The sequence below is a fragment of the Peromyscus eremicus genome, chromosome 5 (genome assembly GCF_949786415.1).
Source record: "Peromyscus eremicus chromosome 5, PerEre_H2_v1, whole genome shotgun sequence".
Classification (NCBI taxonomy): Eukaryota; Metazoa; Chordata; class Mammalia; order Rodentia; family Cricetidae; genus Peromyscus; species Peromyscus eremicus.
The window spans coordinates 37399357-37543535 of record NC_081420.1 but is presented as its reverse complement, the minus strand read 5'-3'; the positions used below and the strand labels follow the sequence as shown (position 1 = coordinate 37543535).

At 42.0% G+C, this 144179-nt stretch overlaps 2 protein-coding genes across 7 annotated transcripts in view; one reads left to right on the top strand and one right to left on the bottom strand.

Moving 5' to 3' along the window:
• Dcdc2 (doublecortin domain containing 2) overlaps window positions 1-18116 on the top strand; it is a 177364-nt gene extending 159248 nt beyond the window's left edge. For 2 of the 3 annotated variants that reach the window (XM_059263244.1, XM_059263245.1), the window contains exons 10-11: window positions 12351-12653; window positions 15872-16427. In XM_059263244.1, the coding sequence (XP_059119227.1) occupies window positions 12351-12653; window positions 15872-15976 (408 nt within the window). In that variant the 3' untranslated portion in view covers window positions 15977-16427. Of the gene's footprint in view, window positions 1-12350; window positions 12654-15871; window positions 16428-17895 lie in introns of those variants that run through there. The other variant, XM_059263246.1, reaches the window with a different exon arrangement.
• A 24293-nt stretch (window positions 18117-42409) lies between these two features.
• Nrsn1 (neurensin 1) lies at window positions 42410-88868 on the bottom strand. 4 transcript variants are annotated; one of them, XM_059263243.1, is made up of 5 exons: window positions 88747-88868; window positions 67165-67377; window positions 58344-58412; window positions 52221-52417; window positions 42410-43264 (listed from the first exon to the last, which is right to left on the bottom strand). In XM_059263243.1, exons 4-5 carry the CDS (start codon window positions 52407-52409, stop codon window positions 42866-42868), a joined length of 588 nt encoding a protein of 195 aa, XP_059119226.1. In that variant the 5' UTR covers window positions 52410-52417; window positions 58344-58412; window positions 67165-67377; window positions 88747-88868; the 3' UTR covers window positions 42410-42865. The 4 variants fall into 4 exon arrangements, 2 of the variants coding, with proteins under 2 accessions (XP_059119226.1, XP_059119225.1); XM_059263242.1 differs by lacking the exons at window positions 67165-67377; window positions 88747-88868 and adding an exon at window positions 60136-60270; XR_009379313.1 differs by lacking the exons at window positions 42410-43264; window positions 52221-52417; window positions 58344-58412; window positions 67165-67377 and adding exons at window positions 71666-71903; window positions 77061-77158.
• Window positions 88869-144179: the final 55311 nt, after the last annotated feature.

Here is a 144179-nt window from a genome sequence, read left to right as displayed (position 1 = left end):
TGGGGAGCAAGCACTGAAATCACAGTTCTGTGGGGGGAAAGTTTTAGAGTCCAGCCATTGCAATGGTGGGCTCAGCTCAGCTTCGAAACACACAGGGAGACTCTTTGTATCTGGGAAGGCCAGACCAAGTGACTTATTAGTGGAGAATTTAGGTCTAATAAGAATATGGCAGGCTGGGCAGTGGTGGTACTGACCTTTAATCTCAGCACCCAGGAGGCAGAGGCTGGTAGATCTCTGAGTTCGAGGCCAGCCTAGTCTATAGCGTGAGTTCCAGGGCAGCCAAGGCTACACAGAGAATCCCTGTCTTGAAAAAACAAAAAACAAAAAACATAAGGCCAGACTTAAAAAAAAATTTGTTGTATGTATACTTCAAATCAACCTAGAGTGGCTGGACAAGAACCAGATTAGGTGATACCCAGCACTGGTGACCTGTGTGCCACTGTGAGACTTCAGAACAGAATGCTTTTCCAAAGTCATGAGACAAGAAGTGAGTCTACTTCATATTTGTTGATTAAATTCCCTTTAGCCATTGAGGACCAGGAAGTAGAGGCCCTCCATCTGAGAGACACCAGCAAACAAGTACCATTAAAATACAACTAGATTCTCAGAAGGCAGAGATGGTACCTGACTCTCCATCATCACGGTGTGGATGATGTGTGGAATGGACCAAGGGTTTAGGTTGTTGGTAGCTTTACCCCCAGGGCATAACTGACTTTGAGTAGTAAAATAATGTGAATTTCAAGATGCCCTTACGCTGAGTTGTTTTGTTAAATAGTGTAGAAGCACCATCCTGAGTGTTGGAGCAGATAAAGTTTTATTTTGTTGTTTTCATTGGAAGTATGGCATGTTATTTTCTGATGCATTTATTTCATGTATATGTTTCAGTCAAAGTTGTACATATAATACTTTCAAGTCAATCATTTCAACAAGGGTTATAGCAAAAATCACACCTCCTCACCCTACTTCTCCCCATCTTTGTTTCTCTTCCTGGGGTAACCAATTTGAATTAATTCATTTCACATTTTCTAAAATATATAATGCCCCAATTTAATACCTCTGAGATCTTTAAGTCTTACATGAGGGCATGTGGCATTTTAATAATTTTATTTTATAATCTTTTTACTTCAGATTTCATGGAAGTAATCTCTTGATTTTGCTTTTTGCAATTTAGGTGTTGTTTATTAAACCTTCTTCCTAATGACTGTGTGAGTTGGTTACTCTATCGCTCATCCCTTCTCTCTCCCATTCATAATAAGTCAGCACAATTTACAAACATACTCTTTTCCCTTTATTCTAATATTATTTATAATTATTTTTGCTGGTTAATTTGGATTCTGCAGGCTATCCTCACTATGTGTTTTCTCTTACTTGAACCTTTTTTTTGTAGACTCTAGTTACATTGTAACCTTCTTCCCCTCTCCCCAGCTTGGCCATTACTCATTGCTTTTTTCTTAGCTTAGCATTCTGTACACCTTATCTGAAGCTGTGGGTCTCCATTTGACCCATTATGCATATTTTGTGAATATGCAGTCTCTCTTGTCCCTTTCCCCAAGCCCTCCAGTTGATGAGGCTGTCTAGTTTGTCTTCTTCGGCTTCTCAGACTGGCCTGGTTGTTTTCCTTATCATTATTAGGGAATTCCCTTTGTTTCTCAGGGGATGGATCCTGGTATTCGGATTACATGTCTTCTTTCTCAGCTAAACCTTCATTAAAGGAAAGTTCCCCACACAAAATGAAGGTATAATCAATTTTCCTTTAGTAGTTGCCAGAGAAATGCTCCATAGGAGGCACACTGTATGGGAGAGACTTTTCAGTAGTACTGGGGCTTGAACCTACGGCCTCAGGCATACAGAGGCAAGTGGTCTACCACTGAAGTACAGCTCCAGTGAGAGGCTTTTCATATATGAAAGTGGCTTTGGTTTCTCTACTCAAACCTCACTGTCACTATGGCTAGGTATAAAATTCTTGGGTTACTTGACTTCTCTCAGGACTTTGAAAACCCTGCTCAATTTTGCTTCCCATTCAGGAGAGCAGTTGAGAAGTTTGGTAGCTTTGCCTTTCCTGAGCTTCTGTGATTAACACTTCCCTACCTCTGGGCTCACTTCTCTTTCCTAGCATTTGGACAGTTTCTAAGTAGGCTCCTTGGTGTAGGTCTCTTTGCTTGCTGACTACTCCTTGTGCCTTTCTTTTTTTTTTTTTTTTTTTTTTTTTTTTTTGGTTTTTCGAGACAGGGTTTCTCTGTGTAGCTTTGCGCCTTTCCTGGAACTCACTTGGTAGTCCAGGCTGGCCTCGAACTCACAGAGATCCGCCTGGCTCTGCCTCCCAAGTGCTGGGATTAAAGGTGTGCGCCACCACCGCCCGGCTCCTTGTGCCTTTCTTATTCTAGTTCTGGAAGAAATGCTGAACTAGTTTTTTGATAATCTTTCTAGAACTTCAGTATTTGTACATATGGCCTGCTATGCTAATTATTTCTTCTGCTTTGCATCTCTATGAATTGTTTCTTAGATTTTTTTTAAAAAAGTCAATTTATATCATATATGTATCTTACATTTGTAACATCAACTATACAGGGTGTAAGTCACACTCACAAATACACTCTGTCAGGGATTGAGCTCAGTGCCTTGTGCTTGCTTGGCAGGGACTCTTCCAATGTCATATACTTTCAGCCATATCTATTGATATTATCACCTGGATTATCATATCTTCAAGTGCTGGATACTTTCATATTTTCTGAATGTTCATTCTGTGATTTGGTCTATGTGTGTATGTATATGTAGTGTGTACCTGATTGTATCTATGCACACATGAATACATGTGTGTGTGTGTAGAAACCGGAGGTTTGACTTTGAGTGTCTTTATCACCCTTAACCCTATTTTTTGAGCAAAGGTGTCTCACTGAACCTGGAGCACCTTAGTTTGAATCAGTGAACCTCAGGGATTCTGACTCCCCTCTGTCCCTGACTCCCCCTGCCCACAGTTCTAGGGTTAATGATGCATGGGAGCCTGGCTATTGAGCAGATGCTAGGAATCTGAACTCAGCTCCTCATGCTTGTGCAGTAGTTACTCTACCAACTAAATCATCTCCTCAGCCCGTGAGTGCTCTTTTTTATGACATGCTGTTCTTGTTTCATGGATGTGACATCTTCCCTTCCCCAAATACTGATGCTCTGCTATTGAAAACTCCACTGTTTCTCATGAGTTTCTTTTTGTCTTTCTGTTTTGTTTTCTGCCTCAGTGCTAAGGAGACTTTTGTGAATCATTAAGGACAGTCCGTAGGCAGAGCTTATCAGGAAGGATCCAGGGCAGGGCAATTGGTTTGCAGGACTCATGGGAGGAGCCCCTCTAGATTTTGGTAGTTTTAGCATTGTTCTTCTGTTTGTTATGAGAAGACTCTTTGGCTGTTTTCTTTGTGTGGCCTAGTGCTCAACAGTCATGACCTGCCTGTGAGAAGGGGACTTGGGACTCTTACCAAGGGACTTATTCTCTCTGGCTTCAGTACAAGGGTTACACACACCCGTTCTTTGGTTTCCCTTTCTGCAGGTTTGAGTTTGAGTTTTCTGACATCTACTCCTATTGGCCAGACAACTATTGACTTTATTGTGCCCCAATTTTTGTTGCTATTACTTCCTTTTCAGTCTTCAGTGTCTTTATGGATTCCTTTAAACATTCCTTTTTCTGATACTTTGGAGGGACATTTGAAGGATGTCAGGGGGCAAAACAAACCCATCTGTTCAGTTTACAGTCTTCAACCAGAAGTCACTTTCATCCTAAACTGTCTTCATTTAATCTGTGCTGGAGATGGAGAACTGATTGCCTAGGAGAGGACTGTTAGTGGCCAAACCAGACTATACTGCACCTCTATCTGTTTGGCATGGCGCAGATTCTTCACCTGCTTCTCCCTATTCTCTCACACTTGTCCCAAGTTAAGCATTTATGTTGCTTGTCCAGCCCCTCGGGTAGTTAGTTTCAGCTGTGGCTACCACTACTTCAGATGTTTACATCTGCAGAACCCAATACCACTTCTAAGACTATGGCCATCCCAGAAGGTACAACCAGATAAGAGGAGTTTTGAAATTTGAACCCGCAGATTTTCCTGGCTTGTCAGTCTATCTCTGACTTTACTTGCTTCTTGGAGATGACCAGCAATCACCTGCCGCTTCTCTCGGAAACCCAGCAAGAGAAAGGTCCTCCAAGTGTTCGTTTTTCACATGCAATAACGTAACTCCAACTCTGCTTCAATGAAATGTGCTTATTAAGCAGAAGTGTAAAACATTTAGAACCAAAGGAACCCTGGACTCGAGTCTTTTATTTTGTCACAGAAGAAACAAAATCCTCGTTAGAGAAAGTGGTTCTTCTGCAGAGATACCATTTGCTGATGGTGCTGTTGGCACAGGAGGAGTGCAGAGGCCCTGGCTTCTGCTTTATGGCTGTCTTAGAACCCTTCCTGAAGGGCAGTGGAAAGCCCATAATTGGCCCTGCCTGAGTACAGGGCCACTCAGCTTTCAGTGCCTTCATAAAGGAGTGAAACCAGCAGTTCATTGGCACTTTGTATTCCAGCCACAGGGACTTGGTGGGTCACATTCCTGCTAGTGCTGTGAGCATCACAGACAGCAGGGAGGGCCAGGGTGAGGCGACCAGCACTCCTAACCTCCCTATGCGCTCACCAGAAATTGGGCTTTTAGTGGCGTTGTGTTTGTAGATTTATGTTTAATTGAGAGAAATGCTGTTAAACATTAACATGGAGCCTGCAGAGATTTCAGTGAAAATAAAATCAACATTTCTTTTTAAAATGAGAAAACTTAGTGTCCCCCAATGATGACTTAATCCCATGCCATCCAGCTACTTCCAGGAAACCACATTTTCACATGGGTGTTACAGGAGCTGTCAGAGTTCTACAGGGCCTAGATGAAACACCACTGGCCGGTGGCAGCCTCAGCCTCACTTCCCATCTGTACCTGGGATCATGCCTCTGCATATAATCACCATTTCTCTGGTCGTTGTGCCCTCAGACAATATCATCACCCCCCTCCCCCTGCCCCCATGAAAGTGAGCCTTGGAAAGCCGAGAACAAAAAAGCAGTACTTTGCTATCATGAAAAATTGAAACTGATTATTTCAAAATACCTCATTCAACTTGGTAGGAGATGATTTTAGTTTCCATGGGAACAGAAATAAAAACAAGCATGATAATTTCTGTACCTTCAGTGCCAATGCCTCTGCCATAAAGTACAGAAATACCTTCCATTCCAGAGTCAGCACCAAACCTGCACACATCCCTGTGTTACAGATGCAATGGGCAGTACCCATGGGCCCCTAGGAGGTCTCCCCACCTTTATTGACTCAGCTCTCCAGTTTCTAGGTGTGTTGTGTTTTCAGGATGGGAAGAATGCTGTGCAAGAAAGGGTGGTTAGATAGTGTATCTTGACTAGGAAATTCTATGTATTTTAGATAGCTGGAGTCTTAGAACATGAAGATACATCCCTCAGGAATGGTGATGTTAATTTAATAAATGAGGGCACTTTTTTCCTAAGTGGGTTGAGCACCAGCCATGGGCCTGGCTTAACTGTCTTCTGTTTCTAATTTTTGATGCTACTGTCAAAAGTGTGATGGGGCATTTCATGCCTAAGTCATTTGGACAGCCCCATCTTGTTGCAAAGTCATCTTCCAAGTAACTGATTCTTTCAGTGTCTGGTGCCTTGTTTCCATAGGATTTCAACATCCTATGTCCTTTACTCCTGGTACTCAGGAACCCTGAGTCCATCTTGGGAGCAGCACACATACTCTCTAAAAGACTTGAATGCTCCAAGGATGTAGCCAGTGTTCACAACTCCCAGACCGAGACTAAATAGCAAGATGTGATGTGGGCAGACCTGGACAAAATATACTCCAAATGCCATTGATTGTGTTGTATGAAAGAGGAAGTCTGCTTTAGCTTTTCTAATAACAAATATTAAGAGCAATTACTAAAATACATTATATATTGTAAAATACATGTTACTAATACATTATTTGCTTTTTAAAAGGCAAAAGTTGATTTTCGTATGTAGAGCTCTGTGCTTAAGTGTCTGTGGTGTGTGTGATTGTACACATGTGTATAATATGTACATGTCTCTAACCTACTAACCTCATGTGCTCTGGGTGAATGGCAAGGAGTCTGGAAGGCTGGAACTATAGAAGTTTAAATGACTTCTGCACAAGTGGTTATATTGTTATGTACATCAGCTTAATGCATATTTCAAATAGAGTACAATGAATACATTTTAAACTCCAGTAAAACAGAATTGTGTTTTATGTAGAGTATAGTATTGTGTAATTACTCATAGGCAGGAGCTAGTTCTGACATTTCAGGATGTGGATACCCCTGGGAGAAACGATTTCTGTATGAAAACCTGTTCTCTGAGAATTTGAGTCACAAATTGACTAAAATTTGATGCAAGTACAGGGGAGAGGACATGATCATGGGTAAATGCTTTCCAAGTCACTGCTTTGCAGATCTGCGTTTCCTTTCTTACGTATGATTTTAAAAACAACCGTAGATGAGTGGTGTGACTAGAATAAAGCTTCTTGACCCAAAATTAGCACCAACAGTCATCACTCGTATTTTCTTCCAGATTGCAACCAGTGGACTGACAGATTTTAAGATAAAAATGTAGCACTCTTTTAAAGAGGCCTCATTACAGCCGAATGCCTTGTTAACATGATATATTTGTGACTACGCTGCCCATCTGGTCTAGAACCCTGTGATGGCGGCATCCAATGGGATCCATCCGGGATGACGTCTGCACAGGAGGTGTCACCGGTTGCTGAGTGCTGAGGCTTTTGACTCAGAACCTGATGCTCAAGTTTGTGGTAGTAACTGCTTGAGAGCAGAATTTTATTTTTCTCTCGAAATGCTTCATCCCAGGAAATGGTGGGAAAACTTACTAAATTCTATCTTCTTCAGTATCTGCAAATTAGGATAATTGCAGTATTATTTTCAAATCATTGTTGAAGGTTAATGTGAATGTCATTATGTGTATGAGATGCATAGACCATGACACCTGGTAGCAGGAGAGCGCTCGATAAATTGCATCTCCCTCCTCTCCATCAGTGCTTTCCCAAGGCACTTGTTACCCTTTGCCCTATTAAAGACTATGAATACCGCTAGTCTGTGGCAGTGGGCTTAGAGATGAATAAGAGAAGACCTCTCCTGAGGGATTTCCCGGGGTCTCCACAGAGAAGGCTGACATTTCCCCCATTATTCTATGCCAGTATTTATTTATTTATTTATTTATTTATTTATTTATTTATTTATTTATTTATTTATTTTTTGTGGGGTGAGGGAGGCTCTGTTTTTGGTTAGTAGTTTGTGTGTACTAATTTTATATCACCTAGAGTTAGGGGATTAGAGAGCCCCAAAGGAACTGGTACACAGTAAGGGTGCCTAGCAGTGAGTAATTCCACCTGAAGGAGCTAGGAGACTTCATGGAGTAGGTGGTGCTAATTATGGGAAAAGATGCACTCTCCATGCACAGAAACAGGAGCAGCTTGGAAATTGGCTGCACAGGGGAGTGGGCTAAGGGTATTTTTGTTTGTTTCTTCCTCAGAAAGAATTCTCAGAGGATTCTCCTCCCACCAAATTTCAGTCTGGGAGAGGCTGCATTCAATTTCTCTTCCCTGCCACATTATATTATATGTTCAAGGATCTCTCTCTCTCTCTCTCTGTCTCTCTGTCTCTCTGTCTCTCTGTCTCTCTGTCTGTCTCTCTGTCTCTGTCTCTGTCTCTGTCTCTCTGTCTGTCTCTGTGTGTGTGTGTGTGTGTGTGTGTGCGCGCGCGCACGCAGGGAAAGGAGTACTTGGGTAGTGGATGAGTGTACAAAGTCTGCTATGACAAAGAACTACAAGCTGAGTGGCTTGAGCCGCAGGAATCTAGTCTCCCCTTCTCCCCTGGTTTGGGAGGCTGCAAGTCTGAGATCAGGATGTTGGTGATTTGGTTGTCCTGAGGCCTCTCCTGGGCTTGCCATATGGCTGTCACCCTGGGGTCCTCATGTGGACTTACCTCAGTCTCTGCAATTACCCTCTTTCTTTAAGGACACCACTCACACAGAGCTCAGGACCACAAATGACATGGCTTTGACTTAGTCACCTCTTTAGAAACCGTCCCCAGTATAGTCATCTCCTGAGGTTTGGGGGCTGACATCAGTTTAGGAATTGCTGAGGGAGGCCAGCAAAACAGCTTAGTCTGAAACAGTGAGAAAATGGGGTCTATCTCTGACTTCATGCTCCTCAAAAGATCACAGTGATAAGTGTGAGGAGGTGGAGTCAGGTTTTAATGGCTGCTTCTATACAAAGCATGATCAGTGAGGAGAAGCAGGGCAGAAGCAGAGACATGAGCTCTAGCTCTGTCCTTCAGAGGGAACTTGGATCTCTTTATCTTTTAGGATGTTGAAAGGCGTTGCCAGTCGCTGATCCCAGCGAGCGAGGACACACTTCCCTTCTGTCTCATTCTCTACCTCAGGGATAAACATGCTTGCATGTTGGGAAGTGAAATATAAGAGCGCTGCCTGGGGCTGTGCCTCACTGGCCTCGCCAAGGTGGCGACCTGAGGTCCTGTTATTCTGAGAAGTCGTCTTTGCTCTTGTTTCCTGCCAGCCCATCTCCACGACTTTAGGAAGTGGACAGCAGTGTGGAAACAAATATGTTTTCTGATAGTAACTTTGTTGCCAAAAATGTATGCCCCGATAGTGAAAGCAAGGAATAACCAGTGTTTCTGGGAGGGAGGCTGATGAGCTTTGAAAATTGTGCCTAACCATTCCCAGGGGGCCTTAATCACATGCCAGCTTGCATTTTAGCTGTATAAACTCACAGGAACAAAAACCACTAAGCGGCTTAATCTCTTTTTTTATTATATTTAAAATTTTATTTTTGTGTGTGCATGCACAAGTGTGTGCCACCGTACATGTTTAGAGATCAGAAAACTACTTTTGGGAGTCAATTTTCTCCTTCTACCATATGGATTCTGGGGATAGAACTTAAGTCCTCAGGCACCTTTATCCACTGAGCAACCTCACTGGCCCAAATGTCTTAATCTGAATGTCACTTTGTCTCTATATGTGAAAGAAAACATACATAACTCTGTGAACCCTTAGGAAATGGTTTCATTCATACATTAGTGTAAGCCCTGTACTCCTGGTTAACCACCCTCATGTGGGGGGAGAGCATCTTTGTTTAGATTCTCTCTCTCCCTTCTCCCCCCCCCCTCTCTCTCTCTCTCTTTCTCTCCCTCTCATGTGTGTGTGTATGTGTGTGTGTAAAGCTGAATGTTCCTTCTGGGATGGTTTGATTGATGTATACACTAGAAACATCTTTAATAATTTAATGTCTGCTTCAAAGGCGTTTACACCAAAAAAAAAGCACATTGCTTTTCACTTATTCATTACAGATCTGTCACAGCAGAGGTTTGATGTGTGTGTGTGTGTGTGTGTGTGTGTGTGTGTGTGTGAGTGCGCACGCGCATTTTCCTGAATGGCAGAGCCATGGTAATAGTAAGTTTCATTCCAGACTCGGAGTATTTTAAAGGATTATAAGCCTTTTAACTAATGTTACCATCTTATTTAAATTGATCAAATTGCTATTTCAGTATCAAAATCCTGCGTCTTTTTAAGTTGTGCTTGGCAGCTGTGGCTTTATTCGATGACTACTAAGTAGCCATGCTGGGGAAGTCTAATTGAAATAATGAGATGAGAGCATAATGCTGATGGCTAGTGATGGTCATAATGGCAGTGAACCAGAGTGGAGTTTGCAACTAGATGCTAAGAGATTAGGGAACACACCAGCCCTCTGTAAAGAGGAAAAATTAAAAGTTTGAGAATTGGTCAAAGAAAGAGGTTAAGACTACGGGGAGGAAAAAATGAGAATATAAAATCTAAAAACAAGGAAACATGTTCTCATTTACAATTAGCTATAAATCCAGATGTCAGGAAAATAGATTTTTCCACTTACTTGTAACCATCTTAATAGACTTTAACAATCACTCAGAAAAGAGAGGACTGTATTTACATCCCTAAACAATTAAGTTATGAGCTTTTTCTTTATTTTTATGAATATATTATCTAGACACTCCCCTCCCCATGTAAGGGGGGAATTGTTCTGAAGCCCCAAGGCCAGAAAGTTGCCCATAGGGAAGAAGTGATAGAGAGCTGTCTTTGACCTTAGGAGGTTAGGTTGTTGATGCAGTAAGGCTTTAAAAAATAGTAAGATGTTCCAGCCAAAGCAATCTCACAAGCAGTGCACTCGAATAGCTTCTAAGCCACTGATGTGCAATTACTCCATTGCCTGAGAAAATCTGCAAGATCCAGCTCTTTTCAGTTGTGAGCACTGTAGTGTTCCTGTCCAATACTTCTTACAAAACTCTGCCCAACAGTCCTTACAATGTCCACCCCTGGATCATGCCAGGGGACTCTAGAAAAGGCACAGAAATGTTTGGTTTTCAGGTTGCCAATTCTTTAAACAGTGCAATCAGTGAGGTATGGTGCAGATGTCACTTTCCTTGGCCACTAAAAGCACACATGAGTGTCTTCCTGGTGGCATTAAAGTGAGGGATACAGCCTCATTTTGTGATATTTGCTTAAGATGGGATATCAGGACTTAGGGCCAGACTTTCTGGGCTCAACCCTCACCCAGCTTGGTCTCTTGCTACATGGTATTGTGGGCACTGAATTGGTCAGTATTTTTCTCACTCATATGATGGCAACAAGAAATGTACCATGTGGGACTTCTGTGCTGGCTTTTGCACTAGTGAGAGCTCTCTGACCCTGTAGATTCTGTTGGGAGGCATTGTTGTATTGTAGAATATTATTTTAAGATGTGTTACATTTGCTTATGCTGTGGTACATTTGTTTTCAATGATGCAAAGATGTGTTACATTCTTTTATGTTGCATTTGTTTAACTCTGTGCAGCTGTGTTACTTTGCCTGTCTAAACCACCTGGTTGGTCTAATAAAGAGCTGAATGGCCAATAGCAAGGCAGGAGAAAGGATAGGTGGGGCTGGCAGGCAGAGAGAATAAATAGGAGGAGAAATCTGGGAGGAGAGGATCAAAGAATGAGAAAAGGAAGAGAAGAGGATGCCAAGGCCAGCCACCCAGCCACACAGCCAGACTTGGAATGAGAAGGAAAGAAAAGATATGCAGAAATAGGGAAAGGTAAAAGCCCAGAGGCAAAAGATAGATGGGATAATTTAAATTAAGAAAAGCTGTCTAGAAATAAGCCAAGCTAAGACCGGGCATTCATAAGTAGGAATAAGCCTCTGTGTATATTTATTTGGTAGCTGGGTGGTGGGCCCCCCAAAAGAACAAAGAGCCAGAAAAGTAATAAAAGCAACCAACAACATTGCTGTCTTGAGCCTAAGTGTTCTAAACTGTGAGTGTGGAACACACTTATGATCTTTAGTGTCTTTGAGCCCTGTTTCTAACTTTCATTATGTTTTTCATCATGTACAAGCTTTCCATCTCTTTGATTTATTTTATTTGTAAGTATTTTATTCTTTTTAATGCTTCTATATATATGGAATTGTTTTAGTAATTTCCTCTTCAGATTATTGTTAACATATAGAAACAACCATTTTCACATGTAATGTATCTTTCTCTGTTTGTTTTGTTTATGTTTTCTGAGTCAGATCTTGCTATGTAGCCCTGGATGGCCTGGAACTTGTCATGTAGGTCAGGCTGGACTAGAACTTTTAGCTATCCTCATGCCTCTACTTCCTGAGTGCTGGGATTATAGGAACTTTTAGTGATCCACATGCCTCTATTTCCCGAGTGCTGGGATTATAGATCTGCGCCACCACATCTGGGTCTCTGTTGTGTTTTGATGACAATGTTGCCTTCTCCTGGCTTCAAAGGTGTGTGTCTCAGTGGCTTACTCTGTTGGTTGTCTTTGGAGAAAAGTAAGCGGAGGATATGATGAGAAAATGGCAGCTGCTAGGTCTCCATGGAGACCGGAGTTCTGCTCCTCCTCAGTTACTGAGTCCACATACTTCCCAGTTTCACTTCCTGCCTGGCATTTGCCTCCTGTGGGTTTCCTCCTGGGCAGAACACTCAAGGTAGTTCATACTGAGTGTTGGTGTTTGACCTGAGCCTTGCTATTGAATCTGTATGACACATGCTATAGTTTTTATAGTCCCTAAAGAACACTGCATTTTTCTTCATTTTTAACTGCACATTTAATATCATATAGCCAACTTGAAGTAGGAGAATAGGCTTTTGATAGGAATTGGGCATCAGTAGTAGTATACATGTTTGAGCATAGTTCTGTAGTGTGCAGTGGAGGAGCCCTGTCACACTTCTTTTACCCATTGTTTCTTTTGTTCCATAAGAGGCCAGCAGAAATAGTTGATGAGGAAGAAGATGGAGAGAAAACAAACAAAGATGTCAAGCAGAAAGAAGACTTCTCAGCGATGAATGGTGACACTGAAGATGGAGAGGGTAGTGAGGCTGCTGATGCCCCTAAGCGAGAGGAGGAAATCCCAGACCATGGAGAGGAGAAGGCAAGTTCCTCTCGGGTAAACGGTGTCACTGATGAAGAGAATGGTGAGGAACTGGACCAGGTTGCTGAGGAGCTTCAACCAGCAGTGGATGAGGAAGGAAAGACTGAAGGAGACAGCAGTGGACAAGATGAGGTACTTGTATTATTTTGGCTTGCTTGTGCATAAATATGTGTGGGCACATGTTTGCACGCACATGAATGTGCTTAGGAAATTAGCTAAACACTTAGATTCTGCAGCAAAACTCTTTACTACCGGTAGAGTAAGAAACACTGAGCTCCATTTAATTTCATTTTTCTACTTATTTCAATCAATTAACAAGTACTGCCATGTACATTTGTTTCATGTTCTCATCCATCTACCCACTTACCTATCCACTCACCCACCTACCCATCCATCAATCTAGCTATTCACTCGCCCACCCACCCACCACTCATCCACTCACCAGGCTAAGACCAGGGAAGAACAAGCTAGAAAATGGTATCAAGCTCAGTGAGACATTGAACCCATTTAAAGAACATCATGGCCACTAACAGGACTTCTTTGTTCTTTAGATAAATTAAAGTCTAGTTGTTTAGCCCACGTTAAATAGATTAGTCAAGCATTCGGCATACCAGGTACTGGTTTGTTTCACTGCAGCAAAGCACAAGAAAGTTTAACAGCAGTGTAGTGCAAAGTGTTCTCATGGCCAAGCTTCAACCGTCAGTCCCAAACTACCTGTATTCCACTATGCACTTCTATAAAGCATCTGTAACATGTAAAGGAAAACACTTGGTGTATTTCATCTTTACGCAAGGTAAGATTTTCACAGTGTGGCTGTGTAAGACATACAGAATACAATTCCTCATACGGAGCTCAGCATAGTCCTCCTGGCTGTGTATGTAGCAACAATAGTGGTTTTCACAAAGTGCTCTGCTGATGTAGCTTTTGATGAAAGCTACAACATGAAATCAAAGTGCAATTCTACATGGAGCTCAGTAGGAAGATCCTGGTGTGCAATCTTCCGGTAGTCTAGCTTAATTCAGTGTGTGACCTAGTTAGACTTCACAAAATGCGTGGTTTGTAAAAATCTTCCTGTAATTTGCAACAACATGAATAAGATCAGAGGGCATTATGTTATGTGAAACAAACCTGACACAAATACTGTGTGAGCTCCGGCGTATAAAAAGCTGAATTTATAGAAGCAGAGAGTAGAATGAAGGTTACTGGGGACTGAGGGTTGGGTCTGGGGAGGTGTTGGCCAAAGAACAGAACATTTCCATTCTGAAGAATAAGCTCTGGAGCTGTGTTGTCCGGCATAGTGACTATCCTAACAACGTGTTCTTATACTAGAGGAGTGTTCCTATTCTTACAGATAGAGAAGGAAACTGTGAGGTAATGCAGATGTTAATGAGTTCAAGTTAGCCATTCCACAATGCACATGTACTTTAGGACATTATATATTATGTCATAAATGTATTTTTCAATTAAAATAAATCCATTTAAAGACTAAAGTAAAAAAATAGGCTTTTGATAGGAATTGGGCACCACGTAAGTGTAGAGTTATGTAACTTGGCAAGGGCCTGAAACATGAGTGTCTGTGGTATATAATGTCACTGGTAAGCCCAGTTCTTGGGTGCTCAGGTAAGTGGCTCACTGGAGACTTTAAGGACCAATCAAATGTCCAAGATGGAGCAGTTACTCACAAGGAGATGGAGGCTTACATGATTGTCTCCTCTCTTTCAATGATTATATATGTTATCTTCATTTGCCCTCACACATTAATATACACCTACTCCAAGTGTACCAAGTGTATGAACATCTAAACTTGCATGTACTGTAGGTTAGAGGTTAACAATGGACTTTTATAAAAGGATTCCTTACTCGCAAAAATTCAGTGTGTCATATGTACCAGTTCTTGTGCAATGTGACAAATAAAAATAGCAAGAAACAGACAACAAATACACAGTAGCAACTGGCACTGTAGGGAACAGCAGGAAATAGAGGACAAATTCACAATAGCAATTGCTATCTACTGAGACAATGAATTGATACTATATTATGATAGCATTTGAGATACTTCACAAGGAAGATATGTGAAATAAAATGCAGACCTGGAAACATACATACATAAACATATATAGGTACATACCTAAATATATATACATGCATATATACACATATAAGCATATACAGGCATATATTCATATATACATATTCACTGACATATATGCTTTCATAGATACATATAATCATTTTACATATACACACATATCTGTATACATGCACATATACATACATGCACACACATATATACACATATCTATATATACACATGCACTCATACATATAAACATGCATATATACTTACATGTGTATATATACACATGCATTTCTGCACATATATGTACATGCATACATATATACTTGCGTGTTCACATGCATATATACATATATACATTCATACATACACACATACTGCATACATATGTATGCACATGCACATATGTATTTCTTCTCTCTTTTTTAGCATAAATCATGCCTGTGGGGTTTAGTGATCTGGAGCTGTTCTTGTCCCAGAGACTGGGGGCCTTTGTGAGGCTGTGAAGCGTCCAGAATTTCATGGGCTATAGCTTGAAAACTGGCCATTTTTCCTCTCACACCTTAGCAGCAGCCTAATGGGTAGATGAATTATAAATGAGATAAATGCCATTGATAATAGGAGATGTGCAAGGGACAATGGCTATTCCTGGGGAAAAGCTGCCTCTATGCTTTGGTTTTATACCCTGCTCTTACCTACTAGACACTGGTACTCTCTGGCACTTGGCATCGTGCTATGAATCTGCAGATTCTGGTGGAAGAGGATCATAGGGAGCTCAGTGGGTTAGTAAGACATGGAGGTGAAGCTGAGATGCTGTTTCTTCCCTCACTTTGGAAATACTTAACCAAAAAGTGTAATCCACCTTTGAACAGAAAAACTGAAAGAGACGCAGAGAAAGAGAGAAACCTTTGTAACCTTGTAACATAAGAGATGACACTCTGCTTTCATTTCGTCTAGACAGGCTGCCTCAAACCTACTATGCAGTTGAGAGTGGCCTCGAACTCCTGATCTTCTGCCTCTGCCTCTAAAGTGCTGGGATTATGGACATGTGCTGCAACACCCTGATTGTAAAGCACATATTGGTCACATGAGGTGTCAGTCTAAATAAAGGGCTGAAATAGCAAGCTGGGGGAAATGACTGACTAAAAACAAGGGGCCAAGGGATGGTTTGTAGTGGAGTACTTACGTGGTTGAATGGGACATTTAAGTGAACTTTATTATCCTCATAAAACAAAGAGGTAATCATCTTTGTTTTGGTCTATTTTTCTTCCAGGCTGACTTAGATGCTCAAAGACCACCAAGACCAGAAGTGACAGTCACCAGTCCTCAAGAAAATGTAGAGAATGAACAAAACAAGGACTCTTCTGCTGTGGCATAGATGCTTTTAAAGCAGGAACTAGATGGGATGTAAGAGCATGCAGGGATGTAATACTTGAGTAATGAACACAGCATCTCTGTTAGGCAGAATGTGGTAATATGGTGGGACACTACCTGCTGGATTTTAAAAATAGAGGCTAAATGGAAGGTTAGGTAATTTGTAGCTCAAAGCAGAATGACTTATGTTTATGACAAATGTTTAAAAAATTCCTTTAGAAGAATCAAATAAGAGAGACAGAGGGGATATGTACCTTAAGATAGTTGACAACCTGCATTTGTAAAGGAGAGAGACATGGGCTAGCTCCCATTAGATACTTTATTATAGACTTGGAAGCAAGAGTATTGGCGGCTTGTTCTAAAGCATTTATCTAGGAACATATAGACTTTTAAAGAATTGGTAATAGAAAAATATGTATTATGTTCTTAAAGCAATAAACTATTGATTGAACCAATTGCAATTTAGTTTCAGAGATAATTTGGAGATGGCAATAGATCCAAACACTCTGAAGCTGTTGACATTCCTTTCTTCCTCCAGCCAAGGTCCACCTTGGTCAAAGTCCAAACACAGCCCAAGGTGACTCTGGAGGGAGGAAATGCTTCTCCAGGGCACTGGTGATTCACATCAAGTGTGTCTGCTGAGGCACACTCTTAGGCAAGAACCAGAGAGTGTGATACGGAAATCCTGTGATTTTCACTGGTTTAGTCTGTCTGTACCAGGAACAAACTTTCTGCCTCCTATGTGCTGCTGGAAACCCAATATTGGTTGAGATTGAATTCTTTCCAGGATTAAAAAAAGAGAACATTTTACTAAACACAAGGGAATAGAGTAGGAAGCAACAAGTAGATTTCAGACACCCAGTTCCTTCACTTCCTGCTGTGCTTCTGTCAGGATGCCATGGTTGCATAGGGATATCATGTCTGTTCATCTGTCTGTGCGCCCATCCATCCATCCATCCATCCGTCCATCCACCTATCTATCCATCCATCATCCATCCACCCACCCATTCATCCATCTATCCATCCATCCATCCATCCATCCATCCATCCATCTATCCACCCATCCATCCATCCATCCATCCATCCATCCATCTATCTATCAATCCATCCAATCTCCTCACTTATTAAACTTTCAAGGAGATTTTTAGCCTTTTTTTTTAGCCTTTCAAGCAGATTCTTTTCTATAAATTTAGATTCCATCTGATGGAAATTGGTGAAAAAAACTTAAAAATTTTCCATAGCTCCTGATTTCAGTTTGTGGATGGACTAAAGTAATGTGCCTTCACCTTGTGAGGTATAGATGAAGAAAAAAATAATTGCCTTAGTTTGATGATCATAGCAGAGATGATGCGCCTCTTCCCTAAATATAGAAATATTATGTATTTCTCATTTTAAAGAATATGTTTTTACTCATATGGAAAATTTAAACTGGAAAATTTTAACTTCTAGTGCTTTTGTAAGATCCATTACGGTTGTAAGTCTAAAAGATTATTTTCCTCTCCAGATTTCACAACCAACCATCTGGGATCAAAATAGTTTCAAGTTATATATACTAAAGTGATATAGAAAATAGATACATTTTCCCTCCAAAGCTATTTTGATTTTTCCGTGAATAGAAAATATGAACAGAGCTTCTGATGTCACAGTATTTGAGAGACATCATGACACAAGGCCTGGGAATCTGGGAGGATGATTTTAACTGGGACACAACCTGGGTTGTGCTTTCTCTGTACCAGCTTACTTTTCTAAATCTGACAGTATGAAACACATGGACTGCCAGCAACCGTCTTGCCTGCTAGGGAAACAGAGAAGCTGGTCTTCTGATGTGAAATACTGGGGTCTGGGGTTGATGAATCAAATATTTTATAAAAATTGAATATAAGAAATTTAAACTAACTCTCAAATTGATTCTCTTTCTTGCAGTGATGGGCATTTCTCCTTAATGGAGCATCACTCTTTGTTCCCGCCTTTTCTCCATTTCACTGCGATTCTTAGACTCCAGGGTCCCTCTTGACAGCTGCCTTAATGAGGCACAACACTGACATTTTGCATGAGAAATAAACTGAGCTTTTAAGAACATTTCAAGAAGGTTACAGGCATAATAATGGCCACAAAATGTTGAAATAAATGAGGACATCATCTTCTCCTGTGCATGTATTTTAATACCTGGGACCCAAACATGCGACTCAAATCAAAATCTCTATATGTTGTCTAACAAAACATGGAATCAGTTATCTATTGGGAATTAAAACTGTAGGCATAACTCTAAAAGTGACCTTAACAAAAGTTGCAGGTCCGTTCACCTCTCAAAAGTGGCAGTCTCCTCTATGGAAATTGGGTACCTATGATAGGTTAGGTCCACAAGTAAGTGAGACTTACTGACAGATTTGGGGAGTATATATAGAGCATATGAATGAGGTCTTGGTAAAGGGTCATGCATTGTTTATAGAGAGGGCATTTGGACATATATCCAGTGTATTGCTTTGAGGTGTCAATTCTTTGCAATTTCTTAGTTTTAATTTTATATCATTGCTGCCTTAGCCATATTTCAATTTTAAAGACACTTATGATCACTGGTTTGCTGGTGGAATTGGAACATTGGGAGTTTTGCACTTGACTGGAAGTGACTTTGACATGACCTTCAGGTGAGGGGTCTGTTACATGCCTGGCATCTGTTGAAATCACTATTGCATGCCCATCAACTTCCTGCTACTGTCACTACAGGGCAGCCTCCTACTCTCTATGTTCTCCTGGGGTCTTGAGGAGACATGTTATTTAGGATGTTTTTCTTGTATTTTATGTTTTAATGTCAGAATGCCAGACTCATGGGAAGAGCATGATATGGTTATGTCTCCAGTTTTATTCTGAAAGGGTTCATTCTTGCTATGGTGTCTAAAGACATACCACATCATACATATGGCTTAGAATCAGTCACATATCTCTGTGGGCGTGTAGCTGTGAAGTGACACTGATATGTTTTATGCTGTCTAACCTAGGGTAGGGCTCAAAACCCAGAAACCACACATTTTTCTCTAGAAGGCTGGAGAAATGGCTCAGCAGCTAAGGTGCTTGCTACCAAGCCTGATGCCCTGCACTGGCACGCACATACACAAAGCTCCCTGCCCCCAACAGCTGAATAAATAAATGTAAATACATTGTTTTCTTTAGAACACCCTGCCTTATACACAGAGGTTGAATTTCACTAATTTAGAGAAGATCAATGTGCTTAAAGCTGAGGCTGCAGTTGGGCACAAGAGGCTCACACCTGTAAGCTCACAACTTAAGCGGGATGGAGAATCAAGAGTTAAAAGTCATTCTTGGCTACAAAGTGTGTTTGGGGCTAACCTTTGCAACTTGAAACCCTGTTTCAAAAATCCACCAACCAACCAACCCACCTACCTACCTGCTAAAGCTAAACTTGCCACTGCAGAAAAATCAGAAGGTATATTCATCACATTACCAGAAGGTACATTCAGCATGTTAGTCATGTCTTCTAAAGAATCAATTCTGCACTCGAATTGTTGTTGTTAAAGTAGCAAAGCAAAGTGAAAAGGTAAATGAATCACTGAGTAGAAAGCTCCTCATCTGAACTGGTGCCAGTCAGAACAAAACAGAAAACATAATGTAGATGCTGCATATCAGTACTTCGGCTGGTGCCGCCATGCACTTTCAGACATTAGGAAGGGCCTCCTCACTGATGGTCGTTTTAGCAAGGCTCTCACGTGGAGAGAAACCATGCTAGCAGTGTGAGAGCGAACACGGAGAGGCCACTGTTATCATGGTGTTTTAATATTGCTTTACTGAGACCAAGAGATATACTATTCTTCCCAAATAAGAAAGTTACCAGCATCATTTAAACTAGGCATGGTGGCACATGCCTGTTATCCCAGTGCTCTAGAGGTAGAGGTAGAGGGATCAGAAGCTCTAGGTCATTCTCAGCTACATAGTGAGTTCCAGGCCAGTCTGAGCTGTAAGCGATCTGCCTAAAACAAAAAAAGGAAGAGATGCTAAAATTAGTCCTAGTCACAATTTAAAATGATAGACATGTATTTTTTGCCTGAATTGATGGCAGACTACAGTTTGTGCAGCATCATAAAGTAGCATGTATACTATTTTGTGGGCAGGGAGAAAATCCAGGACTCTTCCTTGTGTCCAGAAACCAGATACAACGTAGTGTGACTGTAATACAGTGTCACCCGGGGGTGGAACCAGTTTCTGAAGGTTAGTCTGCTTTTCTGACCAGAGACCCCTGGACTTTCTTGTTACTGAATGCTACATTCATAAACATCATAAGGTTTTTGCTTTTGAAAAATACCCTAGTACACAGATAAGTCTGGCTTTTGCACTGTGTATTTTACCCCATCAAATCTGAAAGACAGGTGGGGAATGAAAGAATGCCCATGTATGTTGAGGAGGAAATGAATTATTGTTTTTGAAGAGTCATAATGCTGGTAGAAGATCTGGAATTAGGAAAAAATTAAAAATAATAACAAAAAAGCACATAAAAACCAGAGGGGACTAGTGGGCTCTGGTCATCTAAGCCAATGGCTGCCTGGCTATGCTCTGTGAATGGGACCAAATGAATTCTGTGCAGGTTTATCAGCTTGAAATGCATTGTTCAATTGACTGTTTCAGTTTTTGTCAAAAACTGGGAGTGATCGTGACCAGCTTTAGAAGACTGCAGGAGGTTCTGTTGCTTTCGTGCTTCCCTTGCATCTGAAATTGCTAACATGCACATAGTCATGGGTAGTTTTTAATGCTCTATGTGAAGATAAAGTTACGCTCATCATTTCTGTAGCTTTTATTATATTTAGAATGTCTTTAGGTCAAGAAAAGTACGTGTTTTGATCGAATTATGAGATGTACCTTTCATTTCTGTATCAGAGCACATTCTAAAATGCTTGTGTACCCTGCCTGTCCTCTGAGTAGATGGGTGTTTTATGTAGTTAACATGCATGTTTAGCATTCCCATATGATATTATGTTGTTAATATTCCATGTGTGGATCACTTTTGTAGTATTTTCCAGGAACACAATATGTACACAAACTTATATAGGCATTCAGCTCATTAGAGGATACTTCTGTTTGTATATAGCATAGACATTAAGCTCCATCATGTTTTTTTTTTAAATTTCATATGCATGTTTATTTGATAAAAATTCAGAGCTATTAAAATTGTTATTTCTTTATTTTATGAAATATGTTTAGAGATGCACAAGTTCAGAGGTTTTGTGATACTCATGACATGTATTTTGTATACAGACAACTACAGAAATAAATGTATAATTTTACAAAGAGTTTCATTTAAATTCAGTTTGTGGGACTGTTCACTGCTTCTTTTTAAATAGTTTTATTTCCCCCTCCATGATTAAGAAACAGACAGTTAAGCACAAAATCTCCATGATTTGGACACTGTGACCACGGAGCATATACTTAAGCACCTCTTGGACACATTAGCTCACCTTGGTCATTGCACTGGATCAGAACAGCAAGCCCCAGCCGGGAAGCAGGTGTCTAAGCTACTAGAGGCAGGCTGCTTTGCAGACATGGTTAGTCAACATCAGACCCTTCCCCCAGCTGACACCAGTAGCCCCTCCACAAAGCACTGCTACATGGCCTGAGTGCATCTGTTATGTTATACTTGTTTATGAGAATAAACACACAGCTCTCTTACAGGCTTCTGAGTGGATTTTTTTCCTCCTCTAATGGGGCTTCAGTCTATTAAATTGTTACACAGTCTCTCCAATGCGCTTGTAGTCAAACTCAATCTTCCATTAAGAAGACAAATGACGCAGGAATGCCTAGCACTTCTGGCTGATCTAACCAATTCATTGGTTTGGTAGTAAGAAAAGTGACATGAAAATGCAAGAAAAAAAAGCGGAACTGTAAGTTTAAAACTAGATGGGGCAATGACCTCTCATTTTCACTGTTCACTGTTTCACTCATTATTTATTTATGGGGCTTAATTGTTTTTATGTATGTGTGTCTGAGTGTGTGCCACGTGTGTGCAGGTACCATGGGGTGGCAAGAAGAAGGTGTCCGATTCCCTGGAGCTTGAGTTACAGGTGCTTGTGAGCTGATGTGCTGGGAACTGACTCTGGATCCTTACTGTGGAGTTGTCTCTTCAGCCCCTTTTTATTGTTGTTGTTTTCATTTGAAACAGGATCTCACTCTGTAGTCCTCAGTGGCCTGAAACTTACTGTGTAGCCCAGGCTGGTTTCACATTCACAACTATTCTTTTGCCTCAGCCTTCCATGGTGGGACCACAAGTGTAAGTTACCTTGCTTAACAATCATTGTTCCTTTAAATTTTTATTTTATTAAAAAAAATTACCCTGGAGGTCAGGAGAGAGGTCAGCGGCTGCCCTTACTGGCTGAGACTTCTTATTTATTTCCTCAAGTTGCTCCTTTTGGCTACAGGTAAAAGTTAGGATTGTACTGGTTCTCCTAATTCTCTGCTCATTTGCCAACTTCTCATCCTTTCCTTTGAGTCCTTGAGGTCTCCCTGAGCAATCTCATTCATACCTTAACAACCCCTAATGTGCTGTGACGTCCAAACTGATGACTACTAGCCAGGTTTCTCCCTGGGAACTCCAGACCTCAAAGCACAACTTCTGGCTGGGCATCTTGGTTCTTCAAAGTCAAGTGTTCTGTTCTTCGAAGACATGCTTCTACTCCCATGTTGCCAACCCTGGTTCATGGTACCAGATGCTATCTGAGGGGTTAGAGGTTTGTTCCATCATGTCCACTTTATACGGTGCTGGGGTTCAAATCCAAGGCTTCCTGCATGTTAGGCAAGCACTCTACCAACTGAGATATATCTTAGCTCTAATACAGTTTTGAAAACTTTTTTTTTCTTATTTTGGGTACCACTTGTTTTCTGTTTAGTTACTGTCCTCCGTTCTTATTACTAATATTTCCTTCTGTTTCTCTGTTTGCTGTAACTCCTTCAGCTGAACGCCTCGCTAATTGCGTTTGGCTTCTCCCATTTCTGACATATGCTTTTGAGGTTTTAAATGCACCAGCATGTTTCACACCAGCGAGAACAACAAGCTTTGATATAAAATATTTGTGACTGCAGTTTGACTGTAAACAGTCTTTGTGAATTTCCCTATTCTTTGACTCATGGCCCAGGGGATGGGTCTGGGAATGCTTGCCCCCTCCAAGTCCCCTTTGATTGACTGGTGTATCCATCCACCTGCTGCTGTGAGCCCTGAGTGCTTGGACACCGCTCCTCGGTCAGAGGGACACTATAATGACCAGGAGGTTCATTCCTGCAATATTGGCTTGCACCCAATGGCTGACTGGCATGGGAAGCAAATACCTTAGTACCTTGCTTCAGGTGGAACCAACGCTGGTGCAGTTTTTGTTCCAAAGCTGCTGATAGGTGCAGGCTGAAGGTACTTTTCAGTTGGGCCATATCCTAGTTTTCCTCTGTCTCTCCACTCCTGCTTTTCTCATACTTCTTAAGAATGCACCTTTATAAATCTATATAAGAACACCCATTTCAGTTCTGCTACTAGAATGCTCAACTTAAAATCGAGGAACCTAAATGCCATGGGCTTTGGAAACAGATTTTTCAGAGTGGGCCACTAGAGTTATATAATTTACTGGCTGAACAAAGCACTCCATCCTCTGGGGGTATGTGAGGTTTTGAAAGGGTATACAGCCTGTGATTGCAGATTGTCTCCCGTGGTGGACTGTAATGGCATGGCGATGGGAAGGGATGTGTTATCATTAGCTGGTACAGTGTCTGGGATTTGGAGGCATGTAGGAAAACACAACCCTAAGAAAGACTGTGGTGGTAGATAACTCTGAATATGCCTTAGAAAACTGAAGTGAGAAGCCAAGACTAGTGGCTGATTGCCTATCTTCCAGCATTTGGGAGACAGAAGCAGGAATATTGCATGAGATTGAGGCCAAGTTTATATCTAACTTTAATTATAGAGTAAGACCTCTCAATCCCACAGCTCTTCAAAATATTTGAAGGACATCTGTGTGGGTGTCCACTGAACCCTGATAGCCACCAATATCTGTATCAGTTAAACTACGTAGTTATGCCAGATTGGCATGGCAGACTGTGGAGGAAGGGACACACACGTATTGATGCAGACATGCTTAAAGTGAGCCTCCTGGATAAGACAGGGATGTTTGTAGGGCTTAGAATACAGACTGATTATCAAGGTGATTAGTGCTCAGGAGGCACAGGTTTTCACAGGTTGTGTCTGTAGGCTGGATGGAAAGTACATGCTTTGAAGAACGGGCTTCTGGAGCAGCAATAAAGATGTCCGGATCCCAGAATAGCACTGAGCCATCAGAAGCCAAATGAGATTAATTATTGTTATGGGTGGCTCCTGTGAGTCCTGATTTGTTATTTGTAAAGATGGTCCATCAAATATGTTACTTTAAAAGCTTTCATGTGTGTGTGTGTGTGTGTGTGTATGCATGCGTGCGCGCACGCGCGTGTGCAGGTCAGAGAAAACTTTCAGGAGTCAGTTTTGCCCTCCCACCTTTATGTGGGTTCTGGGGGTGAATTCTTAGCAAGTGCTTCACCTGCTGAGTCATCTTTTGAGCCCCCAAATGTGGTATTTTTAATGATAAGACAGAGTAGAAGCTATCAAAGTATGTAATTGATGGAGTAGGGGCTGGAGGGATGGCTCAGTGGTGAAGAACACCTGATGCTCTTACAGAGGATCCTAGTTCAGTTCCCAGAATAAACATGGTGGTTCACAAACATCCATAACGCCAGTTCCGGAGACCCAAAGCCCTCTTCTGACATTCACAGGCACCAGGCATGTATGTGGAACACATACATGTAAGAAGAAACATTAAATTAAATCTATATATCATTCCTGGAGAAAGAATAATTGCTGACTAGAAAGTAAAAGGGTAGTGTCTCTATTAACAGTCAAAATATCTTTACTCTGTCCCAGGCAAATTTCTCTACTGCTAAATTATAGAACCAGATCCCTCTGAATTTTTGTTTGGAAGTGGCGTCACTGAGTTGCTCAGGCTGGCCTTGAACTTACACTGCAACCCAGGCAGATGCTGAACTTTCTATTCCCCTGCTGCTGCTTTCCAAATAGCTTGATTGACAGGCTTGAGTCATGAGACCTGACAGTCAAATTCTTTGCCTGGTTTTCAGCCTAATATACATTTAGTCCACTCAACTGAGAAGACCTGGGGATCCCTATAGAAAAAGATCCTAAAACACCAGTCCGGGTGGCTTACCAGTGCCCCCACTTCTTGCCCAAAGCAATTTGTAAAGTTATTCACATGAGAGAAGCGTGCACTAATGCCAAGCCCAGGCCCATGCCTTTTGACCGCTGTTGGATAATAGTTCCACACTGACAATTGTTTGGAGGACTTAAAATGACATAGTGGTCTTCTCTAGGTTTTTAAGATCTTTTATGTGGGGCTGGAGAGATGGCTCAGTGGTGAAGAACATTGACTGCTTTTCCAGAAGACCCGAGTTCAATTCCTAGCACCCACATGGAGGCTCACAACTGTCTGTAGCTCCAGTTCCAGGGGACTTGACACCCATGGCAAAAACACCAATGGACATAAACAAACAAACAAAAAACAATAACTCTGCAGAAAAAAAACAAATCCTTTTTGTATGTATGGATGCCTTGCCTGCATGAATGTCTGCGTACTGTACGTATGCCTGGTACCTGCAGAGGACAGATGGGAGTGTAAGATCCACTGGATCTGGAGTTATGGATGGTTGTGAGAGGCCGTATCAGTGCTTGGAACTTCACCTGGGCCCTCTGAAAGAGCAGCCACTGCTTTTTAACCACTGAGCCCTCTCTCCAGACTCCAATAATGATCTCTTAGAGAAAGAGGGACACGGGAAGTGAGTGACAGATGAAGTGCTGGCCAAGGTGGGCCACATAATGAGTGCACTATGTCCACAGATGCACGCAGTGGTGATTTCCACTAAAAGCATAACAATGTCACTAACAACAGCTGAGCTTAATCCCCTGTGTTATAGAATAAGAGCTATCAAGGAGGAAAAGCCAAGTGGAAGTCTTCGAGCCATCTCCTACAATGTCAAGAAAATATCATAGTGAGGAAATGGCAGATGTGACTACCGTTTTCACAGTCAGCAAGTATGAGTCAGGGGTCCTCATAACACATCAAAGAAACCAAGAGTCCTGTTGGATCAACTGGCTGGATCAAAATGACAATAATATCTCACAAAGGGCTAGTTACTTCACTTAGTAATAGACTCAATTACAAAAGCCCATGTCAGGTGTGTTTTATTAAAAAAGACTAGCAGGTCTCTGGCCATTGTGTGTGACCACTGAAATTACTAAGTGTTGGTTTAAATGCTGTCTCAACTCCATGTCTGTGTTTCCCTCCAACTCGTCCTAAATATAAATCAGAATTCAACTCCTTTGTCAAGTCTTGATCTCTTTTGTACTTTTCTGTAGCTCTTGCATTGCATTGTGGGTAATTATTTCGATTCCTATTTGTTTCTTTCATTTTGGTTTTTAAATTAAAGGTTACATTCATTTTAATTTCCAGTGTTTGGGTCTTTTAAATTTGTTCTTTTGTCTGTTAAGAGACATTGTTCTGACATTATGATTTCTATCCCTTCCTGCATGCTTTAGTGAGGGTTCTCCAGAGACAGGGAACTGATAGAATGAATATATATTAGATGATCATTTATTAGATTGGCTCACATGATTCAATCTGGATAGTGTAACAACTACTGCGTTTTTTGCGAGGGGCCCAGCAACTGCTAAGTCCAGGAGACTGGGGACCTCTGTAGTCCAGTTTGGCACCAAAGGCCTGGAGGATTCCTGAATGGTGACTGATTTTTTTGTCCACACTGGAAGACTTAAGCAGGTGGGTTCTGATGTCCGTGAAGAATGAAGACGGCGGCGGTGCCAGCATCAGGACCACAAGCTTGCCAGGTATGAAGCCAAGCTTGCAAAAAGCGAAGCTCTCCCCGCCCTTACCTGAGTCACTGCCAGACAGAAAGTGGGTTTTCTCACTTCAGTTAACCTAATCAAGAAAACCCCTCATCCACAGGACCAGAGGTTATGCTTGTCCAGAGAATCTCTCTCAGGTGTTGCAAGAAGCTAAGAAGCTTATCTCCCCCATGAATCTAGATCCTTTCAAGACGATAATCAGAATAATAATAATATCGTAACTTCGTGTTTAGATGTTTGACGACAAACACAGTTTTGAAGTGATTGTCTGCCTCCTGCCTGCTCATCTGATTGCACTGTTGTGTCTGCTCACACAGTGAAACGCCTGGCCTCGCATAGCTTGCACTTTGTAAATTGTGAGCTTATCTTTGCCTTTGTTATTTGCACAAGGCCCCTTATACTCTGGTGTGTGGCACTGGCTCAGGAGAAGCTTCACATTTCATTTTGCCAGAGCCCTAGCTGTTTCCTGGTCCCATTCCTTGCTGATAGAAGGAAGGCCCAGGTTGCCTCTGAAGGGCTTTCAGGCTCCTGTTCTGGAACAAAGGGTTGAGCAGTCATATACTTGCTGCAGAATTGGAGGCAGTTGACTGGAGGATACATGTCTGAGAGAGGAAGTGGGCCAGAGCATGGGAGAGCTGAGCACAACAATGGCCCCAGTGCACAGACTTGAAGCTTTGGCTCATGTAGGAAAGATGCCACAGAGCCTCTGTGTCTGGCTTGAATTCCAGAGTGATAGTACCCAGGCTTTGGACTACCTTTTGTTTAAAGTTAACGATTGCTGCCTTTTGTTTAAAGTCAGGGGTTCTTGCCTGAGTTCTTCCTGAAGGAATTTCAGAGCCTTTGCAAAACTTAGTAATGGGAAGACCTGGCACACAAGGAGGTCTCATGGCTGAGGATGCTTAGGAAAATGGTTCTTTCAAACAACTCCAGATAAAAGGTTTTGATGTATGGAAATTGCTTGCTAAAGGTGTAAACTGTGTAATAATAAAGAGACCTTTTGTGACGTAATGGGCAGTCAGTTCATCAGAAGCTGATCCCCCTGCTGCTTTGGCTAAACCGAAAATTCACCTTGGGATAACCCTTTTCTTCCACCGACCCCTGCAAAGCAAAGCACCGGCAGGCTCACTTGCCTAGCACTGCCTTTCCTGCAATGCTCTGTTGGCTTACATACAGCTTCATGTGTTGTGTCTCATCTGCATGTCCAATGCTGTCCCAGAAGTCTGTGTTTTAGTGTTACAAGGAGCCATATTTGCTCTTGGACCCTCTGAATTTCTCTGCACCGGTGGTTCGAGTCTGTTTCGGTAGCCTCAGTTGGGGCTTCCCAGCTTTTTACTTTGCCTACTGGGTTTTCTCATATTTTATTTCTACACCCTTCCCATGATGCTTTTGAGATCTCACTGTCTGCCATATCCCCCGCTTCAGCTCAAAGAACAACCTTTGGAATTCTTGTACTTGAGTAGTGTAAGCTTGAGACCTGCGTGTGGCAGTGTTGCACTTTGATTTTACACAGACTTATTTTTCATGAGAAAAATATTGGGGTGGGGGAGTTAAGAGAGATGGCTCGGTGGTTGAGAGCACTTGTTACAGAGGGCCCAGGTTTGATTCCCAGCACACACATGGTGGCACCCAGCAGTCTATAATTCAGAGGCTCTGACACCCTCTTCTGACCTCTGTGTGCACCAGGCGTGCATGTGGTTGCAGACACACCTGCATGTAAACACTCATAGACATCAAGTAAAAATAGATCTTAAAAAGGAAAAAAAAAGGTTAGGATGGATACCAAGCTTTTCATGCTGCTTATAGGTGTCTATTATCAGGGTGTTTTGAATTCTTAGTTCATAAAGCAGTTGTTATTGGAGGGATCCCATGGTGGGAAGAAATCTATTTCCTTTCTGTCCTCTCTATCTTGAGTATTAATTATCAAGGTTCCAGGGCCTGAGGTGTTCCACAAAGACCTGCTCCTTCCTGAATTTGCCAGAATAGTGGCCAAGTATTACTTTTTGGGATTATTCAGCAGCCAATGGTTTCCTAACAGCTAGGGCTGGAGAGATGTAAAGTTATTCTGTTCCTACACAGATGAAAGAGGGATCTAGAACCTAGGTTTGCAGACACTTCCTAAGAACACTTGCTAGAAGAGAAGCCCACACCTTTGGGGAGAAGGAGGCATTTGTCTGTGCGAGCTTTTATCAGTTTGATGAGTGTGGTGGCTTGAATGAATATGCCCCCCCCCCCAGGCTCATAGGGAGTGGCACATAGTACTAAGTGTAGCCTTCCTTATTGAAGGAAGTGTGTCACTGGTGTTGGGCTTTAAGGTTTCAGATGCCCTAGCCAGGACTGGTGGCTCACTCCCTATTCCTGCTGCCTGCCTATCCAGATGTAAAACTCTTGGCTATCTTTCCAGCACCATGTCTGCCTGTGTGCCACCATGCTTTCTGCCATGATGACAATGGACTAAACCTCTAAACTGTAAGCCAGCTCCAATTAAATATTTTCCTTTGTAAGAGTTGCCATGGACATGGCGTCTCTTCACGGCAATAGAAACCCTAAGACAAAAGATATCAATGTGCTTACCACAATTATCTCATAGTAGGTGACTGGTATTTGTTGATATGGGTAACATGTATTTAATTATTCTCTAACTATTGTGGCTTAAAGGCAAAATGTCCCCACAGACTAATTTTTAGCTGGTGATGTTGTTTGGGGGAGTTTGTAGATCCTTTAGGAGATGGAGCCTCACTGGAAAAGTGGCCAGTTGGGGGTTGGCCCTATGGGTTACAATCTGGCCCTAATTCCTACCCCAGACTCTCTTTGCTTCCTGTTCCACTGGGAAGAGGACAAGCTGCCTACCCAATGGCTGATTGTTCATTCTCTTGGTGTTAGCTTTGGTTACCTGTACAACACTGAATACAAACTGTTTACATATGAAGCTTGGTGGGAGGGCACTTATCTTTATGGCTACCCTAGAGCCTTTATGATTATTCATCCCAACCTGTGCTGCTGGTGTTGAACAGCTACAGGTGATGTGACTGGCATGGTGGGTAATTCCTACCACATCTATGTGGTTATATGTGAAGGGGTCCTATGTGTACTAGTTAGTGGGAAACCCGATGCCTGTCTGGGTTTACATTACTGTAAAGTTTAAAATTCATTGTCTTGTCACTCATAAACTGTTGTTGGACTCTCTGTCTTGTAGAGCACCTGTGACCCCAGCTGCTGGGACCTTCAGAGGGCTTCGTGTCCCAGCCATGCTGCTTCTACGTAGTGAAGGAGTTGCCAGAGGCACCTGTTCCCCAGCCTCAGCACCGCACTCTGCATTTCGGACCCACATTCTCCAATTACAAAGCAGAGCTGGGGTCAGATGATTGAGTCCTTGCGTGCAGAGTTGCAACAATGCTAATCTTCCTTTGAGGAGTCAAACTCTGAAGTCCACTAAGATTATTTCAATACCCCTGCTTGTCATGCCCACTCTTCAAAGATTTCTGAGGAAGAGTGTTGGGTTACTTGTAGAAATTGCTTCCGTCTCTTTGGTTGTGGGCCACCATCCTAAGCTTATTTCTACTGTTCAACAGTGGAAAGCAGGACACTGTCATATGCTTCAGGTGATGGCAGAGCTGTGCTCAGAAACTTGGTTGCTGGAGAAATAACCTCTGCCTACTTTAATGTATTAAAAAACTAGGTCTGGGACTGGAGGAATAGCTCACGGGTTAGAGCGCTTGCTGCCCTTGGAGAGGAGTGGAGTTCAGTTCCCAGTACCCTCAAGCTCACAACCAACTGTGACTCCAGCTCCAAGGAATCTGACACTATCTTCTGCCTTCTGTGCATGCACATGTACACACACACACACACACACACACACACACACACACAGAGAGAGAGAGAGAGAGAGAGAGAGAGAGAGAGAGAGATAAAAATCAAAACCTAGATCATTTTTGGCAAAATTTCCACTCATTATTCATCATCAAAATAATTCTATTGAATATCAATCTCTGCTTGGCACTGGTAGTGAGCAGCAGGCCCCTGGCCCTCAGGAGCTTGTAACAACAGCAATGTCAAGGTTGGTGACAGCCAGCTCCAAGGATGATAGACAGCTGCAGCCACACAAATGGCAGCACTGACATGACTCCCTGACTGTCTGACAGACGTTGTCTTTTAAGCCCTTTTCTTTTAAACGTCTCACAAAAGCCCTATGAAGAAGGGGCTGTCATCACATCCAAGTCCATTTTATTTAAGTGTGTGAGATGTGGAGTAAGTAATTAGCTTCAAGTTCCATAACTAGTGATTCAAAGATTGACTTTTCTCAGCTCCTCTGATTGGCCACTGTGTTATCCTGGTTCTGATCTCAGCAGAAAACACCAGAAAGACTAGAGACCAAAACTGTGAATGAGATGGTTCATTGGGTAAGAACAATTGCTTCCAAGCCAGATGACCTGAATTTATTCCCTGGAACTCATGCGATGGGAAGAAAAGAACTGACTCCATTAAGTTATCCTCTGACACACACACACACACACACACACACACACACACACACACACACACACGAATGTAAGTTTATTATTGCCACTAGAAAAAAAGTGCATTTTGCAGGCTTTCCTCCTGAAAAAGCAGCATCTTTAAAGGAGGTTACACATTGCATCTTGAATAAAAGGTTAGGACCAGGCAGGCAAGGTTGTGCTTTAGAAATGGAAACAATGCAGTGGGCCAAGTTGGAAGTCGGGTGGCTGAGCTTCTGGCTCACGGACTCCAACTTTGGTTGATAGGAAGAAAGGTCAGGCTGCATGTCAGTCTTAGCTCCTTGGATCCTGGTGGTTTAGCTCCCTCGGTAGACTCCACCTCACATAAAGAAGCAGCAGGATGAGGTGTGAGCCTGATGTGCCTCCCCACGTCACACCGGCAGCCTTCTGCGTGGCTCCAGGAGCAGGACAGTGTAAATTACCTCCCTCACTTGTTGATTCACTTTGTCCTGATGTTGTATCAACATGGTCTGGCCTTGCAGACTCCGGTCTGGGAAGTCAATAAAGTCAGATTCTATTTCAGGGCTTTCCTGGGATAAGTAGCTGACTGGGAGTCACAGTCATTCTGAGCAGCCGAAAATAACTAACAAGACATTTTAATGAGTTAATAAATCTTTCTCACTGAACTACATGGGAAGACATGAAACATCACACTTAAGCTTCTTGCCAGCCTTAATTAAATTAGATGCTGAAAAGGTCAGTGCCCCGTCTGGCAGGTTCCAAATCACTTCAGCCTTCAACGGCAGGGGTGATGGTAGGGGTGAAAGCAGATGTGTGCATAGGCAAATGGAGCCTTCTATCTCCACCGAAATTGTAAACAGGTGCATTTTAAGTGGACCTCATCCCAGCTAATAACAACTGGCATTTATCTTGTCTTTGCTCCAAGTGCATCTGCTGTGTTATTAGCCCTTACCAACAACCCCAGGAACTCCTTGCTGCTACCCTTCCTGACAGATGAGGAAACCAAGGCACAGAACACTGTGGAAGCCAGTTTATAAACTGATAAAAGCAAGATTTGAATGCCCAGTTTCTGACTCCAGGGTTCTGTTGCCATTTTTAGCCAACTATTGAACTGTGGATGACTCTCCCATGAGCTACAAGCTAATAACACTTGCCAGGAATTCTAGAAATTCTACCTAAGGATAGCTTGAAGGATGAAAGGCCTTTAGATACTTCATAGGATACAGGACTATTTGCATTCTGTAGGTTGGTGGAGGTCCTCTGGAGGTCTGTTTGGTTAAAACAATCATTGCAGTTTCTTTTTATCTGTTTTTTTTAAATTAATTGTTTTTCATACAATATATTTTGACCACGCTGTACCCTCCCCTTCCCAGATCCTCTCCATCTCCCCATCTACCCAGCTTTATGTTCTTCCCCCCACCTCACTTTCAAAAATAGTCCACAGAAACACTAAAACAAAACAAAACACAAAAACCCAGCAAGACAAAAAATGCCCAAACAAACAAAAACCCACAAAACAAACCAAAATCAAAACAACCAATCAAACATGGAGTTCATTTTGTGGTGGCCAACTATTCCTGGAATGACGTTGACATACCCAGCGACACTTCATTGGAGAAAACTCACTGTTTTTTCGCCAGCAGGTGTCAATTACAGAAAGAGCTTCTTGGTTAGGGGTGGGACTGTGTTCTCCTCCTTGCTCAGTGCTGGGACTCCGACTGGCTTGAACCTATGCAGCTCTTGTGCATGCTGCCACAACCTCTGTGAGTTCATATGTACATGAGTTCTATTGTGTCTGGAAAACACTATTTCCTTGAAGTCATCCTTCACCTCTGGATTTTCGTCTTTCTGCCTCCTCTTCCCCATATATCCTTGAGCCTTGAGGGGAGGAGTTTGATGAAGACCTTCTGTTTTAGGACTGAGTACTCCAAGGTCTCTCACTCTGCACTTCCAGAAATGGGACTTGGTATTCATTCCCATCTACTGCAAGAAGAAGGTTCTCTGATGAGGGTTGAGTCAGGCACTGATCTATGGTTATAGTAATATGTCATTAGGAGCCCTTTTATTGCTGTTTTAGGAGACTAATAGTAGGTATTTCTCTAGACCCACAAACTATCTGCTCTCAGGTTCTTGGCTTTTTACAGTGTTAGACATGGGTTTCATCTAATGGACTGGGCCTGAAAGCCAATAAAAAATGATGGGTTACTCTCACAACATTTGTGCCACTATTACACCATTAAATTTTGCAAATAGGTTGTAGCTGGGTGATATTGCTGGTCACTTTTTTCCTCTGATAGTATACAGAATGGCTTCCAGTACCATGAATGCTAGTCAGTAGGATAAAGCTTCCAGTTAGACATCAGCTTGACTACTCTGTGTTTGATGACATAAGTAAGCATTGTCTTTAGTAAGAGGGCCTTACCATCGGGTTGTGGAGCACAACCAATAGCTTTGGCAATGTGATGTTTTGGGAGGGGGTGGGTTCCATGTGACCTCTTTGACTAATGATGCAACAGGATATAACCTATTCTTGGTACTGGGGATTTTATTTGGTGATATAAGATGTCTAGTTGGGGCATTGTCTTCCCCATGATATGGTGACCCTATTTTGAATAGGACACTGATAGCATAGACACTAAGACCAACAGTTAATAAATTGGACTATATGAGAATGAAAAGCTTCTGTATGGCAAAGGACATCATCATTTGGACAAAGCTGTCGTGGGATGTTTATACACTGTGAAGGTGTATTGCTGTGATTGGTGTAATAAAAAGCTGAATGACCAATAGCTAGGCAGGAGATATAGGCAACATTTCCAGGGAGAGAAAGGAAGAGGAGGTGGAATCTAGGCATGCAGGAGTCACCAGCAAGACATGGAGAGGAAACAGGAGGTGCAAGATGGTAGAGAGGTAAAAAGCCATGAGGCAGAACATAGACTAATATAAAGGGATTAATTTAAGTTGTAAGAGCTATTTGAGACAAGCCTAAGCTAAAGACTGAGCCTTGTAATTAATAAGAAGTCTCTGTGTTGTTATTTGGGAGCTGGTGATACAGAGAAAGATTTGCTACGTAAAGCAGCAGTTACAGTCTTTATCAGTTATACACGAGATAAAGGGTTAGTCTCTAGAATATATAAAGAACTGTAAAAACTCAACATCAAGAAAACAACACAATTAAAAATGGGGTACAGAACTAAACAAAGAGTTCTCAAAATAAGAAACTCAAATGCCTGAGAAACACATCAAGAAATGTTCAATATTCTTATCCATCAGGCAAATGCAAATTAAAACCACTTTGAGATTTCATCTTACCTAGTCAGAATGGCCGAGATACATACAAAGGTGACAGCACATGCTGGTGATGATGCAGAGAAAGGGGAACACTTGCTGGTGGGAGTATAAACTGGTCAGCACTGTGGAAATGCTGTACCACTCTTGGGCAACACCCAAAGGACTCTACATCTCACTACAGAGATACGTGCTCATCCACATTCATTGTTGCTCATAGTAGCCAGAAATTGGAAGTTGCCTAGATGTCCATTAGCTGATGGATGGATAATAAAAACATGGTACATTTACACATGGAATATTACTCAGTTGTTAAGAAAAAGAAAATTGTGAAAATTTCAGGTCAATGGATGGAGCTAGAAAAGTTGCACTTTCCTGAACCTGAAGACCTCAGGTGAACAACACCTTCATTGCCTTTCTTTCTGGGCTCTGGCTGTGCACATCTGGCTGCCTTTTGTCTCTCTCTTCCTACTGTTCTTTCCCTAACTCCTCCAGAAATGAACACAACAACACATCACACCAAGTTTCTTGTAAGCTACGATCACTGGGGGTTAAACTCTGCTCATACTCAGCATCCTCTGGGTCCATCCCTGAACCTTAACCAGCAGCGAACCCTTAGGCATCCTCTAATGTGTAGATCCTCTTCTTTGTAGCATCAAGCACTCCTGAGATCTTCCTCATGCCCAGGTAAAGCCCACAGCAGCAGGGCTGTCATTAGGGATTTTCTCTCCTGGTCAGTAGATATGGTCCTGCTTTGAGCAGGCCTCTCCACACTTTCTCCAGTTCTTCCAGTGGTGACTTCCACTTCTCAGTTTCCCACGTTTACTCTTTCCAGATTGAAATGAGATGACTGACCGAGGGTTTCAGGAACTGCCCTACATCTATTTAATCCTCTCCTTCTTTACATCGATTGTTATGTTTTATTTTAGTTTTTTTAGTTGAGTATCTTTATAACTGTCTTCATATCTTTATAGCTTGTAAACATGAGCCATTATTCCTCACTATAAATCTCTAGACAGTCATTGCTACTGCTTCAATGTTTATGACCTATCAAAATCAGTATGTTGAAACCTGTCTTCATCGTGGGGCTTTGGTGTCAGGGGTGGGGGTCAGGGTGACGGATCATGAGGGTGGAACCTCATGAGTAGAATTTGTGCCTTCCTAAGGATCTGAAGAGGCCAGAGTTCAAGTTCTCCTCTTTTCCTATATGAAGCTACCATAAGAAACACCATTTGTGAACCAAAGAGTGAATCCTCACAAAAACTGGATCTATGGGATCCATGATCTTGGGCTTTGCAGTTTTCGGAAGCGTGAGGAATAGTTTGCTCATGTTTACAGGCTATGCAGTTCCCAGTATTTGATTCTTTCAGCCTAAGCAACCGAGACAATTATTCTTAAATATATTTTTAAAAGATTTTATTCTGTTTTTAATTATGTATATACATGTGTTTCTGTGTATGGATGTGTGCATGTGAGTGCAGGTGCCCCTGGAGGACAGAAAATGGGTTCTGATCCCCTGGAGCTGGAGTTACAGAAGGAATCACACTTGGGTCCTCTGCTAGATTAGTCTGTGTTTGCTTGTTTGTTGGTTTTTGAGGCGGAGGCTCACTGTGTAGCTTTTGCTGGCCTGGAATTTACTATGTAGGTCAAGCTGGCCTTGAAATCCTAGCAGCCAGCCTACCTCTGCCTCTCCACTGCTGGGATTAAAGGCATGGGCCACTGTGGCCAACATAGTCTGTGTTCTTAAACACTGAGCCATCTTTGCAGCCCTAGAAGAGAATTATTCTAGACTCTTCATTAAGTAGATGAGGGTGTTAGGAACCCCACTCTCATCCTGCCCCCTTTGCTTTCAGTTTTCCACATTTTAATAGCTCTACCTTCATTTTTATATCATCAGATGGGTATATTCAGTCCTTTTCATAATCAAGATTTGGATTTGCCTTTGGTTGTAGTCTGATTCTGAAAGCTAAAAGCAAGCATGTGGAGTGTATGTACTTTTGGCTTTGAAATGTTTGTCTTTGCAGAGACCAGAGTGCTTTGCCTCTGTGAGTTCAATGGTTTCAGCTCATAGAAATATAGAGTGCACCCAGTTGCAACACCAAGTTTCCAACGACTCCTTCTCTTCGATTTTCTCAATTCTCCCTCCCATGGCCCAAGCTTGCTTACTGTTTGGACTGTGATTTCTTGGCACCCACTTATCCAAACATTCTCTTCCTGAAGATTTGGCTGCTTTTCTTTTCTCTTTTTCCTCACTAAGAGCACCAGGTGTTCTCTATAGATTTAAAGCTACCTTATATTATTACATGAAATTGTCCTCCTTTTCCTCTCAGTATAATTTCAGTCCCTCTGTAGCTAGCTTGTTGTTGTTCTATCCGGCAGCTTTTTGGATTCTGTTTATCTTTTGTATCAGAAATTCCACAAAAAATGTGTTGGACTTGAAAACAAAATCATAGAACCCAATATTTACTGAGTTCGTCTAATAGGAATGCTTCTGCACAGTGTAGCTTTATTTTTTTCTTTTAGTATTTTATCTATTATTTATTATCTGTTTTTTCTATTATAATTTTCTGATTTATTGGATATCTGTCTGTCTATCTGTTGTCTATCTACTTGTCTATTGCTATATATGTCTTTACCTTTCTCATATTTTTTATTGGCTTTATTTCTAGGAAATCCTTTCAATTTATTCTTTTACTAATTTGCCATTTTAAAGCACTTGGTATTCTTTTTGATAGTATTCTATTTTTATCTTATTTATGTAATTAGGTTCATGTAATTATAGTCCCTCTGTGATTTCTGAAGTCCTGTTTCCTGTGGCATGTCTTCCCCCTCTCTGATCTTGGACACTGCTTTTCCTCAGATGTCTGAAGATCCTGGTGTATTTTTACACCTGAAGATGAACCCCTCACCCCCCGATTTTGTGCCCCCCCACTATCAACCTGGAGCTCACTCACTCAGCTCTTGACTGGAAGTCTAAGTCTTGCTGTTTCTCCTATTGGGATGGGAAGTACAATTGGGAAGTGCGAGCTCATGAGCAAGGCTCTCAGCTGGGGATGTGGGTTTGGACATTATAATGGCACACTAGCAGCAGCCTGGGCCTCCTCTCCCCAGTGTGGTGTGGAGGAGAGCTTGCCTCCAGAACCCCCATGTCTCTGATCTCATCCTTTGTCTTCTGCAGGCTTGTCTATGAATGTTGGGTATTTGCTTCTGGGAGTTGGCAGAGCACCGGTCTTAGGCAGCGGACCTGTGTACGCAGGCTGACACTGTGGCGGCAGATTCTCTTCTGCTCTAAAGACCTGGCTCCTAACTATCCACTTTTGGTTTCTTTTAGATCTTGATTCAAGCAGTGAGCTGCTGTTTCATTGCACACACACACACACACACACACACACACACACGCACGCACGCACGCACACAGGCGCAAGACAGACACACAGACACAGGCACACACAGACCTACACAGGTACATACATACAGACAGACAGGCACACACACACAGACACACACACAGAGACAGACAGAGAAACAGAGAGAGAGAGAGAGAGAGAGAGAGAGAGAGAGAGAGAGAGAGAGAGAGAGAGAGGCTAAAACTTCAGTGCTTCGTGAATCTCCCCTTTACATTGTGGAGAGAGAGAGAGAGAGAGAGAGAGAGAGAGAGAGAGAGAGAGAGAGAGAGAGAGAGAGAGAGAGAGAGAGAGAGAGAGGCTAAAACTTCAGTGCTCCGTGAATCTCCCCTTTACATTGTGTAGTACAAGGTCAATGCTGGGCTCTTAAAAAACACTCAGTCATTGTTTTAAATGACTATACAATAGCCCCATAGATATTTACTTTGGAGCATTTCATCACTCATTAAGATATGAACCTGGCACCCAGACAACTAATAGTCTAGCGTAATGGACAAAACGGTTGTGTTAAGAAGTTACCATTTCCTTATGAAGGAAATGTTAGGTATGAACTAGAATGTGTGTGGGTGTGTGCATGTGTGCTTGAGAAAGACAGGAAGACAGATAGAGACAAATGATAGGGAACTGACAGAAAGACAACAAACAACTCTCGTAGCAGAAGAGCCTGTCTGCCCAAGTGCAGCCTCAGCGGGGAGCTGGCCTGGTCGAGCTGAAACTGCCGCTGCCGGACTGGTTACTTTTTCATTGCTGTGTCCAAATACTGAGAACCAACTGAAGGAGGGAAGGGTTTGTTTTGACCTATGGTTTAAGAATGGATACAGCCTATCACGGCAAGGAAGGTACGGCAACAGAAGCGTGAGTGTATGAGTCATGGCTTTCTGGAGGAACGGAACTAATGGGGTGGATATATACATATACACACATATATATGTAAACTTATTAAGTCAACACATATTAAAATATTTATGTGAAGTGAATCACACATAAGAGGCCGACAACCTGGTAGTTGCTGGGTCCCCAAAGCTGGGTGGCTCAGCAGTAGTGTGGTCCCACAGTGGCTGTCTCTCACTGGAGAGGCTGACAACCTCTCAATCCACAAGGCTGGATGCTTTGGTAGTCAGTTTCCCTGAAAACTGACAGGTTCCTGAGAGCCATTGTTCCTTACTCCGTGATGGAAACCTGGAAACACTGGTTCTGGTATCAGTGAAGGATCACCACCACCACCACCACCACCACCACCACCACCACCACCACCACCACCACCAGCAGCAGCAGCAGCAGCAGCAGCAGCTACAGATGAATCAACTCTACAGCAAGGTCAACCGAGCAACAGTCAAGTTAGGCTCATTCTGCCATACTCTTTTTATCTGGATTGCCATCAGAAGGTGCTCTCACTTACAGTTGGGGTGGGTTGTCCTGAATCAATCAGGCAAGTTCTTCAGTTGAGGCTCATTACTCAGTAATTCTAATTTATAACAAGTTAACATAAAAACCAAACATAATGATGAGGCATCTGCTCATATTGGGTCTACAGTCATGAAGCAGAGAAGACAGGAAGTGTGGCCTAGCATTAAAACCTTAAGAACTGTCCCCCAGTAACTACTTCTAGTGAGATCCCACCTCCCAAAGGATCCACAGGTTTCCAAAGCAGTGCCACTAGCTGGGAACAAGTGTTCCAACACGTGAGTCGGTGGGGGACATTTCATGTTCACACATCAGTCACTTACAGGTTATCCTTGCTGGAATTGGCTTCTTGTTGACTGTTTCTTCCCTACAAAATGAGCATATGATTAATAGTCCCTATTTCATGAAATTTATTTTGGCCAAGATGAAATGAATTAATTCACACAAAACCCTTCAAAAGTGCCTCTTCTTAGCTCTTAATATTATTACTAGCACTTCTTGGTGTGGCCTTAAGTAATGAGTTCTGTTGCCAGAGAAGGGGAATTTATGATTCCTGGGGAATCTGCACTGTGAGTGGAGGCAGTGGATCAAAAGTGCAGCCACACCAGGAAAGGGGGAAGGGCTGAGTGTCACGCAAAGGCAAGATTCTGGAGCATAGGCCAGAACAAAACAGAAGAGGAGTTGGGCCAGGCCTCAGCAGGTCAGCATGACCAGTACAGAGAGGAGCTGTTTGCATAGCTTCTGGACGCCAAAGCTATGGGTGGAGGTATCATGTGCATAGCCACACTGTTGACGAAGTTAGAACATCTCTAGCATTTGTGAAACTTGGGTGGAGGAGGATTTGCCATTTAACAGATGACACAGATAAATTGGAACAATCAAGAACATAGGAAAACGTCTTCCTGAAGAAAAGGACCAAGGAGGTGGTGACAGGACTCAAAGAGATTCAATGAACAAACCGTGTCTCTTGGGGCTTGGGGCCAGTTGTCTGAGGAACCTTGTCTGATGAATGGGAGTGCTAGAAAAGCAGACTTTTCTTATGGATGTGTTTTCTAACCATGCAGAGCTAACATAGGGTATTCGTTTGCCCTGGGATGAAGCAGGGAAAGCCCAAGCAATGGGGGTGGCTTAGTCAGTAGATCAGTGCTGACCAATTCTACCCAGGCAGCCACATTCTCTAAACCTATCAGCCACAAGATCTCATGCTCATAGGACCTCCAGGCCAGATCCCATTTCTAATGCTCTTCAGACATTGTCTCAAACTCTTGTATCCCATTTCCCTCTAGAGCTGGAGGCCCATGAAAGTCCCACAGTTTCCGAAGTTTGTGTCACAGGGAAGATACAGTCAATGTAAACAGGCAGCTAGGACCAAAGCTCTCAGCCCATCATCTGTTCTCTACAGTCTAGGCATATGGCTAGCTTTAAGACAATCTTGTGTGTTGATATACACCTGCTGACAGCGTATGGCTTGCGTCTTTACCTAACAGCTTCTGTCTGTCCCGCTGCCATTTGGTTTCAGTCTTCCCTCTGTGTTGCTCAATGACTCCTAATCTCTGCCTTGTGGTCTGTGGGGGTGCTTAGAGATGTCCACTTCTTTAGAGGTGGGGCTGAGCAGGGGTAGGGAACGTCAGGTGGCTGCTTAAGATGTAACTTCTATTTTATTCGTTGTGGCTTTTACAAAGGCTTTTATCTAAGAGATGAAGCTGCTTCTACACTCGGGTCTGTATGTTTCCAAGCTCCACCAACTACTAGTTTTCATTCTAGAGCCTAATAAAAGTCAAACTCATTCTCCAATGTTCATTTGTACCGAGACAGAAGCAAGCACCAGAAAGGTGTTCACCACAGATGTTTGGGGACCTTGTGTAAGGCTTCAAAGAATGAAATTAAAGTGGTGTTTCCATGGGAAGGTAGAGCGTGGGAGGAAACCAGAACAATTTCTCTAAAACCTGGTGGATGAGCCCCACTGAGGATGCTGATTGCCCTGCGTGTTATGCTGCAGGGTGCAAAATAAACACCACACACAAAGACCACTAATTGCTTCGTTTATTCCTCCATTTAGTCAGGGAAACATCAGGGCTTATTCAGTCTCAGAATGGAAAATTACATGTTGGAAAGAAAAGAGCCATGTTCGGCGGATGACAGTGCGGTTCTGGTCCGGCCCGTTCACATGTTTGGTTTACCCTTTAAAGGAAGAATATGTACACATATAATGACAAAGCTTTAAGGAGCACAGCCAGAGAATGCCAAAGTCATACCTTTCCCTTTCCTCAGTCTAATCTACACTTGCAGATTAAATGGAAATGCGAGGGACAAGGGGCACGTCTTGGAGACCATAGGATTTGGGGCTCGGTTTCTCCCATTTGAGGATGAAACCCCTTTTTAAGTTTAACACCAGCCTAGGGCTTGTTATTTAAGGCTAGCTTACTCGTCTCTATGAATGCAAGGCAGTGTCATCCAGCCTCATGGGTTGGATATTTAAGGTAAATACTATAAAGTCTGCAGAGTCGGAGACTCCAGGAGTCCATTTCTGAAAAATACCCTCAACATAAGACCATCACAAATATCCACAGGAAAGAGACTTGGTGACACATGGCTGAAAAAAATTCCATATACTTGATCAGGGAATGCTCTTAAAGCCTCGTATGTAAGTTGGGGAACTGAGGACTGGAGGACAGTTGTTTGTTTGTTTATTTATTTATTTATTTCTGCAAAGTTAATAGCAGGAAGTCAAGCTCCCCAGCTGTTAACAGCTGTCAGATACTGCATAAATATATACTTCTAATATTATTATTGTTGCTGGTTTTACCAAGATTCCCAAATTGGCAATTTTACCCCTTTAAGTGAAAAAAAAATCCTGGAGAAAACACAACGATTTATGTGGAACGCTGATAAATTTCTATTCATTCTTAAGACTTTTATGCTAAAAGTCTAACATCTGGATCAAAATCAGGACACTGCATTTCTATGAACACATGATGATGATCCACACACAGAGACAGGCTTGGAAGACAGTACTACCTGGGAGGATCAGAAAAACCAATTAGAAGATGAAGTGGATCACGTTGATGACTAGTGGGCTGGTCTAGTCTGCTCAGTGCTTTCAACTAGCACAGAAAAGAGCACAATGTAGAGAGACCAGAGAAATTAGCTCCAGAGGGGCTGGGGGAACCAATCAGAAGCGGGTGCAGATTGACACATAACATTCACTGTCACTTGAACTAAGCCTGTGTGACACTGTGGCCAGCCCCACATGGCTCTCGGGATAGGTCACTGCCAAATGCATGTCACCTCAAAAACTGGCTACCTTTTTTTTTTTTTTTTTTTTTTTTTTTTAATGATGATGCATGTGAATCAGAGAGGGGTGGCCTGAGGTGGCAGATGTTTCAAGTGGCTGATAGAGGCTGCACATTCTGAACTCTGGACAAAGTGACTGGGATCTTGGTGTCTCCTGGGCCTGGAGCTTTAGTGATGGGCTGGGTATGGGCTTTAATGTCTGCGATGCGCTCTTTAAACTTCTGTTGAAGGAACTTTTCTTCTTTGGAATAGCTCTTGGCAAACACGGACATCAGCAGGCACCCTGCCATGGATGTGCCCCCAATGCAGAAGAGCACAGCCCCCGCTAGCTTGCACGTGTCCAGGGCACCGTTGAACTGCACGGCATGTGTGTCAACCACCATGAAATCAGCTTCACCAAAAGCTTCAATTTTGGGGGGCACAAGAAAGCCCACTGCCAGGACGGTTAGTCCGAGAATCACAAAGACAGTGCCTGAGATGAGTCCGACCTAGAGAGACAGGACAGAAGCAGGAGACAGTGAGCAGCTGCCCCTTTCCATTTCCATTTGGCCACAAGGGCACCACTCATTTCTTCAGAGTGCAGGCTCTTTCCAGCCACCCTCAATCTGCATGAGAAACAGACTTAACTGTATATCTAAAGTGGAAGGTGAGAGGGAATGCCAGCCAGAAAGCATAGCCCCAAGTCTTTCTACTTGTACAAGCTGAAGGAGCCTGCTTTTGTTCACATGCCTCACTGGGTATTGGGGAAGAGAGAAGCTGCCCTGATGCCCAGAGCTGGCCTGACCGACTCTGCCCCTTGATGTCCCCAGAAGCTGCCCTGTCATAGGATGTTATGTCAAGTACAACACATCTCACAGAGTGCCAGCTCAGACACGCTCAACCTATGACCATGAAGGAAGAAGACAAGACCAGGCCTCTACATGACTGTGTCACAGCTTTTACAAAACTGGGCCATCATGCAGACTGCTCCTCCCAGCCAGTAGGCCCATCCGCTATTTCTTTTTCCACCGTGGTTGTCCTCTCCTGTAGTCTGCCTTCCTTATAGACAAGCCTTAGCAGAGACGTGTCTAGACAATACGGAGTGTCCCACTGCTTCTGTGTCTCCTCCCAGAAACTCCTAACCAAAGCCACACCCGATAACTCCTTCTTTCTAACTCCCTCATGCAGTGAAGTGTCCTTCTCTTTGCTGAAATGGGTGACAAACCCAATGGGTGACAAACCCACATGCTCAACTGACAGACATGGTCCTAGTGTTTGGGGCCTGAGAATACGAACCATCCTTATCAGCGCTAATGCCTTTCGAAAGTAAGGAGGGAAGGATCTACAGCCAGCAGGTAAAGATGTGGAGCCTCTAGAAGGTCAGTCCTCCAGCAAAAAATAGACCCACTACAGAGACAGGGCCTGGCAGCCATACAGGTGACCCCAGACCCATGCTCTGTTTCTTTTCACATGTAATTGAACGGAACTTGTGCAGATGTCAATATGTTAGAGCAACAGATGGAAGGATAAACTGCTTTCTTAAGGGCAACACGGTTATGCTAGGCTCTCACTTACATAACCAAATGCCTGGCCACAGAAACTTAAATGAGGAAGGGTTTGTTTGGGCTCAAGGTGGTATAGTCCATCATTGTGTGGAAGGCATGTCTGGAGCAGTTCCATGGCTGTGAAAGCACAGGGTGATGCTTGCTTGCATTTCATCAGGTCAGGAAACATAGGTGGTCAATGGGTGTGACAGCTAATCTTGGTTGTCAACTTGACTACATCTGGAATCAACTAAAACTCAAGCAGCTGAGCAAGCCTGTGAGGGATTTTCTTGATTGGATGGTCATTTAAGGTGGGAAGACACACCCTAAATCTGGGCCACACCTTCTGGTGTCAGCCCACATAAAAGGGTGTGGAAGAAGGCCGCTTCCCCTTTGCTGCCTGCTTGCTCTCACTCTCACTGACAAGCTCACCCAACCTATTGCTGAGGCATTCCTGTGCTGTTACTAGAATGTATTTATTTGGCATTCCAAGGTAGACTCAAGACCAGCAGCTCTCTAGGAATCCTTTGGGACTCTAGCATCAGACTGTGATGGCTGAGACATCCAGCCTCATGGACTGAACAACTACTGAATCCTTAGCCTTTTGGTCAGGAGACAGCCATGGCTAGACTACCCTGATCATAGCCTGTAAGCCACTCCAATACTCTCCCATATATCTATATATCTTTATAGCTATATGTCTATGTATTCAGTCTATCAGTTCTGTTCCTTTAGAGAACCCTGATTGATACAGTTGCTGTTCTCTTTTCCTTTACAGTCATTCTGGGACCCCAGTTCATGGGATGGTGCTTTCCATATTCAGGGAGGAGCTGCCCTCAATTAGTCCTCTGTGGAATTATCTTCACAGATATTCTAAAGAAAGTTTCCCTAGTGTCCTAGGAGTTTCTTAATGTAACCAAATTGACAATGAAAATTAATCAGCAAAAAGCAGAGAGGCAAAGTGATGTGCCACATGGTGATTAGAGCCCAGGAGGCATAGGTAGACTCACCTTGGGCTCCCATCCTGCAACTTGTACTGTAATCATAGAAGCAAAGTTACTTGAATGTTTGTATCACCATTTTCCATATTTATGGAATGACAAACAATTATAGTATCCACATTATGATACTGTGAAGATTAAATATGACTGTGTTCAAAAGCACTTCACTTTGTATTTGGTAAGTAACAAATCTGATGAGTAGCTGTTATGTGGAAAAAAAAACTTTGGTTAACAGTATTAAAACAGTTACTTACCAATTGGAAAAAGGATTATTTAACACAGCTATCCATTTTTTAAACATCTTTTTTTTTATTTCCTCCCGTTCCTAATTGCTTTAAGTTGTAGTAAAGGGTCGGAAAAATAAACAAATATATAATCCTACCTAATCTTGGAATTTAAAGTGTATTTATTTAGCTGTCAAATTTTAGAGTTGATGCATTGATTGAGGGGGCCTGGCTAACAGAAGGAAAACACCCCCATCAACCTGTGACCTTGGCAAGGTCATCACTGCTGTTCAGCATCAGGTGTGGTCCAGACACCATGCTAGATGCATGTGTGTTTAATACAGATGCTTACGCAAAGCAGATATTATTATAATCGCCATCGGAAGCTGCAGCCTATAGGGTCGAAGAAGCCTATTTCAAGCTTCTGTAGTTAGTATATCTGAACCTGTGTGATCCCCCACTTTCCTTATGCCCACAATATGCTACCAATTACTATTTTGCATATTCCCTGCCTATTATTTTAATTTCAAGAGTTTTATCCACTTCATATGGGCACATCTCCTTTAATATATGGCAAAGAAACTGAAAAACAAAATATGTCAGTGTGAGACTAAATAAAAACAGAGGGGGTTGGGGATTTAGCTCAGTGGTAGAGCGCTTGTCTAACAAGTGCAAGGCCCTGGGTTCGGTCCTCAGCTCTGAAAAAAACAAAAAACAAAACAAAAACAAAAACAAACAAACAAACAAAAACAGAGAAGCTATTCTGCATAAGATGCAAGTAATGTAGAAGAAATTGGGTTGTAAAATCATATTTTGGGTTGCTAAAAATGATGGTAAGTAAATTCACCTTCAGAGACTAGCCATTATTTATAACTCTTTAAAAATGACTCACATTGGAAAATTCTGGAAGCACCAACTAAATTAACTTAAATATCCATGGTGACTTGCTTTCCATGTCACTAAATTACCTCCCTCCTCAAGATGTGGTGCCAAAGCTCAGAAGCCAAGGGGAGCAAAGCTGTGGCTGCCTTGGTTTTGCATCTTCTGCAGAGCTCGGGAGGCAGTACCCCTGTCTTTTCTGCCACTTCCAGACAACACTCTTGACTGGCAAACTCCAGCCTCTAGCCTATTGAAGTGGACCCCAGTGATTGATCTCAGCACAGCCGGCCTCTCAGCTGAGCGGCATACAAGACAAAATCCACTCTGAGAATATCACTCACAGGTGAAAAGCAAACTGTGGCTTCCACGTGGAGAAAGTTCTGACCATTGTCGGACCTGGAGAGTGACCTGCCAGGTGGAGCCTCCTCTCTTTCCTTATCTCCATTAGAGTTTCGTAGGAAGGAGGAGACAGTCACCACTGGCTGTCTGCAATCAATGTAAGTGTCATGGAACCTGCAAGTGGTGTGCCCAGAGAGGGACTGCGAACAGGGGACAACTTGGAACTATAGGCATGAAGGTCTGATGAAGGAATCATGAGGAGGGTGCTTCTTAAATCCCCATGAGAAACTTGAAGGGGAGGGCAGGTGGAATGTATATCCTGATCCTGAGGTCGTGTCGGAATACTGGAAGGAACTAAACTAAATGATTCCATCAGGCATTATGTGGACTGTATCGGAATATAATAGTGAGTTGAAGCAGTCTTAGGTCTAAGGGAAAAATCAGCAAAGGGAATGGGCACACAAAGGTTATTTAAAGCTCTAAGAGAGCCCTGGAGTTTTGTTTGGTGCCGTGTGTGTGTGTGTGTGTGTGTGTGTGTGTGTGTGTGTGTGTACTGGAATGCTGCTGGAGAGGTCCCAATAGAGCATCCTCAGGATACAGGGTGGTGGAGTCAGTCTCAGCAGTGAATTTAAAGGACATCACTAGGTGATGATCAACTTCCACAGCAGCAGCAAGGCCAACGCCTAGGCTGTGACTCCTGATGTCTACCTGAGTTATGCAGAGCTTGTGGGAAACCCGTTCCCTGCTGCAGCAAAGGAGAGTTGGCTAGGGAGGCAACCTTGGGTTCCAGAGATCGGCCAAAAATTGCTGTTCTTCTGACCAGCATCCCCTTCCTCGTTTTCCAGTGTGCTGGTGAAGTCTGAATTCACGGTGTGTGCCAAGCTGGTAGGCAGAGCCAGCGAACAGCTTCTGTAGCACAGCTGCTCTGGCATAGAAGAGGCAATAATGACCGCTGGAGGCCAGAAGCAGCCAGGCAGAGAGGAACAGCCTGGGGGTGGGGGTGGGGGGAGAAGGCTGGATGAAGCTAGGCATTAAGGAGCCATCTGGGTGGAGATCATTCAAAGCTCATGGGGAGTGAGGCCTGGATTTTGATCCTTCCCCTTCCCCCGAGGACTGCTGTTGCTTTCTCTGTAAGCCCTGAGCTCTGAGTAGTGATTCTGCCCATGGCGGTAGCAGGGGCTTGCTCATCAGGTCTTGCCTACCTATTCCAGCTAGATGCCAAGCTCTACAAAGTGAAGCCTGATGTAGAACTTTGGCTCAGAGGCTTCTTCGGGCCTGACCCCATGCAGTATGCTTGGCATCCTTCCACCAGAATAATAGACTTGCCCATCAGCCCTTGCACTTCACAGAGATTATCTCCTCTATCACACAAGAAAATGCAATAGCTTCCATATTCAAATAGTGTTTTAGTCCCTATGCTCACTTCTTGGGGTCATTCCTGACCTTGACATCCAATCTCAGTCCTCTGTGATGCCCTGAAAACGGTGTTCTCTTAATGATCAAAGCTCCCGAGTCACAAAGACTATCACATATATTGGAAGTATGTGTTTATCTCAGATTATGAGACTCTTCTGAAATTGAAATACTGTCTGTTTCTTTTCCCTCACTATACTCAGCACACTATAAGGCTGTGGAGAAATTCCTTTTGCATCCAAAGCTTTTGGATACATTTCCAGCTCACCTGTGACCCTTCTCCTGCTTGCTCTGTCGGGGTCCCAGCTATCTGCTGAGCTCTCTACCCCTCCACATTTGCAATGTACTTCTTTCCACCTTGGTGCCCTGCTTCTGCAGATGCACAGGGAGTCTCCACCGGGGTCAAGTTCTCTAGGCTGCACTAGATACACACTTCCTCCTGTCTCCCGAACTCTGTGCTCCCAATAGGTACCATTTCGATAAGAACAGTTAGCATTCTGGATTGTAATAACCTGTGTCTATGTCTCTGTTTAACTGTGAATTTCTATATCTTATTCAGAGGCAAAAGTGGATCCTATATAATCTATTGCACTTACCAGGTGGTCTAGTGGACTAATAAATATTTGTGGAAAGAAAGAATGGCATTGAGATAGATGCCATGTATAAATGAGCAGGGAGGGCAGGGCACAGATTTCAACATGAGTCCATGTGATTGCACTCTCTGTTCTCATTAAGCCTCTCCAGGCTGCTCACTGCTCAGGAGCTCAAGGGCAGAGTGCTAGCTAACAAGGTACTTAGAGTACAGCTCCGAGGGACAGACTGGCTTGACTTTTGCAATCTCATAGTGGAAGGAAAAGGGGTTGCTAGCAACTTGAACCATGTATAGTTGCAATTTGAAAACCAAGAGAAAAACAGTAAGCAGAGTCTTGCTGGGTCATGTGTGCAATGGGGTCCGTTCTCTGTACTATTACAAAGTTCTTCCTGAGAACATTTCCACTCAGCCTGCTTTGGAAGTTCCCCAGAATAGCCAGCCTCTGCCCTGGGTAGAGCAAATGTCACCAAGACAGACTCCTTAGGCTATGCAGGCTGACACCAGGCTTCCAGGTGAAGGATTTTATTGGAGTGTAGCCTCAGAGAAACTTCATCCTGTGTTTCTCTAAAACAGGCTTACCATAACAGGGAACAAGGAATTTGGACCTTGCTTGTGTAAGAATGAAAGGAAAATATTAAAATCCTGTTGGAGTTGGTCATTTACTGTGAGTTCTTTATTTTCAGTCAACTGTTGTATATTGTTTAATGGATTTGCAGTTCCCAAATCACACTCCAGTGCCCTGGATGCACACAAATGCTTAAGTAGTCTTTATGTCAGTAGTATTTAAAGACATTGGCAACATAAATATACTCCACTTATGCATATACATACATCTATATGTATGGAGAGAAAGAGAGGAGAGAAGAAAGGAGGAGAGAGTGGAGGGAGAGACCATAGAGAAGAGTGGAACAATCACCTATACAAGGTGTAGCTGGATCAAACATGCATTTCATTGGTCCAGGCCAGTAAGGATTCATCTGAGCTGAGGTTTCTACAGAACAAGGATGCTGACTTGTCTAACTCTAATACAGATTCTGTGACAATGGTATGATTTTGAATTAACAGAAGTCTTGGGACATCCACACTAACAACTATGTTACCCAATATGTAATTCACTAGATTTCCAGTTTCCTTTCCATTTCAGCACTTAGTATTCTAATTGGCATGAAGTAATGGTTGCTGACACAGCCAAATCTTATTGAACATACAGCAGCCATTGTCTTAAGCATTTTCTAAATACTGTCTCAAATCTCACATTATTTACATGGTAAGTGAAGTGTCATTACTCAGAGTTACAGAGCTATGAAATACAAGAGCATGAGCTTGAATTCATGTGGCCTGAGACAAGACTCTATGCTCATATTCACTAGGCTAAACTGCCTCTTGTTATACTGTATTACCAATACATAGCAGTTTAAGTCAATGTCTGGGTCAAATGTGTGGGATCTTTCAGAAGCATGGAATGCTGAAGCTGGTGGAGACCCCAGGCATCCTTTGAGGTCAAATCTCAGAGACCTTCCCTAAATCGTCCTCCATTTCCCTTTCTTTTCTATGATCATTGCCTTTCCCCAGGTTGTTTCAGCTGGTATCTTCTGTGCATTCTACCTATGAATGACCTCAAATCCATGAGCTGAGACAGTACATTGAAATGGCCATGAGAGCTTTATCTCTGTTGGTGTAATAGTTACCTTCAGTGTGACACAGCCAAAGTCACACTCATGGTTTCCACCTGTCCCACTCCTTTACTAGATGCTTCCATCTAAGGTCACAGCATCATCCAGAACACAAGCCCAGGCTAAGGGCCTGAGATCTTGCTTGATGGCTTTTTATTAGCATATCTTGACAGCCTGGCCCTCAAACTTAATGCTAGGCTAGACCATTTTAAAGCTTCGCTGGCACCTGCCTAATCCAAGCTGCCATGTCTCTTGCTTGGGTACTTTAATGGCTTCTGAATGCATCTAGCTGTGTGTGCCCTCTGATAACTTCTTTTCTGCTCAGTAGCCAGAAAGATCTTGGTAACATATCAGTCAGCTTGTGTTATCCAGGCTTCTTCAGCTGGAGTTTCCTGTTTCTTGAGGTAACAGCCCATGTCTTCGCCATTGTCTACAAGACCCCACAGAGACCACCTGTGTGGTTATTTTTCTGAATTCAGTGTCTTCCCCTATCTAACTCTACTTCCAAAATGGACCTCTTCCCTCTTCCCAGGGCCTTTGGGGATGCTACATTCCCAGCTCCAAGTGGTATTCATCCTGAAAACATCCTGGTCTGCTCCACCAGCCCATCTGGAGTTGCTCAGTTTTCATCTTTCTGCAAACCTTTTTCCATCACTGCATCTCGATCCTTCTCTACCTCTGTACCTCTGTGCCCACCTGCATTACCTCCTTCCTCTTATGTGTATAGCTGGTGTCACTTGACATGCTGTTAGGGCTTTTAGGTGGGTACACCAGCATCCATCTCTCTCTCTTCTTCCTGACTACAGATGTGTGGGACTAGCTGCCTCAAGTTCCTGATACCTGGGTTGGATTGTAAGCTTCATGTGGGCAGGGAACTTTTTGTTTCCTGTTCATTATTTCCAGCACCTCAACCCAATCATTCTACAGATGCAGCCAGTGCTAAGTATCTTTTGAGGCACTGAATATATTTTTCTAATGAGTCTCCTTAGAGAGCCTCATGGTCCCCTATATGGAGAAGGCAGAGCTGGTTTATGACTATGAGGCCATGTTTCAGCCTTAATGCTTGCTCAACACCTAACGGTTTCTTTCCAGTAATTGTTCCAATGTGTCAACTGATACTAAGTTAGTTCTTTCTCTCAACACTGTGATAAAACCCTTGAAAGAAGCAGCTGAAGGGATGGGGTGGGCTTTGCCTTGCAGTTTGAGGGAATACAGTCCATCATGGCTGGGGACGGCTTGGCTCCTGACTGTAGTGGCAGGGGTTTGTCCCTCTGGACAATCAGGAAGCACAGAGCAGGCAGGAAGCCAGGACTGGGTATAAATCTCCAGGCCCACCCTCCAGGGACCCACTTAGTTCAGCTAATCTCCACTTTTTATAAGTTTCACAAACTCCCCAAAGAGCACCAGCATCTGGGGACCAAACATTCAAACACAGGAACCTGTGGGGGACATTTCCCATTCAAACTATAACGGACACCTCTCCAGACTGTAATGGAGGCCAAAAGAACACAATGTTCTGCATATGAATGGCTTCACTGTAAATGAGTGAAGTGGCCAGTTAATAACGATTGAGACTACTAATTGCCTGGCCTTTGACCCTATTTCTGTTTAATCAGCTCATCAAGTAATTATGTTGTATGTAAAGGCTTTCTTTGACTCAAAATTTATAATCTCTTTTCCAAAGGAAGAACAATGCATTAAATGTTACCAGGATTGAGGCTCACACAGAGAACCTCTCAGTTCTCAGTAGCTCCAGTATTGTCCACTTCTGATATTATTTTTCATTATTCTTTTCCTCACCTTCCAGAATACTGAGCTCCACCTGTTAGGCGATCTCTGGATCTGGAAATCATCCTCATACTCCCAGATGGAGGCAGTGCAGTCCTCATAAAACTGATGCAGGTAGGACCGAACTCCATAGCGCTGGTACCCGCCCTCGGGGTCAGCCTGGGCTTGCTTGGACCCACAGGTGTTGCTGCAAGAAGTCATCTTCCCAGCTGGAAAGACAGCATACACAGAGATCAGCCCCATGGGCTAGTTCTTGAACTCCAGGATCAAAAGGCGTATTAAAGAGAATAACCAGGCTGAGTCATACCAGACCAGCCTATTTAAACAGGCCAGCCTTTTTTTCTTAAAGGAAATGGCACCTTTAAAGACTCACCTAGTTTATCTGCCCTTCTCTTCTGTTAAATACAAACTCACCCCCAGTAATCACTGGCTAGAATTGGTTTTATACAAACAGAGGAGATACAGCAGCTCCAGTCACTTAAATTATACAAAACACAAGGAAAATGTACATGAGAAAATGGCAGCAAAGAAGCCTTGACAACAGCCCTTGAATGTAAGAAATTTGTAGGCAATCTCACCGGCCACGGTGGAATTTGTCTTGGGTTGTCTGGATTTTTAACCACATTCCTTTCCAGAATGCATTCAGGATTCCTCTTAGCAGTTCCAACTTTGCATTTCAGAGCTCATGTTGTAACTTCTCTGATGTTTTAACTGATTGCTAAGTCACATGGAAGCTTTGATAGAAAGCTATGGAGCAGCTAACATGCTTTATTAATCACGAGTGACTGGGCCATTAATTTACACCTCACCAGTTCTAGCACTGGGTATTTCTGTGGCTATTTGTGGATATGTCTGTCTATGTATTTTGTGGTTATTTGTGGATATGTCTGTCCATGTATTTCCATGGTTATTTGTAGATATGTCTGTCCATGTAGGTGTGAAAGTGTAATGCAGACAGTAGACCCTTTTACTATTTCCTACAAAGTGTCTAGTATAAATAAGACTTAAGAAAATTAAATAAAACTTGCTATGGGTGAGATGCCTAGGGCACTACCTTTGCAATATGGAAATTTAAGGTTGATTTTTTTTAATTGTTACTCTTGGAGATAGAAGCTTTAATGGATTTCATTAATAATTCATGTTATTTCTTTAAAAATAAAACTTTATTTAATGTGTTTGTGTTTCGTCTGCAAGTATGCCTGTGTACCATTTGCATGCCTGGTACCTGCTAAGGCCAGAAGAAGGTGTTGGGTCCCCTGAAACCGGAGTTACAGGCAGTTATGAGCCACCAAATGAACTCTGGTCCTATAGAAGAGCAGCCAGTGCTCTTAACCAAGAAGCCCAATGTTTTTTGTTCATTCTTTTTAGTAAGGAATTACTGAGGGGCCATTGTTTTGGTGGGTGAGGGACTTCTTAGTTCTATATTCTTTGATTTTTCTGATCTCTGTATAAACAGACAAGTGTTTAGCTAGAAATGGAAAATACTTGCATTTTTCAGTTTTTTAATAGATTATTTTCCTTGTTTGGACATAATCTGTATATGACAAAATAAGATACAAAGTTATTTTCTCACTAGGAAAATATTTTTCCAGGAAAGTCTAGGACTGTGCTATAATCTAGGTCAAGAAAGATGCATTAAGTGTTCTAATTGCTTCTTAAGGAACCAGCTAGTAATGTCCACAGGACAAAAATGTTCTCTATAGTTTTGCCAGATTCCTTTGTGATCACTTAGTTTGGTTGAATAGTGTGATGGCTATCTTGATGGCCAACGTCAAAGAATTTAGAATCACCATAGAAACAGAGTTCTAGGTATACCTGTGAACAGTTCTCTAGACTAGGTTAATTGAGATGGGAAGAATTATAATAAAGGCAGGTAGCACTATTCCATGGGCTGAAGACCTGAACTCAACAATGGACTGAATACCAATGTTTGTCTCTCCTTTCTGAACATAGATGTCACGTGACCAGCTGCCTCAAGTTCCTGCTGCCATGATGGGCAATGCCCTAGAACTGTGGGCGGAAATAACCCCTTACTTGCACAGGTTGCTTTTGTCAGTATCTTGTCCCAGCGTCTCATAAAGTGACCAATATAGACACATGGCAGTGCAAATTGAGAATAGCCCTATGGGAACCAAGCAAACCCACAAGCACATCCCTTTCTAAGCACTCCTGCTGCAAATGGATTTGCTTAGAAAATACAGTCAAATCTGAGAAAATATGGTCCTGATGTCAGAAAAATGGCACAGGCATGTGGCATCCTTGGTCGCTAGCCTCATCATTCTATATGCTGACCAGCATTACATTGAACACTTGTATGCTTTCTTGGTTCAGGAACATCTCCCTATAAAAAAGTCATTCAGGAAAACATGTCAAGACAGGTAAAGGTAAGCATTAAAAAAAAAAAAAAAAAACTTTAAACATCCTGAGGGGCTTTATTTCACAACTATCAAGGTTTTAGAAAACATTTTGTCTGATGGATTAAAAGGATGGGTATCCACTTTTTTATGTCTCAAGTGCTGGGATGATCTCTTCAGTACCTTCTGTTTAATGCTTATACAATGAATGTGATTAATAAGAGCCTATTATCAGTGACACATAAGTAGAATAATTTTAGAGTTGTCTTCTTTTGAAGGCATTCTAATAAAAATTTTTAGTCAACTGGAGATGGGGTTGGTATTACTAACTCTGCTTTGTCATTGAGGAAACTGAGGTACAGAAAAATCTTGCTAAAGGTTACACTGTGAGTCAGGAAGGAGACAAAAGATGACAGAGACTACAATGTGCAGGAGCCTGGTCTGAATCATGACTGTGTAGTCAGAACCATCTCACCTAAATGTTTTATATAATCTCTAGGTCTCCTACAGAGCACTGGAGTCTTTAACAGGAAGAAAGAACAAAACCAGACACAAGAGGAATGACATGTCCCTATAGCAACAAGAAGTGCTACTTCCCCCATCTGCTGAAGTCCGCACTCTTGGGACTCAGCTCTGATGCTGAGCAGGGCCCTCAAACTCATTGTGGTCAGTCTCTGCCCAGTCACTTCTAGAGTACTAGGCTAGTGTTTCTTTGTGAGACTCACTAGTTAAACTTTGCTAAAAACAAAACAAAACAAAAACACCAATATGAGTTTTTTAAAAAAGGCAGAGGGACAAAGTGTCATGAAGCAATCATTTTGAGCCTCAGTGTGCATTCTGCTTCAACATGGATCATTAGTGATGCTGGATCCAATCCTGAAGAGGGATCTTGCTGGACCTTACTTCATCTTCCAAAAGCACAAAGCATGAACAGGAAGAGCATGGGTTGTGTCATGGTAGCCACACAGAACAGAGAATGGACTGACACTTGTTTCTGGTCATGAGATCACACTAAGCTTATTAACATCTCTGGGCTGTGGTTTCATCATCCTTACATTAAGAAGCTTGGACCAGACTGAGGTTTTGTTTCTTCCAGATGTGTTTCTCTAGGAGTTGTTAGCTACACATCTTCAGAATGAGTCATTTACTTTTTGTTGGGCAAACAACTGAGGTTATTGATTCTCTGTTTGCTTGTGGACTGTCAGTCCCAAAAGTCCTTAATTCCAGTGTGCATGAAGTTCAGCTTACGGGGAATGTAAGCCACTACCCAGACTATTTATTTGTGTTAAACTGATGCAATACTTGTAGGCTGCTCATTTAATGCACTACTTTAGTATCATATATGTTGCCTTCAATAGTAGCCCTTGGATGGGGCATAGGTAGCTGAGAAGATCCATACTGCTTCCTTAAGATACAACTAGTGGGGATTGATGTCTAGAGGAGAATGATTATTTTGGAAAAAAGTTTTAAAATCTACCATGGTAGAGTGAAGGTTTGGGGCCTAAGAACCTCAACAGAGTTATATAATTCAAGGGAAGTTAGTAAGTCAGAAGCTAGCTGTCTCCAGACAAAGAATGTTATAGTTATTTGGAATCTCCTCTGTTGATTGACACCTGTAGTATTAGACAAAGGATACACTAAGTCATGTTGTAAAGGGATTTTAAAGCTGGGCAATTATTAAATGGTATGCAATAAACTAGGACTGAGACGGGAACTCAAGGTGGGCAAAGGCCTTCGAACTTGAGTCAGTACTCCCTTACTGGGCAAGGCTTTGCTGGCTTGTATTAAATATCTGGATCAGCAGCCACCAAAACAGTACTGTCACCATTATTTATGGCTATTATAAAGGGACAGGACCTTAGAGCCTTTTTTTTCTTCTTCTTTTTTGTTTTATTTTGGTTTTTTTTTTTTTCAGACAGGGTTTCTCTGTGTAGCCTTGGCTGTCCTGGAACTCTCTCTATAGACTTGGCTGGCCTGCCTCTGCCTCTCAAGTGCTGGCATTCAAGGCATGTACCGCCATGGCTGAGACCTGGCTGAGGCCTCCTTTCTTTAGAGAAATCTTTAATATCTAGGAGGTACAAGCATAGAAGCTGATAAGAGAACTTTCTAAAATTATATTTAAATGAGATCCTGTTGGTATATAACGTGTAAATACGCTAGTGGATCCTCTCGTACCTCTTCCCCTTTTTGTGGGGGGAGGTTCTGGACTCTAGTCTAGGCTGGCATTGAATTAACTCTCTGTGTAGCTGAGACTGGCCTTGAACTTCTTATCTTTTTGCCTCCACATCAGGAGCACTGGCATTGTAGGGATGTACCACCATGCCTGGTTTGTGCGGGGCTGAGTATCAGATCAGGGCCTCGTGCATTTGAGGCAAACATTCTAGCAGCTGAGTTATCCCCCTAGTCTGGAATCACAACAGAATCCAGGCACTATCCCTTCTCTGTGTGGATGTTTGCTCACCTTTGAAGAGGGATTTGTTTGCATTCTCCCTGAAGGACCTTGTTGTTACTGACAAATGAGGACTATCCACAGCTTTCTTCTTCCCATTATTTGTCTTCAACAAAATAGCATTCATGTGCAGCATTTACAGTAAATGAGAGCACAAATGCTGAGAACCACCCCCTGGCTAGACAGACAGATCCCCCATGGACAGTGCTGTGGATATGCAGACCAATGGACGGCAGTATCAATTGTTGGGAATTTTAATTTTGGGCTAATAAGTACAGATACTTTCATTCTATTCTAAAAGTGCTCACGGTCAGGGAAATAGAAATAAGTTTTTGTGCCTCCTGCAACTCTGAGGACATCACAGACATCACATTGTTTTTCTTCATGGTCTCCTTGAGAGAAGGGAGGCAGCAAATTGAGGCACAAAGTGGATGAGTGTTTTCCCATGGCTCTGTGTGTGAGTCACTGTGGGCCAGGCTCAGGCCCTGTTCTCTTTATTCACTTTGAAATAACCCTCAATTTCTCATACTATTTTCTCTCCCTCAAAATGATGCTGAGCTAATGAGAGTGACAATCCCATTAGAGTCACTTTCCACAGGGCCAGCACTGCAAGACACAAGGTATAGACACAGGCCATTGAGAACACTTATCCAGAACCAAACCCAAAAGGTCTCTTCCCTTAAAAGACTCTATGAGATTCACAGTGCACACAGGAAGTCATGAAAGCCACTAAGAGCTTTGCCACTTTGAAATTGAATTGCATTCTTGAATTACATCAGCATGATCATAAAACTTGAAATGTGTTTTTAACCAATGGATCAGTTCAGAGATACTTTATCTTTTTGGAATAATCACAGAGATTACAGTTTTATATAATGAGGTCTTTTTATACCCTCCATGTCTGTGCACTGTCAGTCACTTTTATACTTTAGAAAAGAGGAATAATAGTGTATAATTAGCTTACTCATTATCAATTGCCTGAATCCTTCAAGCTATGTATCTATATGGTTATTTACCTCTACTTATACGTCCATCTATTATTTACACATCTATCTATCATCTATTATCTATCCATTTATCTACCTATCCATCCATATGTCATTTGTCTACCTATCTATATCATCTATCTATCTATCTATCTATCTATCTATCTATCTATCTATCTATCTATCTATCTCTACATATATATATATATATACATATATATATTAATAAGGCATGCAAAATTTAAAACCAAAATAAGCATCCTTATTCTCCTTTTAAACTTCTTCCTTAACTACATTCAGGGCACAGGTGCTTATGAATCCACACATGACAAAAGCTGACTCTTACCTTCAATGTTCTCCTTGTCCTCTGCCTGTTTATTCTTTCACTTTTCTTTTAAAATTTCATCCTTCAATTCTAGTGCAGAAAAGAAAACAACAACTCTGCAGATATGACCCGGAGCAAAATCAAAGTTTTACAAGCTACTCACAAAACCATTGACCAAGAACTTCTTGTGAAAGAACAGGGATGGCTTCCCTTTAAAAACAAAACAAAGCAAACAAGCAAGACAAACTCAAAAGTTTAACTGACATTCTAAAACTTTCCAGTGGACTCTGATGATAATTTTTGGAGTGAACGAGGTGACATAAACCCATGAGCTTTGTGAACCCCAGAACACCATACAGGTGCTGTTTTTGTTTTGGCATCATGGGCTGCTTATATCCCACGTAATCTAAATGAAAGATGATTTGTTTCCTAGATATCCCAGAACTTCTCTGCAGAATAAATGAGCTTTACAATCCCCATGTCTTCTGAGAAGCTAACGTGCATCACACCCTCAGCAAATCTCTTTGGACAATCTACTCATCATGTTTAGTTTAACTTCCACATCCGTTCTCTTCCTATCGTGATCAGTTTATTCTCCAGCTGCTCAAGAGAAGCAGGTGCCCATGCAAAATTCAATTAAGAGACCGCTGCCAGCTACTGAGCTATTGGTTTCCTGCATTACTCTAGTCTTGTGAAATTAAAAAAAGAAAAGAACAAAAACTAGGGCCATACCACCCAGAAGGCCATGAGAAATCCTCTGTTAAACAGATTCTCCCGTGCATTTGAAGGAGAAACCAAAGGTTAGGGGGGTGGGGGGTGGGGTGGGTAAGTCCAGAAAAGGCCTAACAAACTGTCTTCAGCATTTCCGGGGTCAATCTCTAATGGAGAATAGCTGTACCATCTTCCAGATCCATTTCCTTGCTCCCGAAGTTTGGGTGGTATGTGAGCCAACATTAAAATCCAAAACATTAAATTGGATTAACAAAAGAAAACAAGTCAGCTAAAAGCAACAACCTCACTATCTTCTTCTGTCTCCTAGGGTTCCCTCTTTCCCTCTCCTGGTTCTGGTCTCTGTCTGTCTCTCTTAACAGTGTCCTTTCTCCTCACCAGCCACCTTTCTGGTTGTGTCTGAAGAAACTGATGGTAGACACATTCTCCACCAATGGCGCTGGCCTGGCTAGAGCCCTGAGAGCTCTCCAAGGTCCTGAAAACATTTGTGCCACAGAGCCAGGAACCAGTTCAGCCGACACTAGGTGTTCCTACTCCAGCGGGTTTGTGAGATCACCAGCCTTGGTCTGACCTCCACCCACGTGTCCCTATCTAATAACGAAAAGAAGTAGGTCCTGAAATCATATCAGAACATCTTTAGACATGGCCAAGGAGTCTGGAGAGCCGGTGATGTTGTTGCCTGTAGAGGGGGGTCAGCTCTGCCTGGAAAAGAAATCTGAGAAGCCTCGCAAACTCTAAACAAACCTATTTTATCCTTACTGAAAATACAACTTTCTTGTCTTACAGGAAGGAAACTCTTTTAAGTTTTTAGCTGTACAACTCCCAAATGCTTACATAACATAGACCCCAAACCCCCAAAGCATGAAGTTGGTTGTCTCAAATTGCTACGTTTTTGTGTATTTTAATATGCATGATTTTTGTGAATAAGGAAGAGGGGAAGAGGGGAAGAGTGGGCTGGAGGGAGAGAGGGAAAGACTGGTTGATAGAGATTTGTGTGTGAGGAGGGCGGGAGGAAAGAGAAAGGGAAGGAGGGCTAGGTGAAGAGAGAGCCCTAGAACAGCCCTCAGCCCTCCCGCGGCTTTACCTGTTCCTCCAATCCCCGACCCGTGGAGCAAATGCAGCCGACCTAGCCGCAGATCTCTCGCCGGGGTCCCATCGCCACCGCCGCCGCCACCACCGGCGTCGCCACTCCCGCCTCTCCAAGCTCAGCTGCGCGTGATTGACAGCCGGCGGCCCACGTGCCCGCGCAGCCCTGACGCGCGCATCCGCGAGCAGGGGCCGGGTCTGCGCAGCGCGGGCGGGCCGCGGGCCGGTGGGAAGGGCCGACCCTGGAGCGCCGCCCCTTCCTGCCAGTGGTGGCTCCTTGTCCCCACCCTGGCTGGGCGGGATGCCCGCTCTGCTCTGTTCTCTCTTCTCTTCTTGCTTTCTTTTCTGGCTCCAGCTGTATTCTGTCTCAAAAGACCTTAAACTTCCAAGGACTGGGAGTTGAACCCTGGGCCATGAGCTTGTGCTTTGTCCTTTATTTTTGTACATGTTGGCCTTGAACCTACTTACGCCCACTGGGGTTTGAACTTTTGACCTTACTACTTCAACCTCTCAATTAGTTGGGATGACAAGCTGCACCAAGTATGGTTTTTTTTTTTTCATTTTTTAAAATTCGATTTAAAAAAAGTAAATAGAGCAAGCAGTGGTGGCGCACACCTTTAATCTCACCCAGCACTTGGGAGGCAGAGGCAGGCAGATCTCTGTGAGTTTGAGGCCAGCCTGGTCTACAGAGTGAGATCCAAGACAGCCAGGGATACATAGAGAGTCCCTGTCTCAAACAATAGCAGCAACAGCAACAACAAACAAAAACCAATAAATAATAATAAAGTGAACAGAGAGACAGAGAGGCAGGCAAATTCAATGTCTGTTCCTTCCACTCCCCCTCATTTGAGATCCGCACAGGCCTCCGTTCTCTGTTGTCCTTGAAGAGGAAGGAAGAGAGCAGCTGGTCTGGGCTGGCAGCATTGCCCAACAGCCAGTACCTTCCCTCGGCTACAGCCAGGTATTTTAGCTCCTCGCTTTGCCCTTGACTCTGACATCAGGAAATCTAAATATAGGAGAAGAAGACATATCAGAATAATGAACTAAATGGTAATGTTCAAGAGATGCAAACGAATGCTTGAAGGCAAGAACACCAATTAAATGACATGTGAGTGCCTCAGAAAAGGTGTGTTGGTATGTACACTGTAGTATATAACCACAATAACAGACAGCTGTTTCGGGGACTTCATGCTGACCACTGGCAAGCAATACTTAATTAGAAAGATGATGTAATATTAATATTTGTATGCATAGGCTAGGAATAATAATAAAATGATATATTTACCCAGTCCCTTATTTGTTAGGCATCTCTTTACGCACACTATGTGTGTGTTCATCTTATATGTACGAAATCTTTACTGTCTGCGGCAGTCTTCTATGGTGGGTCCTCTCTGTAACCTCAATTCAACAGGTGAGGAAGCTGAGATAAGAGAAATGTGTTTACATGATGACACAGACTCATAATTGCTTGCCACAAGTCATACAATGACTGCTGTGATTGAAGTGAAATAGCACTGTAGGGTCCTGTGTTTAAACACTTGCTCCTTAGCTGGGACAGTGTTTAAGGGGATGTAGAACCTTTAAGAGGTGGAGCCTCCTTGGAGGAAGTTGGTTAAGGCTTGAGATTTATTTGTTTTGAGATAGGGTTTCCATGTGTAGCCCTGGCCATCCTGGAACTCAGTATGCAGACCAGACTGGCTTTGAACTCGTAGAGATCCATCTGCCTCTGCTGGATTAAATGCATGCACCACCACATCCAGCTTGAGGGTTTTATTTTAATACACTTTTTTTTAATTGTTGAAAGTTCCAAACATTTATAGAATGTGTGTTGATCATTTCTATCTACCATTACTCCCTCCAACTCTTCATAGTAACCCCCATTTCACCTCCCTCCTGACTTCAGGTTTCTTGTTTTGTTAATGTTATTGTTATTAATAACTCAAGTACAGTTAGTGCTGTCCTCATGCACATGGGTGTGTGGTCATCCAGTAGGTCATGTGCAATCTACCAGTGGTCATATCTCCAAAGGAGAGTGACTCTTCTTCACTCAGCAGCTAATTGACTGCCAATAGCTCCCCTGATAGAGATGAAGCCTTGAGGCCTTTTGCCTATCCATGCTTGAATTTTTCCTGGTGAGGTGTTATGCAGGTCTTCTGCAGGTAACCCCAGCTGCTGTGGGGAGATGCTTGCAACAGTCATGCCGTGTACAGAAGCCAGTGTTTCCCAGCTCTTCTCATCTGCTGGCCCTCCTTTTCCATTCTGCATCCTTTCCCATGAAGATTCCAGAGCCTGGGATGGTAGGAGGTTCATATGGATGACCCATCCATAGCCGAACACTCAAAATTATTTAGACCCAGCACTCTGACCAGTTATGTATGAGTCACTGCCTTAACCATAAACCACTGCAAAAAGAAGTGTGTCTGACCAGAGTTGAGAGCATTACAATATCACCCCTGGGCCTGTGACTTCTGCCACCTGAGGTCAGGCCAGAGGCTTTATAGTCCAAATCCACATCCTGTCTGCTCTGTTTCTTATTCTGTCAAGATGTGGAGAAGAGGCCCAGGTGCACACGCCTGCCACATGGAGCTGCCTGCCCCAGGCCTTCCCTGCTGTGGTGGACTGAGTCTCTTAAACTGTGAGCCAGAACAATGCCTTTCCTGAAGTTGCTTTTGGCATGGTATCTGGCCAGAGCATAGGAAAATAATTAGTCTACCGCAGGGAGGCAGGGGTAGACTTCACTTTGCAAAGTGGTTTCTTGCCTGGAGAAGGTCAAGGTTATATGTGTTATTTTGCTTATTTCCTTAGCTCTGTGGAGGTTTCAGAAAAAAGCCCCAGACACAACTCTGTTCTGAAAATAGAGAGTGGCCCCACTAGAATCAATGTTGAACAAGTGCTTAGGGAGGACCAAGGAGGCGGGACATGGCTGTCTTTGTTCCTTTTGTTCAGACCTACATTTCCTGTGCCCTCCAGCTTGCACCTGATTTCCTTCTCCAGTCCCAGTCAGCAAGAGGAGTTCACCTTGCAGGATCTCAGGGCAGCTACAGCCTAGCTTCCTTTCCTCCTATTTCCTGTGTGGATCTGATGAGCATTTGTTCTTATATAAGAGCACGGCTATGTGTGTCATCACATCCTCGAAGGTCCCTAAGAATCAACACATCTGCAAAACTCTGAGTCTTAGTTAGGGTTTTTACTGCTGTAAAGAGACACCATGATCACAGCAGCTCTTACAAGGAAAGCATTTAGTTGGGGTGGCTCACTTACAGTTTCAGAGGTTCAGTCCATTATCTTCATGGTAGGGAGTGTGGTGGTGTGTACAGGCAGATGTGGCACTGGCTACATCATGATCAGAAGGCAACAGGAAGCTGACTGAGACATTGGGTGGTATCCTGAGCATAGGAGACCTTAAAGCCCGCCCCCACAGTGACACACTTCCTCCAAGGCCATACCCACTTCAATAAAGCCACACCTCCTAATAGTGCCACTCCCTGTGAAATTATGGGGGCCAATTACATTCAAGCTACCACACTCCAGCTCTGATGTGCTTTTCTTCTGGGCTTCTAGAATGATAAGGATAGAGCTGAGACTCCTTTCTTGTCCACCAGGCTGATGCTTGGCAATTTCCCTGATTTCCTTTGGAAAGCATCTATTGGTTCAGAAAGGTAGGCTCATCATGACCTAAAACTGAATAGACCTGAATTTAGGTTCTGGGTCTACTGCTTCCTCCCTGTTTAACTTTGGTCAAGTTTCTTCATGGCTCTACACACCATTATTCTCATCTATAGAATGTTTACAGAAATACCTACTCCATAGGGTGGTTATAAGAATTCAATGAGATGGTGTCTGTAAGGCATTGATCACAAAGCAAGCAATCAATAAATTATAGTGATCATTATATTATTAATATTATTTAACTGTTATTTAGATAAGCATTTTGGGAGCCTGTGACTATCAGCTTGGAGTCCTGAGCCTTCTAAGCTCCCAGCCTCTTCATTTGCTAAAGATCATCTCTTGCAAGCTCCATTTCTAATTTGTGCAGTCTCTATCCCTGGAGCCTGGAGGTAAAGCATCTTCTACTAGCACACCAGCCTTTGATGGTGCTTTGAAACCTGAAGTTAGCTGAATAAGTGAGATGAAGCAGCAGATGGCAGACAACATCAAGATGCCCTTGGTGTGTAAGGTTACTCTGTACCAGTGGTAGATTCTACTTTGTCACTTTTCAGACATCAGGGAACAAAGATGATTACTTTGAGGCAACTAAGTTTTGATTTAGAGCATAACTCAGCAGTTTCCCTGGGTTACATTTTTTTTTTATTTAACAGGGGAAGTGCTTATTAATTCATTATTCAGCAAGCATTTGTTGAATATCTGCCATTTAGAGCTTAAAGGGCGAGATACAAACAGGAGAATGATGAAAAGTCAGAGAGAAGAGGGGTCAGGAGAGGTTGTAGCTTCCTGGGCAGTTCTCCAGAAGGGAAGCTTGGACTGTAGCCTCAAGCTGCCTTTCTAACCTCCCATCTCGTGACTCTCCTATGTCCATTTCTCACCACACTGGACATTTGGTATTGTTTATACATCTGACACTGTCTTCATTCACTGACATTGGCTCACCATTTCTTGCCTGGCACCCCTGACAGCTCATTATTCTCCCTGTAGTACCACAACTGGCACCTGTGCAACCAAGTCTTCCTTAACGCACTCATAGATCGCCCCTACCTCCGCACACACACCTTGTATTTGAGAATGACTTTTCAATCTGTGTACCCTCCTATATTAGGCTTTTACACGTTATAATGAAAGGATTTGCCTCCAGCTCACCTCATCTACACATAGACTAGCACATTGCTTTAGTATAGATCATGCATTTTGAATAATGCATAAATGAGTAAATGAATGACAGTCGTCTGAAGTTTGACAGCCAGATGGGTAGAGAACCTTGACAACCTCAGGAATGAAAAACACAAGGTTCAGTGTGTGCCCTCAGGGCTGAATCTTGTTCCTGGGATCCAGAGTCTGTAGGACAAAGAGGGGCAGTGTCCTAGAAGTGCCCTGTTTTGATCCTCACGCAGCTGATGAGAGGCAGAGCCACCAGTCACTGGGCCCTTTGGTGGTGACCTTCTCTGTTGCTGTGGCCTGGTCAGACTCGGCTCACCCAGCTGTGCAGCCTGTCCAAGCTGAGGCCAGGATGTTCTTCTCCAAGGTTTGTGATTAGTATGCTCTGTATGTTCTCAGGGAGAACAGATGTCTGCTTGCTTTTTTTTTTTTTTTTCTGCTTAATGATGATGGCGGGTTCTCAATGATCGAGATCCAATTTCACATTTTCTCAATTGCTCTGGCTAAGGAATTTTGTTTGCCCAGATCTGAGGCCCAGCCTTCATCTCACAGGGAAGCTTTTTGTTGCAGAAGAACACGTGATATGCTGGAGGAGTAGAAGACCAGGCTGGTGGCACACTTTGATGAGGTGGTGCATCAGGCTGCAGAGCACTGAAGTACTGATGGTGTAAATGCATTGCTGTATGTGAGCATCTGGCACACAGAACAGTTTCTTTTCACATGTTTCTCTTTAGAAGAGGCATGTGTTAACTGCTAGTGTAGTTATTAGTGACCCAACCAGACCTTTGCCTGTAACACAGTGAATTGGAAACAAAACAGGTTGAGAAAGTGAAAAGTCACCTCAGGGTCTCAAAGTGGTCCATCTCCACTGTTTGGTTTTTGTCTTTTTGAGGAAGGGTCTTACTGTAGTTCAGACTAGCATAGAACCACTGTGTAGTTCAGGATGGCCTTGAACTTGCAGCAATCCTCCTGCCTTAGACTCTCAAGTGCTTAGACCATAGGACTGTTGCCTTTACATCTGGCTGCGAGGAGGCTCTGAAAAGGCACAGAGAAATGCCACCAATAGTTTCATTTTGCTTTCAGATCTGAAGTAACCGACTCCTGGGGCGGCCTCATGGCACTGCTCTAGCAGTCTGACACATTGTATCTATCTTCTGTTGCTTCACTGTACGCAATCCCAAAATACATGGCTCCCAGGTTCCCATGGGATTCCGTTACCCACCAAAGCGTGGGCTTCCAGAGCCTGCTGCAGAGGGCTGTAGAATGACCAATCGGTTCTACATTGAGGATTACGATGGCTCATCTTCATTGCCAACTTGACTGGATTTGTAGGCACCTAGGAGACACACCTCCGGATGTGTCTATGAAGGTATTTCCAGACAAGTTTAACTGAAATGGGAATGTGCACACTAAATATAGGCAGTGATATCCTGTAGCTTTGTGTCCTGGACTGAATACACAGGTGACAGTGAGCTGACCAGCACATTCATCGTTCTCTGCTTCCTGACTTCGGATGTAATGTGACTAGCTACTTTACAGCTCCGCCATCATAACCTTCCTGCCATGACGGACTACACCCTCACATTGTGACCAGAATTGACCCTTCCTTCCTTAAGTTGCTTCGTCTGGTATTTTGTCCCGACAGTGAGAAAAGGAGCCAGTACAGGGCTTAACACTCTACAGTTGCCATCTTGAAAGTTTCCATAACCGTCTCTCGGAATTTGTGTTTGTGAAAAATATCTGATGGTAAAATAGATCCATGAGCTGGGGTTGGAGGCTCAGTGTGTGTGGTCTCAAATCCTGCTGACTCTCACCTTCGAGGGACAGAATGCTGTCCGTTTTCTTCCTCTGTCCCTACCTTGGGTGGGGCATAAACATTTGGTATTTCTTTATATGCTAAGTCTGGGAGTCAGGCTGTGCATGGTGGGAAGGTCTGCACTTGCCCACAAGGGTTCTTTATTCACACCAGAACAGCATTAAACAAACAGTAAATAAAGCCCACTATGACAGGCTGGGAAAAGACCATTAAGAAAAGGAGCAAGACTTTTTTTTCTGCCTTTTGGACCAGGTTTCTGCCGCTTTCTTTTGTAGCAGGCTCTGCAAATTATACAGCCAATTCTAAAAGTCTCACTTGAAGATGTGCTTCCAAGCCTTTGCCAGTCCTAGACTGGATGTGTTTTTATCAACTCTATCTTACCCTTGAAGATCGGAGGTGAAATTCAAGACATTTAGCAACTGCTTCAGCTGGAGCAATCGGAATGGGTATTGGTCACAGAAGTGGTGCCTTATCTTGGAAGTCTGTTCCTATGAGGGTTATTGTTCTTCTAGCTGAATGAGGGGCTTCCAGGGGCTCCAAAGGATGACCCAGCACAGCTGGGACAGCAGCAGGTCACATGGGAGCAGCAGCTACCTATTGAATGAAAAAGGTTATAACTAACATAAGAAAAACTATATACAAAAGTACAATAACTATATACCATACATACAAGTAATAAATACCTAAACAATGTCTAGTCCATTTGTATTTGACAAATTCAGAGAAAATAATTCCATTATCTATCCTATTTTGGTAAGTCCAAAATGTACCTGATTCACTTTCTATCCTAACTAATCTTCAACTATAGCTAACTAATCTTCAACTCCCTCAGAGATCCAAGAAGGAAAATATTACCTAATAAAAAATAAAAACAGCAAGTGCATGCAAGCAGCTTCCAAAAAAATTGAGTTGACAGAAACAGCCAGCTGCCTGGACAGTCACCTGAGGTTTCCCCACAGTGTTGGGGCATCATCTTCAGCCTATAGGTTTATCTTATCTGACAGACTCATTTGTGAAGTAGGATGTACACAAGGTCAATAGTTCGACCTCACATTGGGTGAGAGCAGTCCATGTACCAGAAACACCTGAATTCCACTAGTGTCATGTCATGATTCAGGATTTTAAATTCTGGAAATTGTTGATGTTTTTTTAATTCAGCTGTCCATTCTTCTTGGCTATGTATGTATGTGGCTTCATCTCACCATCCTGTTCTTCTCCATATCCTTCTATTAAATGTCAGTCTACCATTGAGAGGTGTGAGTTTAGTTACTCTTCAAAAATAACTGTTTCAGCTGCACATCAGAAGCCATCGGCCCACTGCCTGTTCAGCTACCTGTACCTTTTCTGGATTGTGAAGGCCACTTCAGGGATGGTGCCATATTGTCCTGGCCTTAGAAGATGCCTTTTGATAAAGCCATAACCACACTTGTTTTGGCAAGAATCAGTAGTCCTTTGTTTCGTGTCCTCTCTGTCCATTTTGTCCTGTTGTCAGCAGTTGATTCGAGGATACTTTGTTGTCCAGTGGCTAACTTTTGCCACAATGAAAGTTAACTCCATATGCAGTTTCTTCAATGCCCATATTTTCTCTGAAGTAGATTGGTACTGCTAGGAGCCAACATGTCTCATAGTCATAACAAAAAAGAAAAATTTTCTAAGTTATTAAAACATTTTAAATGCCATATTCTGTAGATCTCTGAAGGGTTTGAAGATGACCTGCCTATCTAAAATATATCTGCTCAATCTTGAAAACATACCTAATATGACTACAAGTTCTATTATAATGTCTAACTACTAACTTTCATTTCTTTATATCCTAATAGTTGGTAATAATAACATTCAAGGATCAGAAAATTGCATTACATTGTTAAATAAACAGTATAAGAACAATTAGAAATATACATATAGCATTTTCTAACAATATAAATTTCAATATATATAATTTGCATATAATATAAAACAATCCAATCCAATGTAAAGTATTTAAAACTAGTAATTGTCTTTTTCTTTATGACATAGGCATAGTCTAGGATTCTGGGAACCTGGGATATCAGCCCTGATGATGTGATGTAGGCAAGGTGTATCTCTAGTCCCATTTTCAACTGTCAAGAGAAATAGAGTATATTACAAAATCAAGCTTTAAATACTGGGGTCAGTGAGGTGTCCCAGTAGGCAAAGATGTTTGCCTCAAAAAACGTAAGTAACCCGAGTTTGATCCTAGAATCACACAGTGGAAGGAAAGAAGCAACTTCCACAAGTAGTTCTCTGACTTCTGTGGAGGCGTGGCACATGTGTACACACACACACACACACACACACACACACACACACACACAAATAAATAAATGTAAACAAAACATAAAAATTCTCAAATCCCTGTTATGTGCTGTGGTTGAGGCTCTGTGCTGGGTTACATTGGGATTCACAGACACTGACTGTCTCTCAGAAGTTTCTAATTATATGTAGCCCTGGAGACAAGGAATGCACATAAACAATTATGACAAAGGGAAGAAGGTGTCATAGGGGGCTGGAGAGATGGTTCAACCAACAAGAACACTTGTTGCTCTTGCAGAGGACCCAGGTTCAGTTCCCAGTTTCTACACAGCAATTCACAACTGCCTATGACTCCAGTTTCAGAGGGTTTGAATCCTCTTCTGTCCTTGGAGAACACCAGACACTCAGGCATTGTACATGCATGCATGCAGGCAAACACTAATACATGTATAATAAAAATAAATAGCCGGGCGGTGGTGGCGCACGCCTTTAATCCCAGCACTCGGGAGGCAGAGCCAGGCGGATCTCTGTGAGTTCGAGGCCGGCCTGGGCTACCAAGTGAGTTCCAGGAAAGGCGCAAAGCTACACAGAGAAACCCTGTCTCGAAAAACCAAAAAAAAAAAAATAAAATAAATCTTTTTTTAAAAGGATGTGTATTGAGGAGGAGCAGATCCATCGCTGAAAGGGTGAGAAATGACATCTGATGTGGAGAGTAAAGGACAAACATCTGGAACAGTCTGAGAAAAGTGAAGCCAAGCCCCTGGGTCTGGGCATATCTGTGATATTTTAAAACTCACCACTACAGAAAGCCATCTCGGGGTGGAGCTGAGTGGTTGCTCACTACAGAAAATCAACTCAGGGATGGAGCTGAGTGGTTGCTCATTGTGGACCTTCCAGCTGTGGAGATGAGTCTTTTGTTTTAACTTTTTTACTTTTCTGTCTCTTATGCAATACTTCTGATTATATTTGAACTTTTTACTATTTGTCTAATTCATGTTTCTAGTAAATAGAATAAATGCACCCTGATGATGATAGCTATCTTCAAAGTCTCCATGCTCCTTACAAAGATAGACATGATGTATCACAACCATAGTGTTGAGTTCTGACTAGAGTTTGTAGGGCAGTCTTTTATTTTATATATGTCATTTATTGTTATATTGTTTATATATATATTTATGGGTACACAAATGTATATTACCATACATCTACTGCACAGCACATTGAATGACTCAGTGGTTAAATAAAGTTATGCAACTGAGCTAATTCTGAGTTACCACTCTGTCCATTTTCATATTTAGATTTAACTATTAACATTGCCCTCACTCGCCTCTACTATGGCTGAAGTCGTGGATCTGGGTCAGCTAGGGGCAAGAAGAGGAAATACATAGAGTCAAAAATGTAGAGTTCATTAGCTTATCTCTATTCTCTGCTCTTGGGAGAGATGAAATAGCAATTTCCTTCTTGGCCGTTGCTTAAAAGGTGAGGGGGAGTTTTATTCACTTTGTTTGAATTATTTGAATAAAAGAATAACGCTTGTATTCAAAGATATAGATACCCTGGTAAACGCAGATTTATAAATATCACTCTTAGGCAACTTCAAAAATCATTTCAGACCAAGGTGTTTGAGTTTCTACCATAAGTCAGGTTGATCGTGTCTGTGTTTAATATAGACAACTCGTTCACAGTACTCTTTGATGAGCCTTAAATGATACATGATTACTATTAGTTTTCCCAGAGGGGATTCTGTGTCACAGACTACAAAATTGGTTGACTTAAAGAATCTGTGATTTTAGGAACCACCCTCAAAGCTCACTGCTCATAAGAACTTATTGCCCAACTTCTGTGTTGTTTCTGAAATACTTCAAAGTATACTAGTGTGTAGCTGTCATCCCTGGTGAGTACTCCATGAGTTGACAATTCTTTGTATCTATGGAACAATATGGGGACCCAAGAGCACTGCAGAGTGGTGGCCATGACTCTGAGATGAGAAGAGCATCTGGATTAAAAGTCATCAACTTCCCTCTCCCCTTTAAGGACAAACGCAAGCACCATCAGCACCAGCACCATCAGCACCAACGCCATCACACTGACACGACTTTTCAAGATTTATGGGCGACTCACACAAACAACTTCTGGTGTCCTGTTTGCCGGGGAGCAGTCAGTAAGGGTTTCTCTCATTCTGAATTCTACATTATACCATAAGCAGATAGCTTAATGAATAGATTGTTGCATCTCCCGGGGGAGACGTGGAAGTCCATTTTTAGAACTTAAAATGACTAATGTGCTACTGCTTCTTTTTCTCAGCTCCTTGTGGCTCCAGATTTACCAGTTGTATATACAAGCTCTAAAGAAGTTCCTTTAACTAACTATGGAAATTTGGATGAAGCTGAAAGGTTTTTTAAGTTCTCAATTGCTGCCATGGAGACCAATAAGATGCATAAGTTAGGTGAGATTTTTTTTTTTGTTGTTGTTATTTAACAGATACCCAAATACCTGGGTTAAAATAACTTCTTATACCAAAATATTCAGGCAATAGAAACATAAAGCTATTTCATAATAAACAGCAATTTAATTCAGTTTTATTTCTTTTCATTCTTTGGAAATCGTCCAGAGTCATGGAATGCTGAAGTTTAATGGGACAACATTTTGAAGGGAAGGTAGTCACTGATGCTAACAGAATGCGGCAGGATTCCATTACCAGTGAGGAACACAACTCGGAGACTCACGTCTCCTGATTCATAGTCTAGTTCTATTTCCACTGCTTCCTGGTGTGCAGTCTGATTCATTTGTGTCACACTGAAGGAGGAAGGGGTATCATTAGTCATCCTCTGCTCAAGGTCCACTCAAGCCTGATACAATAAAAACAGAACAGGGGAGTTATATGTCATTATTATGGTACCCATGTGACCACCAAGGCCATGAGAAATGGCTTTAGAGAAATGGAGCTTAGCAGGTGCATTTCTTCTATCAGGAAAGAGGAAACAAAAAGGAAGATCAGTTTGATTCACAAGAGTTAGAAGCAGAATTGCCAACTTGGCTCATCAAAGGCATTGTACATGGAAAGAGAATACCGGTAGGGAAGGGTCTTTTGGTTTCACAGACCCATGGCTTGGATACTGTGTTTTAGAAATGGAGAAGGAAGTATATTATATTTGTTACTTTGAAATTTGTCAAAATACACAGCAACAAACAGTGAAATATCTGTATGATCATGTCAATGAGGTTGGTTCAGATTTTCTACCAACATACCTTTTGTCAGATGGCTTAGAATAAGTACTTGAGGCCACATCTTTGGGAATACACAAAAGTCCTACAGATGCTCAGACAACTGTGAGTCAAAGTCCTCCTGCTGTGTGCTGCCTACAGCCTTGCCACTAGAGGGACCATTAAGGTCCTGTCCATTTTAATTTTCAGGTCAGTTGTCCTTAGGTTCAGCCTCAAGAGGTTCAACAACATTGAGATCCATTCCTTTGCCCCAGGTGAGATGTTCTTTATTATCTTCAAAATACCCTTTTGGGACTAAAAAGATAGCTCAGCAGTTAAGAGTATTTGCTCTTTCATATGACCCAAGTTCCATTCCCAGAACCCATGTTGGGTGTCTCGCAACTGCCTTTGACTGCAACTCCAGAGAATCTGCTGCTCACTTCTGGCCTCTGCAGGCCCTGACGCACGCACACACATACATGGTACACACTCACATAGACACATAAATAAAAAATACACAATTGACTAAAAAAATGCCAATTTGTCGCCGGGCAGTGGTGGCGCACGCCTTTAACCCCAGCACTCGGGAGGCAGAGCCAGGTGGATCTCGGTGAATTCGAGGCCAGCCTGGGCTACCAAGTAAGTTCCAGGAAAGGCGCAAAGCTACACAGAGAAACCCTGTCTCGAAAAACCAAAAAAAAAAAATGCCAATTTGTTTATTTTTTATTTATTTATTATTTTGTGTTCGTAGTGTGAAGATCAGAGAATAGCTTTAGGAGTCAGTTAAATTCTTCCACCCCGTGGTTCCCAGGGATCGAACTACGGCTGTCAGGCTTGTCACCAAACTTCCTTACCCACTGAGCCATCTCATTGGCCCTAGTCCTCTTCTTCCTGCTTGCCGCCCACATTGGTAGACTCCAACTCAATTCCAAACAACGATTGTCTGAAAAACAGTGTTTAGAAAACATAGTGTTTGAAGGAAAATAATAAGGATTAAAAGATTCAATTCTCAGCTTGTCCTGTAAGACCAGGGATAAGGCAAGTGACACAGAACAGTTACATACCATTTCAAAAGTGATAGTGACCCAAGGTGGGGACTCGACCAAGCAGACTCTGATTTCTAAGAAAGGACTCCACTCCTGAACATGCTAAGTGTGTTTCTGCTGAGAAAGAGAAAGAATGGTTGGGTTTAAAGTAAGGTGAGGCACACAGCAAAGTGATTGCGGTCACTTGCAGCCTTTTTTTCTTCTTCAGGTTTTCAGTATGTCCTTTGCCCACTGTAGACTCTAGCTACAACAAGATCATCTCATGTGGGAGATAATTCCTAAATTGCTCTAACCACCGCCGTGGGTGTTATGATGGCTATTCCAGTGTCTCATTCCATGTGTCCCTTCCTCCTGTCCCACCTCAGACTAGAGTGGTCCAGAATAAGCCTTTAGCAAACTGTTTTTAAAAGTCATTGATGGTGTTAAGCATGTGCCATGGAAGACACAGTTGAGACGAAAGAGCAGCAAATAAACCATGAACATTCATGTATATATATGGAACATCAAAGAGTGGCATGCACTAACATAAAATAATTATCATTCTTAGTAAGCAGTCTGAGTATTCCCAATGTGAGAAGAACTAGCTTGAGATTATAGTAGATAATAGTGTTCATGTGAAAGGTTAAAATGACTGCAGATTATACCTAAGAATTCTTGGATAGGGGCTGGAGAGATAGCTCAGTCGTTAAGAGCACTGGTTGATTCCCATCAGCCACCCATGGCTCACAACTGTCTGTAATCCAGACCCAGGGATCAGATGTCCTTTTCTGCCCTCTGTGACCACCAGACATGCATGTGCTCTGAAGATTTACTTGCAGGTAGAACACCCATGTACACAAAATAAAACATAAAAAAGAAGTGATTCTTGGGTCTGTGTTTTGAAGCTGCTCATGAGAACACTGACGCTGCTTAGGTGTCAGGCCCCTCCTCCTCATGAACAGCTCTAACCTGAGTCAGCTCTCTCTGGAGAAGGGAGGAAGCTGCAGTTTGCTGAAGATGAAGGTGAAAGTTCTAGCTTGGGGGAAGAGAAAGGTGAAGCAGAGTGGCTGTGATTCTCAGGTCTTTGGATTTCTGCCTCACAGTGTTTGGATTCTGAGAGTGGCAGACTTAGATGAAAAAGGAAGAGGGTAGGAAGTAATAATCATCTCTTTCCTGCTGGATTAATTTTTAATTACCAAAGATGTTCAGCCAAGAACTTGACAAGAGCAGCCCATTCTGGAAATGTATGCAAAGTCTGCAGCTCCCAAGCTATCGTGCTGCTATTAATCCACTCTTGGAACAGGAAATGTGTTTTAAACCCAAGGAAAAAGTTAAGCTAAATAACTCTGTACTGCATCTAGTCTATGCTGAAGAAGTTCAAGAAAATGGCCATGTAAACCCTTGACCTTTGAATAAGAGCTAAGACATTGCTCTCCAGAGCCTTGGGTTTCTGTCACTGAGTAAAGAAGACTCAGAAGATTATCAGAATCATTCTGGAACATTCTGAACCCTGGGCTGGATGCTGAGTAATCTATAACTCCAGGAATTATCTTTCCTGGAAATGTATGAACAGATACTTTATTCAAGAAAAAATTAAGAAGTCCAGTAAACATGATGAAAAATATCAACTCAGTGGTATCCAAGTTAGTTGTATGCCATTTTTTCTTTAACAGTACATGGGGAGGGTTTAAAATCCTTACTGCACATGGCATGAGATCACAATTGGGTAGCTTGTAGTTATAGAAGTTAATTTTCATATAAGTCTGGAAGTTAGAAGGTAAATAGGTATCGAAGGTAGGATGCCTTTCCCTCATGTCTTGCCTCTTCCTAGTTCCTGGTGTTGCCTGGCAACCCTTCTCTTGTAGCTCCATCACTCTGATCTCTTTCTATGCTATAGGTCACTCTTCTGTGTATCTGTCTTCTTTTAAGGTTGTGAGTATGAAGGCTGTTCTTGAGTGTCACCTTGATTTTCAGTTATTTTCAGATGTAGTCAAGTTGACAACCAAGGATAGATAACTAAAAACCCAAGTAGCTGGGCACACCTGGTAAGGCATTTTTCTTGATTGGATCATTTGAGGTCTGAAGAGCCACTCTGAATCTGGGCCACGCCGTCTCATGGCAGTCTATATATAATGAATATGGAAGAAAGAAGCCTTTGTGTTTTGCTTGCTTGCCTTCATTCTCACTGGTGAGTTCATATATTCTCACTGGTGAGTTCATATATCCTATGGTGGCATTCCTTCACTGGCATAGGAGCCTATTTCTTCAGGATTCCAATGTATATTGAAGACCAGCTGGGACACCCAGCCTCAAGCAGGGAACTACTATTGGATCCCTAGCCTTTTTGTTGGGAGAAAGCCATTGTTGGACTAGCTGAATCACAGCCTGTAAGCCACTCAAATAAATTTCACTCTGTGTGTGTGTGTGTGTGTGTGTGTGTGTGTGTATGTGTGTGTGTGTGTATACTAACACAGGAACACACACATACATATATGTTAACATAGGGCCATGAAATACATACATATAAATATATACACACATGCATATATACATACATACATATGACATGCACATATATACATGTCTTGGGGTTTCTATTACTGTGAATAGACACCATGACCATGGCAACTCTTATAAAGGAAAACATTTAATGGATGTGGTTTACAATTATAGTTTCAGAGGTTTAGTCCACTATCATCATGTGGGACATGGCAGCATGCAGGCAGATATGGTACTGTAGGAGCTGAGAGTTCTACATCTTGATCCATAGGCAACAGGAAGTGAACTGTGTACCACACTGAGCATAGCTTGAACATAGGAGACCTCAGAGCCCACCCCCACAGTGACACATCTCCTCCCAAAAGGCCACACCTACTTCAACAAAGGCACACCTCCTAATAGTGCCTCTTCCTTTGGGGGCCATTTTCTTTCAAACCACCACTATATATATATAGTTCATTCCATCCATCCTATTCCCTGGAGAATCCTGAATAACACAACCAGAATAGTAGATTAGGACCTGCCTATTTGACTTAATGTTACACAAGGTCATAGTAAAAAGTCCAGCAAGTCTGGACTGTAATGTATCTTTTTAGGGGACACAATTCAAGTCATAACAATGATCATTATATTTTGCTAGTGTTTTAAAAATCTGGTATTAATAGCTATCTATTTCATAATTAAAATATTCACAAAAGTGAAAGGTTTAGTGATTATGCTCAATTTTGGTGACAGTTCAGAGAAATGTGCATGTTTAAATTGTATTACTGTATATATTACTCAACAATATTCTCCTTGGCAGCATAATTTTATTTTCCAATTAAAGAGGCAGTAATTAACTGTGCTAGGAGGTAATGACCACACCACTGGGTGAATGAAGTTTTATTTTGCAGACCAGTTGAGCTCTGAGCTGGGGCTATCTGTATAGGAGTTTTATAGTCTTTGGGAAAGAAAATACAGTTAATGTTACCCTAGTAGTAATTGGAATCAATTCTGCTCCCCTGGCCATGCCAGCTGTAATCCTGAGAGACCCAAGGTCTGAGGACATGGCTTCTCAGGTAGGACTTCCATCTGGCAGCTGAAGAGTCTCATGTATTCCATACTGTCTCCCTTCTATGAGCCTCAGTGGCCAGGTCACACACTTTAGACTTTGAGAATGATGAACAAGGAGCTAGAGGTCCCTCTTTCCTATGGCCCCGTGTTAGTTATCTTCTTTTGCTGTGACAAAACACCATGGCCAAAGCAAACCTACAGAAGAAATAGTTTATTTGGACTTACAGTTCTAGAGGATTAGAGTACATGGTGGAAGAGTAGAGGTGTGCTGGCATAGTAGAGGCCTGGTGGCAGGAGCAGTGGCTGTGAGATCACATCTTGAACTGCAAGCAGTAAGCAGAGAGAGTGAACTGGGAATGGATAAGACTTTTAAACCTCAATGTCTACTCCAAGTAACATGCCTCCTCCAGCAAGATACTTCTTAAACCTACTCAAGCAATGTCTCCAACTGGGAACCAGCTATCCAAAGGCCTAAGACTACAGGGAACATCTTATTCACACCATCATGGGTCACCTCTGCCCCAGGATTGCATGACTTTTGCTGGGGAGATAAGATCAAACATATCTTCACCCAAGATAGGGTACTGACAACAGAGCAGGGGAGCAATCCCAACTAAGTCTACCTTGGTGCACCAATGAGTTTATTGTGGTTGCTTGCAGGAAATGGTTGACTCACAGGCAGCTACAGCACCAGAAAGCCTTCTCATCATGGCAATGGGTGGTTCATGAAAGCTACTTCTCCAGAGTTCCCTGCCCAACTTGCAGGAAGCTACAGTGAAGTGTGCCCTCTCCTCAGTAACTGCTTACTCCTTTACAACCTTGGAGAAGACCTTGTGAGCCAATGTAAACGCTGAGCTACAGAGCCTGAGGTTTACTAGCCTCTGATTCCTCCAGAATATTTGAATTTGCTGGCAAGAGTCACACTCTTGTCAGGATGGCCTGAGAGCCCCTCACAGCTCTTGGACTAGACACTAAGACCCTACAGATCCTGAACTTATTATAGGTCATTAGAAATAAGAGTCTACTGGTGGCCATGTCGGAGGAGCAGCAGGTGGCAATTGACTTCAGGGGATTGGCCCACCAGGACAAAAAGATATTATGGGTGAATTTTGGATAGGCAAGGCCCGGGGGGCCTGGGCCCCAGAATACCTCTTGCTACTGCTGTATCTTTACATGTTTGCAGCTGCCATCTTTTTCTGTGGTATCTGGCATGGTGTGAATGGGCCTGGAAAGATCCCCACTGACCTTTATGTAGTGTGATTATCTCATGGAAATATCTTGTTCTACTGCAAATTTTTACTTGTGGATTATTATGAAGATGATTTCCTCCTAAGCTATACTGTTTAATTGAAGCAATGCTTTTATACAATAGTAGTGTTAGTTTAAATAGGATTTTAAAGATGGAGGGTTTTAAATAAATATAATAAGGGATTATGATAGAGGTTAGTTTAATGGTAAAATTAACATAGGTAAAGAGAGGATAAAATGTTGCCCCTTCCTCTGATAAAGCAGAGGCTGCAGAGGATAAAAAATAAAACAAGGAAGTGTCACACATCTAGAACACATGAGTTTCTACTGAGGATCCTAATAGACTGTGGCTTAGGTTAATGATTAAGAAAAACTATTGAGTCCCAGAATCCCAGCTAGCTTAAATTCTTTTAATCTTAATGTTGGGAGATGTGTTCATAGGTTTTGGAGTGCATCATAGCTGAAACAAAGCTTTAAAAATAACTTATGGTTCGACTGAGATATTTTTGTGAAATAGCTTGGAGGTGAAAAACCCAAGGAGACAATCTAAAGTTTTAGAAAGTCACATAGTTAAGTGAAGGATTTGTTAAGGTCAGGGAACAAGAACAAAGCAGCCCAATTACTACTAGCTGATGTGCCTTTCTTGCTAGGTTTGGTTGATGACCAAAGGTGATGATTAACTCCTTATATCCATTTCTGCTCTCAGCTTCCTAATTAAAAACACAACAAAAAACTGTTGATGAATGAGTATGCACCCTAAAGATTTAAAGCAGAGATGACTGATTGTTTTTCATATATAAAAGTTTTGTTCTACAGAGTGAGTTCCAGGACAGCCAGGGCTATACAGAGAAATCCTGTCTCAAAAAACAAAAACAAAAACAAAAACAAAAAACCCACAAAACAAAAAAAGATAGTTTAGATTTGTGATTCTTCTAAGATTTCTTATAAGATTACCTTTTGAGATAAATAATAAAACAATTGGTCCTTTTTTTGTAACCGCAAAATGCAGCCTGCCAGCAAAAGAACTGGCTGAGAATAATACCTTGCTTGCTCGCATTCTGTTCATCTATAACAAGGTGCTTGGACATGAATGTATGTGGGTTCTTGGGTTATTTTTGTCTGTAATAAGTAAAATATTTAATCATGTAAGAGATATAGAAAACATTTTTTTTTTTTTTTACTTGTAGTCATTGTAATCATTCACTTGAAAAATATTATGTGGCCAGGCGGTAGTGGCCCACGCCTTTAATCTCTCAGCACTCGGGAGGCAGAGCCAGGCGGATCTCCGTGAGTCTGAGGCCAGCCTGGGCTATAGAGTGAGTTCCAGGAAAGGCACAAAGCTTCACAGAGAAACCCTGTCTCAAAAACAAACAAACACAAAAAGTATGCAACCACATTATAATTTTTACATTGTTTGAAAGATTTTGCTAGGGTATATAAGCTGTAAGGGCAAAAATAAAGTTAGTTAGAAGAAAGTCATCAAGAGGGACAGAAAAGATACATCTGGATAGAGGTAAGAAAAGAAATAACTGTGACAGAAGATGAGAGAAAAACTCTAATTGTGTGTATGTGTGTGTGTGTGTGTGTGTGTGTGTGTGTGTGTGTGTGTTCCTTTTCTTACCAGCCCAAGAGAGTTAAATTTTGCCCCCCCCCACTTGCCAGGCTCAGAGAATTAAGTTTTACCCCCTCAGATAAAAAAGTCCAGGTCCACTGACTCCATAGGTTCCTGCTCAAGCCGTGAGCTGCCGGAGGCTGGTCCTACCAGCAGCAATGTGTGTCTGTATGTTTATTTCGGCTTGTGAACTTCTCAAAGGCCATAATTGCATCATATTCAGTTTTTATTATTTTTTTTCCTGCATTTGCCATGTGGGACTGTGCTTTACATACATTGTAGGAAGTACACAAGAACATTTTGTTAACCTTCAGGAATGTTTTTTGTTTTTTTTTGTTTTTTGTTTTTTTTTTGAGACAGGGTTTCTCTGTGTAGCTTTGCGCCTTTCCTGGAACTCACTTGGTAGCCCAGGCTGGCCTCGAACTCACAGAGATCCGCCTGACTCTGCCTCCCGAGTGCTGGGATTAAAGGCGTGCGCCACCACCGCCCGGCAACCTTCAGGAATATTATTGGAACAGCTCATTGGAAGGGGCCGTCCAAGTTTCCTTTTGCCAAAAAAATATATAAAGCTCATTTTATTACTGCCCCAACTGCATGGCTTTCCATATTTTTGCATCGTGTTCTGACTCCCAGCATCTCTGATGCTCTTAAAACATCTAGTTGGGAACTTAGCTTCTTATCAAAGCCGTGCTATATATTGGAAGTAAGGACTGGATCGCGTGATCCTATGAGGCCATGTTCAGGATAGCTCAGGAGAATTTTGGCAGGTGGAAGTTATGTTCTGGCAGCCAAAAGAAAACAAGCTTGAATCCCTGTCTGTGTAGGACACTTGGAAAGCCTCAGGGACTCGCCATCTTTTCTGCTTTCCTTGCAAAATGGAGGGAAGGGCAGCAGCCACCGTAATTAAGAAGATGCTCAAATTTTGGCAGACTTTCCCTTTCCCTTCAGGGTCTGGCAGCCCTCTCCTGGTTGCTCTCATTTTATACCTGATTTTGATGCCCATCCATTCAGCCAGTCCGGGCCCACCTGGCTCTTTGTAACAGCGCAGGCAAGGTCGAGAGCCTCGGGTTTCCAGCTCTCAGCTGTAGACTGTAGTTTGGCTATATAGCCAGGTCTTCTCCAAGATTCTTTTCTGAAAAGCAAGTCTACTTTCAAGACTCAGTGGGGTCAGACCCATATGCTTGCTGCATGTGAAGTTTCTGCCTCAGGTTCAAAACTCACTCAGGCTCCCATTGCTCCAGTCTCCTGGTGCCCTGAAGCAGCAGGCAGGGCAACTTGTTCCTTTTCCAGCTTCCAAGACCAAAGACTTAAGGCTACAGACAGGTACTTGTTCCTGCAGCTGTCTCCAGCCTCTAAGCCCAGCCAGAAACAGAAGACCTGTCACTCCTGCTACTCCTGTCTATGGCATACTATTGGTTATTTTGATTGGCTATTTCTTTGCATAATGTCTTAAAGTTTTTATTATACAAGTCTTTCACTTGCTTGGTTAGAGTTATTCCATTTTTTTTGAGGCTTTGTGAAAGGTATTTACTTCTCTGATTTCTTTCGTAGTCCATTTGTCATTTGTATATAGGAAAATTATTGATTTTTGTGTGTTAATTTGTACCTTGCCACTTTATTGAAACTGTTTATTAGCTGTACAAGTTTCCTGGTGGACCATTTAAGATCATTTATGTAAACAATCATATCATTTTCAAACACAGATACTTTGCCTTCTTTCTTTCCTATTTGTATCCACTCAATCTCCTTTAGTTGTCTTATTGCTCAAACTAAGACTTAAAGTACTTACTATATTCAATAGGTATGGAGAGAGTAGACAGCCTTGTCTTGTTTCTGATTATAGTGTAAATGCTTTGACTTTCTCTTGATTCAGCTTTGTAAGGTGGTTTACATCAAGAAATTTTTCCATTTATTTCATGTTATCCAACTTGGTAGAATACAGATTTTTTAAACATGTCCTTGTTATTCTCTGGATTTCCTTAGTGTCTGTCATTATGTCCCCCCTTTCATCTCTAGTTTATCAATTTGATCACCTTTCTCCATCATTTAGTTAATTTGGCTAAAGATTTATCAATCTTATTGATTTTCTTAAAGAACTAACTCTTTGTTTCATTGATTTTTTGTGCGTATTTGTTTATTTCTTGTTTATTGTTTTTAATAGTTTAATTATTTTTTTTGCCATTTACTCCTTTAGGATATTATTTCTTCTTTTTGTTCTATAGCTTTCAAGTGTGTCTTTAAGTTACTAACATGAGATCTCTACAGTTTTTTCATGGAGGCAGTTAGTGCTATGAACTTGCCTCTTAGAAATGCCTTCACTGGATCCCATGAATATTGATATGTTTTGTTTCCATTTTCATTCAATTCTAAACATTTTTAACTTTTAACCCATTTTTCATTCATAAGTGAGTCCTTCAGTTTCCATAAACTATTATTAAGCTTTCTCTTGTTTCTGTTGTAGTTGACATCCAGCTTTAATCCATGTTAGTTAGATGGACACAAGGTATTATTTTTCTTGTTATCTGTTGAGACTTGCCTTGTATCTAGTATGTGGTCAATTTTGGAGAAAGTTCCCTGAGATGCTGAAAAGAAGGTATATTCTTTTGTATTTGGGTGAAACTCTCTGTAAATATATGCTAGGTCCCTTTGTTTAGTTTTTATCAGGATGACGTTTCCGTTGGTGGGGTATTGAAGTCTCCCACTATTACTGTACATGGTCAATATGTGATTTTAGGTGTAGTAGTGTTTCTTTTATGAACTTAGGTGTCCTGTGTTTGGTGCATAGATGCTTATAATTGCAATATATTGTTGGTGGATTTTTTTCCTTGATGAATATTTAGTGTCCTTCCTTATTTCTTCTAATTAGTTTGGGTTTGAAGTCTATTTTGTCATACATTAAAATGTCTACACCAGCTTGCTTCTTGGGTATATTTGCATGGAGCATCTTTTCCCAACCTTTATCCTGAGGTAATGTCTACCTTTGATGATAAAGTGTTTTTGGATGCAGTAGAAGGATGAATCATGTTTCCAAATCTGCTGCAAGCCACAATAATATGAAGTAGGATTTCAGGTGATTATGACAGCTAATACCTGGAAGAAGCCAAAGGCCTTCCAGAGGTCAAGCTGAGGCTCAAGGAGTCTTGGTGATATTGGCTTTTGATTATTAGCCATTTCCTGCTATGACTTTCTCATGTGCTATTGTAGCTTTTCCATCATTCATTGGGCACAATTTCCCCTCTGCTAATGGAATATTTAGATAACCTTCTGTGCAGTAATGCGGCCAGGATCCCTAATTTCAGGCCTTTCTGTCATTATCACCATTAGCAGCATCTAGCCAGGACCATCCCCAGATGGACGAAGTATCTCATCAGAGATATCTCTGTACTCTCTAAGAACAGACTTAAGCATCCAGACTATCTGTTTGAGAAGGCCTGGCGGAAGTGCTAATTAAGCTTAACTTTCTCCTTTCCAAAGTCGTATCTCTAGTTTTAGATCCACCCTTAACAATTAACTCAGAACTAAAGGGTTCCTACTTACAGGTATATCTAGCTGTGATGGAAGTTGCCTAGCCAAGTTGCCTAGCTACTGAGCACACTTCCCCCGCTCTGCCAGAAACAGCGGGAGCAGAGGTAGCTTAGAGAGATAAGGGCCAAGGGATAAAAGGCAGTTTTGTTTTCAGAGCAAGATGGAGAAGAAAAAAGAGAATGGAAGAACTAGATGGGTAAGAACTGGAGGGTAACTAACTGAGATGGGGAAGAGCTAGATTGGAAGAGAACTAGATTAGGGAAGAACTAGATTGGAGGGCTAGAAGAGAGAACTAGAGGAACGAGATGGAAGATGAGGAAGAACTAGGTGGGTAAGAATAAGATGGGATGGACTAAGGAGATGGGAAAGAATGAGAGAGAGAATTTAGAAGATTATAGAGATGAACTAAGGACAAAGAAGAGCTAAGATGGGAAAGAACTAGATGGATGAGACCCTAGATTGGGTAGAATCAGATAAAGGAATTAAGATAGCACATGGGAGAACAGTATATAAATGTAGAAGGAAATCAGGCAAGAAAGGAGCTAAGTAAGAGAGCAAAATAGAAGCTGTGTAGAGAGAGAACTGACTCAGAAGAATAAAGCGTATGGACTAAAGACTATCGTGTGCATAGATTTACTAGAGTATCCTTCAGATTTATTAGCCACCAGTAGCATCTTTTCCAGAACTCTGGGATAAGATATTGAGAGGCTGGACCCCAATAGCTTTCAATACAAATTTTTCTATTAGGGGAATTGAAGCAATTGATGTTGACAGTTATCAATGACCAGTGTTACTGAATCCTGTTACTTTGTTGTTATGTCCCCCCACCCCTTCCTCTTTTGATTTGTTGGTGTGGGATTATCTATTCTTTTTATTTTCTTGTGTGTAGTTAGCCTCCTTAGGTTGAAGTTTCCTTCTAATTCCTTCTGCAGACCTGGTTTTGTAGATTAGATACTGATTAAATTTGGTTTTATTATGGAATATTTTTTTTCTTCATCTATTGTGATTGAAAGTTTTGCTGGGTATAGTAGTCTGGGCTGCTGTCTGTGGTCTCTTAGAATTTGTAGAACATCATCCAGGCCCTTCTGTCTTGTAGATTCCCCATTGAGAAACCAGGTATTGTTCTAATGTGTCTTCCTTTATGTGTTACTTGGCCTTTTTCTCTTGCAGTTTTTAATATTTATCTTTGTTCTGTACAGTTAGTGTTTTGATTATTATGTGTCATGAGAAATTACTTTTCTGGTCCAGTCTGTTTGGTATCATGTATGTTTCTTGTACTTTCCTTCTCTAGGGAAATTTCCCTCTATGATTTTGTTGAAAATATTTTCTGTGTCTTTGACCTGAGTTTCTTTTTTCCCCTCTATTTCTACTATTTGTAGATTTGATCTTTCTGTAGTGTTCCAGATTTCCTAGATGTTTTGTGCCTTTTTAAGATTTTTTTTTTTTAGATTTAACATTTTCTTTGACAGAGGCATTTGTTTCTTTTATCTTGTCTTCAGTGCCTGAGATTGTCTTTTCTCTGTCTTGTACTCTGTTGGTGGAGCCTTCTGAGGTTTCTGTTTGACTTCCTAAATTCTTCATTTCCAGTTTTTCCTCGGTATGGGTTTTCTTTAGTGATTATATTTATACTTTTATGTCTTGAACTGTTTTCCTTATTTCATTCCACTGTTTGCGTTTTCACAGACTTTATTAAGAGATTTATTAATCTCCTCTTTAAGTCCTTGAACATATTCATAATTGCAATCTTGAAGTCCTTGTCTTTTGTTTCAGCTATATTGCATTACTCTAGGCCTACTTTAGCAGGGTTGCTGGGTTCTGCTGGAGGCATGTTGTCTTGGCTGTTAACAATTGGGTTCTTTGCACTGGTGTCTAGGCATCTGAGTTTGGGGCAATTGTAATTCTAGGTGGTGATATCTAGTCTTGTTTTTGTTTGGGTGAGTGTTTTGTTCCTGGGTTTTGATTGCTTTCTCTGGACCTTAGAAAAGCGTGATGGCTATGGGTTGCCTGGTAGGGAGTGCTTCTGAGTCCTTGCCAAGTGGTCACTGGGGGTCCTGGGCATAATGTGTTTCTAGGTATTGGGGGCTGACACAAAGGAATGGAGTTGGTCTAGAAGCGGGTGCTGAGAAGGTCTACAGAAAGGAGGAAAGCTAGGTTTGCCATGAAGTTCAGTGGAGTCCTCAAGGAACAGAGTCAGAAAGGGAGGACAGGTCCCTACAAGTGGTTTGCAATAGGGCTGGGGATGATACCGGGGAATTTGCAACTGAGGACGGAAAGGAGAGTGAAGATCACCTATCTGATTCCCAGGCTGGCCTGGCCATGGGTTTCTAAGTAAGCCTCTGAGTATTGTTGGCTGATACAAAGGGATACAATAGGTGAGAGGGGAAGACTGGGTCCTATGATGATCTGTGGGGTTCCCAGGAGGCAGAGGACAGTCACCTGCAAGTGGTCTGTCATTTGTTTGATATTTTGAAATTATTTGGTAGACATCTCATTGGATATTGCCAAGTTGAAACTTAGTATCTTTGCTTTCAATCATGAGCTTTCTGTTCATGTGTTATCCTCGTTTTCTGGTGTATCTGAAGCTCACCAGGGACAGAGATACCCCCTGTAGTATTTCCCTCAAATAGTAGATGATACCAAACATTGGGCCAGGAATATAGTGGGTACTCAACTTGTTGTTTACTGTCGTCTTTCTACTAAGAATATTTCTGGCCTATATTATAAGCTAAGAAAGTGCTCAAATTTCTTAAGGGACTCTCTCCCCCTCCCTCCTTCCTCCCCTCCCTCCTCCCTCCCTCCTCTTTCTCTCACTTGAGTCATTAAATTAGATGAGTACTCAGAGCTTTCCCAGCAGTGCCTGGATGTGGGTGGCATTTGCTTGTGTCAAGCTCTACCCAGCAGTAACAAGTTCAGGACGACAGATGGGTGGGCGCCCTCATGGGTCAGCTTCCATCCTCTGCCTCACTGGCTTCCCTCCTGTACTTTTCCTTCCTCTGCTTGGTATGACACAGCACCATGAAAATGGTTCTTGATATTTAGAATTGTTTATCCTTTAACCTCAACATATTCCAAATTTTTAAGGAATAACATGGACAAAAGAATCTGTCCACAACACATTTTTTCCTTGCAGGAAATTGAAGAAAATGGAAATTTCCTACCAACCCCCACTTATCTGAGCATAATTATAGATTACCCAGTGATTTGTTTTGTTCTCTAAATGGTGTATACAAATTGTTTTTCTTTTCTTTGTTAGAAATCAGATTTTTTTTTCCCCCTATGAATCACTGATATCCTTATACTATGGAGGGCAGCTCAGGTAGGATTTGCTAGTTAGGACTCAGCAAGACCTTGCATTTAAATCTCCCCAACTTTCGTGGCCTGACTACCAAACCCTCAATCAAACAAACAAACAAACAAACAAACAAAACAAAACAAAACAAAAAACCACTAAACTAAAAACAAAACAAAACAAAACAACTGCAAGACACTTGGAGATATTTAAACAAACAAACAAACAAACAAAAATCTAGAGTGACAAAATTCATTAAGACTTTGTGCTTCTCTTTCCAGAACATACTTGAGGTAACACTCTGTGGAACATGTTATATTTGGTGCCTTTTCTTTAGGATATATAGGAGCAATCATTTATACACCCAGTGTTTGCATTCTTGTAGGGTCCTTGGTGCTTGGGCTAATCTGAAAATGAGATAAGCATTCACAGAGCTCACAGGCTGATTATGGTTCCTGCTCTGAGCAAGCATAGTGGCAAATGAGTATGTTCCTAAAGTGTGTGGGGGATGCTGGTCTGTGCTGTGAAGCCCACCCTTGGGTAAGAGAGGTTTTTCTGAATAAACAACATATAACCTGGAGAAGTGCATCAGAATTAACCAGGCAAAGTGCTCAGGGGTTCATTTTCTAGCTAGAGGTAATGGGAGGCATGAAGGCCAGGGGTGGAGGAGAAAGACTCTGGAAGCTCAGTTTTGTATGTTTGGGATGCAGGTGGAAGCACTGATGAAAATGGAGAGGGATGGAGGGAGATGCAGGTCATATGGGCCTTCTTAGTCCTGGTAAAGAGTTTGTTTATCTCAGGTACAATAGGAACCTATTGTCTGCTTTAAATGGATCAGTGATATAATCAGTTGGGTTCTTTGGAAAGATAATTTTGGGAATAATATAGCTCACTCATTCCGTGGAATAGTTGCACAGCATGCACAGAACCCTAGGTTGGATCCCCACTAAACAGGCATGCACAACAGGTGTGCTTATGTTGTGCTAGGGATCAATCCAGGGGGCTTTGTGCATGGCATGCCTGTAATTCCTGAACTCAGGGATGGGGAAGAAGGAAGATCAGAAGTTCAAAGTCATTCCCAGGTACATAGTGAGTTCAAGGCTAGCCTGGATGCCTAACATTGCTTCAAAAACACTAAAGAAGGAAAGATGACTCTGGGCTGCTGTGTAGAAGTTAGGAAAGGGCCCCTGGTTGTGGGGACCTCCTGGAAAGAAAGGTATAGAAGCTCAAAGTTGGATCCAGAGGGAGGGAGGAAAGGGGTGGCGTTGAGGGACAGTGAGCAATTTTAGACTCCTATCCAGCCTCCTCAGCGATGGTGAGCTGGCCAGATGACTCAGACAGACATGGGATATGAGGAATCCAAATGACCCCTTTCTGCCCCTTCTGGTCTCATTTCTGAGCTCTGATTCAGTAATTTAGAGCTGAAAGAGACTTAATAAAATCTTCAAAATGAATTCCAGGGTGGCTCTGGTTGTGAGAGTTTCCCTCTTCGTGTGCAGACAGCATGCTAATGGCCACATTCCCTCTCTTCTGAGCTGCATGAGTCCAAAGAGCAAAAGAGATCATTCCTATGGGGGGGAAAGAAACTGCTGATGTTTCAAGATAATCAACTCTATCATACGTGCACTGCCCTTCAGTTCACTGCTCTCTGTGCAAGGGGACAAAAAAATGGGGGGTCATTTTACCAGATATTCCAGGTCTAAAATATGGCTGTAGCTCTAGAAGTTTGAATATTTGATGCTCAGTAATGCTGCATGTTCTTTATTTTGACAATCCTTTCATTAAAATATCTCTCTCCCCTCAGCAAATTGAATTCACAGTATTTTCCTTTATGGCTTCCTAAGGTAAGGGAAAATCACATGTTTAGAGAAAGGGAGCTCCTAACACAGGATGAATTAAATTGATTCAGGAAGCAGGCACTTCCCCATGGGAATCGGATGCACTTCTTAGTTTTTTGTCAACTTGACACACACTGGAATCACCTAGGAAGAAGGATCTCAGTTGAGGAATTGTCTGGACAAGTCTGTTTGTGGGACATTTTCCTGATTGTTGGTTCGGGTAGGAGGGCCCAGCTGCCTGGAGGCGGTGCTATCCCTAGGCAGATGGGCCTAGACTAGGTATGAAAGGGGAGAAAACTAGGACACTGGCTTCCCATGGCAAGGGGAAATCAAAAGATGGCTTATTATCTACTTGTCGCTTAATCCCGGAAGTTAGTAGGCCACTGTGTAGACACTTACCAGAGAGCAGAGCCTAGAGACAGTTACAGGCACTGTAGGAAGCTGCCAGCAGTTGCCACAGATGGGGTTCTCAACATCTTTCTGCATCACTCATGTGGAAGAGGGAGTTCCATGCCAGGACAGAGAACATTCTACCTCTGTTTGTATGATCAACAATCCAGATTCTGAAGTGCTCCCCAGGGAAGCTGCCTCTCCAATTATGGGGTCATTTTGTGAGATCTGCAGAGGTTCTGGTTGTTTAATGACTTCAGGCTCTCTAAATTCTTGTAGAAGCCCCTCATTTCTCATTTTGAAAATATTTCTTTCCTATTTCTCCTGTACCTGTGCCTGCCTCCTGGGCTTTGGTTTGGAGCTGCAGTGGCTGCTGTTGAGGACCTCTTGTCTGCAAGCTTGGAGCTCATTTTCTGCTAAGGGTACTTGTGGCCGACACAAGTCACAGGTTCTAAATGGCCTCATTTTTTGTGTGTGTGTGTGTGTGTGTGTGTGTGTGTGTGTGTGTGTGTGTGTGTGAGAGAGAGAGAGAGAGAGAGAGAGAGAGAGAGAGAGAGAGAGAGAGAGAATATGATATAAAGGCAGAACTTGGAAGACGGCAACACCTTTGTAGTACTTGGTGGATTGACCCTGATTTAGTGTTGAATGGAATCTACCTCAACCTTGATTCCCTCAGCACTGAGATATTACCAGCCTGTCTGGGGATCTTTTAGATAAATGGGGTGTGATGGACTCTTTCCTTCAACAAGTACGTTTTTCTGCTTTCACTGAGTTCATTTAGCTAACCGAAACTGTCTCTGCCTGTGTGTGTGTTCTGTGTCCTTTTCATATTGTCTCAAGTTAGAAATCGTCATGATGGTTTCCCAGGAGTATTATATCCATAGGAGCCTGACTTCAACAGTGAGTTCTAAGTTACAGAAAGAATTTATATAACAACATTGTGAATCACTTAAATCAAATGAAATGTTCTTATTGCTCCGAGGTGTCTGTCACAGAAACAGGTGTCTTCTCTCCTCTCCTTTAGCTTAGCTGCTTGAAGCCACAAACATGTCACTAAGCAGGTAGGCTCGTTGTTTCTTTCTTTGCCTTTTGGTCTTCTTCTAGAGACTTCTATAGGCTCGAATCTACTCGTGCTGGCTCAAAAGATCTGGTGGCTCAATATTCAGGAGTCCAAAGCACATTGGTACTTTGAAATTGGTCGTGCTGGGAATATGTACACTGCAGAAATTAGCAAGCACTCTGAATTCATTGCTGCTTTTATAGTTACATGAGGTGTGTGTGTGTGTGTGTGTGTGTGTGTGTGTGTGTGTGTGTGTCCTTGGAATATGAACTAACTGGATATGTTGTGACAGTTTTCTGTCCATGAGAAGCCAGGCTTGTTTATGATGGATTTCACTGCTAAAGCTTAGGGCCAATCCAGGATGTGCTGGGTGTTCACACATGTCTTGGCTGCTGGTATGGGGACTCCTCGGTAGTGATTGTGGGATAGACATTTGTAAAGTGCAAGGTCTTAGCCAAATCCTATTTCTATGTGGGTATTGTATAAACTGATGACAGATCCATGGTACGGTTAAGAGAATGGTTTTTGTTGTGGTTATGAGAGTGAGAGAACAGCCAGAGGCATCTGGAGGAGTCCAGAGTGGGAAGAGAGAGAGAGAGAGAGAGAGAGAGAGAGAGAGAGAGAGAGAGAGAGAGAGAGAACATGGCTAACAGACTGGACCTGATCATGAGAGAAGCAGGAGCATAGCAGAGGGATAGACAGGGAGAGTGAGATGGGAAGAGAGAGATGAAGACAAAAAGGAAGAGTGAGCGTAGCTGAGAGGGTTACAAGGAAAATGAGCAGGTGGTGAGAGGGAGCTGGAGGGAGCTTAGGGCAGGGGAGGAGGTGAGAAGAGCTAGGATGCTTCCTGGACTCTGAAATGTGTAACAGGTACTTGTGATACTGAGGGAGCCTGGAGACCAGCCTGTGCTTTGGTGTACTGATAAGCACCACAGATCGCCATTTGTGGTAAGAAAAGTAGAGGTAAGTAGAGGGGAACCAGCTTCACAAGATCTTGAAGAATTCTGGCTTTTGTCTAACTGCCAAAATTTGGGAAAATGGAGTTTCCTTTGGGCCTGACAAATATGAAGGTAACATTAGAAAGGTATGAACCAGAGAAGTTGAGAGTTGAATGGACAAGTTTGATCAACATGGAATTTTACTAAGAATCATCCTGTTAGCTGGTGTAGGGTAGTCTTCGTTGCGAGGGCCTGGAAGTTGAGGGAGCTGTGGGAGCATGGCTTTTGTATGCAGTCCTTTCCTCCCCACTTTGGTCTTGTTAGTCTGTTTCTGTGGGGTTTTCTTCCTACACCTCGGAGGAGGCTAATGGAGGTTGTGTTTTCTTTTTGCTTGGCCCCATGGTAAATAATTCATTAGTGTTTCCAAATGAGACTTAATTGTGCTATTTCTTTATGATAAATCACCCAGGAGAAAATGGCTTTAATAGAAAACCCAATTAAAACCCCATGTCAGTAGCTGCAGGGCTCTTCCAACAGATTAGTCCTGTTTGGCCTTTGGCTTGCTTAATGGGTGTTAACCAATGCTCAACCCACTGCGAGTTTTGTGAAACATTAGTTCCATTTTGTAGATGGCATGGATATGAGAGAGGGGAGGGGCTGAGACTCTGAAGGAGTCCTTGTTCCTCTAGTCCTTATGTTAGCTCATCTCATCTAGAAACAGGAAAGTTTTCCACTGGAGTCGAAAGAGAAACAGCGTAAGTAGACTGAATCTGCTGAAGCTGAGTCTGTGTAGATTTGATGACCAGAAAGTCAGACTGACTTTAGAAAAGGCAGTATTACAGTTTGGTATGAAGTGTCCTTTTTAGGCCCGTGTGTTTGAGTGTGGGGTCCCCAGCTGGTGGCACTGTTTTCAGAGGCCCTGGAGGTTTTAGGAGGTGGAGGCTCACAGGCAGAAGTGAGCAGCTGGTGGGCAGGTTTTAATGAGGATAGCCCAGCTCCACTGCCAGCCTGATCTTGTGGTCACTGGGATGTGAACAAGCCACCATATGCTTCACAGGCTGTGGAGGCACTCGATGTCACGCCTTATCCACTAGGTAGACTGTAAGCCTCAGATTGTGAGCTCAGATAAACACTTCTTTCCCTCAGTTGTTTCTTGTCAGTTACCTCATGACAAATATGAGAAAAGTAGCTATTATAGGCAGAAACTATAGGTCATAGAGCCAGGATAAATCCACAACATGCTATCTTCTAGGCTTAACTTTGTCACTTGTAGAATGAGTATTATAACATAAAGAGACAAATTTTGAGTTTCAAGTGAAAATGAAGCCGGAAAAACATTGCACACAGTGTCTGACACATGCAATTTCAATAAACATCAAGTAACACCTTGGCCTCATGAAATAATATAGACTATAGTGTACTTGTAAAAATGGACGTATCACAGTCCTTCACTACTTTACCCTGCTGAATCCTATTCCTCTTCCTCTACATCTCTACTGAGAGGTAAGGACTCTTGCCATATTTTTTTTTGTGTATGTATCTTTGCTGATATTTTGTTATGAATTGATATATTTTTTTCCTCCCTGAAGGAAAGAAATGTTTACTATTTGATGACTCCCCACATTTGGAATATTTTAGATATCAGTTCAAGCTAGTTAGATGCAGATAACACTGTAACTACCTCACAATCCTTTATAATGTGTGTACCATATTTAAAATCATCTCCATATTGATATTTCAGTTTAACTATGATTTTTCATTTGCACAAACAATGCTACAACCCATATATTTTTTATTTAAAGTCATTCATTTTTTCATTATGTGTCTGTGTATAGGTATGTGCACGTGAGTGTAGTACCCATAGAGGTTGGAAGAGGATGCCATGTCCCTTGGAGCTGGAGTTACAGGCCTTTGTGACCTGCCTGATGTGGGTGGTTGGAACAGAACAGGGAGCTTCTATGAGGCCTGGAAGACTTGTACTGATAGACAAGGACTTCTTCTTTAAGGGGCCTGTGAAAGCCTCTTCTCTTGACTAGAATTACCCAAAGACCATGACCTACCTTAAGTAGCCTCACTATTTTTATATATATTTCTATATTAAAATTTCTCTAATAATAACTAATGAGCTGATGCCAGAGGAGCAATCTATCAACTGTAAGCACTGTACAAATGTTATTTTGCTACTTGGCACTGCAGAAAAACTGTAAATGAGATAGCAGTCTTGGTTCCTGCCCTTGACAGACTTAAAACCATCTGGAGGCTCCAATCCAGGTGGAACAATTAAGGAAAAATCACAATGTGTCTTGGAAGCAAATTCTTGAAAATAAAATAAACACTGTTGTTTGGCACGTGAATTTCTGTATGCACATCAATGCTGGCGCTCTGGGAAGGTTCATAATCATATTATCAAATAAGTTCTTGGAGCCTTCTACATGACAGGGATCCCAAGACATCATCACCCGCCTTCCTCCTCTTTGAGGCCAGTCTGGTATACAGAGCTAGTTCCAGGAAAGCTAGGGCTGTTACACAGAGAAACCCTACCTTGAAAAACCAAGTCAAACCAAAAAACAAAAACAAAAAACACCCCCCAAACAAAAACAAACAAAGAAAAGCAACTCTCTGGGAGAACGTTCTGGGTTGAGCCTCCCAGTTGCTAGCCCTCCCTGGTTTGAATGGCTCCTTTGTTCCTGTGACTTCCTTTGTTCTCCCATGGCAACATCAAATCCATGTGCTTGGACTTGTGCTCTAAGGGACTTCATGTTGATGACAATGGTGTCCAAAAAAGCCTGATGTGGGTCATCTGTCTTTTGCTTCAAGCCATAGCCCAGTGTTTTGATCACTTCATTTTTGATGCTTGTATGTGGAAATTGTGAGCACAGTTCCCACTATTCCTTCATCTGAGAAAGTCCAGAAAATGCTGGGAGATGTTCACAGGTAATGAATTCATCAGGGTAAAAAAGCAGTCTTGTCAAATACAAGCACAGGTTAAAAAAGAAATTCAAATCCCTGGACAGATTCAAAGCTTATTTGCTGATTAACTTGTTCTACAAATGACCGTGCGTAGCATGAGAAAGAGGGGCGCAGGACCGAGACCTGCAAATGGATGGTTTCCATGTGGAGCTTGCTGGAGTCAGACATTTTCTCACTTGAGGGCTGGTCAGTGAATCTCTGTGGCTGAGAAATCAGCCTCCCACACAAATGACCGTGCATGCCCTATGTGGTCTGTGTGGGGGTGAGGAGCAGAAAGGAAGCTCGCTTTCTCTCCCTCTTCCTTCTCTCCTCTCCTTCCTTCCTCCTCTCCTTCATCCCTTATTTCCTTGTTTCTTCCTCTTCCTCTTCTTTCCCTCTTTTCCTGTTCCCCTTCCTTCCTAAAAATCAATACTCTAAATTGACTCTATCTTTTAAAATTGTGTGCGCATGTGCATCTATTTGGGAGTATGTGCTCATGAGCACTGTTGACCCCAGAGGCCAGAAAGGGTGTCAGATCCCTTGGAGCTGGACTTGTAGGCAGTTGTGGGCCTCCCATTGTCAGTGATTGGAACAGGACTCAGGGCTTCTGCAAGAGCAGTACACACTCTTAACTGCTGAGCTAACCCTCTAGCTCCTGAATTAACTCTAAATTAAAGTAAATAGGGGTACGTTTTCCAGCCTTAAAATGGAGATGTGGTCTGATGAAATGAGAGAGCATTTGAATTCCACTGGAAAGTCCCAGACACACAGACACTATAATTAAGGATGAGAGAAATTGCTGCAAACTGACTGCTCCTTTAGGAGTTGGGTGAATGACAGGATCTCAGGGTCTGAATTATTAAGCACATGGTGTTTTTGAACACTAGGAGCAAAGCAGGTGGAATTTATGTGATAAAACTAGCATATGATAAATATGCTAATTCAAGTTTCTGCTGTCATTTTAAAGTCACCATTGACATAATAAACAGAGAGATTATTCAGTTTTTATGTAGTTTTGAATGATTTACTTTTAAAGTAATTTTAAAGACCTAGGCAGTCATAAAGAATGTAGTGTCTCAGTTACTAAACTTCAGACATACCTTGTTTAATGAAATAAATGTGCCTAAGAACATGGCAAAGTTAATGGCTGTCACTCAAATGATATTTTACACATTAGGGATTTTCTTTTGTTGTGTCCAAGGTGGTCTTTTTCTTTAGAAATAGAAAACACAAATTTGGTAAATTCTGATTTTCAGATATGACTCTGAGTTTTTTTTTAATGTAAAATATACTCGGCTCTTCAGGCTCAGATAGCATGAACTGGGACTTGTTCTCGGGCAGGCCCTGTTCTCAACACCTTTGCAGCATGTATCCTTACAGGATTCTCTTAACAGTTTGATTTTGTACCTAAGTGTGCTGATTCAGTGTTTTGTCAACTTGACACAAGCTCAGGTCATCTGGGAATAGGGACTCTCCATTGAGAGCATGGCCCCATCATACTGGCCAATAGGCAAGTCTATGGGGGCATTTTCTCAATTAATGATTGGAATGGGAGGGCACAGCCCACAAGAGGTAATGCTTGGGCAGGTGGTCCTGGATTGTATAGGAAAACAGGCTGAGCAAGCCATGGAGGGCAAGCCCCTGAGAAACATTCCTCCGTGATCTTTGCTTCAGTTGCTGCATTTAGGCTCCTGCTTGGAGTTCCTTTCTTGCCTTCCTGCAGTGTGGGACTGTCACCTGGGAGTTGTAAGAAGAAATAAATACTTCCCCCCCAACTTGCTTTTGGTCAGTGTTTTGTCACAGTAACAGGGAAGCAAACTGAGGCAGCGAGGGTTGTACGTGTAGGAGCTTGCCCAAGGCTCACAGAGTCAGTGAAAGGCTCAACCAAGAACTGAATGTAGGTCTGTCTTATGAAGCAACCTGCTACAAGGTCTGATTTCACTACTTCCTCTTTTACCTAGAGTAGCTTGACTGTCAGGAGGAGGAAATACTCATGATACCATGGGCTGTGGAATTCATGTAGGTCTGAACTGCCGAGTTTCTAAACTTCTCTGACTGAGGTCAACTTACTTCTATAAACAGAATTCAAAGACCTACCTCAGAGAACATGTGCAAGATTGGAGAAAAGGGAGATCCAATGCCTGGTACAGACAGTCTATAATTGTGTGTGACTATTACTGCCATCAGTAGTAACATTAATGCTTATTTAAGTGTTTGTCAATCTTGACCGTTGTGCACTCAAGGGAGCAGCCCTGGGCAAGTAGTAAGCTGTGTGTCGTTTATTTTATGTCACAGTGCAGTGGTTTCAATGACAAATGTCCCCATAGGCTTCAGTAAGTATTTGAATATTTGGTCCTCAGCTGCTGCGTGTGTGTGTGTGTGTGTGTGTGTGTGTGTGTGTGTGTGTGTGTGTTGGGGGCGTGACTTAAGAGATGTGGCCCTGTGGAGGGAAGGAGGAAATATATCACTGGTCTGATTTGAGAGATAAACGCTTCCTCACTTCCAGTTTGCTGTCTGCTTCATGCTTGGGTTTGAACATGTGAACTCTCGGCTTCCTACTGGAGCTGCCAGCCTGGGGCTTGCTGCTAACCCTCCCCACCACAATGTTCTTCTATCCCTCTGAAACCATAAACCCAAATAAACTCCCTCCTATAAATTGCCTTGGTCATGGTAATTTATCACAGAAACAGAAAAATAACGAAGACACCATGAACCATAGAACACACAGTGGGCTTCCAAATTTGGCGAGAACACCTTAGATTTTCCAGCATTTCCCTGCTGCCCACAGTACCAGTAGGAAGCCTCTTGCCATGTTTCCCAGGCTCAAAGGAGGGCTTATTGACTTGCGGCTTAAATTGGATTCAGGTTCTGACTCGCCTCCACTTTAAGTGCCCCAGGCTGTCCTCTTCATGCCTCTGCTCCCATGCCTCAGTACAAATGATATCCCTGGAAATGGCACATCTTCTCCCAAGGGAGAATGATCAAATCTCACTTTTGTATTTAGAGTTTAGACTCACAATTCTTTTTCAAATATTTAATTCTTAGGAACTGATCAATTTTTTAAAGAATAAATTCAGTCTTTGTAAATCTGTATCCGAGGACTGTGATGCCAATCTTGATAAACTAGGAATCAGGCTTGGATTAGTCAATTGGAACTGCTGTGCCAAAGGACAAGGGCCGATGCCATAACAGTAAACATTTACTTTTTACAATGCTGGGGGCAGTGAGTTCAAAACTAGAGTGTAACCATAGTTGAGTTTGGGTGTAGACTCTTCCAGGATGTAAGCTTTGTGTGCATTCTCACATGGTAGAAAGATAAAAAAAAAAAAATGGAGCAAGTTCTTTTGTATTTTTAAAATAAAGACACTAATTCCATTCATGAGGCTTTATCTTCATGACTTAATCACTTCCCAGAAGTCTTCTAACGCCATGGCTTTGGGAATTTATGCTTGACATATAAGTGCTCCACTTGGAAGCATTTTATATCTTCTTTCTATGTCAGGGATGGAGAATTTACACACAGATGATAAGATCTGAGGTTAGGAAAGGCGATAACTTAACCTGTTTGCTTCTCAAGGAAGACTCCCTGGAGTGAAATATATTTTTGATCCTCTATCTATACACGTCAGTGTCATATGGTCTTATTCAGAGAAATTGCTCAGTTAGTGTTCAATGAATGAAGAGACCCGCTGTGGTGGTTGGTTTTCACTGTCAAGTCCATTGGCTTAGCATCACCTATGAGACATACCTTTGAATGTGTCTGGGAGGAGTCTTCCAGAAAAGCTTGACTGAAGAGGGATGGTCTATAATGAATGCTATCAGTACCATCCTATGGGCTGGGGTCTGAGGCTGAATAAAAAGGCGGAAGTCCTAGCATCTATCTCCCTCTACTTCCTGACTGTGGATGCAATGTGAACATTTGCCTCTTGCTCTGGTCTCCATGTCTTTTCTGCCGTGAAGGAATGGGCTGTATCTACAAGCCAAAAACTAAGCCCTTCTTTCTTTAGGTTGCTACCAGGCTATTTTTCACAACAGCGAGAAAAGCCATACACTGACCATGCCAAATGAAGTGAGGAAAGCTCCCACAGTTCCCGTGACTCTGGTGAGAGCAGACATTTGCTCTGGAGATTGGAATACCCTCCGCTCCTTGCTGCATTTTTCTCATTTGGAAACCTCTTCAGCATTGCCTCTTTGCTGATACATCTAGCTGCTTTCCAAGCAGATGTTCCAAGCAGATCCACTTTGCTCTGGTGTTTCATTTTCATGCCATGACACAGGAAGTCTGTTCTGGTAGAGCCAACCCTGCACCTTTGGTTCTGAGCTTCAGTCTTGATTTGAGTTTGGTCGGGCCTGTTTTCAAGTCCCAAGCTCTATAAATTGTTAGCCAGTGTATTCTCAACAGCACGCTAACTCACCAGATCAGTTCTCTCAGTTGCAAATCATGCTTGACTTCTCTGTATTTCTTTAGACTCTATTTTACTGCCAGGCTTTTAAGATCCTCTCAATAAGGCTTTGTGACAGGAGAAGAGGATTGTCATAATCATGATAATGATGTGCATGCATCTGGCCTACTTCTAAATGTTGGAATTTGTTAATTCAGTAACCACAGAATGATAACTATAATAGGCATCATGGAATGGAATACTCCTTCTTCCCTGAGTGCGGCTTGTTTTTATCTTAATATATGTCCACACGTGCCTCTTTGTGTGTTTGCACATGTAAGTAAGGGGGTGCCAACAAGGGCCAGAAGAGGGTACTGGATCCCCTACAGCTGGAAGAACAACTGGTTGGGAGTGTTGGGAACCAAACTAGTTCTTTTCGAGAGCAGCAAGCACTCCTAACCACTGAAGGATTGTTCCAGTCCTGACTGTGGTTCATAAAGAAGCGCTTCTTAATACTTCATGGGAAAAGTTTGAGATCTGAGAACTGTGCCTACAGCACATTTATATCTAACGGAAGTTTTCCATTTAATTTTCATTGTGTCTGCTATATATTGAACAGAGTATGTAGGGCCTCTGAGGTGAGCATTGTGGCATTGGTATATATTTGTGACACCAACATAGGATGTGCATCACAAACTAAACCTGATCTGATCTGGAGTCGGGATTTGATTTGAAAGGCTCAGCAAAACTTTAAGGTATTACAAGATGAAAACAATCAGGATGTCTAAAGAACAATAAGACACTATCAATCTCTGGGCTTTGGTGGTAAATTGCTTTTTCTTTTTTAAATTTTGTTTTAAACTTTATTATTAAAAGGTTGTAATACACACACACACTCACACACACACACACACACACACACGCTGAAATTAAATAGACGCAAACAAAGACTATACAATTTAATGCAGTTGAACGTCTGTGCAGCTTCTCTATCACTGGACACAGAAGCTCTCTTCTTTTTAAAGGAGTCATTAAAATCCAAGGGAAAGCAGTTATGGTATAATAGACAAAGCTCCAAGTTAACTAGAATTCTCAACTTTCCACACATCGCCAGTCACAGTTTTGCATAGATCACCTAATCTCTTTGTGTTTCAATCCTACAAACTTACAAATCAAAAATTTAGTGAAGACTAGTTTTAGAATGCATTAATCTAGTCACCTCTTCATACTTCTAACAACTACAAGGTTTCAAACAAATACTTACTTTAAAGCGATCTTGCAGTGCTTGACAACAGAATGATAGATTGTACATTGAGAAGAGTGGGAGGCCATCACTCCCCACTTTCTCAGTCTCCACGTGAAAGCATCAGTTCATCTTCGGTTTGAGCACTTTCTGAAGCCCGTGGAGCCATCCAGACTACACCTATCACTTCTTACTTGCTGTTCATCAATCCAGTGTACTTTCGCACTGTTACTTTATGAACTTTCCAGAAGTTGCCCAAGAAAAGCTTTCATAAAACTAAGGCACACCATCTGCCTCAAGGCCATAAAGCTTTATGCTGCATCTAAACCTTAGAGGGTAACCTAACAGGGAGTGTATGTCTTAGGAAGGACGAAGTAGATTTTTTTTTTTTATTTCCTTCCTTTCTTGCTATTTTCCCCATGCACTACCTATGGTCTTATCTTTTCTAGGACACTAACAACAGATGAACACATTTATAATGTAAAGCCACTTTTTTTTCATCCTTTGTGGTGCTGGGGCCCAAACCCAGGGTTTCTGATCAAGTGCTCTTTCATTGAGCTGGATATCCAGCACCCCTCCCAGTTCCTTTCTTTCCCAAGATAGAATTTTGCAGTCTTAATTATAACCCAGGCTTTCTTTGAACTTACTGGCCTCAAACTTGTGGCTTTTCTCCCAATTAAGTCTCTCTAGTGTTGTGATTCTAGATCTGTTCTATCATACTAGCCTTAAATTGTTTTTTAATTTTAAAGTATTGATTTTTATCTTTCTAAATCACCTATGAACCAGATTATTTTTGTATCTATATCACATACGGTCTTGGAATACTTCCCCTGCTTCTCTGAAGGCTTGAAGTAATTCTGTAGCAAATACATTTAACTCAGTATTGTGAGTCTGACTCTAGGTGTTTCCTGGGCAAGCCAGCTAACTGAGTATCTGGACTCTGAGCTCTAATTTGGAGGGCTGAGCTGGGTAACCCCGGTGTTCATATACCCCGGTAAAGTGATTATCAGGGGCAATGATGTTTCTATTTGTTTCCTGGAGCCATCATAAATCTGGTGGCTCAGAAGAGCAGAAAGTTCTCATAGCTCTGGTGACTGGAAGTCCAAAACTGAGGGACTGGCAGGCTTGATGTCTTCTGGGGGTTTGGAGGGACCATAAGGCCTATGGCACTCTCCTGGCCTCTGGTGTTTACCACCACCTCTGGTGCCTCAGTGCAGTTACTGCCTCCATATTTTCTCATCATCTTGTCTTGACTCTTCTCCTTTCTCATAAAACACCAGTACCTGGACATGGTGCCACCCTCGTTTTGTGTGACCTTACCTTAACCAATTAGATCTGTAAAGACCCTTTTATTAAGAGACATCTCATTCTGACGTTGTATTTAAACATGAATGGATGGGAGCCCTAGTCAATCTAGAGCAATAGATAGAGAGGGGTGGACAACCTCTTAGAGCTAGATGACCAACTGTGCTGACTTAGAGAACAAGACGTGAGTTGATGGTATTGATCTGAGTAGGGACAAGAACAAGAATTTCATTGTGCTTTGGATATTAAAATGTATTCTGTGCCCATCCCTTCCCTCCTTCTTCATGTTGACTTTCACCCTTCACTGTAGATACTTCCTAATTTTCTTGCCTCCCCACAAATCCAAATACCTTTCAGTTCTAGTTTTCATAGGGAATGTCTTTTACAGTTGACCTGCCAGGTTCAGTCTCTGCTTCTCTTCCTAGGCTATTGCAGTGTTATCTTACATGTTTTTATTGTTTTCATCTCAACCATCTTCCCACTTCCTACATAGCTACACCCACTGCAGTGCCCTTTCAAAGGGAAAAACCACCACATCGTATCTTTATCTTAAACACAGGCATGCACACACAATCTCATAAAATAAAACATGGTGGCTCCCATTATCTGAGGGTAATCCAAGTTTTATTTTCCAACTTCCCTTCTGCTAGTTCATGTTCTAGCCCCTGCCTGCCTTTCCATCATCATGTTCTTTCCCACCCTGCAGGATGGAGGACAGACTTTTCTCGATTTGCTCAAACACGCTGCACTGTCTTTCTCTCATCTTTCTGTCTGTCTGGAAGGCATTTCCTTGCTTTCTCCTCATCCTCCAGATATAACGTAAGTACAGTGTTTCGGCACTCCATCACCCCAGGCCGCTGCTTGCTCATGATCTTGTTGAAAATCTTCATCTTCCCATTACTTCTCATACTAGACTATGGGCTTTTTAGGCCCCGTACTTTAGCTAGCATCCCATCCAGTTTAGATCCTGAGAACACTGTATGTGTGTGTTACATTTTTTGCATGCTAGAATGTGTGTGCATGTGTGAATGCATGCGTGTGTGTGTGTGTGTGTGTGTGTGTGTGTGTGTGTGTATACATGTGGAGGCCTGAGGTCAACACTGGGAATCATCCTCAATTGTTCTTGCACTTCATTCACTGAGGCAGGGTCTTTCAATCAAGCCCAGACAGAGCTCACCACTATGCTAGTCAGCTTGTTCTGGGAATCCTCGCTTTTTAACCTTGTGAAGTTGAAAATGCAGGTGGCTGCCATACCCACTCAGTGTTTACATGGGTTCTGGGATTCTAAGCTCTGGTCTTCTTAGTTGCAGATGTCTTAACTGTGAGCCATCTTCCCAGCACAGAATAGATTTTTGTTTGTTTGTTTGTTTGTTTGTTTTCTTTCCTTTCCTTTCCTTTCCTTTTTTTTTTTTTTTTTTTTTTTTGACTAAAAGAATGAGGAAGTTCATCATCCCATAAACAGCACTGGTGGTGGTGACTCACTAACTGTGAACCCTCTGTGAAGGAAAAGCTGGGTTTGGACTCTCAGACTGTTCATTCTACAGATTCCATGGCAGCTGGCCTTTCAGGCAATTTAGAAGGACCCTTAGAACAAGTCACCTGTCTTTTGTGTGGTCAGAATCCACTCAACAACAAGCAAGACCCAAAAGAGGGCTGAAGTGAGCTGGCTTGCCAGTGTGCTCTTCCGCATCTCCTCCTCCTGCCTGTGAGTAGCCAGTACTTGTTAAATAATTTAAGCAGGGCCTCAGTTGCATCAGGCATTTCCTGTGTAGTGTAGAGGTTGCAGTGCGCAATTATCTAGTCTGGATCTGCTGAGAAGCGATAATTAGGTGGTAAGTGTTAACTGGATTACAGCAGGGATCACTCTGCTTGTCATTTAGCACCTCGTCAGGGGTTGGACCTTGACTGTTGTTTCCTACTCTGTGCAGCTGCCTCTGGTGACCTTTCCTCAACAGTCTCTATTTTATCTTTCTGTCCAATTCTGGAACATCCACATTTATTGGCCTACTTGATCAAATCAGCATCTACAGCCCACAGGCAGACCCATGCGAGGATGGAAGGCTGAGAGTGTGTCTAAACTTTTCTCAGGACACACATAATTTGCTCTATTCACACAGTTTGCTAACTTTGTGAAAGGACCCATAAATGCTATGCAAGGATTTATTTGGTGTGTTATTTGTCTGGTGTTATTACAGTTCATATGTGACTTTAGTGAAGACTGACAAGGAGAGAGTTCCAGGGGTATATTGGGGTTAGGTGGATTCAAAACTCAATATATTTTTGTTTAATTAAGTTTTTAAACAGTGTTTTAAATAAATTTTTATTTTATGTGTATATGCATTTTGCCTGCAATTATATCTGTATACCATGTTCATGCAGTTCCCACAGAGGCTGGAAGAGGGTGTCAGATCCTCTGGAACTGGAGTTACAGGTGTTTGTCAGTTGCCACTGGGGTGCTGAAAACAGAACCTTAGTCACCTGCAAGAGCAGCCAGTGCTTTTATCTGCTGAGCCATCTCTCCAGTCCTTAACTAAAATTTTATGTTACTGTGTGTGTGTATATGTGTGTGTATGTGCGTGCATGTGTGTGTGTGTGTGTGTGTGTGTGTGTGTGTGTGTGTGTATGTGTGTATGTGTGTGTGTGCCATGGCAAGCACATGGAGGACAGAAGACAACTTCTAGGAGTCAGTTCTCTCCTACTACTACATGGATCTTGGGGATCCAACTCAGGTCTTCAGGTTGAACACTCTTGCCAGCCCAGCACACACAATTTTAAACCAGGTTCGTTATGGGAATCCAAATGTGCCATTTTATTCTTGGAGATCTCCTTCTTTCATTTAGCGTCATGATTTCAGTTCCGCTCATTTTCCCGGAGAGCTTGGGTTCTCAACCACTGTCCTGCCACATGGTTTCTAATGTCCTCAGTCCCTAGCTCTTCCTTATACTCACTTGACATGGAGGATAGAAATGTCACCAACCCAGTATTCCAACTCTGAGTGCCAGGAGAAAGGACTCTGTGTATAGGACAGGCTGACAATGTCTCCTGGATCTGGGAAGGGGTGATTCTAACAGTTAGACACCTTTGTCTATAAAACGCTCCCCCACGCTCTCAATAGAACATATAAGGATCTTGGTCTGCTTATCTTCTCTGCTGTCTTTGAAAATACAAAACCAAACTTTCTTCTGAAGGTACCAAAGACCTTCAGATAAGAGTAGTTAAGTTCAAGAGGTGGTGCCATGATTTAAAAAGTATTCGTAAGCCACAGACAAAGAGAATATTTATTTACTCATCCAAGTCTCAAATTACTTCAAATATCATTGTCAAAGCCTGAGTGATTGAATTTCTACTCATTATGCAACTAAATTTCCAGATGTTATTCATAAAGTGATTACAGATTTTTTTCTCTTCTAATATTTCCCTTTTCATTTTACACATGACAATAAAAATAACTACTGCTGAGTAAACAATAAATTTCCACTTATTTCAAGACTTTAGATAGGCTGTTTGGAGATATTAAAGGCCTGTTTTTATTCTTTTCAGTAGTAAATGTAGCAGGTCTTAGAGTAATTTTTGATTTTCAACTTGTATTTTTTCCTAGTATTTATCTATTGATGTTTATTGTATCAGTAAAATTACTGTACCTTCATTTTGGATCAAATCTGTGAAATTATATGAATAGTCATTTATTTAGCTGTATATACATTTATAATTTATTATTATTATTTTACTTATGTGTATGCGTCTGTGTGCCTGTGTGTGTGCATGTGAGTGTAGTGACTATGGAGGCCAGAAGAGGGCGTTGAATCCCTAGAGCAGGAGTTACAGGCAGTTATGAAGCTCCCAATGTGGGTGTTGGGAACTAAATTCCAGTCTTCTACAAGAGCAGTACATGGTCCTCACTGCAGGGCCATCTCTCCAGCCTCAAGCTATATATTTTTCCTAAATATTTCTCAGTAATTATACTTTCAAAAATGTAATTCCAGCCCCCCCCCCAACTTACTTGCCATTCAGCATGCTTTCTCCTGAGTGTTTATTATTCCTGAGGTTGGTTGTAGGTGGTAGTTTTACACATTTTCTTCAGCATATATTTTCTTAGTGTGAACTGCATGTCAGGCTGGATGTCAGTATAAACTCACTTAGCATTTTAATCTGAATCTCAGTTAATCCTTGTCACTTAGCTGATACCAACTGCACATTCACCATGCCAGTTTAATCATTCTGGAAACATTTGGTCATGAATAAAAGAACACCACAGCTGCTCCAGCCCTCAGGTAGCACCAGACTCTTCTTGCAGAGCTGTTCCAGGGAGATGTAAATTCACACTGACCTTGATCCCTGACCTGGCAGATCCGCAGATGAAGAGGGCTGGAGTTTTGCTCTAAACTGTCCTCTCTCCCAAGCTTATCAAACATTTCAGTAAATACTGCTCAAGAAGTGTCAGTACTTTTGAGCTCTTGTAGGGTCATTTGTCTCTTCCCTGTCATCGTTCCTTTAAAAAAGTCTGTACCATTTGAGGATTTAAAACTTTTCTTTAATATTTTGTTATGTGCGCACACATGCAACACTGGGGATTGAACCCAGAGCACCGAGCATGCTAGGCAAGCATTGTACTGTGAGCTGCATCCCTAGCCTTCCTCTGAGCATCCCTCAGAGATCCAACGCACATGCACATTTGCTCCAGCGTTATTTTTTCTGATGCAAATATGTCTGCAGTTGAGACCATTGCTGATGATTCCTTCCAATGCTATATTTTCTGTGGTTTAGTGATGAATAATTGGAATAAATAAGCTAAACTGTAGTGTGGTGGTGTTGTGTTCCCCGAAATATTGTGCACCCTAATAAACTTATCTGGGGTCAGACACAGAACATCCACAATATTAAACATAGAGGATAGGCAGTGGTAGTACACGCCTTTAATCCCAGCACTTGGGAGGCAGAGCTAGGTAGAAATCCATGTGTTCAAGGATACAGCCAAGCATGGTGACTCATGCCTTTAATCCCAGAAAGCGAGCCTTTAATCCCAGGGAGTGATGGTAGAAGGCAGAAAGATATATAAGGCATGAGGACCAGGAACAAGAAGCGTTTGGCTTGGTTAAGCATTTGGCCTGGTTAAGCATTCAGGCTTTTGAGCAGCAATTCAGCTGAGACCCATTCTGGATGAGGACTCAGAGGCCTCCAGTCTGAGGAAACAAGACCAGCTGAGGATCCAGTGAGGTGAGGTAGCTGTGGCTTGTTCTGGTTCTCTGATCTTCCAGTTCACCCCAATACCTGGCTCAAGTTTGATCTTATTAATAAGAACTCTCCAAGATTCCTGCTACACTGTAGCCAGTGGGCTTCTCCAGCCCCCCCCCCATCTCTGTGTGGAGTCATCTCTATGAGCAGAATCACCGGATTGCCTCCATACATCCCCATACTCTCTAACTCTTCTCCCCATCCCTTGCATGAGCCCCAAAGTATTTCAAAGGATGCTCTGAATCTGGGTTAGTGACCTCCTATATTTCTCAGGACAAGCTAAGTTATAGGCAAAGTAACCTCATAAATCCAGTGGCTTGCCTATAGAGCATCCTTGCTGCAGGCTATCTGGTGCTCGGTCTCTTAAAAGGGCCTTGTCAAGGGAACCTCCATCTCTACTGTCCAGGGAGCATAAAGCACGAATCTGGGAAACAGACCACTGGCTTTGAAATCTCTTTCTTAGAAGTGATGGCACTTCCTACTCATTAAAAACACTAAAAAGAAAGTTTTAATTTAATCCAACCCATATCTGGACAGAGGACCTAAAATGTTTGGTCAACAGTAGTTAGAGCTACATACCCATGTTAGTTGTTTCCCTCATCACTGGGACAAAATATCCCACAAGGAGCAATGTAAAGGAGAAGAAGGGTTGATTTGGTTTATGGTTGGAGGAGGTACAGTCCATCACAGTAGGGAGGGAACAGGAGCATGAGGCTGCTTGCTCATATCTAGGTGAGTCAGGAAATAGAGATGGGACAGGAAGTGGAACCTGGCTCTAAGTTTCAAACCCTGCTCTGGATGAAATATTTTCTCCAGTGAGGCTCTGTTTCCTTGTAGATTCTTCAACCTCCTGGATAGCACTACTATCTGGGGACCAAGTATTCAATTACTTGAACCTTTGGGGAACATTTCTATCTAAACTCTTAAGAGCCTTGGTGTACAGAATTCCAACAGAGTCCAGGGAGTAGTCTGCTGGGTACACAGAGTTCCCATTCACATTCCAGGTTGAGCTCTATACACATCTTGGTGTGGCCATGTGGACCTGGGCAAAATGTAAGTGTGTGGCCTATTGTCCAAAGTTAAGAGCTTCAAGTAGAGTGGCATCAGAGACTTCACAGCATGGGATTCTTTTAACTCCTGGCTCATGTACAACTGTACAGGTCGGTGGCTTTGGAAACATCCCAGGGAGGGAGAGAAGACAGGATCCTTAGGGTAATCATCTGAGGATGCTGAATTAAATGTGTGTGCTTTCTCAGGGGGAAGGAAGGCAAAGCAGATCATCTGTCTGTCTCACAGGAGGTGTTATCAGGATGAATAACACAGTGTGAGGCTGAGGAGTTTCCCTTTGCAAATCCTTACAGGGAGGTGACCTCTACACTCAAGGCACACTAATTTTCCTAACAGTGATTTAATGATGTTAATTACACTCCTACACCTGAGCTGTCTTATTCTTATAATTCCCTTAGAGGATGAAGTTTGAGACACTCATCTCTGGCCTGATAGTCTCTGGAGGAGGGACTATGGTAGCCTGCCAAAAAGTGTTAGGAGTCAAATCTGTATATACAAGGCTGTCAGAACAGCAGGCTTACTCAAGAGGCAGACAGGACAGACCTCTGTCCTTTGTGCCCTTCCCAAAGAACCATGAGGACTATGCTTGGTTTGTGTGGAAACTTTAGAACTTACAAACACTATTTTGATTGTTTGAAGCTGTGAGATGGTAAGCTCAACAGAGTATTTTGGATTAACACCTTATGGAGTCCTATGTTTATATGTAAAGGGCACAAGGAACAGCAGCTGCTAAGGCCTTGTCACCTGCTGAGAAGACCCTGGCTGCAGACCTTTATCACAGTGTTGTCCTCTATGGTCTTGACGGAACATAGAGATCCAGGTCATCCCGGCCAGAGTGACTTGGATTATTTTTCATTACTTTCAGGCAGCAGCAAGAGCCCCCCAGGAAATAGTCACTGTAACCTCACAATATTTAAATCCGAGTTGGCAGCTTGGGAAAAAATCCACAGGCAAGGTCATCTGCATCTTCAACATCTTTGAATTCACAAATGAGTCATCTGCCTCCTTCTCTGAGTGAGTCTACTGTCCTTACCCCAGCAACACACAGCATCAATACTGTGGTTAGGCTGGGAGATGAGTGACACCTGCCTGCATCGACTGCAGACTTGCCATGGATGTCACTTGCAGTGTCAGTCCACCGAGCTTCCGGTGACTGGATTTATCAACTCATTAGAGTTGCCTCAACCGACTGTGAAAGTCACAGAAAAGTTGTGGGAGAATTCTGCCTCCTGGGAAGTGAATAACCTTGGCTTGGCACCGACTAGGAAGATCCTAGGCATTCGTGAGGGTAAAGAAATACATGGTGTTGGCTTAGGCGTTCCTGTGGGTGCAGATGAACTCAAGTCTGCTAGGTCAGGGAGCTGTGCTGACTCTCGCCTCCTTCACCTCTGTAACTCCCTCTCCTCCCTGTTTCCCTTCTCCTCTGCTTCTTCCTTTATTCCTCCTTTCCCCTCCCCCACTCTTCTCCTGTTCCTCTCTCTCCATCTTCCTTTCTTTTTAAGGTTTTATGTATTTATGTTTTGGTCAGGCTTTTGCTGCGTAGTCCAGGCTGGCCTTCAATTCACCTTGCATTTCAGACTGACCTCAAACTTGCGGAAATCCCCTAGCTTTGGCCCCTATAGCACTGGAATTGTAAGCCGGAGCCATGCACCTGGTTTACCTCATGCTCTTCTTGAACGTAAGCATCTCCTAGGAGCTGAGAGTGGAAGTGTTGGAAATATTGCAGGGTATTAATTTGATTAACAAGGTGAAGACACAGGCCCTACGTTATGGGGTTTTAATCTCATGAATTAATAAAAAAATCTTTAAATGACTGTTTAAATCTCACATGGTCCACTTTGGTGTCTTTGTGTTTGGTCATCACAGTCTGAAGACCTAAGTCAGCATGGAGGAGAACAAAGGCTCACCTGAAGCAGTCATAGGGATTGGGGGAGGATTCCAATCAGGCACCTCTATAATTATCTGACAATACTTCTGTTGCTCTTAATGGTCACTGTGAAGACTGTTGGGTGGCAAGGTTAGAAAGGTTCTCAGTATGGACTGGGCCAGTGACTAGCTGAAAATATGTTCAGACCCTAAGATTTGTTTTTATTTTCAATCAGTGCTTCCAAGCAAACGTTTGCTAGTTTGATCAGCTGCAAAGATGGCCTTGTGGGTAGTTGGAAAGAAGAAATTCCTTACTAGGAGACCCGATATTAAGAAGACACAGTAGAGCAGGTATTATCCCACTCTGTACAAATTGAAAGATCAGTGGAGGAGCCATTACTGAGTAGGGGTGTGTGGTGGTTTGAATGAGAAATGTCATCCCCAGGCTCAGGCATTTTAACACCCGGTCTCCAGCTCCAGCTGCCCTCCCTGCTGCTATGGACCTCCTCATGATGGACACTTTCCCCCTATAGAACTGCAAGCTCAAATAAACTTTGCCTTGATTATGGTCTTTTATAATAGCACCAGAAGTGTAATTAATATAGTGTTAAAATACGAGCTTAAATTATTTTATAATCTTCATATATGTACGTAATGAGTTTGGATCAAATCCATCTACTTCCTACTCCCCACTCCCACCTCCAATTCCTTACCTATCTCTCCATCACCACTTTCTACTCCAGATGCCTGCTGAATCAATTTAGTGTTGCCTATACGTATATAGTGTAGGACTATTTACTGCAGCATGGATGTTGTGGGATATTTGTAAACTGTGTGAAGATGTATTGCTGTGATTGGTGTAATAAAAAGCTGACTGGCCAATAGTTAGGCAGAAGGTATAGGTGGGATTTCCAGGGAGAGAAAGGAAGAGGAGGAGGAGTCTAGGCACGCAGGAGATGCCAGGGAACATGGAGAGGAAACAGGAGGTGCAAGATGGGAGAGAGGAAAAAAGCCACAAGACACAGTGTAGATTAATATAAATGGGTTAATTTAAGTTGTACAAGCTGGTGGGAGAAGCCTAAGCTACAGGCTGAACTTTTGTAATAAAGAATAAGTCTCCGTGTCTTTTTTTTTTATGTACTGTTGGCCGAAAGAAAAATCCTACACATCGGTAGCATCTCAGGGACCAGGTCCCTGAAGAAAACTGACCCCCCCTTTCCAGAAGGCATCAACTGCCAACATTTCCTCCGTGGAACTTCATGATCTCGTCCCCATTCGTGCTGAGATTTTGAGTAGTGTGATCTTGTGCAAGTCTTGTGTATACAGTCTCAGTTCCTGTGAGGTCATATCTACAGTTGTCCTGTCGAAACATGAGCTTTTAAATCAGATTGCTGTGAAATCCACCTTCTGTTCTGTGACCCCAGGTGTGTTTCCCAGTCTCTCTAATTCTTGATATGCACAATGGGGATTAGAGCACAAAGGCAGGTGGCATTTGATAGCTCCCAGTCTGATATGTTCACAATTTTCACTACAGGGCTCATTGTTAGGGATGATGATGACAGTGAAAATTTTCATATATCAATCAGTGAGTCCATACAAGTCTTGCTTCCATGCTTTCTATAATCTCTGAATAGAAGATTCTGGATAGGAGTTAGCTTTTACCATGGTCTTCATCATTTCCTGATGGGTTCCAGATTTTCCTTGTTGTCACAATGAATGTTGGCCTACACACCTATGCCAAGGTCTATACTTTCCAATACTGCACAGTGACATAAAATACAGAGATTGAAATTATTGTTATTATAGCTTCTGACCTTAAAATAATCACAGTAACTAGTATTTTTGACCTCTTATAACATGTCAGACACCAAGGTAATCATGAATGATACCTTTTTTCAGTTGAAATATTTCTTACCACTTCAGTGTATGAAATGCCTAGAGACTGGGGCTACTTCAGTTGGAACCAATAGGAATGTTTGGCAGGACGGCAGAGGGCCAGTGCTGCCCAGCTGCTTCGTCTCTCTTCAAGACATTTCCAAGACCCCCGTGGAACTCCTGAGTCAGTTACAAAGCCGCCAGGTGTTACAGTAGTTGATTAGGACAAGGGGACAGATTAAGAGTGAAAGGATACGTCATTGTCCACTTATTTCAATATGCTAGTGTCTTAGTCATTGTTCTGCTGCTGTGAAGAGACACCATGATCATCTATTAAAACAAAGCCACACCTCCTAATCCTTCCAAAACAGTTTGTCAACTGGGGACTAAGTATGCAAATATTAAAGCCTAGGCGGGGCATTCCCATTGAAGTCACCACAGTTAGCAGAGGGCCAAAGGAGGAAGGGAGGAAGGAAGGAATGAGAAAGGGAGGGAGGAGAAGGAAGGGAGGGGGAAAGGAGGAAAAAAAGAGAGGTGGAGGGAGGAAAGAGGGGCCCGTTCCCCCAGCCATTGGTTTTCTCCATGAAATGGCACAAGTCTCAGTGGGTGTGGACAGGTGTGAATGGAGGTTTGTTAGTCTGTTAAGGATTTCCCAAAGTAAAATCTCCTGCCATTTGCCTGGAACATGGAGCAGATTACCTGGAACACGAAGTGGATCACCTGGAACACGAAGTGGATTGGGCCTGACAGTTCTCAGCCAAGGTGCTTCCATCTGGCCCATCTTTACACACACACACACACACACACACACACACACACACACACACACACAAAGGAGACTGCTGGGTAGAGGAGCCTAAGCTGGGAATACGATCCATATGTGGGCATGGCCAGTGGGGTTGAGTACAGGGTCCTAGTGTCTGTTAATGGGTTTGTTCAGTGGTGTGTGGTGCAGGTCCTCAGCTGCAGCCTCCTTGAGCAACTGTAAAGTTTTTGCTGTGCCCCAAAGCTTGGGAGTGGTAACAGCAGCTTTCTTAACCTAAAGCCCACCAAAATATCTGCCTATGGTTGGCTCCAGAGGAGCACACATCCCTAAGATCCTAGCCCATAGTCTCACACCTCTGGCCTGTCTGAGCATTGCCTTATGGAGGAAAGATACAGTCATTTGTCTTTTGGATAAATGGAGTTGAATAATAAATAGGTTATGCTTATACCTAATTGGCTTAGTAAATTTACTTTGCCATATCAGTTGTTTATTCACTTAAAGGTACTTTATTTATTGTGGTGGTGGGAACCAAGTTAGCTTTACAATTCCTATATTTTTGCTATTTGCTGTGTGTCTAAATTTTTGTGGCTCGCTCACGAATTGGCCTGAATAAAAACTGCCAATGCCTGTACACAGTAACACAGCTTGAAAATAAGGACGTGTCTGTAAACAAAAGTGTCAATTATTGTTTATAGTCAATTTCACGCTTGCCCAGAGAGGAGAAGCAGAGGAATAAGTATTGCAGAATAGAGTTGGTTTGCCTCTCAGATCATCATCGAAATGGGTTATTTAGCTTTACATAGCATTTTTATACAGCAAAATGTGTGTAAAATCATTTTCATTAGTAATGATCTCATACCTCAGGATTGTGAGCTTGTTTGGATAAATAAGTGGATTGTTTTTTAGTAGTAGAAAAGAAATGAAAGAAATACAGAAATAGCCTTCATGTGTAATATTCCATTTCCAACATTTGCATGGATCTAACATTTAATCTGAAGACCCTGGATGTCGAACTTGCTTGAATCTTACTGTCAAATGACCCTTTGCTGATTTACTGTCCTGTTTCAGAAATAAAACCATCATGTTGTCTAAAATTGGATTTTGTGAGCCCGTTCCCCCGCTCCCAATGGAAGTTAAAATGGCACATTCAAACAGTTGAATAAAGTTTCTGGAGTCAATGACAACACATCTAAGTAGCTGTGGATAACACATGGGAGGGTGTCAGCAACCCACACTATTCGACTCTTTCCTTATGTGTTTCCTCTGTTGAGGATATTGGAATTAAAGGTATATGCCACCATGCCCATCATGGTTGGGGATATTTAAATAATACACATGTTTTAATTAATTTTACTTATTTGTGTGTGTGTGTGTGTGTGTGTGTGTGTGTGTGTGTGTGTGTGTGTGTGTGTTTGTGTTCTTTACCAACTGAGCTATCTCTCCAGCCTGATAATGCATGCTAATAATACCGTGCACGGTTCTCTTTCTGAAAAAGGAAATCCCTATTAGAATTGTGGGCTCCTATGGAATGCTGGGAAGCCACTAGCAAGATCTGATTCTCTCAGGTACCCATGGTTGGAGCCATAACCCAATGGTCCATGCCCAGAAAATGCTGATGGCTGAGGAGATGCTAGCCACTCTGCTTCCTCAGAAGCAGATAGTATTAGAAAAGGCACAGTTTGGGACTGACATCCTCAAACAGCTGGTTCTTCGGTGTCCATGTTGCTTTTTCTTTTGTAATGATCACCAAAGAGGAGGGCCTGGATGTTCTTTGGGTCCTGCTTTGAGACTGGGAAGAGAAAGGACCCTATGAGGTGACTGAGGATTCTGCCCCCTGCAGGATAGGACTAGCATTTTTTTTCAAGTCAGGAACATCAAAGTTCAGTTCCTGCAGGGGAATCATCAGCAAGCTTTGTGAGTTGAATTTCAAAGCCTCTCGGGAAAGCTAGGAAGGTCAAAGGTCATCGTTTTAGGGAAGCAAGTGTGAAGGGCTGAGGAAGTGGTTCAGCTGGTGACGTGCCTATACACAAACCTGAGAAGCCCGGTTCAGAGCCCCAGCACCCATGGCAGGCCTGTGGTAGTGTACAGCGGTACTCTCAGAGCTGGGAAGGCAGAGACAGGAAGATCCCTGGGACTTTCTGGCCATTGGCTGAATCAGTGAGTTACGGGTTCAGTGAGATACCTTGCCTCAGAAGACAGGGTGGGATGGATTGCAGAAGACACTGGATGTCAGTTTCTGGCTTGCACACATGTGCACACACACACACATCTGTATACACACTCGCACATGTATACTCTAATATATATGTATTATATATTATACTATAATATACTATACACACATATGAATAAAACATTTGAATATATGAACAGCAAGTCCTTGTGTCACGCCTAGAGTTAGAGTTGGTTACTAGGCTAGATTTCGTAACTGGGGAAGTTATAAAACTATGGTATGTTTAGTGACATTTAAGAACACTTTTCTGGCAGATGAGAACACCCCAGCCAGGGGAGAAGAGGCTAAGTAGAGAATGAACAAACCTTCAAATGTTGAAAGATATAAACTTGACCTATTTCCTCCAACTAATGGCAATAAAACCCAATTTGATGAACCCGGAGGCATCTCATCTAGCCTGCTACCGTTCTTAAGAATCTCCCAGGCAACATCTCCCAGCAGGTAATCACTCCAGTCTGAAGTGCCAGCCTGCACAGCACCTGTGAGGCACTTCAAGAAAAATGCAAGTTTTTAATGAATGGAGCCTACCGAGGCCCACCGTAGCTTTAGACCTGGGTCCTGATCTTTAAAGCCAAATGGATTAGACTGTCCTTTGAGTTCTCTGGGGAGGACAGGATGCAGGGTCTCAGAGAGGCTGTCACATTCCTTACATGGTTTCTTCAGGTTCAGCACTGCAGTGGTCGCTTTCTTTTGTGTGGTAAAATACCTGACCAAAGCAACACTCAACGCAGGGAAGACTTACAACTCAAGGGGATCATTCTGTAATGGGAAGATATGGTGGCAGGTGGGGAAGCCATGGTCAGGAGCAGGAGGGCAGCGAGTCCCACTGCATCCTCAGGCAGGAAGCAGAGAGAGAGAGATGCATGTGGGTGCATAGCACTTATTATATTTTTAGTCTGAGGATTGCAGCCCAGAGAATGGTGCTGCTCATAATTAGGGTGGTTCTTCCTCTTTCAATTAGCCCAACTAGAAACTTCCTCGTGGACGTGCTCAGAGTTGCCATGGTGATTCTAAATCAGAAAAGTTTGACGAGATTGAATTAATCACCACAGGCACTAGCATTCCCTCCTAGAATCTTCAGCTCTGTCATTTAGATGATGCCACTGTCTTCTTGATTTCCTTTCTTTAGACACATTTCAGTTCACCCATGTCTTTATAAAGTGGTAGCACAGAGAACTGGGTGTGCCATTGTCTAAATCCTAGACTACTCAGCATCTAAACTTCAGCCGTTGCTTTCCTTACTCTGCATTCAAGAATTCATTAAACACAGGGGACAGAATGCACTGAATACATTGGGGTGAACTTTGGCTTGCCTAGTGGCTTTTTTTTTAAGAAAAAAAAAAGTTCATACACTAGCCCATTACTTAATCTGTTTTGGAGTTACCCCCCCCCCCCCCCCCGCTCCCCCACCCCACATACATTAAACTCATAGGCATATATTGTGGTTCCATCTAACTCCCTTTAAATTTTCAAAATATTTGTTCACTCTTATTCTTTTCAAACTTAATCTTTTGTGCAAGATTCCTAAAAGTTTAGAAGCCGTAGATACAAGATGGCATTTGTAATGCCTTTCAGTAGCCAAGGGGGATGTATCATTTTATTTTTTTCTGTGTAGAAGACTTACTCTAGAATCTACAGAAAACTTTCGTAGCCTCCCCTCCCTACCTTATCTCTGGATGCCTGAAGTGCAGATCCTAGTGCTGATTGGAGATCTTCACTTGGATGTTTCATATACAATTCAAACTGTCCTTGAACTCTTAATTTCCAACCCCGCCCACTGACAGGGTCAGTTTCTTAGTTTGGTGAAGGGCGCCACCATCTGGTCACTTCTAGAAACTAGAATCCCCTAAAAAAAAAAGCCACGCCTTCTCCATATCCAATAAAGAGTTTCATGGAATGTGCTCTAAAAAGTACTTGCATATTTTGTCATTCTTACTAGGCCACACTCTCCTATGCCAACTCAAAGTACAGTGTGTCTCACCTGTAAAATGTATGGCTTCTTAATTGGGTGTCAGAAGTATATTCTTGGTGGTCATAGTTGTGTTTTTGAAATATGAACAGGACTGTCAAATTCCATCAGTAAATTTCTTTTGTTCCTGGAAAACTCCTTGACCTTGACCATGGCTTATAACGCCCTGTCTAGAGCAGCCCAGCTCACCTGTGTGCCTGCAGCTCACTGTGTGCTCACTTCTGTGCTGGGCACACTGGCTTTTCAGTATTTGAGCATGCTGCTCTGCTTCTCCTGAGGCTCCCACAACCATCCATCCGCCTGTCAGGTACACTCGCCGCCGCCGCTGCCAGGGTATCTGAACTTAATTCCCACCAATATTCACGTCTCTGCATCACCATCTCTCCCTGGGATGGCCTTTCTCAGCCTCTTCCCTTTCATTCCTTTTCTCCTCTACATCAGCGGCCCCTAATTGATGCTGTCCCAGGGCTGCCATGCCTGCAGCACTTCCTAGCGTGCTGGAAATGACATTTCATGTTTTAGAGACAATGGAGTCAGCGTGTGTTCCACAGTATGTGAGCTTGATGGTGCTTGGGTTTGCTCACCGTTAACCCTTGCCACACAATGGATCTTCCGTTATGTTTATATCATTTTAATAACCCTTTCACGATACATAACGTGTTGGTTGTGTAAGCCTGATAAGGTGTGGATGAAAGAACAAGTGGAGATTGGCCTCTGTTCCCTTGTAGTAAAGTTGTCTACCCTTGAAGACTAGAAATGCTTTTCTTCATTCAGAAACTTGGAAATGAAGCCCAGGCTGAATTTTCTTTCTCCCTCTGGTTCAATTAGTTTGAAACCCTCACCATTGAAATGAACACAAATGCAATTTTATGAAATAATATAAAATAATTCCCCTTATTATTGCTTATAATGAAAATTATTGTTATTGCTAATATATATGCATGTATATATTATTGTTACGATACTGATTGAAGGTACATTATGTATAACAATAATATATACTTGCTTATGTCTATCTATCAGCAATCTATATATTTGCAAACCATAGTTAGCAAAGTGTCATTTTTCTGGAATCAGCGCTCAAGAATACCATTGCTAGGCCATGGAAGCTGCATGTTTAGTTTCACAAGAACCTGCCCAACTGTACTGTAGGATGGCCAAAACTTTTTATATTCTCACCAATGATGCATGAACAATGGATTTTTATCAGCACTTGGATGACCTTTGGTACTGTCACTCCTTTTTGCTTTGGCTGTCCTGAGAAGAATGTTGGTGGCCTCAATTTGCATTTCTTTAAAAGTTAGCAAATTGAATATCTTTCTCCTGTGCTCATTTACTATCTTATTAGTCTCATTAATATTTTTTTTGTGTTATTTTCATTTCTAATTTTCGATTTTCAGAGTCTTTGGAATTTTCTTTGTATACTCTCAGGACTAGTCCATAATAAAGTATGTGGCATATAAATATGCTCTCTATGTTTGTTGGTTCTCTCTGGATTTTGATTTTATCTTTTCTTTCTATCTTTTTTTTTCTTGGCTTCAAATTGGCTGTGTAGCAGAGGTTGGCCTTTACTTGATATTCCTGCTTCTACCTCCCAACTGGTGAGGTTAAGGGAATGGGTCACCACATTTGGATTTTTTTCATTCTTTTTAAAGAATCCTTTATAGAGAAATTTAATGAAGTCCAGTTAGTTATTTTTCCCCCTCTATGAACTGTGCATTAGAGATCAAGTCTAAGAATTCTTTGTTCAACTACAGGTTATGAAGATTTTCTCATATACTTTTTCTCCCTAAAATTTTATGATTTTATGTTTAATGTTCAAATCTGTGACTAGTTTTGGGTTAATGGCTTGAGGTTTGGCTGGAGAGTTACTTGATACCCTTAGGCATCAAACTGGACCAACACCATTCATTGACAAAATTCCCATTGACTTATTCTTGCACTTTGCTCAAGACTCAGCCAAGTATATGTGGTTCTAGATCACATTTATTTCTTTTGAATACATCGCACTCTTACCTGTGTACTAAGTTTTGACAGTAAGATGATACCACCACTATAAGAAATTATAAATAAAAAATACCACACACTGAAATTAAGGCTTTGGATCCAGTTGTTCTTTGGTGCTAATCTTGTGCCCCAATGACCATGTCGGACTCACTTCTTAGCTCCTCAGCTTTTTTGTCTTTCAGACACCCAGCCATGACAGTGCAGTCTTATAATACATGTGCTATGCTGGTTAGTTTTGTGAATATGATGAAAACTTAGGCATATGTGAAGGAGGCGATCTCATTTAAGATGTCCCACTTCTGACAACTGATTCTGTCCTAGTTTGGTTTTCTGTTACTGTGATAAACACCATAGCCAAAAGCAAGTTGGGAAAGAAAGGATTTATTTCATCTTAGATGTTACAGTCTGTCCAAGTGAAGCCAGGGTAGGAGCTCAAGGCAGAAAGCTGTAGGCAGAAATTACAGCAGAGGCCATGGAGAAATGCTGCTTACTGGCTTGCTTCCTTTGACTTCCTTTCTTTGACCTGCTATAAGAGCTAAGCCCCTTATAGAACCCAGGCCCACCTCATAAAGAATGGAACCACCTACAGCAGGCTGGGTCCTCCTACATCAGCAATTAAGAATACCCAAAGACATGGTCACAGGCCAATCTGTTGAGGTAATTCCTCAAATAAGACTCTTTCTTCCTGGGTAAATCTAGGTTTGTGTCAAGTTTACAAAAACTAGTCAGCTCATACAGCTTTTTTCACCAACTGGATTCTGAGGTCTCTGAGGTCTTTGGGTATAGTATTGTTTTGTATCCTATGCATAGTAAGCATTTACTATACTCACACAGATATAATGTACAAATAAGCTTGCTGCAGTTCACAGGATCACCGACCTGTTTAATAATGCCTTATTTTGTTTTCCTTTTTTATTTTTCTGTTTTTTTATGAGTTAATTGACAATAAAATTTACCTATATCCCCAAAACCTCATTTCCCCTGCTTGGAGTACAGTATACTTAATCCATTTATAACAATTTTCATTTGCTTACAAGTTCAAGAGAATGGTGTCTTAGTACAGATTGAACTGTATTTAACAAATGCCCTTGCATAATGTGAGGACACTAACCCCTTGTTCACTCTGGTGAAGGGCTTATTTGTCTGATTTCATTTAGACTCTTAGCAGGTACACAAAGTGCTAAGATTGCTGGGAGCAGGCCTTTGTAGTTTTCCCCTGACACCAGCGACAATTAAAGTTCTGGGAGCCGTACTGCCGTCCCTTCTCACAGTTTCTTGGCCTTGTTCATCCTCTTTCTGAGCTTAGGCATGCTTGATGAATTTCAATGTCAATTTGGTATGACTAGGGCAATGTCTTTGCCTGTATACCATATTTCTCAGGACTGGGTCCTGAAAGAAAACATTTTTTAAAACATTTTTAGAAAAGATAATTAATTCTTGGCAGGATGTACAAATGGAAAGGAGACCAGCTGTGAAAGGATAGACTCTGTGACTTAAAGTTAATAAGCAAAGGAATAAGTGACAGTTGCTTCTGGATGCCTAGGACAGCAGCTTTTAAGTATTACCATAACCTAGTCATACTTATTTTCAACTTTATTGGAGCTTAATAGTCTTCAAATATGTGTGATCAAAAGTTAATATCTAGTTTGGTTAAAAGGGAGACCGATGGCATAGCTGATAAAATCTGAGATGCTCTTCAGGTTTACTAAAATCTTATTAATACAGTAATACCCATGAAGGAATAATAGAGAGTTTGAAGGGCATAGCCTAGGCATTCTCCTCCAAAGAGATGTTCTCTACCTTCCAAACAAAACCAAGCAGTTCAGACAGTAGTTTAAATGCCAGCCTTTTTGGATGGAGATGGAACAAGCAGTTTGCCCAATGTACATCAAGTCCTCAGTATAGACCAAGATACACAGGATGCACTGTGTGTGCAAAGAAGCATAAGATACAGTGCTTCCTGAAAATTCATTGAAGCAAATAGCTTTCTGTAGATGTAACCAACCATCTTATTAAATAAGAAACACAGAACCAATGCAAAGAAGAAAGCCAAGAGAGCAGAGCTAAGAGCCTTACCCGCCTGCTGCAGCTAGCCTCTTCAGCCAAGAGACCTACTTCCTGTGTGTTTGTCTTTATATAGACTTTCTGTTCTGCCTACTCATTGGTTGTAAACCCAACCACATGACTGCCTCGTCACTGCCTGTCTGTACAGACCTCCAGGTCTTCTATGGTTGGTATTGAGATTAAAGGTGTGTGTCTCCAATGCTGACTGTATCCTTGAACACACAGAGATCTACCTAGCTCTGCCTACCAAGTGCTGGGATTAAAGGCGTGTGCCACGAATGCCCAGCTCTGCTATAGCTTGCTATTAGCTCTGACCCCCAGGCAACTTTATTTATTAACATACAAATAAAATTACATTTCAGTACAAATAAAATATCACCATAGCTTTCTTTTGGGGAAAAAAAAATCTTAAAAATCTCAAGTTCCAAGAGCTTAGAATGTGAACTTTCAAGTGTCATCAAACTAGAAAAAAGGATAAATGAGATGAGATTTTTAGAAAGAATATTTAATTTATTAATAATTCTTTGTTTATGTGTGGGCATGTTCACATAAGTACAGGTACCCATGGAGGCTAGAGAGGGAGTTGGATTCCTTGGAGATGGATGTGAGCTGCCTGATGTGGGTGCTGGGACCGGAACTCAGGTCCTCTGGAAGGGCAGTGAGAGCTTTTAACTGCCAAGTCATCTCTCCAACCCCAAGATTAGATTTTCTTAAAAAGAACTGGCTTTAATAATGAATGAAGGGAAATTAAACAACAATGCTAATTGTAAGCTTACCATCCATACCAGATTTATTTATACATAATCTTCCGTTGGTATCAGAGGGACTTAGTTTTAGGCACCCCATGGACACTGAAATCCCTAGATGTCCAAGTTCCTTTTATAAAATGATGTCCTTTGCGTAAACCTACACACCTCCTTGTGAGTATTTTACATCATATGTATTTACATTATATATATTATTTATTGTAAGTTATATATAAACATTACTTATAATAACTGATGTATATAAATTCTATGCAAATAGCTTTTGTATTATATTGTTTAAGGAATAATCATAAGAAAAAGCCATATATGTTTAATACAGATGTGACTTTCTAAAAGTGTTTTCTGTTCACAGTTCATTTAATCCCTTGATATAGAACTTGGAGCCACAGAGACCGCTGACTGTTTTTGAAATCTTTGTTAGAAGCACCTAAATTAATCACCATAACAAGAACTTTACAGTGTAAGTAATAGTTTTATGTATTCATTTTGGATCTACTAAATTGGAGGGTTTTTGTTTGTTTGTTTTCAACTTGGTTACCAGTATTATAATTCATATTTCAGATAGATTTGAGTCAGATGGCATCATATTGTTAAACTTCATTGAATTTGTGACATTAATTATTTGGTAGATAAGACAGATAGACTAAGTAAAGGATATCTCGTTCCTTGATCATCCAATTGGTGTCAAGTAAGAAATATTCTGAAGAAACAAATTTATTTATCCAGTCAAAAATTTAATGCAGAGTTATACACTTATATTGTATGGAGAAACAAAAGTAAATAGTTACAATGGGATGTCTTTTATAATTTTAGTGTCCAGGACAGCAGATAGATGAATGTTTCATTTGTCAGTTTCCTTGTACAGTAATGAAACACTTGAAATAACTTATAAAGAGAAAAGGTTTTGTTGGTCTTGCAGATTTGGCAGTTCTGGCCACGATTGGTTAATCCCCTCCCTTAGACTTAGCATGTTGTGGTGAAGCAGAACTGTTAGAAGAGTGAGGAGAGTCTTGTGGCAATTACTTCAAGGTCACATTCCCAACGACCTAAAGACCTCCCCGAAGACCAACCACCTCTGAACAGTGCACTGAGGGCCATGCCTTTTACATGGATCCTGGAGGATGCTCACCATCCAAAGTATAGCAGCTGTGGACATAAATAATTATAGAAGAGTGAGGTACATTACATAAAGGTATATGGAAGAGTCTGGCAGTCCAAGGATAAAGAAGACAGAGATGTTTATGCCATTGTAACTCAGCACAGCCTCAAAGGTGTACTTTGGAATGAAACTACCACAGCAATACACCACCTTGTGTAGACCATGGAACTTGATCTATGAAGCCCACTAGAAACTTGTAATTTGAGTGTAGAATATCTTGGGAGGTGGTAGTGATGATGAGGTTGGACAAGCAGATAAATAGGAGCTAGATGATAAAAGGCTTTTTGTGTTTCTGAAGGAACTTCAGTAAGCAAAAAGAAAAGCAAAAACGAAGACATAGGTTTGTCAGAGGGAAGTGCATCGATCTCTTTACCTTTCAAATGAACAGATTGCAAATTCCATATATATGTAGGTGTTGTATAACTGATCCTGGGGCACCTATTTCTAAGTACTCTAGATGATACATGCAATGACAGGCTAAAAACAGATTTTACCAATGTCCAACTTGTCAGAGCAGTGAGTTTAATTTGGTTTACCTACAGGAGTGAAGGTGAAGTGCTCCTTATGGGAACATGAGTGAGGGTTGCTCATAAGAGCATGGTAAAGGGTTGCCTATAGGATCATGGGTAACTAAGGGTTCCTCATAAGAGCATGGTAAAGGGTTGCCTATAGGATCATGGGTAACTAATGGGCACCTTGACCACTGAAGAAGTCATTCCTTTCTCTCTAACAATTGTTAAATGCTTACACACCCTTGGAGCAGAGTCTTCTATGCTCTTATGAGCACTGCTTCTCCCGCCCCAAGAGAATGTTAGTGTCTCAGTATTTGAAGTCTCTTGGTCTCTTATGAATACCCCTGCTCCTCTGAGCAATGACAGACATGGAAGAGGAGAAAGCGACAAGTTTTGTAACAAAAGGACTCCAGTGTCCTGAGCACGTCAGAAGGTGTGTTCATTTTCTAGATAAACATGAGGGGCTGTTTTTGGAGCTTCAGGAGAAAAAGCCTGAATAGAACCCAAATAGTGTGCTAGGGAACCCAGTTGAGATCTCTGCAAGGTTGACCCGGGAATGATATGAAGTAAACTTGGTCAATTAGCATGCTTTGTGAGTACATGGTATACTTGTGTTCTTGGCCTTTGGTGCTAGTTGCTGTCCTTTTGGGCCAAGGTCCACACGGGATTGGTGAATTCCAACGTACAGTACATTTGAAGAACTGGAAGCAGGTTTGCAGGAACTGAGGGTGAGTCTGAGCAAACGCAGAAATGACTGAGGTGAGGAGGCATTTAAATCCAACGTGGTTATGGATAGTGAAAAAGGAGATGAGAGGCACCAAGACTCAACAGAAGGCTTGCACAGAGGTAAGAAACATGCTGGTTAGGAGTGAGTGCCCATGTCAAATATCACTGATGCTTATACAACTTCCAGGCGACTGAAGTTATGAGTAACTGACATAACCCAAGTAATGAGTCACAGGATTTGGTTTCATCCTGCCTTGCTGCATAGTTATATGACCACAACTGAACTAGTCAATATCTCTGAGATTCAATTTCTACTCTTATAAAATAAGACTGAAGAATGAGTGAGACACTGGATGAAAGCTTTAAAGGTTGTACCTTGATAGGCACTCGCAAACTATCAATTGTAAAACCAAGTATGGTGGCTCATGGCAGTAATCCTAGCACTTGGGAGGCTGAGGGAAGAGGGCTGTGAGATTGAGGCCAGTCTGAACTGAACAACAAGATCTTATCTCAAACAAAACACCACTACCAAGAGTTTGTTAAAATTGAAGTTAGGGGTAGAGGCATAGCTCAGTGGTAGAGTACCTGTCTATCACACTCCCTAGCACCCCCATACAAAAAGAGCTTTAAAAAATGAAAAAAAAAAAAAAACAAACCCAAGAAGCTACAAAGCAAGTATGCTTTTTGCGTTCTGATCCTGTGAAGCATGTTTATAGATTTGAGCCCATTAAAAAGTCATTAGTATTTGTAGAGAGAAAATAGTACGAATTTGGTAACTTTAAATAGGAATCATTGCTAACAAATTAGGTCATTGAAAATATGATTAAGCTAAAAAGAAGTCTGTGCTGTTTGTACTCACACCCTCAAATGTATGTTGCCTGTCCATGACATATCTATCTCTGCACACTGTGTAGTGATGTGTTCCAGACAGATGCTTATTGTTCCACAGTCTCCTTTGATTTAAAACCATGCAGTGAGTAATTAGATATTCCAGCTGGGTGAGCTCAGAATTTCATGAATCTAATCAGGACTGCGTTTAGGTAGAATACATGGAACGAAGCCTGCTTTAGGACAACACCCTCACATCTGTTGATATTCATAGTCCAGCAGAGAAATCCGCAGAGTCCCATTGTGTTGAAATTCCATTGAATCTTTAGTACAGATGGGAAGCCAGAGGGAGCATCATGGTCTGAAGAATCAGGTCTGCTTAAGATAGACAACGACTAGAAAATCTTACAGCGAAAGCTTAGTGCTTAGGTAAGAGTTAACAGGGCAGGAGGAGACTAATCCAACAGTTCTCAGTGCAGGCGTGCTCTGAAATACTGAAAGACTGATCTGCCAGTTTATGAATATAAATGTACCAGACAATCATCTTCCAGCTTCACAAATGGTTGTGGCTGCCAATAAGCGGGTGGGAAACAAATGATAAAGAAGAGGAAGAGTGCTACTCTGTTTGCGTGGTCACAGTCTTGCCCCACGAAAAATGCTGCCAAGAGCCCCTGGCTTCAAGATGCTTTTGAGATGCTTGGCTTAGGTTTCATCAGTGGTTGTTACCATGGCTACTGATGGAAAGAAATGAAACCCAAAAGGTAGAGGGAGGTAAATGGATTAGGGGGTGGAAGAGACGGGGGAAAACAATCTCAATAGCCAAGCATCTGGGATTGCTGAAGGTCTTGATATGAGCCTGCTGAAGAGCCTATATGTTCAAGCACATTTTTGTTGTGGAATAGTGGTAGGGAGGAACCATGTGTAGCTAGGGCTCTTAAGTAGGGGCTGAGCAGAAGGATGCCCTGTTTTGGGGGGATACTCGAGCTAGGAGAGAAGGTTAGCTACTTGCTGTTCAGCCTCTTTGAGTGAGCAGAATTTCACCTCGATCTTTAAATCCCGAGTTCTGTCGAGGGATGAAGATTTTACATAAAGTTCCCTTCAGCAGCCGTGGTAGAGCTGGTGCCTGAGAGAACAGAATTCCTGCCTGGCTATGGCCAGTGCAGCCGAACTGTTACTGGTAGCTGTGGAGTTGCAGTTGCCCATTAGGACAGCAGTTGCTTAAGGGGCAGCTACTGAGTGTAATGAAAAACAACACGTTTTCTCAAGCTAGGCTGGGTATTGAGAAAGTCCTGGGTACCATCCTGCCTCCCCGCTCCGAGCCCTGTGATTGCAAGCATGTGCCACCATATTCGCCCTTTTACGTGGGTGCTGGGGATATCTGATGATGGATAACAAGTGTCACTCATTTAACATGAATCTTACCTGCGAACCTCAACAGCTGGCTTCCCAGCTATTTGGCTTTCTGTGACTGACTTAGCTTCTCGGAGGTTCTGTTTATCCGTCTGGGGATGATATGTGCTTCTTTACTGGATAGTTTTATGTCAACTTGATACAAACTAAAAGTCACCTGAGAGAAAGGAACCTCAGTTGAGAGACTGCCTCCATAAGACCCAGCCGTAAGGCATTTTCTTAACTAGTGATTGATGGCGGAGGGCCCAGCCCATTGTGGGTGGTGCCGTCCCTGGGATGGTGGTCCTGAGTTCTTTAGAAAGCAGGCTGAGCGAGCCACAGGGAGCAAGCTAGTACGCAGCACTCCTCCATGACTTCTACATCAGCTCCTGTCTCCAGGTTCGTGCCCTGTTTGAGTTCCTGTCTTGACTTCCTTTGATGATGAACTGTGCTGTGAAAGCCAAACAAACTCTCCTCCCAAAGTTGTTTTTGGTCATGGTGTTGGTGTTTTATCATGGCAATAGTAACTCTAACTAGGACAGCACCCTGTTTGAGGTGTTAGAGAATCATGCTTGGGTTAAGTTCTTGGTAAAGTTCTGAGCATACCAAAGTCCACTCTAGGTCATCTCAAAAATTCTGTTTGTTATAAATACTGTGTGAGTTGGTTATGATAAACCATTGTGTGTATCTGCTTTTCACAGTGTTCATCCAGGGAAGTTCATATGTGGAATGTGTTTCATTAAAGTGATGTATTATGGGCAATAAAATCTGCTGAGAAGACAACTGTATCTTCAACTTATCCATGGGCAACTCTTGGTCCTCAGGTCAGTCCTGACTGAGGGGCAAGGCCTGTTTCATTATTGCTGGCTGCTGAATCCTCACATGATCTTGACAGATGAAAGGAAGTTTCTGAGGTTGGTTATAAATAACAATTTTACAAATTGAATCTTCTTTCTTTATGTCTTTCCTATTGTGATGCTTTATTTTTATTTAAAAGGGCATGGACAGTGGTGTTTAACTTACCTTCTCTCTTCTGGTGCTGACAAATATTCCTCTTCCTCTTCCTCCCCTAAGTATTCTTGTGAATTAAATGGCATCAGGAGAATTATTTGTTTGAAGATTTATTCGTATTTGTGTGTGTGTGTGTGTGTGTGTGTGTGTGTGTGTGTGTGTGTGTAACGTGAGGTGGCTGTGGGATGCCTGATGTGGGTGCTGGGAACTGAACTTGGGTCTTCTCCAATAGCAATAGAAGCTCTTAAATGCTGAGCTACACTGTGGCCCCACAGTATTTCTATTTAAACCTTCAGAAAAAAATTCATTCACAGAGTGAAGTTGCCTTTGAAGTATGAATGGCCAGCCTCTCTCATCTCAGCTGACCAAGTTACCAATAGATGTTTTGATACACAGTGTAGCTGGAAGTTTTCATAAGGTGTGAATGAACAAACTGCATTCAGTGGAATTTATTTTTAAGTAAGTGAAAAGCCACTCCCCTTTTCTTACTTGGAGCTGTTGCCCATTTTTTAAAGCTTGACGATTGCAGATGGCTGGCTGCTTGAAGAAGTACTCTAGAATGTTCTGAAGAGTAAGAAGGATATCTGTGGCTTCCACATATTTTTTTTCCAACTTTCATTTGATTAAAAACAACCCTTCTGTAGGTCTACATCAGTGATGATTGCTATAGGTCAGGAGATTATGTCTGGGGATAAAGGAGGCAACCTGAGTGTGGGCCATGAAATCTATGTGGCGATTGCAGTGAGTATCATTTAAAGTGGATTAAAGCAGAACAGAAAGAAAATGCAAGGCATTTGTACTGGATAGTTTTGTATCAACTTGACATAAGCCAGAATCTTTTGGGAAGAGGGAACCTCAATTGAGAAAATGTCTCCAATAGATTGGCCTGTCGGCCAGCCTGTGGTACATTTTCTTGATTGATGGTTGATATGGAAAGGTAGTAGTGCCACCCCTTGGCAGGTGGTCCTGGGTTATATAAGAAAGCAGAATAAGCCAGCCATGGGGTACAAACCACTAAGCATCGCTTTTCCATGGCCTCTACTTCAGTTTCTGCCTCCAGGTTCCTGCCTTGACTTCCTGCACTGAATTTTGTGTATGATGTACTACAAGCTGTAAGATGAAATAAATCCCTTCTTCCCCGAGTTTTTTTTGGTCATGGTGTTTTATCATAGAAGCAGAACTAAGCCTTATACATAGCTAGGTTATGTTCTGTGTTAGGGAAGTGCTTCAGTTAAATATTTTCACCCTCAGATGTAGAAATGAGGACTGAAGTAAGAGCATCATAGCCTCTGAGCCGAGGGACCGAAGTTAAAGGGAAGTGCAGCTGGATGATGTTGCTGGAGAAAGCTGGGAGTTTGTTATAGTTCTCATCTTACTGTAGGGTACAGGAAGACTATCACTTTCAGAACTTTTTCTTAGATGTTTCTATGATGTTGTTAGAGGTTCTTCTAGGTGCCCAGTTACCTAGCTTCAAAATACAGTCATCTTTGTTTCTTTCGTGTTTCTATCTTTGACCTCAAATGAACATGAAGGTCCCTCGTGACACTATGCAGCATAACTCTTTCCCTCTTTTCTCATCACTGTCCCCCTCTGGGTTCTTTCTCAGTCACCCACATTTTCTACAGCCCAGTGAATTGTGCTAAGCTTGAGTGTCTATGCTAAAAAGCATTTATATCCCCAGACACCCAGTCAATTGCATTGTTTTTTCTGTCTTCTGAATTAGTTACGTTTCTTCTTGCTTTGACAACATCCCTAACAATATTAACTGAAGGAGGATTTATTTCGGCTCACAGTTTGATGGCACAATCTATCAGTGCAGGGGGTGGAGGGCAGCGGGAGCTTGAGGAAGCTGCTCGCATTGCATCTGCAGTCAGGAAGCAGAGAGAACTGGATACTGGTGTTTAGCCCATATATTTCCCTTTTATTAAGTCCATGGCCACACTAGAGGACTGTGCTTAGCACATCCAGGGTGGGTCTTCCCTCCTCAGCTAATCGTCTCTGGAACTCTCTCATGGAGACTCCCAGATATGTGTCTCCTGCTTGGCTCTAAAGGCAGTGGATCAACAAGCAGATTAGCTATCAGACAGGTGCCAGTTAAGGACTGTAGTCTGATAGCAGCTTGCCTTTCCCACCCCCTATATGGGCTGTCATCCAGCCAAACTGAACTCTTTGCTTTTCTACCTTCCGTCATCTGTATAACTCAGATCACACTCCTCTCTCCCTGGGCATTTCTTTATTTGTCTCTTCTGTAATTTCTCTGTTTTTGTCCTTAATGTCTCAAGCCCTCAGTTCTACCCATTGTTCAAAATGACATCTGAAAATCATACTTTCCATGGCCCATTCTCTGGGTAGAAGGATCTTTGCTGTCCTAAACACCATTATGCTGTAGTTACAGTTCCCCCAGGTGTTGTTTAGGAGCCTTTGGTGTTTAGGTATCTAACCACATCTCCCTTTAGATGGACTCTTTTGTTCTCCCCCTCCTACTTTCTCTTTTTATTGGTTTATTTTTTTGTAGCACTGGGAATTGAACCCAGTGCTTCCACACACTAAGCAAGTGCCGGACCATTGCAATGTCTCTCACACACTCTTTTGTTTTTCAGTAATAGAGACTGAGCCTAGACCTTTGAAAATGTGAGGCAAGTGTTCTTCCACTACTGCACGATTCCCAGCTTTTTTGCCTTTTATTTTGATGCAGTATGACATTAAATTTACTCTGTAGCCAAGGCCAGCCTTGAACATGCAATCTAATGGCCTCAGCCTTCCAATTAACCCAGATCACAGGCTTTACCCACTATGCCTGCCTTCTACACCTTCCTTTTCTTTTTCATTTGAAACTCAATGAGCTGTACAGATAGGACTTGAAAGCTCAGGCTTCCTGCATTAGCCTCTTGAATCACGGGAATTATAGGTCTATTCCACTATCCTGGTAAACCTTGGCTGTCACCTTGACATAGCCCAGCAACGTCTCAGCAAGTCTTAACTAGGGGATCGCTGAGATCAGATTGGCTGACATCCATGTCTTTGATTGTCTTGGTTGATGATGGATGTGGGAGATTCCAGCTCTCTGTGAACAGTACACCCTCTCCTCAGCTCCTCCAGATTGATCTGGACTTCATTACAAAGCTAGCTGAACATGAGCATGAGCCAGAGAGTGAGCCAGTAAGCAAATTCCTCATGGTTTTCTGTGTTAGTTCTCACCCTGACTTTTCTCAGTGACGGACTGTGACCTGGAAGCACAAACCAGAGAAAGCCTTTCCTCTCCAAGGAGGTTTTGGGCAGAGCAGTTTATTACAGCAACAGCGAGCAACTAGAGTAGTTAGCAAGTTGGCTTCCATCACATCTCTTGTTCCAGTTCTTAAAACTTAATTTACTTTTATTTCATGTACATTGGTGTTTTGCCTGCATTGTGTCTATGTGAGGGTGTTGGAGATCCTGGAATTGGAGTTACAGACAGTTATGAGCTGTCATGTGGGGGCTGAGAATTGAACCTAGGTCCTCTGGAAGAGCAGCCAGTACTCTTAACCACTGAGCCATCTCTCTAGCCCATTCCAATGTTTTTTTAACTGGTAGGCACTGAATATAGACAGCTGAGTAGTCTATGAGCTGGCACATAATTATGAGCTAGAAGGCCAACTTCCCACCTGACTTCAGACAGTCCTGAAATTAATTTTTGTATCGGAAGAAAAAAGAGTAGAAATATGGGGAAATCCACTAGTCCACTGCGTCCAGACACCTTGGAACACTGATAAATGGGTCCTTTCCAAGCACCCACAGCACAATCAATATTTGGTCACATCCTTCCCTGAACATCAAGACTGGCTATCAGCAATCCAGCCTGCTACAGGATTTTAGAGATGTTTCTGGCTTTAGCCTTTTGTATTTATAACAGTTTTCCCAGCATCATCCTGGTGTTGACAGTATCAGCATTACCTGGGAATTTGTTAGAAATGTGGTCTCGCCCTCATCCCAGGCCTACAGATCAGAGCGTCACTCAGGAGACTCAGCAATGGGTTTCCATGAGTCCAAACAATCTTGACTCATGCCAATAGCAGGTGACTGACATAGCTCTCTCTACATCTCCCACACCTACTCTTCCTGTACCCTGCATGAGCTCCTAATGCTGTCAAAACTTAGGAAGAACTTTAGGTCAATTATCTTTGATCACAAAAAATAGGAAAAGGTCCATATAGGAACTACACAAGAAGCAGGAAAGTGAGTTCATGAAAGAGAGAGAAACAATCCACTTACTTGGTCTCTACTATAATTTCTAAGAGTTGCCAGCAAAACCACTTTAAAATGTCCCTTCTGTGTCATTGTTCTTGTGTTTGACTCTCTTCACACAATGCCATTCAATACAAATTACCTCTCACTCAGTATTTTCTCCCATTTAGTCTCTTGTTGTGTGACAAGATTCTGCTGCCCTTTGCTAATTTACAGTGAATCGGTAGCATTTTAGAAGTTAGGCACACTATAGATTAGCCTAGGGGTCTAATGTACAATTAGATCATTGTTACCAAGGGAAATGCAGTCTCAGTTCCTAGAATTCAACTCACAAAGCATTGGAGCATGACACAGTGGTGTACTGGGGGTTTTCTGTGCTGGGAGTCAATATTGTCTTAACAATGTCTTCAATGGCACCGGACAAGGCAAGAGGAACTGGGGAGAAGTAGCCTGTGGCTGAGTTACCTTTTTGGGTCGATTGCCTCTTGAATGCTTTCTCTGGAAGAATTTCAACTTTGAAAATTCTCTCTTAATATTCAATCATTTTTTATCTCAGTAAACTACAATGAATGACCTCAGGTAGGAGTGACATTCTCAGGCTTTTAAAACACTTTTATCTGAGTGTTTTTTTTTTTAGGAGAAAATTCGAAGGAACTGGACATCTGCATTTGATGCACTGCCTCAGGACATTTGCACCTGCCATTCATTCTGCTAGGGATTCCCCCCCCCCCCCGTAAATTTCTGTTTAGTTGGGTCCATTTCATCATCTTAAACACAGTAAAAAAAAAAAAAAAGCTGTTATCACACACATCTTATCTCAATTAGCTTTCACTTCCTGTTTCATTTTCTTCAATAACATTTGTCAGAACATTAAATACTGTATTTCTTCACTAGACAGCTTTCTTCTATGCTTTTTCTTAAGCTTTCTTAGCACAAGAGCCTTGTCTCTCTCATTTATCACAATTTTCCTAGTGTTTTATATGTTCAAGATTCAGAGCAGATGACCAAGAACTGCTTTTTAATGACTAGAATAAAGAGGAAGGCAGGACAGATGTGGTGGTACACATCTATAATCCCAGTATCTGGGAGGTAGAAGCAGGAGGATCAAAAGCTTGGGCTACATTAGATCCTGTTTGGAGACAAAACTGGAAAGAAAGGAGTTGTGAAGGAATGGACACTGGAGGAAAAGATGCTGTTCTGATGACATCATGGGTTTAGGGGTGGGGATTCATCACAGGCCGGGTGTGAATTCTGCCCAGATACTGCTTTGACATTAGAGACCTTGGTTTCCTTATCTGAGGATGCTGGTGCATCCACTAAGGTGGAGAGCAGATAGGAGATGCTTAGTCCATAGGTAATATCAGATACATTACCACAAATTCCCCTTCTCCCCTTAATGGACTTACTCCCTGTATCCATCCTTTTATAAGAAGAATTATGATTCACATCCCCTATTGCTAATTTTTCACGAGGAAGAGAATGAATTTTCGGACTAAATTGTTTGCTTCAGAAATAATAGAAATCCCCTTTCATGTGGCACTTACTGCATATATATCTTTTTTGCTGGACATTTATTCCATAGTGGTGAACATGTAGATAAATGTGTTGCTATGTTTGTTTGCTTTTTAATGAGTTCAGACTCCATTTTCAGAGCGGAGCCCTAAGCCATCAATTCTTACTCCTACCACTGAATGAATTAGCTGTGACAGAATTCCCAAGCTAATAAGACAAACATTCTCTTGGACTGAGCCAGAGAAGAAATCCTTATTACTATCAGTTCAGAGACAGGGAGAACAGTGAGGAAAACAGTTTCCAAACTTGCTGAAGCAACCACAGTACTTATGAAGATAATCTTTTCAAGAATTTAGATATTAAACTGTAGAAACATAGGATTGTCACTCTGTGATAGTAACCAGACACATTCATGAGTGACTTTAAAAGCCTTATTGGAATGAGATGACAATGGTAAGATGAGGCACTGGAGGGTCCAGGTGAAGCTTGAGGTGTAGGAAGTTGGGTGTGTAATAAAGAATTAGAGATTTTGGATCTATTATAACCTCTGGGTGTGGCTTATTCTCATATTTGAACAGAAGTTGTCAGAATGGAACATTAGCACCGCCCCTCCTGTATTTTTTAATTATTTAAAAATCATTTATTTATTTGTCTATTTGTGTGTGTGTGTGTGTGTGTGTGTGTGTGTGTGTGTATGCACGTAGGTCTGAGAAAAACTTGCTGGAGTTGTTTCTATCTTTTCATCATGGGGGTCCTGGGATCGAACTCAGACTGTCAGGCTTGGTTGGTGACTTTACTCTCTCAGTCATCTCGCTGGCCCTTGTTCTAGTTTTAACAGTGCTTGACCCCAGGTGATAGTTTGACACAGACCATTGCTCTAGTTAATCAAGTGATCGGAAGCATAAACTGGATGGGAGGTCAATGTTGCTTGTGAATAAATGGGTTCGTTAAGGCCATAGGCTTGGGGATGGTGACTTCTTGCACCTGAAAGCCTTCTATTTGGAAATGAATCAGAATGTGGCTGTTTCTCTTTGTTAGAACAAAAGTCTGTGTTCAGGTCACAGAAGATCTGGATGCCAACTCTCTTTTAGTGAGGATGGGTCTACAGAGCAGGAGCCCCACACTCTGGATACAAATTCCTCTCAAGTTGTCAATCAGTTGCTTAGCTGCATGCCTACAGGTTGACTCTCTATGAAACCTGGCAGAAAACAGCAGCTGGGAAATAAAGAAGCTGAGGTCAGTTTAGCTCCTAGGAAGGGGCTGAATAAGCAGATCACAGCCTGGGAGAAGACAAAATACAAACATCGTCAAAGGATTTTGAATGAAATTAATAAAGAATTCCCACAAATCTGAAAGAAAAGATAGTACAAGGAAACATGCTCAGGCACTCACACAGGCTTCATGAAGGGGGAAGATAAGAAGCTGAACTACTTATATCACATTTTCCACCAGGGAAATAAAAATTCAGGCCACAGAGCAATGTCATTACATATCTACCAGTATAGAAAAAGCTGTCACTTTTAGATATTGACAAGGATATGAACAAACAGAAGGCTCCTCCCAATGTGTGAGAATTGATGAAGTAATTTTGAATGATTGTGATCCTCTGCAAGTCTAACATATGCATGTTGCTCCTATTTGAGTTATGACAGTGGCTTGTAGTAACATAAATTCCATGATGAAGTGTGGGGAGAGAGGACATGGAACATCTATGACTGAAGCCCATTTCTCATTCAGAGCTTTAGTTACTAAATTAGTTGTTTTTTGTTGTTGCTGTGGTCAAATACCTGGCAATAGCAACTTAATGGAGGAAGGTTTTATTTTGGTGCACAGTTTCAAGGGCTATGATCCATCATGGCTGAGAAGGCATGGTGAGAGGAGTGAAAAGTGACTGGTCACAGTGTGTCTGCAGTCAGGAAGCAGAGAGTTGTAGCAAGCTTTCTCAAATGCAGTCAGACTTTTCTTTGTTAGACCACCAGCTACCCAGTAATGACACAGAGGCTTATTATTAATTATTAAAGCTTGGCCTTAATTTAGGGTTTTTCCCAACTTGCTCTTATAACTCAAATTAACCTACTTCTATTGATCTGTGTTCTGCCACATGGCTCAGTTACCTCTCCTTGGTACAATATGGCTGAATTTTTCCATGTTTTGCTGACATCCACCTTTCTTCTTCCCAGAGTCCTCTCTGCCCAGAAGTTCTGTCTATTCTCTCCTTCCTAACTATTGACCATTCAGCTCTTTATTGCATCAGTCACTGCAATACATTTTCACAGAGTGCAAACAAATATTCTGCAACAAGAGATAAATACTGGTGCTCAGTTTGCTGTCTCCTTTTGTCCCTTTTATTCAGCCTGGGACCCTAACCATGGGGATAGTGCTGCACACATTTAGAATGGATCTCCTGAATTTAACTTCACGAAAATGTCGCCACAGACACAGAAGTATGTCTCCTAGGTGATTCAAAACCTAGTCAAGTTGACAATGAAGATTGTGATGGCTTGATCTTGGTGGCCAACTTGACTACATCTGGAATCAACTAAAACCCAAGCAGCTGGGTGAACCTGTGAAGGATTTTCTTGATGGAAAGACCCACCCTAAATATGGGCCACATCTTTTTATGAAAGCCCACATAAAAGGACATGGAAGAAGGAAGATTTTGCTTCTGACCTGCTTGCACACCCTCTCACTGGTAGGGTCATCTATTCTTCATTGGTGTTAGAACCACCTTCTTTTGGTTTCCAATACAGACTGAAGACTGGCAGCTCTCTAGAAAATCTTCCAGGACTCCAGCACCAGATAGGGACTGTGGAGACATCCAGTCTTGTGGACCAAACAACTACTGGATTCTTGTACTTCCTGTCAGAGGACACCCATTGTTGGACTAGCAGAGTACATCCTGTAAACCATTCAAATAAATCACACAGACACACACACAGACACACACACATGCACACACACTTTAAAAAATTATGTGTGTATGTACTTACCTTTTATTTTTACTTATCTTTGGCCTCTAAAAATTTGAACTATAAAATCTGTTATTTGGACATAGTTGAGGATTAATTGCATATTATTTATTTAATGTAAGGGAAAAGTCTTTATGTGATATGCAACAATATCTGGCATTTCCACTCTCATTGTCAACAAATACATTGGTGTTAATACTTCATTTTGAACACTTTGAAAGTCTGGAGAGTCATTTCAGAGTTTGGCTACATGTTGATATGTATTTGCACAAGAAGGGTACATGAGAAAACAGTCAAGTACACACATTACACCTACATAGAGAATGTCAGGAATTGCTATGAAAATTTAATTGGTGTCACCCTGTTGTAATTAATACTGCAGTTGCTCCATATTAACAGCTTCTTATGAAGATAATTGGCTCCAGTCTCTATTGTTAGTTCTGTCTCATGTCTCTTTTTATTCTTAACATCCTGTGCTATCCATGGGGGCCATGTGACAAATAAATAGAATCAACTAATTGGGGGGACCCAGGTCCAATGAAGAAGCATGTGGTCACACTGAGATTTATTCTAATAGTTGGATCTAAGACCAGATGACAAGCTCAACACTTGGAAAAATTCTCAGCCATTCCAGTTGCAATAAAAGAATTAGAAACATTTATAGAAAAGAGTCTATCTAGAGAAGGTCAAAAGAACTGGCCATTATTTATTTATTTATCCTTTGGATTTTTTTGGAGACCAGATTTGACTAAATAGCCCTGGTTGGCCTGGAGAAATCACTGTCTAGGCCAGGTTGACCTCCAAGTTGTGACACCCCCAACCCATGTCTCTCCATGTTGGGATTATAGGTGTGAGCCACTATGCATTTATTATATTATCTAGTACTTTGAACAAAACCCCTGAACAGAACACTGCAAACAGTAAGGGGACGGTGGAGAAGAAGGAGAGCAATAGGAGACAACCAATGTTCAGTCCTCTGTCCCCCACTGGATCTTGATAAATGGTGTTAGGCAGAAGCAGTCTGTACTCAGGAGCACTTTGAATGCATCTCTGTATTCTTAGGTTGGATGACTCTCCAGAATGCATTGGCTTTCACTATCCTTTCACTGAACAGTAGTGGAGGGCATCAAGTGTATCTGTGCTCTCAGGCTGTAGGCTATTGAGCACAATCACACCAGAAAGCATGACTCTATTGACTCCAGCATTCAAGAGCAGATCTTGTATTTGAAAGTCCTCTGTATGCTCATAGAGGAAACGGATTACTAAGTAAAAACTGCAGTACAAGGCTTGGGGTATCTCTGCAAGTTGCTGTTGAGGGAAGTTGTAGAGCTCTCCAAATCAGCACAGGCTATTGCCAGTGGCCTTGGTTACCCAACATCACTAAACTACATGGTACATTCAGTTGCTGAAGACAACACAACTTTGGCTGGAGGATATAGTGATAGAGAAACCAATCTCATCAGATAGGGATACTTCCTGCTGGCAGTCTTCATAGTGCTAGATGGCACTGTATAGACTGCTGGGTGAGACAGGACATCAGCGATCTTATCCAGTGCTGGACACTGCATGCTACAATCCTGGCCTGCTAAGTAAGAAGTGCCTATTAGTGCAACAGTGTCATGGCTGTTGTGGGTGTAACTAACCACTTTCTGATTGGATTTGGACTCTGTTCATAGGAGGGAATTTCGTGCCTGGTACTGTAATCTTTGTCAAAAGCTGATAGCTGGTAAGACATAGGCCCTAGGGTAAAATCTGCTATTTTCATTTTACTAAATGGTCATTTTGCCAAATTGCCTTCTTAATATGTATGCTTATGCCCACAGACCTGAGCTGCTCTCAGCCTTGGTCAGAGGAGCTTTTTTGCAGTGGACAGAGTCAGTGGAGAGATGCATAATTGGTCCAACTGTGGAGGAGAGACTCTGTGCTCAGCTCTAATTGGGACATTTACATTACCTCTACCACCAAGAAGGTTCATGAAATATCACTGAAGAGGATGCAGAGAGAAGGAAGGAGCCAGAGGATGGGGAGGAGTGCTGTGAAATGCTATGCTCTGGGTGTGATATGTGTGGATACATTTGGTAACTCACAGGAGCTGTAGTTACCTGCACAAGATAAAACCAGCCAAAATTCCTGCACAGGACAGGATGACTTCCATGTCCTGCCCCTTACTAAGAGCTATTGGCAGTTGGTAGTTTTGGGGGGAAGTAGAGCATTAATTTTTTTTGAAGTTGTGACCACTGGTAGGACCCACAGACACCTAGGTAGCACTAACTGGAATCAGTGGATTATCCAACGATGACAAGAAGATGAGATGAAGTTGAGAAGGAGCACATTAGGATGAAGTAAGATGAGGATAATGGTGCATATATGATCATATTTCATTGTATAGATGTATAAAAGCCTCAAAAACAAAGAAAAAAATTAAACATCCTCACTATGGTCTTTCCCTAAATGATGTTGTTGGCTCTTTCTAGAGGTCTCTTTCCATTCTCTCTCCAGTATGCACAACATGCATGTTTCCCTTGAAAATGTAACTTAGGTCTAGCAGACAAATGCTTTGTACATGACACTAATTTTGATAAGACTTGATCATATCACAAGGTAGATCCTACCGGTTGAGGAGTTAGTCCAAGCCTCACACATTTTCTTGTAACACTTGTAAAGAGATTTATAAGAAAATTTATAAAAATGTTACCTATTGTTAGAACTATGGGAAGAGTTTAGACAAGTAGTTATAAATATATAAAGATTTAGTTTCAATTTTAAAATATTATTACTTGGTGTGGTGGTATTTTATTTGTGCTTTGATAAATAAAGCTTGCCTGGAGAACCAGAGGAAAAAGAAAGTCATTATAAATAAACAAAGAAGTCAGGCAGTGGTAGCACACACCCTTAATCCTATCACTTAGTAGGCAGGATTTCTGTGTGTTCAAGGCCACACTAGGGAACAGAGCCAAACGTGGTGACACACGCCTTTAATCCCGGTACCAACCATAGAGACCTGGAGGTCTGTACAAACAGATAGAAAGTGACAGAGTTGTGTAGGAAGAGGAAGTAAAGTAGCTGGGCTAAGAGAGCCAATGAGAGGGCAGAAAAGCAAGGTATATAAAGCCTGGGTAGACAGGAAGTCGTGCCATTTGGAAGCTGCCGAGTTGGTGAGGTAAGGTTAGCTGTGGTTTTCCCTATTTCCCTGATCTTTCTCTAAGGCTTTCACCCCTATATTTGGCTCCATGTTTTTTATTTAGTAAGACCATTTAGAAATTTGTCTACAACTTGGGACTGCAGAGAGGCCTTAGCAATTAGCAGCATTTGCTGCTCTTGCAGAGGACCCAGGTTCAGTTCTCGGTACTCCAGCTTCAGGGGATCCAATGCTTCCACTGGCACCATACATAGGCGTACATACTTACATGCAGGCACTCACATAAACATAAAATAATAAGTTAATAAGAACACTATTACTTTGTCCTTTCCCCCACATGCTCTGGGCATGAACCTCTGTGGGAATATTCTACTCATAACTGCTTAACAGCTTCACTTGTAAAACAGCTTAATCCCTAACATCTATTGGAAAATTTGCCCGAGTGCTGAAAACACGCGAACACTTCCTAACAGAATGTCAACTTTAAGTCTTAGTTTCCTTTCCTGTTGTTACGGTAACATCTCGACATAAGCAACTCTAGGGAGAAGGGCTTTGTTTTAGATCACAGTTCAAAGGTACCACCACCATAGCAGGGCAATCGAGGCAGCAGGAGGAGCTTGAAGTAGCTGGTCATATCATAGCCACAATCTGGAAGCAGAGAAAGATGAACGCTTATGTTCAGTTTGCTTTCTCCTTTTTCTACAGCTCAAGATCCCAACCTAGGGGATAGTGCTGCTTACTTTTAGTAAGGGTCTTTCCACTTCAAGTAACCTAATTAAACAATGTCTCACAGACATGTCCAGAGGCTGAATAATCACTCTCGGGGTTGCCTGGAGGCTTGTCTCCGAGGCGACTCCAGATCTTGTTAAGTTGACAATTAATATTAACCATTGCTTCAGCCAGTTTTAACTGGACCTCCTTAAGCTATGACTAAAACATAATTAGAGCTTTGTGTTTGGAGCTAGTGACTGAAGTCCCTTTGCCAATGTTCACATAGTGCCAGAAGGGAGGCTCTGACCCTTATCATACTTTATGGCTTTTCTTGGGTCATGGTTCTCACTATTGGAGAGATATGGTCATCATTTGGGATTCTGATAAAATGTTACGTGTGCACGAGTCTGTGTGTGCCCAAATGTGTTTATGTATGCAGGCATATGTGTGTGTATGTGTGTATATATACGTGTGCATATGTTAGCAAAATATATGCCCTCTCTAGCACCTTTCTGGAGCACAAGCAGCTTGAGCAGTGGGAGGAGAAAGGGCAAGAGGTACTTTGAAAACAGTGGGAGGAGAGTAACAGGAGGAGGATAGAGCAAGAGCGGGTGCAGGCAGTGGGGGGTGGGGTTGGCGAGGCAACAGCAGCCTGTGTACCAGGGAAGACATTTGATGGGGTCTAGGAACGGGTAGAAAGAGATCACCATGATAGTAAACAGCTATGAGAGAGGGAGGAAGAAAGAATGTGTAAGAAGCAAGCTAGTGGTGGGCAGAAAGAGGCCTGAAGGGAGGGAAGGGGATGTGTAGAGGCAAGGAGGCCACCACCTTACCAAGAGTTTTCATGTTGGGATACAATTATGGAGGAAAGATGCAGCTGCTTTTAAACAAACAAACAAACGGGGCTGGGGATTTAGCTCAGTGGTAGAGCGCTTGCCTAGCAAGCTCAAGGCCCTGGGTTCAGTCCTCAGCTCTGGAAACAAACAAACAAACAAACAAACAAACACCATCAAATCAGTGTAATTCATCCAAGTTCATGTTTAGAAAATTAACTTACCTTGATTTAGAGTGGTACCCCTGCCCCCCATAGACTTCTGATCATCTCTGAATTACCCAGAATATCCAGCAGAATGGAGATGTCATGGAAATAGTTGTACTGCTGTGCTGTTTAGGAAGAATTTTGCCAGGAAAACAGTCTGGACACGTTAAAGCAGGAGTCCTAGGTCCAGATACACAGCACACACCAGCAATAGTTTTAGTGCTCAACCACACAACACGTTCTCTCTCTAAGCACTTAGAAGGTTGTGATACCAGCTGGTTCCTTTTCTCTGTCAGTTAAAGAACTGAGAGGCAGGAAAATGGCTCAGGGCAAAGTGAAAGTGGAGTTTATTGGCAATCACTGAAGACATCTTGGGTAGAGGAGGGGTCTCAGAGAGCTGGGCACTGCTGACTCAGTGGAGGCCTGGGTTTTTATTGGGTTTGAATCATGTCCCCCTTCCCCTGCCAGGGGTGATTTTCTGTCTCTCTGCTATTAGTCCAAAGGTGTCCATGTGTTCCATCTGGTACAGGGGTTGGGTTTCATCTTTTTGGCTACAAGCTGCTGGTTAGTTAGGGTCTATTACCAATTAGGGTAGACCTCTATTCCCCCAATTTGGGGTTGTATTAATGAAGAAAGGGAAACTTAAGTAGGGAGGGAAATGGAAGGTGGAGATAAGGAAGTGGGGTCTCATCTCCTTTCCATCACTTCTCCTCTGCCCAGGTGCCCAGGACCTCAACTGCTTTCATTGTCTGTGGGTTGATTTCAGCCCTGTGGGTTTAGAACATGGCTCAGTGTGTGGAAAATTCAACCTTTACTTTTTGGAAATTGCTTGAAACTTGAGATGAATATTTATGATCCATGGCTGTTTGAAGCCAACCATGTAGAACCCACATATTTGGTGTGGGGGTGGGCTGATGTGTACTCATTATCCTTATTGGTTAGGAGCCGACAATATGTGGACTAGACTTCTGTGGTCCTTTTTAGTTGGCTGGCACTCATCTGTTAAAAGGGCTGTGGACAGAGCACCCTTCAGTTATTGGATATTTAAATGTCAGTTCCATAGGCTTTCTGCTTATAAGATGACAGCTGAATATAAAACCATTAACTCATGCTTTCTTTTCTCAAGTCTATTATAAATGTCCTTTAATTCTTGCCTTGCTTTGTTGATTCTGAGTAATATGCTATTCAAATTCGCTTGCTCTTGAAAATGATTAGTTTTAGAGGGCTTGAAGGTGGTTTTTTTAAAATATTAAATTTCAGTAGTTTTAAACATTCTTTGATAATTTCACACCTGTGTATAATGAATTTTGGTAATTTTTTTTACCTTAGTCTTACCCTCTTTCATTCCCCCTTCTTCCCCTGAAATTGTTCTCCTTCCCAACAAGTTCTTTTTTTGTGACTGAGTTTAATTAGGTTGTTTGCATGCGTGGGGGCTTATTTACTGATGCACGGGCAGTTGGTGCGTGGCTACACTACTGAAGAGATCAGCCATCCTTTCCCCGGAGCCATTAACTGCCAATAAGTCCTCAGGGAGGGGTGGACCGTTCTACAACTCGTGATGAAATTTTAATAGCTTTAACTAGTGTAAATTTCAAATTTGATCTTTTCCAGACTAGTTTTATCAAGTCATTCTTTGATTCTACGAATGTGCATGTTAATAATGTAGATTCATATTTTCTTTTCCTTTTGGACATTTTCCCTTTCAATCTTAATTAGCATGTAATACTTGAGCATATGTGAATAGTTGGAAAGTTTGCTTAAATGGCAGTTGAAATATGAGTTCTAGTATTGCATTGTCTTCTCTGAGGTTCCATTGACCCTATGCTGATAGTCAATTTCTCATTCTAACCAGTTCCTCTCTAACCTTTGTTTAATATTTTAATTCTCTTTGTTGTTTTCTTCAATCCTGCTCATTAATATTATGAGTAGTCCTTATAATGGCACTTACTTTAAGCTATGATATTACCTTCCTCTGTGTTTTTTTTCTGAGAAATACTTAGTTTTTTCTTGTCTTATCTATCATTTTGAGTCTTAGTAGTTTATGCTTTTTCTGAACCCATGACTTTTTTCTGTAATCAGTTGTTCACTTGGTTTATAGTTTTTCTTCAGCTTCATGATAATTTATTTTATTTTTTGGGAGAAAATTTTCAGCTGAAATTCCTGTTTTCTTGTTATAGTGTAATAGCCTTGTCCGGCAGAAAATGACTTGGGGTGAACAATTTGGGAAAGTGGGTGGTTTCTCAGACTTCTAGTCCAATGTCACCATCCCTGTGAAAGTAGACTTTTAGTTTGTTAAATAGACAGCATGAGGCTGGGCCCTGTCCTATCCATCAGCCTGCAGATAGGCCCACAGGCCCTGATTGAAATTCTCTCTTCCCAGGTGTGCCTAGTTTTGTATGAAGCCGACAAAAAGGAACTATAAGGCTTCCTTATATCTATATACTAAAACATGATATTTGCATTTGAAATAGAAGAGGCCATATTAGATCAAGGAGAGAAAAATAATCACTGCTATATTTGGGGTGATTTTCCTGATTTAGTCCATTTGAATATTCTTTGTTTCATTTTTAATAGATGTTAAGAATGTTTCTAAAAACACAAAAGAGAATCTTTGTCTTTTTAAAACATTGAAAATGTAATTTTAAAAAATTTGATCATTATACTTGGTTATGTAAGATATTTTCTTGCTTTTATAAAATAAAAGTAATTAGGAATAAATAGCCATGATTACATTAAAAATAACACAGATAAAAAATTTAAAGATACTATATTTGTTGTTTAGAAAGAGAGGGCAAGAAGTCGGAGATAGGATGAGACTACGTAGTAAAATGCTAACGTTTGGGAAATAGCATGCACAAAACCTCATGTAAGTCTGAAATAGTCAAAATGGAACATCTATAAAAAGAAAATGGAACTTGTTATTAACAAGTTGCAACTGACTTAATGCAATCAACTATAAAGCTACATAATACGATTAAATGAAGAAACAAAATGTGGGATGAGGAGCAGAGAAGTAATACAGTCTCAAGTAACCACTGAATGTAGATTCAAGTGATTACAAGTGTAAGAACAACACCCACAGGAGAAACCAATCGGATCAATAAAAACTCCAGTGGTCTTTGTGAACATCAAGAGTGATGGGAATGTCAAAAGTGTAGTCATGGAACAGTGTATAGTAAGAGAAAAAAGGTACAGAATCACTTCTGTGACAAAATTACCAAAAGCACATGTTCTGAGCTAATGGTAATGATACATCAAAAAAATCCCAACTAAAGGACATTCTGCCTTAAAGTTTTCAAGATCAAGGTCAAAGACAGAGTGAGAAAAGCTCAGACTGACTGAAGGAGTCCAAAAACGCCACACCCAAGTACTATCCATCTAGAAGTCAGGGTCTCTCCTTCTAGAAAGGACATTAAAAACAAGCAGCCAAACTTGGGGTGGATCTGAGGGTTAAATGACAGATGTGTTGGGCTAACTTCTTAAATATGAATGTGTTCCAGTTATGAGATGTATTGGGCTAACTTCTCGAGTATGAATGTATTCCAGTTACATGATATATTGGGTTAACTTCTTGAGTATGAATGTGTTCCAGTTATGTTGAATGCTATGACTTGTGGAAATACATAGTAATCAGAAGATGAGAGTGTACTTTAGTGATGTGCTCATAAGTGGTTAGGGGCATGAACCATTTGTAGAATTTTGTACTCTTCCCTAACTTTAAGACTATTTTCCAAAAGTTGATAAAAGACAAATAAACGAAGAAACAAACTGAAGGAGAAGCCTTGGGCAAATGTCTCTCCATGAGGTGGGAACTCTGGGTTATAAAAGTCTTTGTATATGGAGACAAATGTAGGTTGTAGGTATCTCTAAGTGAGGAGAGAACTGTAAAGTATGGTTAGAAATTATAGATCTAAGGAATGAAAGTGGCATAAGCTTGAAGGTACTATGCCAGTTGTAATATGTGAGAACATTGACAGTGTCTACAGTAGCAGTCTGTCGAAATGATGCCCAAGCCTTCAGTTCTCCCTTGGTATACACTGACACATGTCTGCTATCCAAGATAATCTGGAGGCTGGAGGATTGTGGGTTCATAGGAACCCCATCTAAAATAATTAAATAAAATGTTAGACTCATATAGTATAGACATTTGGGAAACACAAGTAAGCCATCATCCAAGTAGTATTTAAGACTTTCAGACTCTTCTTGACAATTCATTTGTTGAGATGCTAGTTATACACCTGATATTGAAGCAGGGTGTATATGAGACGATGTATACAGCTTGTATAATATGCAAAGCTTCTGACAGTGGTCTTCATTTTAAAAATCCATCTGAAAGTTAGTTTAGGTGTTTAAAAAGCCTGAAATAGCACATTCATAACTTTCCATCATACCTATCTGATGTGAAATAATGTTTTCATGTCTGTTCTAGTTACTTTCTGTAGCTTTGATAACTAAAAGGAACTTGGGGAGGAAAGGGTTTACTTGGCACACTCTTCCAGGTT

Excerpts from the sequence above, each read along its gene's own strand:
- Nrsn1 (XM_059263243.1), bottom strand. The coding sequence starts at position 52,409 with ATGACTTCTTGCAGCAACACCTGTGGGTCCAAGCAAGCCCAGGCTGAC. Across the intron at positions 43,265-52,220 it reads GGAGCTCAGTATTCTGGAAG|GTCGGACTCATCTCAGGCAC; the intron begins GTGAGGAAAAGA and ends CTGTCTCTCTAG.